Source organism: Sebastes fasciatus, chromosome 3, assembly GCF_043250625.1.
Source record: "Sebastes fasciatus isolate fSebFas1 chromosome 3, fSebFas1.pri, whole genome shotgun sequence".
NCBI lineage: Eukaryota > Metazoa > Chordata > Actinopteri > Perciformes > Sebastidae > Sebastes > Sebastes fasciatus.
This window is the reverse complement of record NC_133797.1, coordinates 24150319-24293974: the sequence shown is the minus strand read 5'-3', so window position 1 is coordinate 24293974 and position 143656 is coordinate 24150319. Positions and strand designations below refer to the sequence as shown.

The 143656-nt window shown below is 39.8% G+C and overlaps 7 protein-coding genes and 2 long non-coding RNA genes across 11 annotated transcripts in view; 5 read left to right on the top strand and 4 right to left on the bottom strand.

The window, feature by feature from the left end:
• Positions 1-9578, bottom strand: part of LOC141764499 (uncharacterized) — a 12335-nt gene extending 2757 nt beyond the window's left edge. Inside the window, exons 1-10 of the mRNA XM_074629788.1 lie at positions 9412-9578; positions 6750-6924; positions 6207-6640; positions 5379-5577; positions 4968-5020; positions 2587-2752; positions 2404-2496; positions 1280-1354; positions 1095-1181; positions 723-776 (exon numbers count right to left, since the gene is read on the bottom strand). Of these exons, the coding sequence (XP_074485889.1) occupies positions 723-776; positions 1095-1181; positions 1280-1354; positions 2404-2496; positions 2587-2752; positions 4968-5020; positions 5379-5577; positions 6207-6640; positions 6750-6924; positions 9412-9420 (1345 nt within the window). The 5' untranslated portion in view covers positions 9421-9578. The remainder of the gene's footprint in view (positions 1-722; positions 777-1094; positions 1182-1279; positions 1355-2403; positions 2497-2586; positions 2753-4967; positions 5021-5378; positions 5578-6206; positions 6641-6749; positions 6925-9411) is intronic.
• A 3611-nt stretch (positions 9579-13189) lies between these two features.
• LOC141764476 (bifunctional apoptosis regulator-like) lies at positions 13190-22685 on the top strand. The gene is made up of 9 exons (XM_074629744.1): positions 13190-13362; positions 15071-15356; positions 16603-16701; positions 17056-17149; positions 18218-18390; positions 18622-18766; positions 19190-19369; positions 20074-20270; positions 21351-22685. Exons 2-9 carry the CDS (start codon positions 15079-15081, stop codon positions 21541-21543), a joined length of 1359 nt encoding a protein of 452 aa, XP_074485845.1. The 5' UTR covers positions 13190-13362; positions 15071-15078; the 3' UTR covers positions 21544-22685.
• A 1510-nt stretch (positions 22686-24195) lies between these two features.
• On the top strand, positions 24196-35880 carry txndc11 (thioredoxin domain containing 11). Its single transcript, XM_074629742.1, has 13 exons — positions 24196-24461; positions 26349-26445; positions 26838-26957; positions 28106-28203; positions 28411-28540; positions 28739-28832; positions 29054-29166; positions 29286-29489; positions 30728-31430; positions 32870-33057; positions 33172-33284; positions 33479-33559; positions 34421-35880. Exons 1-13 carry the CDS (start codon positions 24337-24339, stop codon positions 34953-34955), a joined length of 2601 nt encoding a protein of 866 aa, XP_074485843.1. The 5' UTR covers positions 24196-24336; the 3' UTR covers positions 34956-35880.
• A 10102-nt stretch (positions 35881-45982) lies between these two features.
• On the top strand, positions 45983-48444 carry LOC141764474 (uncharacterized). The gene is made up of 2 exons (XR_012593268.1): positions 45983-46904; positions 47028-48444. It is a non-coding gene; the product is annotated as an uncharacterized LOC141764474 (long non-coding RNA).
• Positions 48445-53426: 4982 nt separating this feature from the next.
• On the bottom strand, positions 53427-96438 carry LOC141764496 (uncharacterized). 3 transcript variants are annotated; one of them, XM_074629783.1, is made up of 66 exons: positions 96306-96438; positions 91679-91776; positions 91306-91324; positions 91023-91059; positions 89615-89737; positions 88368-88567; positions 88181-88284; positions 87843-87955; positions 87122-87670; positions 85573-85647; positions 85236-85474; positions 83548-83632; positions 83245-83388; positions 82536-82738; positions 82339-82436; positions 81864-81982; positions 81599-81775; positions 81475-81506; positions 79282-79379; positions 78993-79015; positions 78854-78875; positions 78739-78766; positions 78558-78636; positions 77227-77373; positions 75484-75689; positions 74047-74147; positions 72754-72872; positions 72487-72663; positions 72370-72401; positions 72162-72259; positions 70591-70613; positions 70463-70484; positions 70340-70367; positions 70123-70207; positions 68677-68823; positions 68393-68604; positions 68196-68299; positions 67444-67562; positions 67181-67336; positions 66799-67013; positions 66541-66626; positions 65276-65412; positions 65045-65170; positions 64779-64969; positions 64589-64677; positions 63616-63743; positions 63349-63476; positions 63140-63257; positions 62359-62577; positions 62091-62261; positions 61586-61735; positions 61442-61506; positions 61201-61330; positions 60549-60634; positions 60342-60471; positions 59476-59666; positions 59157-59247; positions 58889-59018; positions 58621-58811; positions 57706-57867; positions 57483-57619; positions 56925-57064; positions 56727-56821; positions 55341-55850; positions 55190-55262; positions 53745-53975 (listed from the first exon to the last, which is right to left on the bottom strand). In XM_074629783.1, exons 2-66 carry the CDS (start codon positions 91725-91727, stop codon positions 53875-53877), a joined length of 8382 nt encoding a protein of 2793 aa, XP_074485884.1. In that variant the 5' UTR covers positions 91728-91776; positions 96306-96438; the 3' UTR covers positions 53745-53874. The 3 variants fall into 3 exon arrangements, with proteins under 3 accessions (XP_074485882.1, XP_074485884.1, XP_074485881.1); XM_074629781.1 differs by having other exon boundaries at positions 53427-53957; positions 55190-55850; XM_074629780.1 differs by having other exon boundaries at positions 55190-55850.
• A 3815-nt stretch (positions 96439-100253) lies between these two features.
• ears2 (glutamyl-tRNA synthetase 2, mitochondrial) lies at positions 100254-108107 on the top strand. The gene is made up of 10 exons (XM_074629796.1): positions 100254-100516; positions 101605-101760; positions 102152-102341; positions 102484-102634; positions 102903-103224; positions 103362-103470; positions 103764-103917; positions 105533-105663; positions 105753-105888; positions 107817-108107. Exons 1-10 carry the CDS (start codon positions 100393-100395, stop codon positions 107904-107906), a joined length of 1563 nt encoding a protein of 520 aa, XP_074485897.1. The 5' UTR covers positions 100254-100392; the 3' UTR covers positions 107907-108107.
• LOC141764507 (uncharacterized) lies at positions 100677-101193 on the bottom strand. Its single transcript, XR_012593272.1, has 2 exons — positions 101146-101193; positions 100677-100744 (listed from the first exon to the last, which is right to left on the bottom strand). It is a non-coding gene; the product is annotated as an uncharacterized LOC141764507 (long non-coding RNA).
• A 1247-nt stretch (positions 108108-109354) lies between the features above and the next one.
• Positions 109355-121563, top strand: LOC141764473 (ADP-ribosylation factor-binding protein GGA2-like). Its single transcript, XM_074629741.1, has 16 exons — positions 109355-109527; positions 111125-111209; positions 111744-111819; positions 113990-114088; positions 114506-114629; positions 114811-114911; positions 114992-115072; positions 115161-115298; positions 115751-115964; positions 116085-116264; positions 116352-116419; positions 116503-116612; positions 117873-118036; positions 118154-118323; positions 118938-119048; positions 119549-121563. Exons 1-16 carry the CDS (start codon positions 109485-109487, stop codon positions 119657-119659), a joined length of 1875 nt encoding a protein of 624 aa, XP_074485842.1. The 5' UTR covers positions 109355-109484; the 3' UTR covers positions 119660-121563.
• A 2371-nt stretch (positions 121564-123934) lies between these two features.
• Positions 123935-143025, bottom strand: LOC141764492 (3',5'-cyclic-AMP phosphodiesterase 4C-like). The gene is made up of 17 exons (XM_074629776.1): positions 140419-143025; positions 138619-139434; positions 137510-137644; positions 134790-134917; positions 134499-134681; positions 134358-134397; positions 134007-134077; positions 133003-133165; positions 132302-132395; positions 132043-132200; positions 130956-131054; positions 130651-130815; positions 130028-130127; positions 129683-129837; positions 127708-127830; positions 127379-127561; positions 123935-125913 (listed from the first exon to the last, which is right to left on the bottom strand). Exons 2-17 carry the CDS (start codon positions 138658-138660, stop codon positions 125056-125058), a joined length of 2697 nt encoding a protein of 898 aa, XP_074485877.1. The 5' UTR covers positions 138661-139434; positions 140419-143025; the 3' UTR covers positions 123935-125055.
• Between the last annotated feature and the right edge of the window lie 631 nt (positions 143026-143656).

Sequence of the window (143656 nt, the reverse complement as noted above, 5' to 3'; positions counted from 1 at the left end):
TGCCAATGAGTCCATAGCCATGGATGTATAAAGAGACGTCTTTATGTTGATGTTGCAATGCATGTTACAGCGGCAGTTTATTCTTTTTCATAGCTGATGTTTCCTTTGTGTGCACGCACAAGTTTTAAGGTTTTAAATGAACAAATTAAAAAAGATTAATCATATGACTAACCCTCAGTGATAACAAATATTACAAAAACAATAAATAACATTTTCCCCATTTTTTTAGAAACACCTATGACCTAAATCAATCACTTTTGTAGATGGTACACATCGGCATGTCTTCCAGTAGGTGGAACAGGGTGGACTGGAACTGCAACTGGTGATGATCATCAGAGATGCTTTGTGTTCTTGTTCTGAAATCTATCTTGATGAGTGCTTCAGAGAACACTGGAAAAAGTCCAACATCTATACTTATAGGCAGGTGAACATTAAAATAATAGTTCCTGTCAACGATGTATCCACTGTATCCATCACAGCACCAGGTCTATTTAACTGTAAGCAGCCATGCAGAAGCACTTTAACTATGCCCTACATTACCAGTTAACACACTGGTGAAACTGAGCTAGCCATGGGGTTACATGGTATAGGATAACTTAAGACAATTCAAAACATAGCCACCCTTTCTTTCCTTTGGCAAACCAAAGATCATGGCCAAGGATTAGCTGCAGCTGCACAACCACACTGGATATAAATTCTTGGACCATTTTATTTGCACTTACCAGAAGAAACAGCAGATAGTTTGGTATCTTTCCTTCTTTTGTAAGGTCGCTTTGCTGGTAAAAGGAAAAAAAGGTTATTGCTTTAGTCTAAAACATAAAACTGATGTTAAACTGTCGTATGAAAATGGGTTGGGTATCGAGAACTGGTTCAAAATTAGATTCATATTTTTTGTGAATTTCTTAGGAAGTGTTTTTCTCAAATCAGCTCCTCAGTCTCTGAAAATAAAGTTTGTAGTGGACCTACTAATACTAAAAGAACTAGACATATTTTAGTTTTCTTGATCAAATAATATGCAATGAACCAGAATCAATGGATTCAGAGTCAACATAATCAAAACGATACCCAACCGTATATTTTCTTCTTCTTCTTACCAGCAACCCGGCGGACAGTTTTGGAGGTTAATTCTTCTGATTCCACGACGATTGGAACATTTCTCTTTCTTTGGGTTCGCCTTGACACTATAAGATAAAAAGACTTATTATAAGAAAATAATAACATGCAAAATGATCATTTCAGAAGCATGAACATACATTTAATGGACATGAAAATCACTCACTTCCTGGCTTTGCCTCGAGGTCTTCACCAGACAACACTGGAGCTTTTGTAATCTTTCTTCTGCCCCGTCGTTTTACTTTGTAACAAAAGAAAGGCAGCAGAATGTATTCCCATGTGGAAAGAAACAGTTATTATATCAACAATCCACCCAACTCTTATTATGACACCTCTGAATCCTCCACATGTGCTACTTAAAGGAACAGTGTGTAGCATTTAGGGGGATCTATTGGCAGAAATAGAATACTATATTAATAAGTATGTTTTCTTTAGTGTATAATCACCTGATAATAAGAATCATTGTGTTTTCGTTAGCTTAGAATGAGCCCTTCATATCTACATAGGGAGCGGGTCCTCTTAGCGGAGTCCACCATGTTGCACCGCCATGTTTCTACAGTAGCCCAGAACGAACAAACCAAACTCCTTTAACTTTTCCTTCTTGGGCCGGAGTCGATAATGTTGCTCGCTGCCATCACCGCCACTCTCTTGCTCTTGCTTCACCACTCACTTCTCACGTACACACTCTACGCAGTGGCTCTGCTCCAACTGGCTCTAAAGAGGGCCATTCATGTTACCGCCAGATCCTACACACTGGACCTTTAAGGTACAGTGTGTGTGTAGGATTTGGCGGCATCTAGTGGTGTGGTTCCAACAAACTGTGTACCCCTCGGCTCACTCCTCCCTTTCCAAAACCATGGTAACACCGTTCGCCTCGCTCAGAGGCCATCCTTCCCATAACAACACTACTTTAGGAGCAACGGAAGTCAGACGGCTGTACAGCGGTTTTGCACTCTGCGGCTCACGATACCACAGTTTCACTAGCGTGTCGGAGAACTACGGTGGCCTTCAGGTAACGTAAAAATGTGAAAGTCTCTCTCTGGAGCCAGTGTTTGGTTTATACGTTCTGGGCTACTGTAGAAACATGGTGGAGCGACATGGCGGACTGATTCTAAGTTAACAAAAACACAACAATTCTTAGTTTCAGGTGATTATACACTAATGAAAATATAGTTGTGAATATTAAATTCCATTTCTGTTAATACATCCTGAAATGCTTCACACTGTTCCTTTAAATCAATATTGAGAATGTGTATAATAATAATAATAATAAAGATCATCTCATCTCACCAGGACTTGCAGGAACTTCCTTCTCCGTGTCTGAGACGTCCAGCGACACCACTGTTATTTCTGGAACCTTCTTCTTTCTTCTGTGTCTCTTTCCTGGTAACATTGTGTGCAAAAGATAATGATGAGTCATAACTATTATTTACAACTTGTACGCTTTTCATTGTTCGTTTGACTTGCGTTTACCACGATATAAGGGCGAGACAGCTGCCATCTTTACTACTCTCTCTTTTTCCTCCCCTTCTTCCCTTTCTTCATCTTCCCCCACAGACACAACTTCCATGATGAGCGTTGGACTACCGCTGTCTCTCTGGTTTTGGCCTTGCAGCTGAGACTCGGACAGGACGACACCCTGTGATCATAATCATTAGAAACCATCAGAAACACACTGTCACCCAGGGAGGGTGTATACCATGTTTTTGTGTCTAAGTGACTAATGGGGACAACAATTTTTGAATTTAGTCCGGTATTGAGGGAGAACGCTGCAGTGATCATATCGGGCAATTGCGCACCGTCATAAACGTCCACTTAAAGTGTTTGTTTTTGCTACTGACAGGCTCAGATTGTTATCATAAGTGTCCAACAACATTATGGAAATGACCCTACAGAGAAATAAAGGTGGAAATGTGAGTGAGAGTGGGGAGAGGAGTGCCGGTGTTGTCAGAGTTTGTTGTGTTGGAGTACAGAAAGTGTAGCTTAGTGTTATCTAAAAGATTATCAGTGTCATGGCTGAATATTTATCTGATTTGCACAATGTGGGTGTGACACAAGATTTCACAATGAGACTTCTCACAGCGAGACACACACATTAACAAACAGACCGGATCAAGCAAATTGTTTCTCTGTAGTTTCTCCCATAATGTTGTCAGACACGTATAATAACAATCTGAGCCTGTCAATGGCAGAAACAAACACTTTTAGATATGCCCGATATGATCACAATGCAGCCCGTTTAGCAGCAGCCGGTTACAGCGTTATCCCTCAATACTGGACCAATTTCAAAAATTGTTGTCCCCATTAGTCACTTAGACACGAAAACATGGGGAAATAGGATCCAGGTTGAAAAATACCGAAGCAGGGTAAAGATAAAATGCATTTTTATAGTAGTAGTTATAGAATATAATCCAAACTATTCTGTGGCAGTCAAGTCATTTTTCCTTTTTGCCTATTTATCTACCCTACAGTGAGACCATAGACTGTATATAAGAAGTGGACGTAGTCACTGACCAACGAAAACACGGACAACTCCCAGACCGGACAACGTCATGGTAGCGACCTGTCAATCACAAGGTATTTCTTGTCTCATTTGTGGTCTGATAAACAGAAAATTCATCTAAATTGGTTTAATTTAAACTGGGTTGAAAAACCATGGTAATGATGGTTGCCATGGTAATGAATTACGTCTGACTATTCACCACACCCCCATTCTCTGTTTGAGAAAGAACGTTAACCAAAGCACAGGAAGTAAAACTGGCTTTAAGTTGGGCATACACTGTACGATTTTAGAAATGTTGTTGAGTAATTCCTACTCCTACTGTACGAGTACATCGTTCGCGATGTAAATCCAAAGCTCATGATTTATGTGCTCACACTGTACAATCTGTTAGCCGCTGCGGACCATTTTGGCTGTTAACAGTTGTCAATAAAGATTCGTCTGAAAGCTCCCTGGCAGGTAAAGCTTGTTTGCTGGCAGAGGTCTGTGCGGGTCACAATTCTAGCAAGGCAGAAACGTGCTGCCTTGATCATCTGTTCCATCCTGTCTATTGAAACATCTAAAGACAAGAGGCGCCGGCGTATATGGACTTGCAAGTGACTAGGAAGACGTGGACAGTATGGCTTGTCCATTTTGCAGAGAGAACTGGAAGCAAGCTAGCTACGTTTTACTTTATCTGTATCTTGATAGCTACGGTCTGATTACTGTAAAAAAAAAAAAAAATAGAAAAAAGGCACTGACGGGAGGAAATGGCTCGAGGCTCTGCTTCAACTGTGCGAGAGAATGTGAAGTTAATCGGTCCTCGGTCCCCCCTGCACACTGCACGGCAAAAAACGCCCAATAAAGCTGAAATTTGGTCCGACTCTAAAATGAGTCGGGCGGCTCAAAATTCGGGCCAAGAAACTATACACAAACTATAAAATCATACAGTGCATGCCCAGCTTTAGCAGATTTCAACCCTCCTTCATCCCCAAACAAAGCACTACTTTTAGCAGGCACCCTCTGCATGGACATCAGTCAAAAATAAAATTTGGGGAACACCTGTGACAGTTCATTTAACAAGTGGATTATAATTCTGGTGTACAATAATACCCTTTGATTTCCAAGACATTTTCATATAGTCATTTCTAGCTTTCCATTTTCTCAAATTGGAGAAGTTGCATTGCAAAATTCCATTTCCGTCCGGTTTTGCATGTTAAATCAACTTTATTGTCATTCTGGAGCTTATATATGTGGTACTGTTCAATTATATTATATTATATATAATCAGAGGTTTCAAGAGACTTGAAGGGGCCAGACCTTATATCTGCCTTTGTATCGCAAAATTGATAAATTGTGTCTTAAGACAAATTACCTTGCTAGGCTGAGGACTTTCTCTGCAATCAGAGCCTCTGTCAGGACTGTCTCCTGTAAAAAACAAGACAGTTAGCTCAGCTTCAGGAGATACCGGACATGACAACTGATATTCAAAACTGTAGTTAATGCATTCAGGCCTAACATAAATGGCTGCATTCTACATTAAAAATAAAGGCAGTACTAATGTTGTGAGTTATGAATAAACTGCAAACGTGAACAAATGATGAACAGAACAGAAAACAAAATAACTAAGGCTCTGTACAATGGAGTTTTCATGAATTCAAAAGGGTCTTGTTTTGGAAATACTTAAATATATGTGGTTGCCAAACGGCTACTTAAAATGTGCTTTACCAAAATAAACTCATGTGGGAAACTGAAACAACAAGCCGTGCTGTTATGAATCACTTACCTGCATCCCATTCAACCACTTCTCCGTCAGAGTTGATTAAACCACTAATTTCTTCATCTTGTTCCTCTTGTTCCGCCTCCTCCTCCTCCTCCTCCTCCCCTGCCTGCAGTCTGACAGTCAAATGTAGCGTTTGGTCCTCTAAGTTTGCAGATGTCATCTTGAGTCCATGAGACATCAGGGCCGCACGTTCAGGTGAATCCTGAATACAGAACACAGTGTGAAAACAAGGCATTCATTTTCTGCAGAGAAGTAGTGACACCCGATTTGGACATTTTCTCTCATTTGGCTGGAATGCATAGAGATAAAAAAAAAAAAAAATCTCAAACCCAACTTTGTTTGATACTTAAATTAAACTACAATTTGCAGTTTTATTATTTCATAAAAAGGGCCTCATGCAAGAACATTTTCGGATTCTTATCCTAAACCTCTCTTACTTTTTCACTGTGAGGATTGTTCGTACAAGTCGGATTCACCAAATTCTCTTAACAGTCAAAAACATTAATGGAGGAGCCCCAAGTCCCTGAGATGTGATCAGTATTATAATCAATGTTCCTGAAATTGCCATGAAAAGCTACCTGTTCCGCTCCATTTGTGGACAATTTGGAGTCTGAAACCAGCAGACGAAAGCATAACACATTTAGCAATGTCAGTAGTGGTATTAGAGGTTGTCTAGAATATTTTCTAAACATTTATTTAACAAATAAGCAAGCTGATGTTGACCATATGAAACCACTAATACATGAGAGAGATTATTCTTTTTGTATTACTAATGTTTGCATAATGTTATATCACAAATTTCTACCAAAAAATATATATAAATGTACATACTGTTTGGTAAGGTGCTGATCTTTTGGTCTCTTCTGCTTCTGTTGTGAAAGATGTGCTTTGACTGTAACCCTCATCCCCTGCATGTGTTCTCTGATGGGATTTCATGCTCCCTTTATGGCTGGGTGTCGTCTCGCTTACAGGGCAGGAGAAGGGTTTCTCTCTTGTGTTATTGCACTGATGCACAGTCACATTTCCACGTATACAGGAAATCTTAGGTTTCTTATCCGAGTCCATGAGCATGTGTCTCTGCCGCCCCTCTCTGGCAGAGGAGCTCTGCCCGTAGAGAGCGGGGTCTGCAGACTCCTCCGAACATCTCTCCACCAAATACACTCCCTGCTGTCTCTTTACTTCGTATGAAATGGAGCTCTCCAGGTCGGGATGACAAGAGTGCATGGAAGTATCCTCCTTTTCTCCCTCCGAGCTGAAGCTCTCATCTGTGTTTAACATTACAAACCAAAACAACAATGTGAAAAACCATGATCGAGTAATTTCTGTGTATGTCATCTAGTAAATTGATGCGGATATTTAAGATTTTCCACTCACGATTTTCACTCACAGTCCAGCCTTCCTCTTCCTCTTTGATAATTACTTGAATCTCCGGTGTCTCACAATTATAGTCGGGGCTTGCTGGTGCTTTTTTTGAATCATGACATGGCGAATTCTGGTCATCGTAGTTTTCATTTAGACTCAGTGACAATGGATCTTGGAGTTCAGGATCCTATTAAGACATAAAGACAGAGAAACACTCAGTGATTAATGAATGCAAGGCATACAGTAACAAACCTCAGAAACCTTTAAGTTTACTGCAGCTGTAATTAAGGGAAAATACTATACAATAATACAAGATTCCTCCGGCAGAAATAATTCTGAAAGCTGTTTAAACACATTTTGCATTCATTTTCTGAATATACAAATACAGTGAAAATAAAACCAAACTTTTCTGAACTTCATCAGACATCCATCAATCCAGTTTTTTTTTTTTTACTGTAAATCAAAATATGTATTAATTAAAACAATACCAAAACATTCAGACGACTTGTAAAAATTACATTAATTATCAGCAAACTGGATTTAGTAAAGTAAATACTATTTGAAACACTAAATACTATTTACAAGCATGCAGAAACACTACTAATAGACTGTAATGTAAGCTGTTCTCAGTTCCTTTTAAGTAAAATTAGATATATCACCATGTAAAAGTGAAAAATATACTTAAAGTATCAAAAGTATAGAGGGCAAAATTACAGTTATATATTACATGATTAGATTATTATCGGTGCATTTATATATTTGCATCATTTTAAATGTTGCAGCTAGTCAAGGTGGAGCTGTTAATTACTTTATATAATGTTGGATAGTTTAATCTATAATTATGCATCATATTTTATAAAAGTATAATAGGTTTTGGATGTAAAATCTGAATCTGCAAAGTATGCAGTTAAGGGTACAACAGATATGTTTTATAGAAATAAAAAAGTAACATTACATGTAAATACTCCAGGAAAGTACAAGTACCATCAAATTGTACTGAGTGTTGAGCAAATGTACCCCTCCACTGCAGAACAAAGATTTCTAAATTCTGTATACACCGATCAGCCATGACATTAGGTCAGCATGGGCCCCCTGACCGGTCTGCGGCTACGCAGCCCCATATGCAACAAACTGTGATGCACTGTGTGTTCGGACACCTTGGTTTGAGAAAAGGTCAGGTTGGTGTTTGGGCCCATAAAATGCTTCATAAATTTTATTAAATCCCATTATTGAGTAATTATTTTTCGTCAACACATCACTGGGTGCAAGCTGCCCAGCCTGCAAGAGCTGTACACCCAGCGGTGCCTCAGGAAGTCCCTGAGGGTCATTAAGGACAACACACACCCTCACAACAGCCTGTTCTCCCTCCTGCCCTCTGGTAGAAGATACAGGACCCCCTGGACTCTCTACAGCACACTGAGGAACAGTTTCTTCCCCCGGGCCATCAGACTTTTAAATAGATAATTCATACGACACCTTCTCACACAAAAAGTACCTCAATCATATATCTTATACTGTATATGTTCTTAATGTATATGTTCTTAATATCCCTTGTACAAAGTATTTATTATATATGTACATTCATACTTCCTGATATGTATATGTTCTTAATATGCCTGTTTATGTTCTTAATGTATATGTTCTTAATATGCCTTGTACAAAGTATTTCCTTTTATAATTGTAATATAACTTATTATTTTTAATGGAGCTTCCCAGCAAAAAGCATTTCACACGATTGTACTTGTATGTGACAATAAACATCTTGAATCAACATGGGTAATAACACTATATTTATATAAATATATCTATATATATATATATATATTTATATATCTATATATATATATATATATATATTTATTTATATATATATATATATATATTTATTTATATATATATATATATCTATATCTATATATATATATATAGATATAGATATATATATATATTTATATATATATATATATCTATATATATATATATAGATATATATATATATATATATATATGCAATGTTTGATATATATATTTATCAAACATTGCATATATATAAATAAATATATATCAAAAATTGCACTGCAAATTTCAACATAAATCCCAAATTTCATTGCTGGACTTAAAAATGCCTGTATAGTTGCAGAAACACATATTTATATAAGAAATGAGGCGTTTTGTGCACCACTTTGACAATAATGTTACAGCAGTCAATACAGTAAATAAACTTATGTTATGCATAATATATGTTTTGTGACGCTAGCCAGCATTATCATTGACACAGTGAGTTATGTATGATGTTTTCTTCACCAACTCTTGGGACATCTAACACAAGCCTGAGAGTCAGAAGAAGTGCATCAATCATCTCCCTGGATAACTTCGATCTGTTACTGAATGATCGTTTAATAACAAACGTCACCAGCTAACCAGCTAGCACACAAGCTATTCTGACTAAATGAGAAGCTATTGATTAATTTAGGAGCGACACGAGGTTAATATATAAACCAATGTTTACCTCAGTCGATCCACACAGAACAGTTACTTCTGACTCATCTGATAGCAGGTTAACCAGCTGCATCCACCATCCACCTATACTAGCTAGTTACCTACAGCAGTGAAGCTACATCCAGCAAAGAGGCAGTTAGCTGCACCATAACAGCAGAGAAGTTGTCTACGTTACCTCAAACATAATGCGATGTGGTCGCCGGGTTTGAAGGATGTCATAAGAAAGCCAGGGTGAAGAGTGAGTGAAGCTACGCTGCTGCGTCAGTGAGGATGACAGCAGCCTGTCATCAACTAGCCTGCTGCTGTCTGGACTAGCCTGCTGCTCGCTGGTTGCGACACCACTTCTTCTTCGTGTGTTTTTTTGTAACAGAGGTTGTCATCCGTGGTGGTGGCAGGTCGGAGTCTGGAAGGCTCATACTGACACCTACTGGATGGTACTGAGTATGACATGTAAATATATATATATAATATAAATTTGTATTTATATTTTGTTTAACCCTCCTATTGTCTTCCCGTCGACCGTGCAACTTTTGGTCTGGTTTGACGGTTTATATAAAACATACACTATAAATTATCACCTAATTCTGTCTTACACTTTTTTTTTTTAGCCAACCTCGTTCCAACTCATTACCACAAAGTTTTACACTTTTTTTGGGGGGGGGGGATTTATGGTTAATAAACATTATTTCCATGAAATTACACCGAATTTGAGTAAAAAAAACAACTTAAATTTTTTATTATTTTTTACTATCAGTGGAACATAATATTGATGGATTATCACAGATGGGTATATGTCAAAGTTTAGTCAGAATATAATAAATATTATAATATAAAAAACATTTTCAATGGCAGCACATAATGACACCTTTTTAAGCCAACTTCATTCCAACTCATTACCACAAGTTTTACATTACTTTTTTCTGTAATTCATGGTCAATAAACTTCATTTACATGAAATTATACCTCCTTTTTGAGTATATGAACCCCCCCCAAGAAATTATGAATTACTTTCATCCATGTTATTTTGGGGCAATCAGATGAAAGAAACCCATGTTTGTGATGTGATGAAGTTTGAAAACGGGTCAAATTTGACCCGAGGACAACAGGAAGGTTAACTGCAATGTCTTTCTATTTTATCTTAACTTTACTTTACTTATCTGTATATACTGTAAAAAAAAAAAAAAAATAGGTAAAGTTTAACTTAAAAATACCAAAAGAAATGTGATTTTGATTGTATAAATTATAAACAGTTAAAGGGACTGTTTGTAAGAATCAGAAATTGGTTGTAACAGCGACAGAATTGCCAAATTGTGATGGCTAGACAACTGGGTCAGAGCATCTCCAAAACTGCAGCTCTTGTGGGATGTTCCCGGTCTGCAGTGGTCAGGACCTACCAAAAGAGGTCCAAGGAAGGAAAACCAGTGAACCGGCGACAGGGTCAGACCCAAGGCTCATTGATGCACGTGGGGAGCGAAGGCTGGCCCGTGTTGTCTGATCTAATAGAAGAGCTACTGTAGCTCAAATAACTGAAAAAGTTAATGCTGGTTCTGATAAAAAGGTGTCCGAACACACAGTACAAACACAGTTTGTTGCGTATGGGGCTGCGTATAGCTGCAGACCGGTCAGGGTGCCCATGCTGTCCTAATGTCATGGCTGATCGTGTATACTGTATATACTGTACAGGATATATATACATATATATACATATATATGTATATATATGTATATATATAAAAATCACACAAGTCAAAGTAAAATTATAATCTAAGGCAGGTATAGTGCAGTTAACTGAATGTAAACAGAAAGTAGTATGTATATGCATGATGAGAAGTAATATAGAGGTGTAAACAGGAATGTAGTATGTAATAATGAGAAGTACTAAATATATATATATATATATATACATATATATACATATACAGAGGTGTAGACAGGAATGTAGTAAAAAGTATATACAAGTATAGTAAAAGTACAAGTACAGTAGAAGTACATAAAAGTAAAGTGACAATGGTAAAGTGAAAAAGTCAACATTCACCCATTCACATACACATTCATAAACTGATGGTAGAGGCTGCCATAGAAGGTGGTCAATGTGGGGCTAATTTTGCTGCTGGGAAGCTTGTGAGTTTTGAATTATTAATCTGAATCTGCAGAATAATTAAAGTAGATATGTGTAGTAGTCAAAATAAATGTTGTGTGAATGGAGTAAAAAGTGCAATATTGACCTCCAAAATGTAGTGGAGTAGAAGAATAAAGATAGGATAAGATAATATATGCCTTTATTAGTCCCACAGTGGGGACATTTGTAGTGTACAGCAGCAAAGGGGATAGTGCAAAAACAAGATGCATCAGTAAAAACAAAAAGCAAGATACAACACAGTAAAAAAAAAAAAAAAAAGAAGCAAAACAAAGGTAGACAGACATATAAAATATGAACAATTTAAATAGAAGGAAATATAAAAATAGGAACAATATATACAGTATTGACAAAAAACAGATATTTACACAAGTGCATAAGTGGAAATTTGATTTTGCACAGTGATTGGAATGGAATTTCACCTGAAAGTATTGCACAGTATAAATTAAAGTCACTCCTGAGTAGTACTGATATTGCATAGTCATTGTACAGTATAGTGTAGTTATTGTCAGTTTTTGGTGTGTAAGTGGTCTACTGGGAGAAGTGCTGGTTGTGGAGTCTGGCAGCTGCAGGAAGGAATTGACCTGCGATAGTAGCATAACAAAGTAGAATAAAAGTAGCATAAAAATGTACCTCAAATGTGTACTTAAGTACTTAAGGCTAGGTTCCACCACTGCTGTAAATACAGTGGTCTCTTCTGCACATGCAGAGCCAACTTGTAAGTTAATAGGTTACTGTTTTGTTATTATCGTGGCCAGGAAAACTTCATACTTCAGTCCAGAATCTCATCTGAACTTTGAACTGAAGCATTTCTGAAATCAGCTGTTTTTTACAACATCACCGAGGAAGACTACAGACGACACCTTCCTCTGTCCTCTTCTCTCTAGTCCAGCTGCAGGGATAGGTCAGCTGAGCGTGTGACCAGTAGTGATGGGAATTCCGGTTCTTTTTAGTGAGCCAGATCATTTGGCTCAGCTCACCAAGACCTCTTTCGTTTTACCACCTCTGCCTTTTATAATTCAGCCAAATTTAGCGCTGTTTTGACCTATGATTAGTATGTGTGCACATATATCACTTAAATTATTCAATATAATTATACTAAACCTTATCATTTCCAGAATACCGTAATTTGACATGCTGCTTCGTTTCCGAGAGAAGAGGACAGAGGAAGGTGTCGTCTGTAGTCTTCCTCGGTGATGTTGTAAAACCAGCTGATTTCATAAATGCTTCAGTTCAAAGTTCAGATCAGATTCTGGACTGAAGTATGAAGTTTTCCTGACCACGATAATAACAAAACAGTAACCTATTAACTTACACGTTGGCTGTACATGTGCAGAAGAGACCACTGTATTTACAGCAGTGGTGGAACGTATAGCCTTAAGTACTTAAGTACACATTTGAGGTACTTGTTACATTTTTATGCTACTTTTATTCTACTTTTTTTATGCTACTATCGCAGGTCCTTCCTTCCTGCAGCTGCCAGACTCCACAACCAGCACTTCTCCCAGTAGACTACATACACACCAAAAAATGACAATAACTGCACTATACTGTACACTGACTGTGCAATATCAGTACTACTCAGGTGTAACTTCAAGGTGCAATACTTTCAGGTAAACAATTAATTCAGTCACAGTCAGTGCATGGAGTGCTCTGATCGTCCTATCATTCTGCCTTGAATTAATTAAATAAAAACTCTTTGACGGGAGCCGGCTCTTATCGTTCACTTAAAAGAGCCGGTTCTTTGAACTGGCTCGTTCGTGAGCGACACATCACCAATGACGACTGTTAACAGGTACCCGGATGTGTGCGCTCTCCACTTCCACAGCAGCAGTGACACCGGAACCATGGCGACAGCTACTCCAGCAGAGCTACATCTCTCCTCCGTGGGCGGTTTCATTCAGGGTTAACTAACGATAAGCACACATTAAGTTATTTTAACCAGCTATGATGTCATCCTCCTCCAGCCGAGGCCACTCCTGAGACGAGGTAACCCTGTCAGCTACTGATTGTTATGCTAACGCTAGCTAGCTGGCTAACTAGCTAGCATATCAGTCTTAAAGCTCAAACTGTTATACCAGGAAACTGTTTCTTTCTGCTTCACAGAGCAGTACCTGTTGTTGTTGCTGACCTAGATCATGTTAGTAATGAGCTAACGAGTACAGATCTGGATGTGATAGCTAGAGTTAACGCTGGTTGTTAGCAGAGTAACGGTAGCTATGTAAGATGTCAGTGTGTAAATGAAGGCTTTCTTTCTGTGTCATGGTTTGATGCTGATCAGCTCACTGTTTGGTGTTTAAAGAGGTGGCATGTAACTCACGTTAAGTGCATTTAATCAAGTACAATTAGGAGGTACTTGTACTTAATTTGAGTCTTTTCTTTCTACTTCTTCTCCACTAGATTTCAGAGTGAAATATTGTACTTTTTACTCCATTGAGATAAGATAAGATAAGATATTCCTTTATTAGTCCCGCAGCAGCAAAGGGGATAGTGCACAAAACAAGATGCATCAGCTAACACAGTAAAAAAAAAAGAGCTAAACAAAGTGTAACACAATATGAACCATTTAAATAGAAGGAAGAATAAAAATAGGAGCATTATATACAGTATTGACAATAAACAGACTATTTACAAAATTGCACAAGTGGAAAATGATATTGCACAGTGATAATGAAATGAAATTCCACCTGAAAATATCAGGTTATTGTCAGTTTTTGGTGTGTATGTGTAAGTGGTCTACTGGGAGCAGTGCTGGTTGTGGAGTCTGACAAGCTGCAGGAAGGAACATTACATTTATATGACAGCTTTACAAAGTCAGATTTTTGCACAGAAAACATATGAAGCTTTTGATTGTAAGATAATAGTTTGTCATTTGTCATACTTCATGGTTCCAATTTCTCAAATGGGTCATTCCATACCAACTGGATGAATGGATTTTCTTGGGGAAAAAATCATGTGAAAACGTCTATTACATTCATGGGACCTTGCAAGATCCTGTTGCTCTACTGTTATTTTGGAAGTTTGTGTATTATAAGCCTCACCAATTGCTTATTTTTCCACTGGATTGGTTTGAAATGCGTACTGGACATCCAAGAAACCCTAAGGATAATTTGCAACATGTATTGATTTAAATAGTTGTTGCTGAATGTTTTACAGTAATCAAAGCAATACAAGTTATGGCTGTCAATCGATTGAAATATTCAATCGTATGATTGTCCATAGTTAATCACAATTAATCGCAAACTAATCACACATTTTTATATCTGTTCAAAAGGGACATTAAATGAAGATTTGTCAAGTATTTAATACTCTTATCAACATGTGAGTGGGCAAATATGTCTATCATTATCATTATCATATCTATCATTACCTCAGAGATAAAATATAATGACGACTTGATTTTCACTGTGATGGATTCACGCAACTCAAGAGTTTGCTAATATTATCATATTGTTAGGAGATGACTGAAAGCCAATGCACTCCTGGAAAAATACATTAAATAATCATAAAAAAAACTCAACATCATGGTTTAGTTGTGATGTTCAATATATGTGAATTGTAGTAAATTGGATAAAACACTGGGACAGTCCTTTGAATTGAAAGTTGTCTCTGAGAACCTTTTAGAGACTGTATTTTAAAATTTAAACTTTTATCCACATAGTTCTTCTTTTGTAACCTTGTTTCTCCTCTTCTTCAGACTTGGATATGTTTGATTCATCAGATGACGGTCTGGGAGCATCAATGGAGGACGCCCCTCACTTATCTGAGTGTCCTCAGTCGAAGCCCTCCGCCACCGACATCTCAGAACATGAGTTCTCGTGCCACTGTTGCTACGACATCTTAGTGAACCCCACCACCTTGACCTGCGGCCATAACTTTTGCCGCCACTGTCTGGCTCTGTGGTGGGAGTCCTCTCACAAGAATGAGTGCCCAGAGTGCCGGGAGAAGTGGGAAGGCTTTCCTAAAATCAACATACTGCTGAGGTATGCTTTTCACAGCCACACCATATCAGGGAATGCATGTTTGATTTTCTGACCACAGTATTCACATTTCTCTCACAGTAGCACAGTAGAGAACAGAGACCTACTGACAACTTCTAAAGACCAAAAACGTGTGTGTATCTGTGTGACAGGTGTGGTTCAAATACACCCCATGAATTGAGTTTATTTAGTGTGATGAATTCACACCTCAATATATTTTATCGAACTGTTGTTTTTGTCTTGAGTACTTTCACGCATAATGCAAATATTAGGCGGCGAAAAAAGAGACATATATATATATATATATACTGTGTGTATATATATATATATTTATATATATATATCACAATATAGCACGCTATAACACGTTTTCTGGTAATTCAATAAAGAAATAGTCTGTATGAAATAACCAGACAGTGAAGCCTATTTTTTGATACTCCTGTGAGAATTTAATACTTGACAAATGAAAAGCCCTTAGTATTTTCTCATTTTAAGAGCTTGAGTGCAAAATGAACATAACAGTTTTAAGTGAAATTATAGAGAAAAAATAAATAAATATTGGCCTAGCCTATATCGTGTTTGAAACAATATATAGAAACATTATATGATAGACATTTCTATATCATTTTGACGATATATATCATCATATTGCCCAGCCCTAACATATAATATTTGCAGGCGAGTATTTTGCATTTTCCTGTTGTTTATTCGGTGTGTAAAGGCCTATGGAAGAAAAGAAACCTATGGAAGTATGTAGAAAAATGTATGGAGTTAGTGTTAGAAATTACCACCCACAGCTACTTCAATCAATCAGTGAAGCAAAAACATGCGTTTGTTGAAAATGTATTTCCTTTTTTAATGTTATAAGTAAGAGGAAGCAAGCTGTTGCCATCAGACACAAATACTGTATCACCAAAGAATTTGGGAAAAATTAATACGGCTAAAATCTATACAACAGTATGAGAGTGGAGGAGTTGGGATTATCTTTGTAAACTGTTACTGATGCATAGAACACACACTGTTTTAGTCTGGGAAAGAGAAAGACTTGATTAGGGTGTAAATTGTCCCACTTTCCGGATGTTTAAGAGTTTCATTTAACTGTTTCAAACGGCACGAAGCAGAATCACACACATTTTCCTCAACGTGGCCGTGAAGCATGAGCTACGTTAGTTGATGCTAAAGAAAAAAAAACAAAACATAACCATTACTTCACCACCTCTTGCTGTTATCTTACTGCTTTCCTCTCTAGGGATGCAACTGACAAGCTGTTCAGTGAGGTCGTTCAGCGGAGGAGAGCAGAGATTCAGGAAAACCCCAAAATCTCCCGAAGCCTGCTGGCCTTCCAGAGGTAGTACAGTATAATCTATGATGCCAGCCGTTTTTGGTGTAATGCTTTTGAACAGTGTGTCTTAGTATATCCTGAAAAGAGTACTCCACTGATTTAACACTGCACTCACTGAGACTCACGATGGATGGATTAAAACCGAAAGGATCACAATGGACGCAGCAGAACCTGAGATGCTGTCTTTTTTGTCCTTCCTTGTCAAAACCTGGTGCATATATTACCCACAATGCAAGTATAACAGAGATCCCTTTGACAATGATGATATTATCCCCATGAACTTGCCTTGTGTCTGTCTCTTCTGCTTTCTCTTATTCAATACTGTTTGTGGTCTGAAGCAGATATCTACATGTTTTTTAGGTATGGTGACAACTTGGGTAGATCCAGGACACACCAACACAAAGGAACAGGCTTCTTCTTCTCTGGAGTCCTGACTGCACTCACATGTGTGGCTGTAAGTACACAACGGCAGTAAAAAAAACAAAAAAAAAACTGGTGGGTAATATTTAAAGGTTATCACAGTAGTGGGTGAAGAGGTCAGTGTTCATATCATGTGGACAGATCATGTTTATTTTGTCCATGTGGCACTTGGGAGCAACGTAACTGTGTGTCTTGCAACGTGGCAGTAAATGTGTGTGTGTGTGTGTCTGTCTGTGTGTGTGGGCTGCTGGCAGCATGTAAACAGATGAGAGTATGGTCCTGTTTTTGACCCTACTTCATAATGAATATCATTGTAGAATTTAGGAAAGGGGGCCAGGGCCTGTGTGCAAAGCAGCAGTTTGTTTTGGATGCTTTTGAACTTGTGTTTTCTTTGTGTACTGGAACATAATATTCCATGGAAACTGAGATTCGTTATCAAAATCCGTCATCATGCTGGGAAAAAAATAGGAAAATAAGTCCCAGGATTAAAATACTATTATCATTTCAAGTGGACATGGAGCTTCAGTTTAATCAATGTTTACATTTTTTTTTTGTTTAGAAGTGATCTTGCTCTTCCAACTTTACCAAATGACACAAAAAATATGGGTTTTGCCAACCACAGCCTTACAGAGCTTGGTCTATGAATCTGCACGTTAAGCAATAAATTCTCATAACTGCAAATGAAAATGAGTATTTAATTGTTTATAAAGATGTGATAAGTAACACATTTTATCAAATCTTACTAAAATTTAAGAGCAAATGTATATTTTTAGTTGATTAATCATGCTGCTGCAGGTGTCAAACACCTATAGTGAACTCTAGTGGCAATGGTTGATTTATGCAAGACACAGTAACTGGATCACATGAAGGCTAAACCAGAGCATTGAACTGTTGACTAGTTGGCACCAGTCTGGCCTATGAGGGACTCCAGCCACCATGTAAACCTGTTAATCCCAAACTCCTCACCAGCAACAGCTTTGGGAACTACATCTTTTATTTGCATCTAAATATAATGTATAATTCATCCTGCTGTGGTATAAGCAGGATATAAACGAGTGTTCACTGTACCTTTTTTTGTTTGTTAATATCTATGTGTTTCTAGGCGATGGTGCTGGTGTACCACTGGAGCAGCGGTGTGGTGGAGCAGCATGACCTGCTGATCAGTAAACCAGTGTCTCACTGGACGACGGAGGAAGTCGTGTCCTGGCTGGAACTCTTGGGGCCCTGGGCCCAGCTTTACAGGGAACCCTTCCAGCAGGAGAACGTCAATGGGAGGTAGAAAAATTACATTTTATTTCAGCACAATTTCTGTTTGCTCTCCTTGTCCTGAATTTGAAATGTAGACATATTATAGCTTACAAAATAGAGCCATATTTATTCAACATATTGTCATCTTTGAACTGTAGTACATTGTTTTCTGTTGAGGTTCAGACTTGCACCGACACAGAAACTCATGTTGCGGATCATTATGTTTATGCCATGTGGTGTTGGATTCCTTTATTTTAGGCTACTGTTGATGCTGGGGGACGAAGAGTTGTTAAAACCTCCTTACAGCATCGAAAATCAGAGTCACCGGCGGGCTGTTCTGGCTGAACTGGACAGAGTTAAAGCCCTGGGGGTCAAACCTCCGCACAACCTCTGGGAGTACAAGGTAACAAAGAGTCCTTTCTGCTCCAGATCATACCATGACAAAACCACTGATCATTAGCCTTTTCAGCGTACTGTATGTTGCGTCTTTGGTTTGCAAGTATTTGTCCTGGTGTAGTTCCCATGCTGGTAGTACTTCCAGTACTTCTTTGCATCTTTAGTTGAGTAAACATGAAGTTGCTATATCGGAAGTGATTGTAGCTCTGAGCAAGTTTGTGTAAAAGATCTTGTTTTGCTTCCACCTCCACTACAATGCACTACATGCAATTAACGTATATTTAAGGATTTGACCTTTGCATTAGTGTTATACAACATTCCCTTCATTTAAGCTCTATAATTGGGATTTTAAGAACTGAGTCTCCAAATAGTGTTTGCCATATTTCTTACACTTCCTCTGTATACTTGTATTTCTCTCACTTTCTGCCAGGCTACTAATGCAGGGAAGTCCCTGTTCCTGCTGTACGCACTGAAGCGCTCCCCTCGGCTCACTCTCTTCTACTTGTATTTGTTCGACTACTCGGAAACCTTCCTGCCCTTCCTGCACACCTGCTGTCCGGCCATCACACACATCGGCCAGTCAATGGAGAGCAGCTTCCTCAACGCACAGGTGACACTTTACAGACTGCGTGTGTCTTTCTCTCGGTTCATCGTGTCAGGACCCGGCTCTGCAGGAAAGACAAAATGTGGGGACCACATATGACTCTTTAAAGTAAAATACATTTATTTAAGGAAACTAAATTAAGTCAGCAGTCAGTTCATCAGTAATATGTGGATGTGTGAACATGTAGAGGTCTAAGAAAACAAAAATATAGCAACCAAACCAAGTAACCTAGAGAGGGGAGAGAAACGGACTGCTCAGGCACCACATGTGTATGTATAGGTGACCCAGGTGTCAGCCATCACTCCTAATGAGCCCCTCCCCAGATCAGGACTGGTCTTGAGGCCTATGGGCCCTTAAAAGTTTTATTATGTAGGCAAACAGAGGTGATGGATCCATGATCACACACTGTAAAATAAAAGAATAACATTAGAATATTTGGCCCAATTTGAAATAGGCATCATGCTAACAGTGATAAGTGGTACTAACCTTATTCAGACTAAAATATCACAACTATAATTACCTTAATGAAACATCTGATTGATAAGTTGCATATAAATATACTGTACCTATTGAGGTTACCAAATGTTCTTTGTATGACAGTGATGGTGGATCTTACTGTGAAACATAACTTGTACTCATCTGTCTTATATTCATAAAACCACCTCTCAACCGTCATCTTTTGTTTTCTGTGATGTTCCCGTGTTTGTTAGTTGGAGCCCAGTTGGCGACAGTGGGCAGAGTTTCTTGTGAAGTACCTCCTGCTTCCATACCAGCTGATAGCAGAGTTTGCTTGGGACTGGCTGGCCATCCACTACTGGACGTCTCGCTTCATCATTGTTAACGCCATGCTGCTGTCTGTGCTGGAGGGCTGCGCCCTGTGGAGACTCTGGACAAGAGCCAGGATCAGGTATAACCTAACCAGGGGGGAGGCCAGGTGCCATCTTTCTGTTTTTTTTTGTTTTTTTACTTTCTTTCTGTTTTTAAATAAATTTTACTGCGGGACGCAGACCAGTCATTTCTAAGCTTTTTTTTTAATGCCTCTGTGCCGGTGACTGCCATGGCCCAGAAGCATTATGTTTTCCGGTTGTTCGTCCTACCGTCCATCGTACATCCATCCCATTCTTGTGAACGCAATATCTCAGGAACACCTTGAGAGTATTTCTTCAAATTTGGCACAAAGGTCCACTAGGAATGTGCTAATTATGATTTCACACAAATGTCTAACAGGATAAAATGATGAAGTGATGACATTTAGGAAAGACATGGATGTAAACTGCAACTTGACTGGTTGGCAGAGGCATACAAAGGCGAGGCGGTAATTTTAGTTTTTTTCAAGAGAAAATAAAATATAGCGATGTAGCGTTTGCTTACTTGCTTTTCTTGCTACTTTCACAACTAGAAATGTTGCATGTATTTGAAAATTCCTACACTACTTAAACATTACTGGTAAATGTAATTGTCAAATTAAAGGATCAGTGTGAAACAATTAAGGGATCTATTGGCAGAAATGGCATATAATATTAATAAGTATGTTTTCATTAGTGTATAATCACCTGATAATAAGAATCGTTATGTTTTCGTTACCTTAGAAGGAGACGTTTATATCTACATACCTCTTCACGCAGTCCGCCATGTTTCTACAGGCTTGGTCCGGAGTCGATAACATTACTCGCTCCCGTCGCTGCCGCTCTCTCTCTCTCTTGCCTCACCACTCACTTCCCGCGTATACACACACTCGAAGCACTCAACTCTTTCAACAACTGGCTCTAGAGAGGATCATTTACATTTACGCGTCGGCCACCGTAGCTCTCTAACACACTTGGCACACGGGAGAGGCTTCAGTTGGTTGTAATCTCGTCACCTCACCGCTAGATCCCGCCAGATCCTACACACTGTTCTTTTAAGCTACATGTTAAGTTACAGTTTGGTCAGTTCCTGTGGTGGAGAAGGCTACATGCATTAACTTGTATCTTCCACTTTCTCACAGGTCTCTGCCGCGCAAGATGTGGAACCACATGTGGAAGATGTTATCTCAAGGGTTTGCCTTCGCCCTCCTGTGGCCTTTTGTCCCTCAGTTCGTGTGCAACTGCCTCTTCTACTGGGCTCTCTACTTCAGCCCCATCATTAATATAGACATGGTGGTGCAGCAGCTAATGCACCCAGAAACACAGGCACTGTAACAATCTGCATGCAGTCAGTGCCCAAATAATGCCGCACAGTTCACAGCAAATAAAACAGCCAGAAATCCAGTTGCTGAAGAGGAGTTTATTTTCAGCAGTATGCTCACATGAGACTGGCTTACTTGCTGTTGGAAAGGAAGTTTTCTGGCTTCCAGTCTTGTCTCTCTGCTGCATGGTTGCCATGTGGAACAAGAGAGGGTGTGAGCTATTGTAGGAGAAATAAACAGTGAAATATCTGTGATGTTATTGATTAGGAGAGAGTGCTCTCTCTGCGTGCACAGTGCATTCACAAACCACATTGCCTAAATGGTCTAGAGGGCAGTTATGCTGATGATAAGTCATGTTCTAACATCGGTGGTAGTGAAGACTGGCCTCATGAGGAGTTTTCTGATCGCTTTGTAGCACTGAGATGGCTGAAGGTGGAACAAAACAAGCATTGATTCTATTATTAAATGTTTTTATGACATGTAATCCACAACCATTGGACAACTGCTGCTTTAAAAGTATCAGTTTGAATGAAGCAGTATTATACGTGTATATAAACCCCTTATTCTGCATGAACTTCTATGCGTTCTTGAAATCTTCAGTGCGGTTCTGGCTTTGACTGCGATTCTGGTGCCACACAGCTGTCTGAAAACTCACTCTTGAAGGTTTGGTGATTATGAAATGTGTCAAATGTTGAGGTTTGCAGTATTGCAGCCCGATGGGAACCCATAGTTGATTGAAAGGAAAACAAAACTTTATGAACAAATGTTCAACCCTGAAGCTCGTTGCAGGAATTCCAAGCGTTCATTTCACAATTCATGTTGGCACTTAGATTTGAAATAAAATGTGTTCTTAACAGAATTTGAGATGCTGATACAGATCTTTTTTCATTTTTAGGATTTTATGGAGGAACTGTTCATAGCAGGTTTTATTTGCTGGTACTGCTGACAAATATTGTGCTGCACCTTTTTTTTTTTATTCTTCAGAAACATTTTGTTCGCAGTATATTGTACGTTTCCATGTGATGAGTGAGTAGAGCTAATCAAAGATCTTTTTTTATTTTTTACATTGTTCATTTGCACTTAAAAGTTCTACACTGTGATTTTGTTCTTCAATGTTCTATAATGACAAAGGAAAAATAAAGATTTTTAATAATATCCTGTTGTGGGGATTTTCTTTTTTTTATGACTGAGTAATTGCTGGGCAATTTAAATGTAATTAGGATAATTATGTTTATAAGGACAGTTTCAGTCTGGGGATGTGATGATCTGAACTGCAGAAATAGAAATGAAAAAATCCTGACTTCTCAAATAAGTTTGTGACCTGGCAGCCATGTTGAGATCAGCTGAGGAAATACCAAGCACCGCCCATCAGCCGGAGCACAGCCAATAGGAACGCTCTCTCTGAAATGACCTGTGATTGACCAAAGTCTCCCGTCATGGGCTAGATTTTTTTAAAGCTTGAAGACAGAGCTATGAGGAGGTGCAGAAATCCAGTTATCTCTCAGAGCACTTGAATTACAATATGCTGAAAGGTTACCAAGGATTTTTTGTCAAATGATGCCAAAAATATTCTGCCAACTGCAGGTGTAATAAAAAAACAAATAAAAAGGCAAATTATATGTAATATAATGACTAAAACAGACTAAATTAAACAATATATATATATATTTATATATATATAAATATATATAAAATATATATATATATATATAGAAAAATTATATATATATATATAGAACAAAAAATAATATATATAAATATATATATATATATATTTTTCTCTATTTATATATATATATATATTAAATAATATGCTGAAAGGTTACCAAGGATTTTTTGCCAAATGATGCCAATAAATAATCTGCCAACTGCAGGTTTAATAAAAAAAAATACAAAAAAAAAGGCAAATTATATGTAATATAATGACTAAAACGGACTAAATGAAACTATATATATGTAGAAAAAAGAAAATATATATATATATATATATATATTTATCTATATATATTTATCTATATATATATATATATAGAAAAATATATATAGAAAAAAATAATAATATATATATAGAAAAAAATATATATATATATTTTTCTATATATATATATATATATATATATATATAAATATATATTTATTTATTTATTTATATTTCTATATATATATATATATTTATTTATTTATATTTATATATATATATATATATATATATATATATATATATATAAAACCACGGTTATCTTGAGGGGTAGGTTTTAAAGCGTACTAACCTCTATGAGTTTGATTGAGTGAAAACCTGTTGAACGTCCGCCCTCTAGTGTTCAACGGTCGTCAAGGCAGCAACGGCTGTCGCCATAACAACGTAGGGACTGTCTCAAAAGAGCAGCTAAAGACTCAATACGAAAAAAATAACTACAAACACAATAATTGCTGAAATTGACATGTGATAATGATTCAGACCAATGTAATACCCCCTTTTGACGCAACCAACTTTTTTTTGTTTTGTTTTTACGACGGTTGTTAAACGTACCAGCGCTGCTTTTCAACATCTCAACAGCACTTTACGGTCTCTCCCTTACGTCATTGTTGCGGAAGTGAGAAGTCTACGTGTGTAAGAAAGGTTGGTCTGACCGTGTTTGAACACCAGACACACCAGCAGCACCGATGTCCAATCCAGGTTAGCTCCGTCCCCCCGGTAGAACCAGTCCTCCTCTCCTCCTCTCTCCTCTCCGCCCCCCGGTAGGCTAATGGAGGCGTAGAGCAGCGGCCGGGCCGTATAAATGGGACGGAGAGCCGACAGCCTGTAATGCTGCGCCGGGTGCGGCAGTCTCTCCGGCAGGTGCTGTTTCTGATGGCCCGGAGACCGGGGCTACTCTGCGGGACTATCGTGCTCGGCGTCCTGCTCGTACTGGCCGTGAAGTTCACATGCAGGTAAACAAGAGCAGCTGTTCACATTACAGTAGTGTGTTTGTGTGTGAGCAGGCTGCTAACATGACATGGCTTTGCTGAGGTAAATGTTGTTGTAGCTTCAGTAAATCGTAAATTAGCTATTCTTAATTATAATGTGTCTACTTGTGAACTAATCAGGGTTTAATTATGATGTTGTGCAGCTGATCTGACACTGACGTGTACTTTAGGACAAGAGGATTAATTAACTAATGCTTTGACCCGTTTAAACAAGACAGCCTACTAACTAACCAAGAGTTAGTCAGTTTCTTAATGTAAGACTTTTTTGTGTCTTGTATTTGTAAATTACTCCAAAGACAACAGTGTAACTATCAAAACTCTGTAGTAAACAATTTATGCCCCAGTGAACCTGGCTGTGGAGGTTTCAGCTGAAACTTGAAGCAAACATGCTAACAAATGACTTCTTATCTGGTTGTGGTGGAAGAAGTATTGTAATGTTTTAATTGAGTAAAAGTAGCAATATTATTTGTAAAAAAACCTCCATTACAAGTAAAAATAGAGTAAGTAAGTAAAGATATATGTATAGCTGAAACAATTGGTCAATTAATTGAGTATTTTGATCAATAATCAATCATTTGGCTTTATTAATCAAACAATAATACCAATGTTCTCTAGTTCCAGCTCCTCAAATCAGAGGATTTGCTATATTTCCTTATTAATTAAATATATTGCGATATATATAGCAATACTTGCAATTTAAAACAAAAAAAATAATCTTATTTTAGAAAACTGTCATAGTATAAAGAACACACCAGAAATACACCATTTTAGAATAAGCAAAAAAGATACACTTATGTTATCTTATCAGATGTGGAGATTGAAAATGACTCCAAAGACAACAGTGTAACTATCACAACTCTGTAGTAAACAACACACATTTATGCCCCAGTGAACCCGGCTGTGGAGGTTTCAGCTGAAACTTGAAGCAAATATGCTAACAAAATGATGTCAGATACATCCTGCTTCTTATCTGGTTGTGTTGGAAGAAGTATTGTAATGTTTTAATTGAGTAAAAGTAGCAATATTATTTGTAAAAATACTTAATTACAAGTAAAAGTACTCCATTTAAGTAGACAGTTCAAAAGTATTTTCAGCTTAATCTGTAGATTTAAAACAGTTGGTAGATTAATTGAGTATTCTGATCAATCGATCAATAATTGTATTAATCAAAGATCTCAGATATATCCTGCTTCTTATCCGGTTGTGTTGGAAGAAGTATTATAATGTTTTAATTGAGTAAAAGTTGCAATATTATTGTAAAAATACTCCATTCAAGATATTATTTAAATAGAAATATGTAGAGCTGAAACAATCAGTCAATTAATTGAGTATTTTGATCAATAATCAATTACTTGGCTTTATTAATCAAACAATAATACCAATGTTCTCTAGTTCCAGCTCCTCAAATCAAAGGATTTGCTATATTTCCTTGTTAATTCAATATATTGCGATATATATATATAAAGCAATACTTGCAATTTAAAAAATAAAAAATCTTATTTTAGAAAACTGTCATAGTATAAAGAGCACACCAGAAATACACCATTTAAGAACAAGCAAAAATAACACACTTATGTTATCTTATCAGATGTGGAGATGGAAATTTGAAGCAAATTGTAGACAAATGATCTCGGGCACGTCCTGCCTCTTTTGTCTGTGACTGTGGCTGTTTTGCTCCAGCTGTGCCAAAACAGAGTGGAAAGGGTGTAGTAGTTTTGGTGTCATGTTTAAATGCTGCTGTCTTGGCCAGGTCTCTCTTGCAACAGAGATTCTTAATCTCAATGAGTACTACCTGGTTAAATAAAGGTTAAATGAATTTCTGATTTACACTGAAATCTTTTCTTTGTGTAGCCGTGCTAAGAATGTGGTGGCAGCAGCTCGGCCTCCGGTGCGGTTCTTCTCTGCCGAGGCCCCGGTAGTGGACCTCTACTTGGGTCAGCTGGACCAGGTGAGATTCACAGACAAAACACTTTGAAACGAGTCAGATGTTATTTTCCTTATTAGATATTGTAAAATGTGCATGATAAATGGGTTTGAGGACGGCCATATCAGAGGAACAATGTGACGAGGCTACAGAGTGCATATAGCTTTAATTCATTACGTTTCTCGTGCGTGAAAAACTCGCTAAATTGTTTCCTTATGTAGTTTTCATCTGTGACTGGTGCAGATTGTTTATGGCATTGTCTTAAATCATCAGATTTCTTTCTTTGAGGCACATCTTTTTCTCTCAAAGCACTTCAACTACAAGGGTTAATTCATACTTAAAACCCAAACAGATTTACAATCTAGCACAGTGGTTTAGTCAGTAACATGTCTGTAACGTTAACATTTTCTCTCCAGGTGGAGCGTCTCAGGAGTGTGGCGGAGGTATCTCTCATCTTCTTCTATGCGCCGTGGTGTGCTCACTCGATGGCTGCCCGGCAGGAAGTGCAGCAGGTGGCTAAGAAGCTGGCCAAACAGGTACAGAATACATGAGGACACAACAAGCACTCTGCAGGAATGTTTGTATACCAAATAGCCACCTTAGTTGATCACTGATAAGGTAGCAGAAAACTAAGGCTAGTTGGTGTAGTAACATTCTTACAATGAAGAGTAAATTTAGCTATTTAGCTATATTGCGATACTGTAAGCAAGGCGATATATTGAGATTTTTTTCAAATCTAATTTTAGGAAAACTCACAGTATAAAGATCATATGTATAAAATCTGAGTTAAAAAAAAGTTACTATGTGAAATGGCTACTATGCGGAGTACCATCATTACACATCCACAGGAGTCCAAGCTTTACTGTGATACCCAATTTATGTAGTTCAAGACTGTTTAGGGACCCCAGTATGCAGATGGATTCAAATACACCATTTTAGAATAGGTGAAAATAACACATTTGTACTGCATGGTTTTTGCCCCAAACTGCATGTGATTATCATAAAGTGGGCATGTCTGTAAAGGGGAGACTCGTAGGTACCCATAGAACCCATTTTCATTCACAAATCTAGAGGTCAGAGGTCAAGGGACCCCTTTGAAAATGGCCATGCCAGCTTTTCCTCAGCAAAATTTAGCATACGTTTGGAGCGTTATTTAGCCTCCTTCATGACCTGCAAGTATGACATGGTTGGTACCAATGGATTCTTTAGGTTTTTTAGTTTCATATGATGCCAGTATCTTCACTTCTAGCTTTAAAACTGAGCCCGCTATAACCTCAGAAAAACAGAATAGTGGCCGGGTCTGCCGGGGGCCGTCAGATTTCTAAGAGGTTAAAACATAATATTGCGATACTCGTGTATCGATATTTTCTTACACCCCTACTATTAAGTGCTAAGAAAGATAAGTATTTGTAGAGTATTAATCTAAATAAACTGTCAAACAGTGTCCAAGAGCTACCCAGTTAATGTGGATTTTATAGAAATCTGATGGAAAAATTAAATTAAATCAACCCCTAAATTCACTGTGAAGAAGTTATTAACTAGAATGTGTGGGGCTCATTTGTGATGTTGATGAGACAGAATAAAGCCCGATCTCACGCATGATGTACTCTCTCTGTGGTCTGGAACTAGTTTTACTTGTTCAACTCTGTTTCTTTTTCTCTCACTCTTATACACACAAACACAGGTGCAGTTTGTGGCAGTTAACTGCTGGTGGAATCACGGGAAATGTAGGAAGCAAAACCGCTTCTATCAGTACCCGATCATCCATCTGTTTTATAGACGGTAAGATGCTCAACCATTCAAAGTTACTGTGGTTTAATGAACTCTAGTTGGTGGCATTTCCTGTGTGAAATCTTCACCTGAATGTGAATGTTTTATTTCCTGTGTAAATAATTGTTTTTATGATCAACGTAACTGCAATTAAGTTGTTGGTGGAGGATCGCCCAAATGATCCATTATGTTGTTTGTCTTTGTGTTTCTATGCTTCAGATTTGGGCCTATAGAGTATAAGGGTCCATTTGTGGCTCCATATGTGGAAAGTTTTATCCTCAGAGTCATCACACCGCTCACTTACCTCCCATCAAGAGCCACACTCGAAGAGTTCCTCTCCTGTCACGAGGTATTGTTTGGATTCATGCCGTCTGATGGAGAGTTTATTCCTTACTGTGTGTCCTGGTCCAAAGAGTTATGCTAGAGTAGACCTAAAAGTTTAACTGTTGTTGAATTATCTGTGTCTTCACACAGGTGTCTTCTTCTTTGAGTAAAGCTATATTTCCGTATGATGTACTCTAATTGGTTGTCTCTTGTGTATTTCCAGCCTCGAGTGGTGGGTTTCTTCCAATTTAACTCCTCTCCTCAGCCGCCGGGGTACATCACATATCTGTCTTCTGCCCTGCAGGCTCTAAAGAGGGGTAAGACATGATCATACAGCACTGAAGCCAGTTGTTTCAACTTTGTAATCATGTCAAGTATGTAAGATGAAATTAGAAATGGCCAAGTTTGGGGAAACTTGGGCCTTTGTAACAGTAAAGATAGCAGTGAGTATGTTAAAAATAGGAAATGTGCAATGATCAGTAAAACGTGGTTAATGTTTGTGTTTCCAGCCGTGACTCTCTCTGTTTTTCTGTTGCAGATTTCCGTGGTGTTGTACGTTTCGGTGTTGTGACCAACAAACAGGTGGCGGAGGCCATCTCAATAAAAGAAGATGAAACAGTTTATCTTAAGAGAAAATTTAACTCCTCTTTGGTAAGGCCGTAAAACACTGGGTTAGAAAATGTAATTAAATGCTGGATACATTTTACTGTCATGTTGGATGTATACTAAAGCGTTGCACTGGCATTGTGCTGTGTGTTTTCTTCTGTCAGATTTTCCCTCGAAGGGAACGCAACTTCACATCACAGGCCATCTGTAGCTGGGTGTTTGAACACCGCGAGACCGTCCTCCAGTGGCTGCAGCCTCCAGGAACAAAGTCCCGTCTCCTGGAACATGAGCTGTCTAAAGGTCCGGCACTGCTGCTGTTCCTGCCGCACAATCCACTCGGGTCCAAACCCAATCCCATACTACAGCAGGTGAGCGGGGATGGAAAAAATCACAGAGGGCAAACAGAAATTAGCTTACTTCTAGTACTTGACCTCAGTGGTGTATTTGATACAATGGAGAATCTTTGATCTCTCTGATACCGCTCTACTCTGGTTCCAATCCCACCTCAACCATAGAATGATATTTATGTGTATCGGTGGTATCTATTTTTAGTAATGCTTCATCCTCTACTGACTATCTCACTTGTGGTGTGCCACAGGGCTCCGTTTTAGGTCCACTACTGTTTTTACTGTTTAGATACTTTTCCCCTCAGACATCATTCACAAATATAATATTACTCTTACATAATATTCATTTTAGTTTTTATGTACTACATATCTGGAACAAACTCCCAGAAAAACTGAGATCTTCTCCTGACTTTTATTAAGTTACATTTGGGACTATTTATAAATTTCTTGCACTGCATAGCTGCACTTTAATTTTTAGTCTAGTGTGATTTGTGTTATTGTATTTTAGCTTATTTTCATCTTATTTATTTTTGTTTTACTCTTTCTAAAATGTATATAATTGTGTCTTTATATTTTTTTATTTCTATTACCTTGTGTTTCTTTTAGATATTTTCTTAATGCCTTTCTGTCTTTTGTAAAGTACTTTGAATTGCCTTGTTGTTGAAAAGTGCTGTACAAATGAACTTGCCTTAAATCTTTATGCTGACGACACCCAGCTGTATGCACCAATAACATCTGGCGATAATAGCAGTCACTCTCATTCAATGCGTCAACGAGTTTAAGTGCTTTATGTCCAACAACTTTGCAGCAGCTTAACAACAATAAATGTGGTTATTCAATCCACCCAACTCCGTTCAGCTCATCCGTATTAACCTTGACAGTCTGTCAATAAATGTTAGACCTAAGAAATCTGGGATTCCTATTTGACTGTAACCTCAGTTTTGGATGCTCACATCAAGAAGGTTGTCCTGCTTTCTCCACTTAAAAAACATATCCAAATTAGATCATTTTAATCCTCTGCTGACCTGCAGAAATGTATCCGTGCTTTTATTTCATCACCAATTACCAGAGTGGAACTCTATTTATTCATGTTTAAGTTCTCTCTTGATTGCAGTTGGTTCGAAATGTGGCAGCAAGGATCTTAAACCACATCACCCTTATCTTAGCCTCCCCTCACTGGCTACCAGTTCATTTGTATTACTTACATTTCATATATATATATATATATATATTATTACTTTGTTTCTTGTGTCTTTCAGGTTGCAGACATTGCTGTGCGTTATCATTCCTGTTACAACAATAACCACTCCAGCCTGGACAAAAGTATTACCTCTCACTTGCTGTGCTGCCAGTCAGTTCTTATCCCAGAGTCCAGTACAAGTGTGTGTGAGTTGTGCCTCAGTTTGTCACCATCGAGCCTGAACAGCTCCGCTGTACGCTGCTCTTTCTCCTCCACGGCTCCGGGAGGAGACGTGTTGCAGTCCTTTCTCCGACACTGCTGCCTACACCGACTACCTGTTGTGTCCATAAAAACCGCGACCTCAGTGGGCTGTAGCAATTTTCTGAGCAGCTACAGCCCATTTAGTCAATACAGTGCCTGCTGCAGAAAAGTAGAACCTCAACTCAATGAATCACAAGCCAAAGAGGAGCCAGATGTGCAAAGAGCTCCCTTTATACCTCCTCCTTCCTCCATCCCTCCACCCTCTGCCCCTCAGCAGGGAGGAGACGGCATCACAGGGCTGCGGTGTCAGACCAACAAGACGCTCAGGTTTTACGTGCTGGATGTTGCTCTGAACTGGCCTCTGGCGGTGAGGCTCGGGGCAACGGGCAACAGAAGTGTTTCTCCCCACCAGGAGGCTGGAGCACAAGGCGATGGGTCATTTGCAGCTATTGTGAACCTGAAGGACGAAGTTCATTATGTTCTCCACCGCAGCCCAGCAGCCACGCTGACTGAGTCTCTGGGTAAGACTAGGACACTATTTCATTCATATCACATGGTTTTATTTGGTTTCTAACTCTGAGGCTATGCTTGAAACAAACTAGTTTGTCGTCAGATCACGTCTAAAGTCAAAAGAGTTTATAGCTGTTCCAAATGGTCATACTTGAAAGTGGAGTGAAAAGCCTGCCGTCATAGAGAGAGATGAGACGCAATAATATTCAAATGGGATTAAACCTGCAGTAGGTAGAATGTTTTTGGCATCATTGGGCAAAATTTCCATAATAACCTTTCAGCATATTCTAATTCAAGTGTTCTGAGAGAAAACTAGACTTCTGCACCTCCTCATGGTTTGTTTTCAGGCATTAAAAAAATATTTTGCCAATCACAGGTCATTTCAGAGAGAGATCGTTCCTATTGGCTCTTCATTGAACGGAGGCAAACGGTCTAATCAAACGGTCAAACTAGGCAGCGATGATCAAATATTAATCAATATTCTGTTACTGTAACGCCTATTCCTACTATAAAATTAGAAAGTTTGCTCCGGCTGGTGGGCGGTGCTTGGTATTTTCCTCAAGTGATCTCAACATGGCTGCCGGGGCACAAACTTTCTCATTTTACAGCTAAACAGAACACTACAAGATGTTTCTGAAAACATTAGAGGCGAGAAATAGGCATTACAGTAACAGAATATTGATTCATATTTGATCAGCACTGCCTAGTTTGGCCGTTTGATCCGAGTTTGTGAGGGATTGACAGCTGCTCAGAGACGGCAGACTCCAGCTCGGCTCTGACTGGTTGTTTTCCTCCGGTCTGTGAAATCTTGCAGATGCCGTTAGGAGCACCGGAGGACACAGAGGCACCTGATTTGTTTCAGATTACCTGTCTCATGCACTTCTGTCAGGATATAGTGACCGTTTTATAAAAATAACTTCTTTTAATCATATGTGCTCCATTTCTACCCACTGCTGCTTTAAGTCCAGAGGAGTCAAATTAGAGTGTAGTTGCCATGTCTGTTTAGATTCACCAATTCTGTGTTCGATGCAAATTCAACACATCATCAAACAAAGACATCTGAGGCAAACAGCGTTTTTGCATATTATTCATATCATCAGATCAGCTCATGTCTGAGTTTCATGATGTTTTGCATACTGTACTACTGTACAGATGTTTTCAGGGAATAGTCACCACCAATATGTAATGTAATGAATGGGACACAGGGTGTTGAGGCCTTTTTTTACTTCTATGTGATGACCTTTTCACAGTAAAAATGTAAATGTTGTTTTTGGCTCCTACAGGATGTATAATGATGTCTTGGTTATCTGCATTTTCATGTTTGTAATGAACAGAGACAAATACATTTAAACCATTCTGCATGTGCTTCTGGATCCACTGTCAGTTGTTTAGAATATGATCCTGATAGTAATTCTCTGTTTTCACTGTGTGTCTCTATATCTTGTTAAAGAGGCCTTCATCAGGAACTTCAGTGCTCCGTACAGCCTCTTGCAGAGACACTTGGTGGGAGAAGAAGACAAGAGAGGATGGGAGGGGGAAACCAAGCGTCCAGACCAACACCAGCACAAACCTCCACGCCTCCTCATCACAGAACTGACCACTTCATCCTTCCTGCCCTCCGTCATGGACCTCCAAAAGGTGAGAAAAGACTCTCACCTCATCCACTCTACATCCATTTGTGTGAAGGATTCGGTATTGAGTTCATGAACTTGAGCTGTGGAGTAAAATATAAATGTGTGTGTTGTCCTGTAGGATGTGCTGCTGTTCTACTACACTCAGTGGTGTGGATTCTGCTCTGTTCTCAACCACGTCATCATCCAGCTGGCCAGACTATTACAGGGAAACAGCACCATCACTGTGGCCAGGTACAGATTGTGTGTGTTTGACTTGATGCAGGTATTGTGGCAGTACTGTGTGTTTTTAATTAGATTTTTTTTGGTTGAATCATAGTTTATACTTTAGTGCAAAAGAAACTTTCATAAACAGTTCAACATTAGTTTTGTGGTCTAACCTTTTAAAGAAAAATTAAAAATAATATAACCACATTTTCTCTGTGTAGGGTGAATGTTGCCCGTAATGATCTTCCGTGGGAGTTCATGGTGGATCACGTTCCCTCTATTCTTCTCTTTCCCAAATACAGGTAAGAAACACACACACACATACATTTAGAGATTGTATTTTCTAGTCATATGTGGATATTTGGCTGGAAATAACCAGAGTACTCTTTAGAGCTGAAACGATCAACAAGTCAAACAGAAAAATAATCAATTTATATCTGTAATTTTTCACGTGTGAGGATTTGCATATTTTTTTTGTCTTATGTGAAAATAAACTTAATATCTTCAGGTTTTGAGACTGTTAGTCGAATGAAACAATCATTTTGAAGATGTCACGTTGGGCTTCAGGAAATTGTGATTCGTGACATTTCATAGACCAAACAATGAATCGGTTAATCAGATTAATTGATAATAATAGTCATTAGTTGCAGCTCTAGAACACAAAGTACAGTAACCTCCCAAGTAGAGCTGCAACAATTAATCGATTATTTGTCAACTACTAAATTAATCACCAACTATTTTGGTAATCGATTAATCGGTTTGAGTTATTTTTAAGAAAAAAGGTCAAAATTCTCTGATTCCAGCTTCTTAAATGTGAATATTTTCTGGTTTATTTACTCCTCTATGACAGTAAACTGAATATCTTTGAGTTGTGGACAAATCAAGATATTTGAGGACGTCATCTTGGGCTTTGGGAAACACTGATCGACATTATGCACCATTTTATAGATCAAACAACTAATCGATTAATCGAGAAAGTAATCAACAGATTAATTGACTATGAAAATAATTGTTTGCTGCAGCCCTACTCCAGAGTGGGTACAGTAACAGCCTCAATGCTGTGTACTCAATTAATTGATTAACTTTATTATCTTCACAAAAACAATATACACATTAAAAAATAGTATTTCACCACCACTTCCCTGTTTCTGCTTCTCCTCAAGAAAACACTTCAGTGTGAAGTTTCCTGACGACCTGCCCATCACGTTACCAAACCTCCTCCACTTCATCCTGCAGCACTCTGGCTCTGTACAATACGCGGACAAACCATCGGCAGCTTCTAGCGAGGCAGAGCATCCAGGACTCAGTGCCATCCTCCGTGCAGAGTTTCTGGCACTCCAGCAAGAGGTTGAAGCGCTGCGTCGCGCTCGCGAACGTCTGTCCCAGCAGCTGGCGCAGCTGTGGCGCGACAACCGGCGACTGACATTTGACGCTCTCAGCTTAGAAGCCCAGAACACGGAGCTGCAGAGAGAAAGGCAAAGCTTAGAGGAGCAGCACCGGGAGAAAAGCCGGCAGCTCGGGGAGGCGGTGAGGCGGCTGGAGGAGCTGGCGGACACCTCTGAGAACCTGCTGAATGACAACACACTGCTCAGGGTGCTGCTGATGGCGCTTAAGGACAGGACAGAGGCTAAAGAGCAGGTGGAGGTGGAGGTGGAGAGAAAAGAGGCAGAACAGAAAAGAAGCCATATGGCCTCCTGACCACAAGTCTGCAGGGAGTCCTGAGAGCGACGCAGAGGAAGAAGAAGAGAGAGGAAAGAGCGCCAAACGAAGGAGGACTGTAAGTAGACCTGAGATGTGGTGAAACAAGAGGGCATAATGAAGCCTCAATGAGGAGGTCATGTAAAACCCAAGAGACAACATGACCCGATCATTTTGTCATGGAAAATGAGGATGAAATGACAGCTATGATCTGTCAGAAGAAAATCTAAGACTGCTGCTAAGTCAGGACAGAAGGAAGGAAACACTTAAAATAAAGGTGGATAGCAGGTAGCGAGGGAAACAGCAGTGTTTGTTAGAGTCAGAATACTCCAAGGTGCTACCGTGATAGTGGGCTTATCCACTCTTAGGAACACACTAATATGGGAATTCAGTGCCAACTGTGCTTGCAAAAATGTAATTTCTGTTGAAGACTTAACCTCAGTTAAATGTACTACACAGACCCTGCAGCCCAATTCTCTACCTTCCCTGAATTACCGTCAATTCTCGTACAAAAGCGATGTTCAAATAATAGAGTGCTCCAGGGATGACGTATTTTTGTAGGCCAACCAGGATGTTAGCATCGCCCTGGTTCCCTTGACAAAACGCCAATGGGATTGTTGCATTGGGTTTTGGATTATTGCAGAAAATAAGCTCTGTAGCAAACACACGTTTATGATACTTACACGTTTTGTTCAGCAAGATAATCTTCACTAATGAACACCACCTTTATGATTTTTGAAGTGTGAATGCAATTGCCAAAGCTAACGTTAGGCTATAGACAAACTACACCACGGTCGCATGAACGCGAATATACACTACGAGGCTGTAATGCCGGACGAGTCAGCGTGATGACGTTTTGTAGTCTCATTTAGCCACTTGTTAGCAACTGCATTTTTTTTAAGACAATTAAAGGTTTCAAAATTCACGAGTGGGGTATTTATTGATGTATTTTATATCGTAGGAAAAAACGTTAAATTCTCTTAACTTCCAGACGAGGGAACCGGAAGTGCTAAAATGCTAACTCATTTCTGGGCTTTAGGATTCATTCCTGTAGCACTCTATGGCAGAGGCTGAAAACAGCTCACATGGTCAGTTCGGAGTAATGTACATTTCCACAACACCAATAGGCCCTTTTCACAGCAGCCATTCTGACATGTACTAGCAGGGTAAACACAGGTGTAATTGATCAAATTAATTATGGTCCCGTTCTATTTAGTGTCACAGCCATTCCAGTGAGCCAACATGTACAATACCAGGGCCCTGGCGCACCTAAATGGAACAATGACTGTTATTAATTACACCTGTGTTTACCCTGCAATGACATGTCAAATTGGCCGCAGTGAAAAGGGCCTATTACATCAGTTGTGTTAAACTCACCACGCTGCTGCTGTCACGTTCTCTCTTATTCAGTCTAGTTCAGTTCATTCCAGTTGTTCCTCCTTTGCCTTACTACTGATCAATGTGACACTAAAAACTCAACACTTCCTGATGTTTTTCACATTAAAAGCCTACCTATGAAAGGAATTATGACGGAGGAGGCTTTCATGGTAGCTTAACATCGTTCGGAGGGGGAAAAGGCAAAATGGTCCGCGTGACATGACTCTGGCTGTACTGATGGAAATGTACATTATGCTGAATTTATCAGGACAAAAGGTAAACATGGAGGAAGTTAACTGGGGGATATTATAAATAAAGGCCTGTTTCTCTGCCACTGAGGTAATAAATACCACTGTTATGCTGCTACAAACTACGAGATGATGATGATGATGTTTTCCCAACATTCCTTTGCTCATAAATGGATGTGCAGTGGTAGGTGAAAGCATGACTACAGGTTAGTGAAGTAGAATTTGGCTGCAGGGACCAAGAGGGCTACTAATGAAGCTGAGGCTTATTTAATACTGAGGATGTAGCGCCTGCTCACCGGTCTGCGGGTGAGCCTAAGAGCACTTGAAGTAATTAGCAAAAACTTTCTTTTTTTTTTGAAGGGGATATTGTTCTTTTGTTAAACCGATCTATTTTTACAGGAATCCTTGAGTCACTAAAATATTATTTCTTTGTAACTATTCAGGTATTAAGAATGAAATGCTGCAATTGTTTACATGTGAAATATTGCACCTGTTTTTACTGATTAAAAATCTTTCATCTTATTGTCCTCCTGTGTTTTATTGTGGTTGATGTCGAGCATTGTGAACTAGAAAATGCATTTCATGCTGAAAATGCGTGGGAATGTCGACAGCTGAAATTTATTGCAAAGCATTGCTGAAAATGCAGAAATGTGAAATTACTTGCCTAAAAATGTTAAAGCTCAAATGCATTGCATTGCACTGCTGAAAACCCTAGAAGATGAAATGTACAACTGGCAGAGTTGGAAGCTGAACTGCAATAGCTAAAGAAGCTAAGAGCTGAAATACATTGCTAGAAAAGCTGGAAGCTAAACTGTAATACTGTCAGAAGTGGTAAATTTGAATTTTCCTGAATAGGCGGAAAGAAGAAATGCTTTGTATGTATATCAGACAGATGAACTGCATTGCTAAACACAAACAGAGACAGAGACAGAGAGAGATTAGTATTTGGGTGAAATAAACCTTGAAAGCTATAAGTGCTTGGACAGAAATAGTATTTTCACGGAATGAACCTTTAAAATCTATAAGTTGTTACACAGAAAGTGGTATTTGGGTGGAAAGTAGCAGTAGGAGTTGTAGTAATAGTAGTAGTAGTTGAGGCAGTAGGAACAGCTGCAGGAGCAGTAGTAATAGTAGCAGTAGTGGTAGCAGTAACATCCCTGGTAGTAGTAGTAGTAGTAGTAGTAGCAATAGTAGTAGTAATCGTAGTAGTAGTAGTAGTAGTAGTAGTAGTAGCAGAAGGAGCAGTAGTAGTAGTAGTAGTAGTAGTAGTAGTAATAGTAGTAGTAGTAGTAGTAGTTGAGGCAGTAGGAACAGAAGCAGGAGCAGTAATAATAGAAGCAGTAGTGGTAGCAGTAACATCACTGGTAGTAGTAGTAGCAGTAACAGTAGTAGTAGTAGTAGTAGTAGTAGTAGTAGCAGCAACAGTAGTAGTAGTAGTAGTAGCAGCAATAGTAGTAGTAGTAGTAGTAGTAGCAGCAACAGTAGTAGTAGTAGTAATAGTTGTAGTAGTAGTAGTAGTAGCAGCAATAGTAGTAGTAATCGTAGTAGTAGTAGTAGTAGTAGTAGTAGTAGTAGTAGCAGCAACAGTAGTAGTAGTAATAGTTGTAGCAGTAGCAGCAGCTAGAACTTTAAAAACTGTAAGTCGTTAGACAAAATATAGTAGATAGAGTTACTCTATAGAGATTTTATTTTGAAAAAAAAACTTGTCATGAGTTCCCTGTTAAGATACAGTTACCTTCTGTGTGTGTGTGTGTGTGTGTGTGTGTGTGTGTGTGTGTGTGTGTGTGTGTGCGCGTGTGCGTGTGTGTGTGCCTGTGTGTGTTAGTCAGCCTGCTCTGATTGGCTGATGTGAATCAGCTGATGGCCACTGCTAAGCACCCTCAATGAGACAGTTTATAATAGGAGTTAACCAGAGACATACATGTCATAAAAGTGTCTCTCAGACAAAAACCGTGAGTCCAATCGACAAAATAATGTCATCATCAGAGATAAGCGTCTCTGCCAAACGCATTGATGTAGTTTTTTTTGTGTGTGGAGTCAAAAATGGGATCATGGGAGCAGGATTGAAAAGTGCCATTGTCAATTTTCTGTCAGACAGTTCCCATCTGATTTAACATTGCTCTCTATGGAGCGGCTTGTTGGACTTACTCTCACTTTTGGGACCCTAGAGACAAATGTGTAAGTCCGACTGATTCCATAGCTACATGACTGCGACCGGCACAAAATTTCCTACAATTTGATGAAAAAATGATCTATTAAGAGTGAACACTGTGGGCTACGGAGCAATTTGTTCGTAACATTTTCAAAAGATTTCAAAGCTTTCTCGCACTCTAACGATGATGTCACACACCCTAGCCCTTAACGACCCACGCGTAGGTTTAAGAGGATTTGAAGATTTCCTCCATTGAGTTACATTGTAAATTTTTTTTGGAAAAAGTTTAATATTTTAAAAAGTATAAATAGTTGAAACAAGCCAAGTCATAGCACTAATGTCCTTAATGAGCTGAATATTTTGATAGTTGAACGGTTTCTGTAGCTGAAAGTATGCAGGACTAGTTAAAGGCCAAAAAACGTACGGAAGAAATAGTTGAAGAAGTTGAGTAAACCTTAGAACAGTGGTCTCAAACTCAATTTACCTGGGGGCCGCTGGAGGCAGAGTCTGGGTGAGGCTGGGCCGCATCAGGTATTCCACAAAAAAAGCTTTGTTAAAAAAAAAACAATCTTCTCAAACGTCATTATTAACAGTTCTTTAACTTGAATGGGTTCTTCTGAACATGAACTGTCCTGAACATGAATGGAACATTGAAGAACATGAACGGTTCTTCTGAACATGGCTTCTCTTGCCTACTCCTTGCTGCCAGAGACCTGGCAGCGCTTCCTCTCACATAGCTGAGCCACATTTGGCTTGAGGGAGGAAGCAGTTGAGACCCTCAGTATGGCTTGAAGATGATCATCAGTAAGTCTGGATCTGTACTTGGACTTAATGAAGTTCATGGTGGAGAAGAGCTTTTCACACAGATATGTGCTCCCAAAAAGGCACATGGTCCGCTTGAACATTCGGGAAAGCTCAGGGAAGCTGGGGGGCAATTCTCTCAAAAATTGCCCTAGCTTGTCTGCTTTTCCACTCACCTCCCTGAACTTGGCTTTGAGGTCAGAGTTGTACTGCAGGTCAATGAGCTCCATTTGAAGCACAGGAGGGGCATCTTGCACATCAAAGTCGAAGGGGTCCGCAAAAATTTGAAAAGTGTCTCTGTGCGTCTTGAAGTCTGCAAATCTGTGATCAAATTCCTCCTGTAGCTTCACAATGGCATCAACATACTTCTCACCACTGAATGGTGTGCCTGCATCCACGAGTGCCTTGCATGCTGGGAAATGGCAAAGGTTTGTCTGAGAGAGCTGGGCTTTCCATAACACAAGTTTTGTGGAGAATGCTCTCAAGTTGTCATAGGCAGCACTGACGAGCTGCCCCTGGCCTTGTAACTTCTTGTTCAGTACATTCAGCTCATGCGTGATGTCAACAAGAAAAGCTAAGTCCATGAGCCATTTGGGATCACTTAGCACAGGAACAGCCACCCCATCCTTCTCCATGAAGGCTTTCACTTCTGCTCTCAACTCAAACAATCTCTTCAAGACGTTTCCCCTGCTGAGCCAACGTACCTCGGGAAGTAGAGCACATCCTCATATTCCGACTCCATTTCCTCTAAAAAAGCACAGAACTGCCGGTGCTTTAAGCCCCTGGATCTGATTTGGTTGATGCATTTCACAACGACAGACATCACATTGTCAAACTTCAGGCATTTGTTGCAAAGGGCCTGCTGATGGATAATGCAGTGCAGAGCAATGGCCTCCTCCACACCCTCCTCTTCCAGTTTTCTTTGAACAAGTGCCACCAGTCCATTTTTCCTCCCTGTCATTGATGGCGCTCCGTCGGTTGTTATTCCAACAAACCTCTCCCATGGCAAACCGGCATCCACAATGGCATCACACAGCTGGCGAAATATCTCCTGAGCGGTGGTCTGGCCATGCATTGGAATTACTGTGAGCAACTCCTCCATCACTTCAAAATTGTCATCAACACCACGGACATACATTGCGAGCTGGGCAGTGTCAGTGATGTCTGTGCTCTCATCAAGAGCGACTGAGTATGCATGGAAACATTTGGCTTTCTCACGCAGTTGATCATAAATGTTACTTGACAGGTCAGAAATGCGCTCTGCCACGGTGTTGGCAGAAAGGCTGATGTTGCTAAACTGACCCTTCTTTTCCGGACAGACTATACTTGCAGCCTGTAATATGTACTTTTTGACAAACTCGCCTTCTGTGAATGGCTTTCCCGCCTTAGCAATCATCTCACTAACCACGTAGCTAGCTTCGACTGCTGCATTATTCTCTTTGGTTGCTTTCTTGAAGAAATCTTGTTGCCTCAGTAGACATGTTTTAAGATTGGCAACCCGGTTGGCTCTATCATCTCCCTGGTATTTTGCATACTCCTCAGCATGCCTAGTTGAGTAATGACGTTTCAGGTTGTATTCCTTGTGCACCGCAACTTTCTCTGTGCAAATAAGACACGTCGGGGTGCCCCTGTGCTCAACAAAGAAATATTGCGTCTCCCACTTTTCCTGAAATTGTCTGTGCTCGTCACCAACCGTTCTCTTCACTGCAGGCTTTGAAAAAGACATGATTGGGGCTGTGTGACATGATATATATTCATTCCACTTGGTGTCACTCCGCAATAAAGTTGTGCCTGCTGTGTTTGTGTTGCTCTGCAATTACACCACCTAGTTGGCGGCGGCGTCTCTATGAGTTTCCTTCTTCTTCTTCTTCTTGTACTACAAACAGAAGTTGAGCGGAGTTGGAGCTAATAACTGTTGAACCACAGAACTTTTACTTACATTACTGGAACGCCGAAAAGACAAAATATATCTGAGTCGATTTGTGTGAACAAACATTGAAAAGATGGAGGCAGAGAGAAGTAGAACTTGGTCCTGGCCGCTCAGCATCGCTGAGAGACTGGACCAATCACAGCTGTTGCGGTCTGCGTCGCCGCGACGTGTAGTTACATTTCTGGAGAGGTGCACGTCAGGCTACGGCGTCGATTCAACGCAGAAGTATAAATCAAGCTTTAATCAAGCTTATGCGATGTTACACGGGCGCCGCCATAGTTGTTGTGAAATGTTTCTCTGCTTGCATCAAGCCCGGCCGATTGCCCGCCCCCGGGAGCCATATACCCCACTGTGATTGGTAGGTTCGTTCAGCTCGGGCTCGCGCAACAAAGGGACCTTCCACACACAACGCGGCAAACTGCCATTCACATAAAACTCGCGGGCCGCACTAACATTAAACTTTCATATCAAGGTGGGGGCCACAAAATATCGTCTTGCGGGCCGCAATTGGCCCGCGGGCCGCGAGTTTGAGACCCATGCCTTAGAAGAACAATACTGATTGATGTGATTCTAATAGTGAAACAAGAAGTTGGCCCTTATGCTGTTTCAGCATTCCCACAATAAGGGGCCAACTTCTTGTTTGAATATTAAAAACTCTGAAAATATTCCCCAACAAATGCACCATTTAATCCTGTTTGATAGTGTTTGCTTAAAACTATCCGTGCTCAACTGTTTTAGGAAATCACAAGCCTTTTTAAAAAATCTAACTGTTTTCTGTAGGAGCCAGTGTGCTTGGTGCTGAAGAAAAATACTGTATGTTGGATTTATTATGTACAAGAATGCTTACAATAACATGACTGTTGGATTTGTTATGAATAGAGTGATGGTGAGGAAAGGGAGGATGGCAGGTGCTGTATTTCTTTTGCAAGGTCAAGGAGAGGACGGAGCCAGAAGGAGATAACGAAGAAGAAGACATGCAGCAGAAACATCACGTGCCATAACTCATGAATATTAATATTGTGTAAACCATAAAACGCTGGATCAGGGATAGCTCGGGGTTCAGACTTCGCGAACTGACCCATGCACTGTATGTTGTCAGGGACACGTAGACTGGATCCAGATATCTGTATACTCTTTTATTTTACTTATGCAACATTGATTGTTCGGAATAAATTGTATTATTATGCTTTAACCCGTCTGTTTGGAAAATCTCTTTGTCACACAAGATTAACCAGCACGTAACTGGGCCTTGACCTCTCGGAGGTAGAAGGCCAGTTCCTTCAATTGGTGACCCCGACGTGATCTTCGGCATTGAGAAGCGTGTCCAAAGGACGGACAGACCGGCGAGAGAGAGAAAGGGCCCTGAAATCTTAAGGTAAGCAGAACCTGTTGTATCGAACTCTGCATATTGGCTTACTCTAAATTATCTCTCTTGTTGTGCTGAATCTCCTTTGTAGTGATAAATGTTGCAAAAGTAAAGACTTTCTGTTGAAAACTAGGGGGAGGAAGCTGCCCTTTTGGTAAAGACTAAAAGGAGGAAAGCTGCCCTTTTAGTGAAAACTAAGGGGAGGAAAGCTGCCCTTTTAGTAACGAAAACTGAAAGGGAGGAAAGCTGCCCTTTTAGTAACGAAAACTGGAAGGAGGAAAGCTGCCCTTTTAGTAGCGTGTTGAAAACTAAAAGGAGGAAAGCTGCCCTTTTAGTAGCGTGTAAAAATAGCGCTTGGAGCGCCTGTATGAGTGTACATTAATAACTAGTATTCAGAGGAAAATTAAAACTTACTGTTGATACTGGGCCAACATCGCTGGAACATCAAAGTGTCCAGTAGAAGCTTATGTTGGTAGGATCACAGCGAGGGGCATAGCGACCCATTTACTCTGAATCTAGTTACTGTCATAAACTGAATAAACCTGTGTGAAATAGTACTGGACAGAATGGACGGAGAATTTGACAAAGACTGTGAGGAACGGGGTGGCTGTGGGCCTCCCCGTTTATCATTTGGACAGCAATGGGTTAAAGTCAGGACCAATGTAATCTGTACATTTGATCCCAAGACTAGAAATAAAGAGACTCAAGACCTAGATGAGTGGTATAACATGACAGTGAAGGAAGGGCATTTTCCAGCCACGGGAAGTGAAGCCAAATTCATGCCAGTGATGAGAGCATTAATACAGGTGGTTCATAGAAAGCTGCTGCAAGCAAGACAAGACAAAGAAAAGGGACATATGTTTGTAAGGAGGAAATTGAGGAAGAAAGAAGACGAGTTGGCAAGTAAATTGGTAAAATATAATGTGATACAGATGGCTGCACTATCAGCCTTAGGCAGCCAGACGAAAGCCACCCACGCAAAAACCGCTGAAGCAAAACCACTAGTGAAACCCTCACCCAGTCCTAGCGCACCCCCACCACCAAACCCACATACTAGCCAGCCGCCACATTACATGTCCCTCCATCAGCAGTACCCACCTGGCCCACATCCCAACCCCCCTCCTTATCCTCCTCCTACCCCTAGTCCGGTACCAACCCCACAGGTCAGTGATTATACAAACGAAGTTATGGCACCATTGTTTCAAGTGTTAGGTGGTACTTTGGAACTTTAACCCCTACGCTACCTCCTTCGGTAATGCTATTAGACAAAGTATCCCATAACAGCGGGCAAGCTCCACAGCTTGGTGTTTAAGATTAAGAACGGGGAGAGCGGACGCACGTTCATAGAAAGAGCAAAGACAGAGTGGGCGGGGGCTACGGGGGTGAACCCAGATAAAGAATCACAGCAGTCTCTGTTCAGAATAGCTCTGTTAAAACATGCTCCGGAAGGAGTTAAGAGAAAGATACCCAGATGGCTCAAATTGTAACACCAGCTCCAGCCCCGCCACAGAATCCTTATCCACTGCAGGGCCCGCCACAGGCTATATATCAACCCCAGTATCATGTTCCTTACCAAGCTGCCCCATATCAGCAGCCCCCTTATCATGAAGGCCGGAATAGAGGCAGAGGGAGAGGAGGAGGAGGCAGGGGGAGGGGGTATGCCCAACCAAGAGGAGGCAGTTGTTACATCTGCGGAAGCCCGGATCACTGGGCACGTGACTGTCCTCAGAAACAACAACAGCAGATGAGAGGGCCTCCACAGCAGTCATATCAGCCAACAATACAGACTCCACCAAACCAACAGCTAGCTCCAATGCAGGCATACAGCGGGTACTCTGCGCAGGGACCTCCACCTGGTCCATATACACCAGGAATGTTCCCATAGGGGTGCCCGACGGAGATGGAGGGGCAGGGGCTGGCAGAGCCCTGTCTCCAGTTGACAGTGAACGGAAAACGAAGATGGTTCATGGTGGATACGGGAGCACGTTACTCCACCTTAGCTGAACCTATGTGTTCCCTTTCCTCTCACTATGTTTCCGTTTTGGGATTTTCCGGCACTGAACAAAGACTGCCTTTTACTGTTCCCCTTCCTGTCCGGCTTGGGAGACAGGTGATGGAGCACCCCTTTTTGTATGCACCTGATTGTCCACGTGATCTCCTGGGAAGAGATGTTTTGGCAGTACTTGGGGCTTCTGTACATTGTTCACCAGAAGCTGTGATAGTGAGTTTCCCCGGAGGAGAAGAAATGGTGTGCTCCTCCCCCTCCAGTGCTGATCGCATGTGCATGTTGAGTCCTGATACCTCACCTGATGCCCCACCACCCTGTGCAGACATATATTGGGCCCTGCTAGCCGACAGAAACCCTCTGATTGACTTTTACAACATGTAGCAACCATGGATTAGGGCTCTACACCCTTACCTCCCTGTTCCCGATCCTCTCCACTGCACTCTGAATTATGACAGAAATAATGATCTTACGTATCAAGATGAGTTCCAACAAAATCTGTTAGATACAACCTGGGGGATAGGAGTAGGAGGTGTTTATCCACCTCAAGCAGGAAATGGCAGAGGCCGCAGCACTCGCTCTCCCAGATTACTCTCAACCATTCCATCTGGATGTCTCAGAGCAGCTTAGTACAGCCCATGGTGTCTTATATCAGAAACACAGAGGAGCTAGGAACGTATTGTACTATTGTAGCATTTTGCTAGACACACAAGAACAGAGAGCCAGCCCCTGTGTCAGATATGCAGCTACTCTGGCAAAAATTGTAGACAAAGTAGGTCATATAGTCATGCACCATCCTCTACAGATTCTGACCTCTCACAGCACTGTAACATATGTCACATCCTCCTGTTTCACTCTCACCCCCCTCAGACAGACCAAGATCTTACAAGTACTCTCGAAACCACACATCTCCTTTGTACATGAGGGCTGTAATATGGCTGACAATATGACTGATGGCGAGAAGCACTTCTGTGCAGAAAAATCGCTGCCCTTTGTAAAACTAAGGCTGGACTTAGAAAACTCCCCTTTAACGGAAACTGACCTTAGCTTATTTACAGATGGTTGCTGTTTCCGTCATCCCACCAAAGGGTTAAAAGCAGGTTATGCTGTGGTGTCTATGAATACAGCAAAAGAGGAACCATGTACATTCCGAAACATGGGTTTCCTAAATTGATCAGGTCAGATAATGGTTCACATTTCAAAAATAAAGACCTGCAATCTGTCGAAAAGGCTCTGGGACTACAACACAAATTTGGCACTGTGTATCATCCACAAACAACAGGACTCACACCATTTGAGCTTACGTGTGGCCGACCTTTCCCAGGGCCGTCCCAAAACCCCTCTCCCCTTCCTGACCTCGGTTACAGACCATACTATTTGAAGGTTAATGCTCTTGTGTCAGCTCTCTCCTATACAGGTGACAAACCTGTCACCCCTGTCACAGAGGACGTTCCAGGACCTGACCCCGGACCCCCGGAACACCTTTGGTTGAAGGTGTTAAAGAGGAAGTGGTCGGAGCCACGTTGGACAGGCCCACACAAGGTTCTGGCCAGAACTGCAACAGCTGTGCAGCTTGCAGGAAAAGGACTCAACTGGTGGCACCTAACAAAGTGCTCCAGCAGCAGGACAGGACCTGAAGCAGTAGAGGAGGAAGCCCCACAAGGAGCCCAGGCTACGTGAAAAGAGGGTCACGTATAATTTTTTATTTTTCATATACTGTATAAACTGTGACTGTGATGAGATACACATAAGGGAAAGAAGGTTACAAGGTCTTGCCTGTATTTACAGTTAAATCAGGCTAACATGGTTGTTTAGGTGGACTCATCTAGGTGGTTTTTGAAAAACATTATATATCACATTGTATTAAAAATTGTTGCTTAGAATAAATGCTAAAATAGACAAAAATAGACAAAAAGAGAAACCAGGGGTGGGGAGAATCCACCAGAGAGAAATTTCACTTCCTTTCCCAAACCAGTATAAAATAGGACCACCCAGATAAAAGTTTTTCAGTTGCGCGCAGGAAAACAAACTAGAAGCATCATGCAGTGCGGCAAACTGCTAGTGGCGTTTGTTGTAGTATCTGTGTTTACCTCTCTTGTCCTCGTTCTTCTGTACAAACTTTCTTAATGTGATTTGTCATGTATTTTAAATGTTTTAGGGAATGTGAGAGAAAATACCATGACCCTTGTGTAGAATTTGTGTACTCAGATAAATCTGAATAACCTGGGAAAGCACAGACTGTACTAATTTAGATACATTACTTATCATCCTCGCCTCTGCACTCTGCTAAAAACTGGCTAATCACAAGTAACTCTTTTTAACAATAGACAATGCTTTCACTCAGAAGCAGGGTGGAAGGTGTGGGCTACAAGGGGGGGGAGGCTAAACCAAGATTATAAAGAATGATGTAGTAAGGTAGCTCCCCTAATGAATATAAACTAGCTGACCAAATAGCTGCAGGCTTTGAAAACATACCTCTAATAAGTGCTCTGATCCCTATCACTCCTAACAAAAATGTTGACCGCATTAACTACATCCACTATAATGTTCTCCGTTTGACTAATCTAACCCGTGATGCAATTGCCGGACTAGCTGAACAAATGGCTCCTACGTCACTGATGGTGATCCAAAATAGAATGGCATTAGATATGCTGCTGGCAGAGAAAGGCGGTGTATGCTCAATGTTCCAAGACTCATGTTGTATTTTCATCCCTAACAATACAGCGCCGGACGGGACTGTAACTAAGGCACTAGAGGGGCTCCGGACGCTGTCTGAATCCATGCACGATGACTCCGGCATCAACAGCCCCATTAACGACTGGTTAGACCGTACCTTTGGGAAATGGAAGTCCATGGTGGTATCTCTATTCTCCTCAATCCTTGCTGTGGGTGCATGCTTAGTATTATGCGGTTGTTGCTGTATTCCATGTATTCGCCACCTCACTGAGCGTGTGATTATTTCTGCTGTGCAACGAAAGCATCCGGATGCACCTCCTTCTTATCAGATGGCCATGTTCCAAGCTGAGAGACAGGGTCTCCTGGAAATGGTGGGGGATAGTGAAGATGTTGATCCTGAAGAGGTTGTGTGATGATGCTTATAACTAATACATCTGTACGTAACATGATGATGCTTATAATTAATACATCTGTACGTAACATTATCTATGCTTATAATAAATATATCTGTATGTAACATTATCTGTAGGTGAACTTAGTTAAGTTCAAAAGAGGGTCTGTTGGATTTATTATGTACAAGAATGCTTACAATAACATGACTGTTGGATTTGTTATGAATAGAGTGATGGTGAGGAAAGGGAGGATGGCAGGTGCTGTATTTCTTTTGCAAGGTCAAGGAGAGGACGGAGCCAGAAGGAGATAACGAAGAAGAAGACATGCAGCAGAAACATCACGTGCCATAACTCATGAATATTAATATTGTGTAAACCATAAAACGCTGGATCAGGGATAGCTCGGGGTTCAGACTTCGCGAACTGACCCATGCACTGTATGTTGTCAGGGACACGTAGACTGGATCCAGATATCTGTATACTCTTTTATTTTACTTATGCAACATTGATTGTTCGGAATAAATTGTATTATTATGCTTTAACCCGTCTGTTTGGAAAATCTCTTTGTCACACAAGATTAACCAGCACGTAACTGGGCCTTGACCTCTCGGAGGTAGAAGGCCAGTTCCTTCATGTACCACTGCGTTCAACAAGGAGTTAAATGCCTTTGAGATTTAATTTGGAGAAGTAGGAGTCGTGCTGTTAATTTCAGTCTGAATGGAGGTTATTTGTCTTAAATCAGCATCATGCACTGCAAGTCTCTCAGCCACAGAGATGTTTTATATGTTTTCCAATATACCAATTTTTTTTTTTACATCTTTGCTGCAGCTCTTAAAAACTGCACACATGTTTATTTAAAAATATATTTAAGTTATTTCTTGTTGAAGCACGTTGAAGTTTTAAGATTACTGTCATCACATCCCCTTACGAAAAAGAAGTATACTACGAGTATACTTTTATAAACTATAAAGTGGGCCAATTTGGTCCAAAGAAGTATAGTAAGTGTAGGAGGAATAAAGTACACAACTAGTTCACATTTTGTACTGCAACTATACTGTGAACTATACTATAGGTATACTGTTAGTTTACTAGTTTTATACTTGTAGCCCACTTTTTAGTCTATAAAAGTATACTTTTAGGTATATACTTAAAGTGTAGTAGTATTAAACTTTGAGTACACAATTAGTTTACATTTTGTACTGCAACTATACTGTGAACTATAGGTGTCCTGTTAGTTTACTAGTTTTATACTTGTAGCCCATCTTTTAATTCATGAAAGTATACTTTAAAGTATATATACTGGAAAAACAAAGTTCGGAAACTTGTGTTTCGTTGATTATATCTCTGTTGTTACAATGCTAATTGGCATTGTATTTTACATCGTTGGAAAGCCTGTTTATTTACCTTCGCAATGATGTCCAACTTGTAAGGATCATGCATTTGTGGGATGAGCAGCACAGCTGATTATGTGGGTAGCGCCCAAGAAAAATTTGCCAAAATGCTCTGCCAATGGTAAACAGTGTATTCTCATAAGGCTACCAGGAAGCCTGCAATGACTGCCCTTCACCGACAGGCCCGTTTGCGCTGGTGTCGACAACACAGACAATGGAACCTGAACATGTGGGGGAATGTCATGTTCAGTGATGTGTCCAGGTTCTGTCTGCGAAAGTTGGATGGCCGGGTCAAAGTATGGAGACGACGTGGAGAACGCTATGCTGATTGTTGCATCGATGGAGTAACAGCTTTTGGTGGGGGAAGTGTCATGGTGTGGGGCGGCATCTCCCTCACTGGCAAAACAAGGCTTGTCATCATTGAAGGCCATCTCAATGCAGTGAGATATCGGGATGAGATTCTGCAGCCAGTGGCAGTCCCATATCTCCACAACGGCCTGCCAAGAGTCCAGACCTCAACCCAATTCAACACTTGTAGGATCAGCTTGGGCGTGCTGTACGTGTTAGAGTGACCAACACAACCTCGTTGGCTGACCTGCAACGAATCCTGGTTGAGGAATAGAACGCCATCCCACAGCAACGTGTGACCAGGTTGGTGACCAGCATGAGGAGGAGGTGTCAGGCTGTTGTGGCTGCGTATGGATCTTCCACCGCTACTGAGGCTCCTGACATATTGTATTAAATTAATAAAGTGTAAAATTGCCAATATGTCTTGTTTGTTCCTTGTTACTGATAGAGAGTTCAATCATCCAATCCACCAAACAACTCAAAACAAGAGTCAACACCAACAGGAGAATACACTGTTGGCAGAGCATTTTGGCAAATTTTTCTTGGGCGCTACCCACATAATCAGCCGTGCTGCTCATCCTACGAATGCATGATCCTTACAAGTTGGAAATCATTGCGAAGGTAAATAAACAGGCTTTCCAACGATGTACTTAGAGTATCAAACTCTAAGTACACAACTAGTTTATATTTTGTAATGCAACTATACTGTGAACTATACTGTTAGTTTACTAGTTTTATAATTGTAGCCCAGTTTTTTGTTTATAAAAGTATTCTTATAAGTATATACTTTAAGTAGGAGTATTAAACTTTGAGTACACTACTAGTTTACATTTTGTACTGAAACTATGCTGTGAACTATAGGTATACTGTTAGTTTACTAGTTTTATACTTGTAGCTCACTTTAAAGTATACTCTCAGTGAACTACTAAGTTTGAGACTTCCCCTTTATGCACAGTTCTGGGAAATAGAAAATTTGTTCCACCAATCTTATGACTCCTGGGGAAGTGAAAAAGGTGGTCAGGGAAGGTGTAACCTGCACTCGGTAAACTGTCCTCTCTGCAGTCGCACGTTCCTCTACACACGGACCGTAAGTACTCTGCTTTATTTGAAAACAGTTAATTTGTTTAGTGGGTATCTTGTTAGTTAGTTGTCCTCGTTATGTTGTGAACCAGCAATGATATTGAATCCCAATATACAGTATATGTGTAAGTCTTGATACTAGTGATAAATGCATATTTAATGATGCACACAAGACAAACAATTTACATGTGTGTGTGTCAATTTGTGAATAAATATGGTGATTGATCTTCCTCTACACAAACAAAAACCACCTGGTATAAAATACAAACTGAATAACTATAATTTATTCCTCATATAAAGATGTCAAATGATCACTCTTTGTATGTTTTAAATTGTTACTATGTTAAGATATAAAATATAATACAATAACAATATATTCTGTACATATACACACATTTAAGTCTTGTTTTTAGTTGTGCATCATGGGTTATGCACATGTTACAGCTGGTATTTACCACCATATTTGATGTGAATTGTTTGATTACAGGGAAAATGGCAAATCCACAAGTACCAGTTGGTGAGTTTATACCGTCTGTTTGTGGAGACCAGTTACAACAGAACAGCTTGGTTGTTCCTCATAATTACATAGCTCTAATTTCCTCTAACTTTATTGAAAACATAATTATTTCCACCACTCTGTCTGTCCTCACTTTTTTGTTCTTGTCCATCCTCATTGTGTCTAGTGACAGTCGGCCCGTTGGGGGAAAATCCAGTTCAGGTTGCCTGCCCTCAGTGCCATCAGACGGTATTCACTGAGTTGGAGTACCTCCCTGGTTTGCTCACTTACATTTCCTGTGGAGGAATCTGTCTCATTGGGTACGAAGCAGTGAGATGTTATGCGCTCCATTATAAGCAGTAGAACCTTTTTGGGCAGCTGAAAAACTGGCTGTTTTTAGAGATTATGGAGCAAAAAGGTGGTGCTGAGGTGGTGCTAGAGGTAGGCCTATGGGTTAATTAAAGAAATATTTTGAAATTTTTTGAAATACACTTTCTTTCCAAGAGTTAGGCCTAGATGAGAAGATTACCCTAACACCAGTCTAGTGTCTGTGTGTTAAGTATGGAGCTATTAGCAAGAGAAGCAATTAGCTTAGCTTAGCATAAAGACTGGAAGCAGGGGGAAAAGCTAGCATGGTCCAAAATGAGTAAAACAAAATATGCCTACCTACACCCCAAAAGCTCAAGTAACACATTGTATCTAATTTAATTTAATCCGTACACAAACAGTAAAGTAAATTGTGTTTTTAAGGGGAGTTCTATGCTGTAACAACAACACAGTCTCACGGCAGTTCGTGAAATATGGTGCCTTCAAATGGGGTCGTGTTTACTGTGTTTACGAGTTGGGCCCATATGAATGCCCCCTCATGTCATATTCACGACCTCGAAAGTGGAAAGTGTCTGAAATTTTCAAGTTCACGACTTGTGACATGTTTTTTCATGTTGACAGAAATGGCGGAAGTTATGGAAGTTATTTTTTCGGTGCGTAATAAGTTAATATATTGTAATTTAGTCGTATATTGTTTTTCTTCGTAATTTTATAAAATGTCTAAGAAAAATGTTGATATTCCCAATGGCCTTATCTTTCCTGTCATTATACCTTTGCTGCATTATGTTACCCACTTGCTAGCTTGCTAAATTGTTAGCCTCTGTGGCTTCTAGACGCCGACAGTAACGTTAATATTGTTTATATTGCCGTTGCTTAGCAGCGGTGTTCTCACGACTTAACCACTTGAACGCCAAGCATATAGGACACGGCTTCCCATGTTGTAAACACAAGCTAAAGAGTTTCATTTGAAGGCACCACTACGTCATCCCTTCAGCTAGCCACTAGCATGACTAAATTTAAGTCTAAATTTGACCAGGTGTAATCAATCATGCACACAGCATGATTGATTACACCTGGTCAGTGGTGGCAGATGTAAATGTGACCTCAACGAACTGATTTGTGAAATGCATCAAAACTTAACCTATCCTTTATTTATTTATTTTTTAATTATTAGAGAAATGATCAAATAATGTGTTTAAAATCATATATTGTTCATGTATTGTATGCATCCTGACTTTAGCCTCTGTCCTCTCCAGCTGTGCATTCGGTTGCTGCCTCATCCCGTTCTTGGTGGACCGGCTGAAGGATGCAAAGCACAACTGTCCTAACTGCAAGACTGTACTTGGCGTGTATAAACGCATATAACTGAGAGCTGCAACGAGAAAAATAAATGGCAACTATTTTGATCATCGAATAATCAATTTAGTAATTTTTAGTAAGTGAAAAAGCCAAACGTTTGCTGATTTCATGCTTCTTAAATGTGAACATTTAATGCTTTATTTGGCTATACATGAAACTGAATTTGAAAAACATCACCGCGGGTTCTCGGAAATTACACAGGTTTTTTTTTCACTATTTCCTGACATTTATTTGACAAAATTATTATGTAATTATGATTAAGAAAATAATTGATAATGAAAATAATTGTTTGTTGCAGCCCTAACTGACATGATGTCCTTCTTAGGGTTAAACCTCCAACACATCCATCAGTACACCAGACTACAAACAGCAGTTTGAACAATTTCACAGTTGACTTTAACACTGTTATATGTCTTGTTATTTGTGATTTTGTAACTACATTTGTTTTTTGGCTGTGACAATTTATTCCTTTCAAACCCTTGAATATTAATAAACTGTGAACAAGCAAGTGACAAGCTTTAATGATTGTGCAACGATATAAAATATGCATTTATTATTAATCTCATACAGCTCCAGGCAAGGTAAGCCTACCTGAAGAAAGTGCTATTTCCAAAAGGATAGTCTGGATTACATTGACACAAATACAGCAGAAACTGTCATCTTCATTTTTTTTTGTTAATTTCACCATTAATTTTAACAATTAAAACAACTGAACCACCAGGGGGAAAAAAAATAAATATATATATATATATATAGCAAATATATGTGCCTAAAAAAAGTGTGAAAAGGTTTCCGAGCATACATACTCGGGATCAACTAATTATTATTATTATTATTATTATAACACCTATTGTGTTGTTATTGCACATTTAAATGTTCAAGGAAGCAATAAAATGTAGCATGTAGCTTCACAGCATCTCCTTCTATTAGTGGATATATTTATCAGTTAGAATGATCAGCCATGTGTTTCCTCATACAAGAGAAGCGGTGAGGAGCGTGAGGAGAATGAGGAAGGAGAAGCCAGCGTCAGCTCGGATGTGGGCGCCATTGTTACCTGAAACAGACAAACAAACTTACTTTAGAGATCAGTAACACGGTAATGATTGTGGAGGTTATATAAGGGCTGGGTGTGTTAAAATCCTTTGTATGAGACCATTCTGCCACACAAATAGGTTTGTTTGAAATATTCTGCCATTCTGTCGTTTCATGATGATATGAAAGAGCTTCTTGCTGCATAAACGCAGTGTCCCACTGTGATGACCCCTGGTGTCATCTAGGGTCTCCCTGTTATTAACCTGTGTCCGTCTTTGCCCTGCAGCTGGTTGATTGGAGTGATCTGGGACACCTGGGCCTGGTGTGCCTGGTTTACAACACACACATATTCCTCACTGATGTGCCCACACACACTACTGACACCACTGACTTCCACACTCCATGCGGTTAACATTTTAATTTGTTGTAATTTGGTTTAACTTGTTAAATAAATCCTCTTTTAGTAAATGTTCATATGGTGTGTCTTGGCCACTTGAGCCAGGTTGTAAAACCCACTTTATTAAGAAAACAGGGACAGTGTGTAGGATTTGGCAGCAGCTAGTGGTGTGGTTGCAGATTGCAACCAACTGAGTACCCCTCCACTCACTCCTCTCTTTCCAAGAACGTGAGCCATTGTGTGCAAAACTGTGGTAACGCTGTTCGCTTCGTTCAGAGGCCATCCTTACCATGATAACACTACTTTAGGAGCAACGGAAGTCAGACGGTGGTTGGCGGTAACGCAGTTTCACTAGTGTGTCAGAGAACTACGGTGACCTTCAGGTAACGTAAAAACGTAAAAGTCTCTCTCTAGAGTCAGTGTTTGGTTTGTCCGTTCTGTGTTACTGTAGAAACATGGTGGAGCAACATGGCGGACTGTAGATATGAAGGACTCATTCTAAGCTAACGAAAACACAACTATTGTTAGTTTGAGGTGATTATACACTAATGAAAACATACAAACATTATATTCCATTTCTGCTAATAGATCCCCGAAATGCTACACACTGTGCCTTTAAAAGTTCTTCAAAAACATGGTCTCCAGCTGATGTTTTAATGTTTTAATCTGACTCATTTTCAAACAAGAACCCCGTGACATGGTGTTAAATATGCACCTGATTGCTGCATATCTGATATAATGCTAAAAGACTGAAGCTAAAGCTAACAGGTCCCAGGCAATTAGTCCGCATTCTCACCAGTTGATGATCCATGTAGAAGATATGGAAATAAAACAACAAAAACATATTCAATGCTCACCTGTAGTGGTGGTCACAGAGCTGGTGGTGGTGGTCACAGAGCTGGTGGTGGTTGGAGAGCTGGTGGTGGTGGTCACAGAGCTGGTGGTGGTTGGAGAGCTGGTGCTGGTGCTCACAGAGCTGGTGGTGGTTGGAGAGCTGGTGGTGGTGGTGGTGGTGATGGTGGTGGTTGTAGGGTTGGAGGAGGTTGGAGCGGCAGTTGACGCGGCCGTTGAGTTGGAGGAGGTTGGAGCGGCAGTGGAGGCGGCCGTAGAGTTGGAGGAGGTTGGAGCGGCAGTGGAGGCGGCCATTGAGTTGGAGGAGGTTGGAGCGGCAGTGGCGGTGGCCGTAGAGTTGGAGGTGGTTGGAGCGGCAGTGGAGGCGGCCGCAGTGTTGGAGGAGGTTGGAGCGGCAGTGGAGGCGGCTGCAGAGTTGGAGGAGGTTGGAGCGGCAGTGGAGGCGGCTGCAGAGTTGGAGGAGGTTGGAGCGGCAGTGGTGTTGGTCGTAGAGTTGGTGGAGGCTGTAGAGTCAGCCCTTCCTCCCAGAAGCCCCAGTCCCAGCGCGTTAAGGGCTGACCGGGACTGCCTGCTGATCCAGTTACTTACCACTGTTTGGTTTTCATAGGGCTTTAAATCTGGCAAGTTGGTGCCAAGCAGACCTTGAACCTCGCTAACAGTCAGGTTCTAGGGAGAGCAGAGCAGAGACATTTCATATTATTTTATAAGCTAAATAAACTGTTTAAAAAGCCTTTTGGATCAGCTGGAAGATGTATCGCCACAAAGCTGAAAACAGGGCTGTTTTTCTTAGCACATGAAAAGTTGACTTTTTAGACCAGCCTATTTTCTTTGAAGCCATCCCCTACTTTTATCTAAGAAAAGTTGTTTATTTCGACAACCTCAGAGCAGACAATTCCTGGTGCACCCCCTGTGATCTTTGGTGCCCCCTCTGGGGTGCCTGGACACCAGGTTGGAAACCACTGATTTAGAGATACATGGTTCTCACAGGACAGCAACGCTACAAAACACATGATGATCTTATAGACCATGATGCATTGCTGCAGATTAAACTAGCCAACAGTATATAATGAAGTTAAAATTAGCACAACCTTAAACATCTACAGCAGTAAAATGCAGCATACACATTAATGCAGCTGTAATATTAATCCAGAAACATCAGATATAATAATTAAACACTGACAGGGAACATTTTATAGCACAATGAGTACTTTTACTTTTAGTACATTTTGCTGATAATACTAACACACTTTTACTACAGTAAGATTTTTAATGCAAGACTTGTAGTGGAGTTTTTTCACAGTACAGTATTTGTACTTTAGGATCTGAATACTTCTTCCACTTCTGTCCAAATGTAGCAACTTCAGTGTTTTGTCTTTTGCATCGTTGCTCTTTCTAATAACCTTTCACAAACAATCGACCTTTCAAAGACTGCTGCCTCCCAAGAGCTCCCAACACTGCTACACACACACACACACACACACACACACACACACACACACACACACACACACACACACACACACACACACACACACCACTGACCAGTAAAACGTTCTCATCCAAACTGGTGAAGGTAGCCAAGTCCATGTTGATGTTGGAGGTCGCCAAACTTCTGACGTAGGTTACATTTGCACCCCCTGCAGGCCAGGAAAGAAATAAACAGCATCAACTGTGTTCAAATGGAGGTTTCCTGCATGGAGTATTAATGTGTGTGCGTGGGTGGGCGGTCTGATTGCGTACCGATGTAAGGTATTGTGAGCTGGTAGGTGCTAGTAGGGACAGTTGAGCGGGTATTTGTGGCAAATGCTTCTCTGGCGATGATGAACAGTGCTTTCTTTTTCTCCGTGCTGCAGCTGGTCACCGTCAGGGCGTTGGCGTCTCTGCAGGCGACACAAACACACCGAGTAAAAGATGAGTGTGTTTTCAGTTCATGAAAGTTAATTGTACATTTTGGTCGCCTAAAAATGTCTTTCAGCATTCAGTTGTCCTTTTGTGTCACTTCTGGTTGCAACAAAACAAGAGGGCATTGGGCAAATACCAAGAACTTGAAGCTTCAAAACAGCAGTCCACAAACCAATAGGTGACATCACGGTCACTACGTCCACTTCTTTTATACAGTCTATCAGCCACTTTGAAACCAAACCTACGCCCTTGCACCTTCCATATAAAATGTATTAATGGCCTTTTGAACTGTGAGCAACAATGGTAAATACTGTTTGGTGTCATGATACTAGTGTAACAATTCCCCAAACACACACACACACACACACACACACACACACGGTTCTGACTTCTTACTTGAGGCTTGCTGGGGTAATGCTCTCCAAAACGCTGACATCCAGGAAGCACAGGTTGGCTCCTCCGATGGCGTTGAGCTCATAACTGCCCAGTTTGTTCCCTGCGTTACTCAGATACTTAGTGATGATGGCCTTCGCCTGGACGACAAGAAGAAACACTCATTCATCAGAACACACAGGCACATACATATAAACACAACACACTTGTTCACTTGTTTACTCACCAGGCTCGAGTCCCACGGCCCGTTCATCGAGTTCATCAAAGCGGAGAGTGTGTCGATCTGAGTGATATTCCACATGTTGATGTCAACAATAGTGGCCACACGGGACGCTGGGCCTAGGAGCTGAACCTGATCTTCTGGGATGGTAGAGTCCGCAGCGTAAGCCTAAAAATATGTGAGAATCATTATCACCCAGCAGACGATCAGAGTCAGTTCATTTGACTGTAGTAGTAGTTAGTCATGTGAGTCGTTAGTCTCGTCAGCCCCGTGAGTCACGTGAGTCGCTAATCAGTGAAGTTGACGTCAACCACGACCGTTTCCTAACCCTACCTAAGTGGATATGTTGCCTAAACCTAACTTCCTGTGAAAACAGAAGTTTATTTTGAAAAGACACTATGTAACGGGCGTATATTGACCCTGGTCCGTCCAAAAGTAACGCAAGAGGGGTAACCCCCTACGTCGGTCTCCGATGCCGAGGGGCACTGACCAAGCGGCGGTATTTCACGAGTTGGGAGTGAGAATGCGTTGGCACGAGTTGTGTGAGAGTTTGTAAACGGATGTTTTGAGATAGTTTTGCCCCCATTTATTTCAATTCATCAAGACTTTTCTCAGTTTTTTGATTTTCCGTTCACTGTGGAGGCATGCGAGAAGTTTTCTTCAAGAATTCAAAGCAATACAGGGTGAGTAAAATATATGCAATATTTCTTTAAATCTATTATTTATAATCAATTTTGGTTCTTACATGATTGGCCACACTTTGATCTTCATTATTATAAATTTTTATCTGACTGTAATTGTATCTCTCCATAAAGCGCTTTGGTCAACGATTGTTCTTTTGCTTTATTAATAAAATTGACTTAACCAGCACCAACAAGATAAAAGACATTTACAAACCAATCACGTCTTCCCATCACCTACCTCTCGCAGCTTGCTGAGAACAATCTTGAGGTATTCCTCCTGGTCCACCTTGTCAGTGATGGCCTCCAGGTTGTCTTTAACGGTCGAGGCGCTGAGGCAGCAGTTGAACTGATTTATGTCGTCATAATCGAAGGGGAACGTGGCAGCGCTGATGGTCACCTGGGTGATGGTTCCTACAGTGCACTCAGTTGCTAAAATCACAGCAGAAAAGTCGTTAAAATAGTAAATTCATGGAGAGGAAATACCAGATAAGGAGAGGGAGACTCACCGATAGATCGCTTTGACCTCTTTTGAAGGGATTTTCTTAGTTCTTCCTTCAGCGTCTTCTCATTCTGTCTGCTCACTCCGTTGCTCTCAGTAACTTTCAGGAAGTAACTCAAGAAGTCCCGCTTCGTTTCCTGCTCGCAGGAATAAACAATACGCAAAAACCAAACATCACCGACCTCAATCCAACACCAAGCAGGTGACGAGATGCCACAGACGAACGGTCACCTTTTTCTTCTAAATGCATTTATTCGTGTGTGTTTGTTACTCACTTTGTCAAAGTAATTGTAAAAGGTTGAGGTCAAATACAGTGGTATCATCCCAAGGTCCTTCAGAGTATCTCCGTTCCATGTTGATGGTGCTCTGGTTATTGAAAAATAAACAGGATATCAAACTGAAATTGAAATGTTTTAACTGGTCACTAAATTACAATTTGGTTGTTTTTTTAAATTGTTTTCTGTTTTTTGGAAAGAAACAGAAGAAAATAGGGGGCTGCTGGTAAGAAATAATTTCTGCTGATACTATTATGACATACAATAAAGAGGTATTATGATTCAAAATAGAATAGATGTATTGCCGCTGTTGACGTACCCGTACTGTGTTGCCCCGCTCTGCAGTAGCGCTTCAACAGCAGCCGCTTGAGCGCTGTCGAGGTCTGTGCAGTCCTTGAGTTCTTCCAAGATGGACGGGTCAGAGGTCTCGATGTAGGATCCATCCAGAACGCAGCACATGTTTCCCAACACCGATATATCATCCTTAGTCAAACTTGTGTTTGTTATATCCTTAGAAAATAGAAGGATTAAGAACAGCAACAAATTACAGATTGGAATATAAAAGAACAGAAGCATCTGAATTTAGATTTACACTGTTGACACTCACAGTTGTGCCTTTACGCTGTGATATTTATTCCTTATTGCAAGGGTTGTCAAACTTTTTGGGGCAAGAGAACATTTTCCAAGGACCCTCATAATCGTACCACTGATTAAGAATAATGCTTACTACCATTTGTACTCTTAGATGCCATTGATTGAAACTATTCATATTATAAAACTTTTCAAACTAAATACTTCAGACCTGTTTGATAGTGACAAACAGAAACACATTTCAATTTGAATCATGTTAACGCCACTTTGTTTTGCCCTGATAGTCCGGATGCTTTGTAATCAGATGTTGCTTTAGCTTGGCCGGGCATGAGAGAGAGAGAAAGAGAGAGAGAGGGGTATGACATGTAACAAAGACCCTCTTTAAAATCCAATCCAATCGTATCCAGATTGCATCTAGATATGATTTAACCTGGTTACATTTAGTGTTGGAGTAACTTTGATCTTCCTTCATTCAGTTTATTAAACACTATTTGATTCCTGAGAAAGCCAGTTTAAATGTAGTTTAATAGGCTCTTTTCGTAGAAACTGGGAGCATTAGAGATGTATGTGTTGTTCTGTTGTTCGGGGACTCACCAGGCAGCTCCTGGCGTTATCAAACAGAGCGGTCTGTTTGTAGCTGAGGGCGGAGGAGAAGACGGAGAAGTCTGCTTTTGACAGCTGTTCAAAATAGGACCTGCAGCTGGACTGTGGCACCATGGGGTAACTGTAGAGAGACGAAAAGACAGCAACTAACACAAACTGTTCTGTAATCATTACAAAACCTGTTTTAGTTAAACTCACTCATAGTACAGCAGCATATCATGAGGATAGAGGTCGAAGCTGGTGGCATCTGTCTCCTCTTTGATGTGGTTGTACATGCAGGTCAACTGTTGGTGAGACGAGCAAAAACTTTAAATAATTCAGTATATACGTATCTCCTTTATTGTTTATTGTATAATGTAGACACATAGAGTGATGCAGGGACGATGTATTTTTGTAGGCCAACCAGGAAGTTAGCATCGCCCTGGGTTCCCTCGACAAAAAGCCAATGGGATTTTTCTATTGGGTTTTGGATTATTGCAGAAAATAAACTCTGTGGCAAACAAACGTTTATGATACTTACACGTTTTGTTCAACAATATAATCTTCACAAATGAACACCACTTCTATGATTTTTGAAGTGTGAATGCAAACGGCAGAGGTTAAAAGGACCGGAAGTGCTACAATGCTAACTCATATCCCGGTTTTAGGACTCATTCCTGCACCACTCTTTTGTTTCAACTGCACGCACGCACTCACACACACACACACACACACACGCACACGCACACGCACACGCACACGCACACGCACACGCACACACACACACACACACACACACACACGCACACGCGCACACACACACACACACACACACACAAACACACACACACCCGCACACACGCAATCTCACCTGAGTCTCCTCCAGTGTGACCTTGTTGCTGCCTGTCCTCCGACAGGCTTTGATCAACTTATTGATCTGTGCCTTCTGAACAGACCCCACTCCGGTGCATGTGAACCCTTGCAGCACAGAGGACGATAAACTACACGCACACACACACACACACACATAGTATGTTACTTACATATTGAAACCCACCTGCAGGACATTCCCTGATTGGGTATTTCGTGTAAACTCTTCCTTCAAAACTCACTTGTTTGGACTTCCCAGCTCTGCGGTCGCTGATTCCGCAGCCATTACGTCAAAGAACAACTCAACCTAAAAAAGAAATACATAGTGTGTATTTGACATACTCTACAGTAGGTGTGTTCAGTACAAAAATGTGTGTTTCATGTACCTGGTCCCGTTCCCATTTCTTGTTGTTGAGTGTGTCGATAGTGCTGCCGGTATTTGAGAGGCCCAGCAGCAGAGCACGAGGGATCTCAGAGGCCAATTCATCTGGAACGTTCAGTATGATCTTGTCGCTGTCGCTGTTCACTGATATGATCTGGGTGAGGATGTGGGAGGTAAGTTAAATGACCGCCCGCTCTGTTTCATCTCTGATGACAGCCGACAGTGATGTCACAGTATCTTGAAGTACACTTCTACATCACTGCAGTTTGTGGGTCTCCAATCTATACTCAATTTACTGTTATTTTTTGTCTTCTCTGTATATTTGACGGCATCTACTGTTTTGGAAGAGGGATCCCTCTCCATTTAAGGGTTTTTATTTGTGTTTTTCCCTTATCTGAATTGAGGATCTAAGTATGGAGGATGTTATATATCGTATATCTTCTGGAGCCAATTTGTGATTTTGGACAATATAAATAAAATCCTGTAACAGAAAAAGGAAGTCATCATACCTGAGCAACAAAGAGCTCCCGGACGACCTGTGGAGCGGACGCTATGTGTTCCAGAAATGAAGGATTTTTAGATGCAGTAATCAGCTCGGAGCCGCTGATGCTGCTGAATGTTTCCGCTGGTACACCCACAACAAGAGAGCCCAGCATGAGCAACGACGACATGCTGTTGATCTGTTGTGATGGAAGACACAAATGAGACCGCTTTATTCTGACTGGTGTGCTTATAGAGAACCTAAATCAAATCAATGTGACAGACAGACTGACAGACCTGCACCATCCCCGAAGACAACAGAGCCTGGATGATGGCCTTGGCCTGACCTTCATCCCAGCCCGTCACATCGCTGAGAGTGGTGAGGGCATCATACAGGTCCAGAGGGTCTATCGTCTTGATCTGACCGGTGGACAGGCCGGTGCTTCCATTGCCGAGGGAAGAAATGGCCGTGGCATCGATGTCGCCTCCGAGGTTACCCGCCAAAGCTGCAGTAATCTAGAGGGGAAAAGTAAAAACTTTGTCGGATGCAGTTATATTTCTGAGTTTGTATTTTTGAGTGTAAAGGTTTGTTCTTGGGGCAATTCCCTACAAAGTAGCAACCTCAATCCAAAGTCCATTTTTGTACTTCTACCATTCATACCTTCTAAAGTACAATTACGTACCCAGAGGAACCAAATCATTACTTTTCAACATGAGGAGGCTCACTGGGAGCTCCTTTAGAGTGCAATTTATTGACACATCTTCGTAAGTGACGTTTCGAGCCCAAGCTCTTCTTCAGACTTAATATTGAGTTAAGTTAAGGCATTAAGTACAAGACCTCAACATCATCTTGATGTTGCAGATTGCAACCAATTGAAACTTCTGCTGTGTACCAAGCATGTAGGAGAACTATGACTTGTCACTCATCAAACCATTCAGTGACCGATTATGTCCTGAATGGGAGCGAAGGCATCTGCATTCATTATGTTTTTCTTTTAAATTGTCACCTGTCTGTTTGTGAAAAATGTACGTCTCAGCAGGAAACTATACTGCTAACGTTTGTGTGTGTGTTTATTACCTGTGAGTCCAGGGCTGTACAGATAATGGACAGGTTGTGCAGAACCATTATACTTTCTTGTGATGCCAGCTGGCTGAATGCTGGACCAGAAGCGAAACACCGATACAACAGAGGAAGCCTGCAGAGAGAATCGGTTTATACACAGATAGTATTGTTCACGTATGTATTTGTGATGATGTGTGAGTTTTTTTTCCGCTGTTTAAACTCACAGTAAGGGGTAGAAGTTGATGTCCTGTTTATAGACGAGCTCAGTGTAGTATTCGATGAAGTTGAGAGGTAAAGTGGTGTGGTTGAGGATGGCGATGTTCACAGGGTTCACTGTGAACTCCTGGATAACCTTCAGAGAGGACAGAGAGGCGGTTTAAACACTGGAACGGTGGTCTGTGCATCATTAATCCATCAATCTTCAACATAAATTCAATCCCAGCGAACAAAACCTGAGCTTTAGATTTAACAAATTCGGTTCAGTAGCCTACCTTATCCGATCCAAACATCAGAAGATCCTCCAGAGTGAGGAAAGGCATGAAAGGGCCGATGTACTCAGCAAACCAGGCTGTGGAGTTTAGTTCTGGGTTGCTGGGGTTGTAACACCTTGGCACCGTCGCTACAACGACAAAAGCCAGGGAAATAAATAAAGATTAAACTAGAAAGGTGCACTCAGTAGAGTGTAGATCTCCGCCAGGTGTATCTGCAATGACCACTGCTGTAATGGTTGATTGAATGAATGGCCAACTGCCCATCTAGACTGCAAGTGTATCATGACGCTGCTATTGCAATCTATGCAGATGTCTGCACCAGCTCTGTGCAGGCGCGTGTCTCAGCTCCGTCTCACGGGCGTAACCGTGACTTGAAGCGCTTATTTAGGCTTCAAGTCTGTTTTTTTTCAACAACACACATGTAATCGTGAGGTTGACGCCAAACAAAAAGGCACGGAATTACTGTCTCTGGTCACAGAGCAGTGGCTGAGCGGCGGCGATGCAGTCATCAGTGTGTGAGTCATCAGTAGTGAGTGAGGAGTCGGCTGTCAATCAATGGAAGTATCAAACAGGCAATAAAAGGTGTTTTGAGAAACTGCAACCACAAGAGGTCCTTGAGCATGCAGCCATAAATGAGCATCCAAAATATTATGCAGTTTGGTGCAGCAGTATGTGAGATTAGCTGTGGACAGACACAGAGATGCACACACTCATTCATACACACAGTCGATCTCATGATCCTCCTGGCGAAGATAATCAAAACAACATAAAAATATAGTCAGGCTAATTGAGACTCTTTTCACTGTGGACCATTTTGTTCTCCTTTTGTTGAAGGTGCTATATATCTTCAATAAAACATTTCCACATTAATTGAAGATACTGATCTTGTCGCCTGGCACTTTTTTGAGAAACAAGTTGCTTAAAGGGGTCTTACAGTGTCAAAGACACGCTCTGTGTTACACTGGAGACTGACCTGAGGTGAGGTAGGCTCTGATGGTGTTGAACACGTCTGGTCTCATAAAGTCTACAGCAGTGTAGTTGTATTCACCGAGAACTGAAACGCTGAAATCAAAACACATGATTTGAAAAACATCCAAGAAATGACATGATATAAAAAAAATGTTTCCAAAATGAGCATCAAGTGTTGTGAAAACCACTCGTACATCTTTTGGAAGGCCAGGCAGGAGGCGTTGTGTGTTCTATTGGGGCTGATCAGACTCTTTGTGAGGAAGCCCAAGTAGTTATGGAGGCGTCGGTCAAACCAGGCGTTGACCTCTGAACTCTCGGAGCTGCTAATCGCCATGCGCCAGACGCAAGGCAGCGTGGGCCGCCGCACCACCGCCGGGAGGTACTCCTGTAGTGAATGTACACATTATTATTGCATGAATTTGTGTTTGCATTCCAGTGTGTTTGTGTGTGTGGTACATACGGTCTCCAGGAACATCGGCGTCTGGATGAAGTTGTCGTAGATCACACAGAGCTCTGCATCGTTGTCGACGACGTCAGGGCGACGGAGAAAATCTCCGAGAGCTGATGGAGGCATGGAGTTCACCAGCTGGAGGAGCAGCAGACATTAGCTAAGTCAACAAGTCAGTCACAAGTCACAAGCTTCAACCCAAGCACTAAAACTAACGGTCTCTGTTATTTTTTGGACACACACCTGATGCATCCTGTCGTGAGGCATGAGGGACAGGAAGGTGGTGAGGTTGGGGAACTGGAAGCCCCCGAACGAGCGCTCCAGGAAACTGTAGAAACTGTGGTTGAAGTTGTCACCGTAGCACTGAAGAGGAATTGGTCCTAGAATGAGGGAGAGTGAAAGAGGTCGCCTGTCAAACACACTTGGTTGAAATGAAGTCTTTCAATGTTTCAAAGATGGTAAATTAGAGGACTTATGCTCGCTGTAAACTGCCATCAAGAGTGTTAAAAAATGAAGGGTTTATTCAACATTTTATAAGCAAAATTATGAGGGCTGCCAATCGATTAAAATATTTAATTGCGATTAATTGCAAATGAATCACATTTTTTTGTCTGTACAAAATGTGCCTTAAAGGGAGCCTGTTTCAACTCATGTTTACAGACTAGGGCTGTCAATTGATTAGAATATTTAATCATGATTAATCGCATGATTGTCCATAGTTAATCACGATTAATAGCAAATTAATCACACGTTTTTTATATGTTCAAAATGTACCTTAAAGGGAGATTTGTCAAGTATTTAATACTCTTATCAACATGGCAGTGGGCAAAATGCTTGCTTTATGCAAATGTATGTATATATTTATTACTGGAAATCAATTAACAACACGAAACAATAATAAATATTGTCCAGAAACCCTCACAGGTACTGCATTTAGCATAAAACAATATGCTCAAATCATAACATGGCAAACTGAAGCCCAACAGGCAACAACAGCTGTCAGTGTGTCAGTGTGCTGACTTGACTATGACTTGCCCCAAACTGCATGTGATAATCATAAAGTCTGTAAAGAGGAGACTCGTGGGTACCCAGAGAACCAATTTTCCTTGCCAAAATTTTGCATATGTTTGGAGCGTTATTTAGCCTCTTTTGCAACAAGCTAGTATGACATGGTTGATACCAATGTATTCGTTTTCTAGTTTCATACGGCTCTTCACTCTAGCTTTAAAACTGAGCCCGCTACAACCTAATAATCGCAAATTGTATTAATGCGTTAAAGAAATTAGTGGCGTTAACACGTTATTATCGCATTAACTTTGACAGCTCTATTTTAAACAATAACCTCTCTGTTAGATCAATAACTGTCATGTAATTCCTGCAAAAGGATTAAGTATCCTGACGACTTATTTTAATTTATACAGGAAAAAAACTGATGTGATTACAGTAATGCATCATTTTGTAAATGTGTTTTCACCCGAAAGTGTTTACTTTCAGTGTGCTTTCTTTACCTTTGAGAAGCTGAACGATGTGGTTGTGGATTTCTTTCTTTGTATCTTCACTGAGAGAGGAGATTGTTGAATTCAGGTTCTCGACTCTGAAATAAAATAAATAAAATTGAATAAAAAACAAGGCAATCAATGATTTTTTTTTACATTTATATGGAATCCCATACAGATGATGTAAGACAAATTACAATTTTCTAAAACCAAAAAATTGTTCAGTTCAATTGATTCCAGTAAAATCAAATCATCAGTTTGTAAACGTACCCCTGCTGCTCGATACTGCAGTTTCTTCCTGCCAGTATTCTGAAGAACGGTGCAACGTGACGCAGCGACAGGTTGACCAGCAGGGGGCGCAGTCGGTTGTGGAACCACTGCGACACGACTGAATCACCCACCAAGTGATCGGAGAGGTTTGCCCGTTCAAACACAACTTGCAACATGGCTGACCTCACCGCGGACTGGAACATGTTTTCATGACCCTGCAGGAAAAAGTTTTAAGAATACATTTTTTTTTTTTTCTGCAAACGACAACAAGCAGCTTTAAGTGATATGATTTAGTTAGTGGTGCTAGTTTAACTGCACTTTCTTCTAATATTTCTGTGAGAAGTGTCATTTTGCTAAAGTGTGGAGCTTCTCGCACACTAACCATGATAGCAGGTGAGAAGTAATCAAAGAAGGCGGGGAAGAATCGGTCGGGGATACGTCTCATCACCATGAAAACCTGGTCAGCAGAGGTGAGCTGGCCAGGTGTGGAGGACACCTCTGCCAGCTGTCTGACTGTCAGCTGTGGTAAAGCTTCCATCTGCACGTGAACAGACAAATATATGAACAACGACGAAGAGGGTTAAAACACAGAGAGGTAAAAAAACAATAAATGAACATAATAACAAGAGATGAAACAGGAAGTACCGCCGAAAAGTTGGAATAGAGCAGCTGCAGGTCGTTGAAGGACACGAGGACAGAGAAACCTCCCAAGTTCCTCTGCAGCCATTCTCCGCTGTTGATGGTGTTTGAGCTGCAGCTGGAGTCTGAACCACAAAACACAACAACAAATTCAACTTTACTGCACGCTGTTTATTATTGGCTCACAAGCCTTGTTAGAAGAGAGAACCAAACATCAGTAATCTTCCACAGAGATAAACAAAACATTCTTAAAATTTTTAAAATGATTAATTCACAATCATAATATTTTTTTCAGGAAAAGTCAAACTTTCATTCAACACCTTTGTGAAGGCTTTTTTTTGTTATTATTATTTGTCTACATTAAATGTTATTAACCTTCGTTATATATATTTGTTTGAAATGTTGTCTTGGTAATATTTGGATTCGGTTTGCAGACATTACTCTTTTCATCAATGCTATTTTTCCATATCTGCTGTACGTGTTGCGGGTATAATTATGCTCTTTCTATGAGGATCTAATAATGGCAAAGTTGTCTCTCCATTTTTCATCCAGCTGAATATTGTTTTCAGGTACATAATGAGTTTTACAGCCTCACAAAGACACTGTAAACTGTTACTTTTATACTTTTACTCTAGCACAAAACATTTATGATTTATAATGTTTTTGTAAAATGCACTGAGACAATTTGTGATTTTACACTCAAAATAAACAGATTTACTTACTGACTTTGACATCTTTATGGAAATGTATGAATGTACCTGCGGTGTTATTCCTGGTCAGGAAAACCCTGATGAAGTGAGTGTAGACAGAAACCTGCCTGGCGAGAGTCATGTGAGGCTGGAGACGGCTCAAAATCTGCACGCTGAGTTCAGGAATGAAATGAAGGGGTCAAGGGTTAATGACAATATCTTGTGAATCTATCTAGTGAATGTGTGAGAGGCTTTCTGCTGCTCACATTTGCTGGTAGGTGCTGCAGTTCAACCCCTTTGTGGTGAGGCATGAGAGGAAGTCAGGAGAAATGGCGGGCAGGAATGGGCGCAGCCGGCGGTTAAACCACAGCTGGATGAAGGCGGGATTATTGAGGCTGGCGACGCCAAACGTGTCCAAACGGATTTCTCGTATAGAGTCCAAAACCATCGACACTGCAGGATTTCTGGGGTCCAGAGTCTGCAAGAAAACCAAAAAGTTTCTAGATTTCATCAGGAAACGGGTAAAATGAGGAGAATTGCTAATTCGTACCGTGTTGGTTAGAAGATCCAGAGCTGCGTCCAGCACGAGTGAGGCCTTGGAGAGGAGAAGCTTCCAGACGGGTCTCGAGCCGCTGGAGTTGGAGGAGCGATTACACGCCAATATGGCCGCCAGATCCTCTGCTTTCAACGCCGCCAGCTGTGTGATGAAAGAAAACATTCGGACAATGAAGGAGGATCAGAAAACATACCGAAGATTCAAACTGAAACCATTTCACACAACAGTAGGTTTATGACTGTTGAGATGTTCAGCGGTAGAGGAATTACCCAGATACTTTACTTTAAAGTAGAAATAACACAATCTAAAAATACTCCATTAAAAGTTCTGAATTTAAAATGTTACTGAAGAAAAAGTACAGAAGTATTACCAACAAAATGTACTTAAAGTATCAAAAGTAAAAGTACTCATTTTGCAGAACTCCTTTCAAAGTGTTATATTATGTTTAAAGTTTTTATTGCCACAAAAGGTATAGGACAACAGCAGTAAAACTATAAACTATAAAGGGACTGGTATTTACATTTTGCAACAATACTCCCCCCCCATTCCTCTTTGATGCGATTGAGATAGTGTGGTACACATGGAAGATTTGACAACTTAAACATGGAATTAAATTAGGTAATCACAGAAATAGTAAAGAAGGAAAAATAAATAAATAAATAAATAAATAAATAAATAAATAAATAAATAAATAAATAATAAAGACAAATTATATATATATATATATATATAATTCAAATATTAATATTTAATATTTAAAAAGAAAAGTTAGTGGTTGCTGACACTCATGTTGGACTATAGAAATCTGTAGACAGGCACAAGGATCTTATATGGGGGGTCAAAAGTGTTATATTATTATAGAATATTATATTATTCTGTTTCTGTTTTTATCACTAACGAATACATGTAAGAGTGTTTTAATGTTGTAGTTTCCAGTGGTGGAATGTAACTTGGTACATTTATTTAAGTACTGTACTTAACAGCTCATTTTACTTGACTATTTCTATTCTATGCTACTTTATACTTCTACTCCACTACATTTATTTTACATAGTTACTGGTTACTTTTTACAGATTCGAAATATATTCAACAAAAATCAACTAATAAATGATGATGTATTATTGTAGATTGAGCTACACGGCCATCTTTACCAGCTACAACATCAGTGATGCTTATATACTAATGGTTGTTAAACTGGAAAAGGCCTTGTTCATGTTTGGTATACATTTCTATGTGTTCTCTTTCAATAAAGTATTAAAAACAGAAAAGTAACAAGTAAATACAAGGCTCAAATAAGTAAAAAGTCAAACTAAATCTTTCTGAAATGTAATGGAGTAGAAGTATATAGTAGCATAAAATGGGAATACTCTAGTAAAGGACAAGTATACCTCCAAACTGAGTAAATTTACTTCCACCACTAGAGATGTTTGGGTGTCTTACCGAGGCACAGGCGAATTCCTCAACAGCAAAATCACAGAAGCGTCCGTTCATCAATCCGCTGTCGAGGTGGAGCTGCAGCATTGTGCTGGAGAATCAGAATAAAAGATCAAATTATTTATTGACGTATATTAACATAAAATATTTAAACAAGCTCAAAGTACGACAGAGAGAGAGAGAGAGAGAGAGAGAGAGAGAGAGAGAGGTTTATAAATCCCACCTGTTCACTCCAGCACAAATGTTGCTTTCTGTGGAAAAAAAGCAATAAATTAATTCAAAGTGATTATTAATATTAAAATATTGAATCATTTTATACATTTTTTAAAGCAGTGAGACAACTTACCATTTGCCATGACAACATTGCACTTGGGAGAGAAAAAGATTAAGATGGTTATGAGTCTTTTATCATCAAGACAAATATGAGACTAACAATATTCAGAGAAAAAAATAAGAAAAAAACCATTTAATTACCTGTCCACTGTATATGATGCAACCTATAATAAAAGTAAATGCAAATTATGTCATAAATAAAGACATGGTCATGTTCAGGTAAGATAATAAACTTGGATACAGAAATATTAATTATAGTATATATATTATCTTTACGGAATTGCTGTCTGTTTTATTTAGCTCGACTTATTCACACTACCAATCTCCATATGTGATTCTTGATCCCCCTGCATATGAGAAATCCACAAAAATCAGCTTTTCACCTGGAGATTTTAATAATTTACATTAATTTGCAGTGCTAGTCCAAAAAAAAGCAATTAGATGCTTGTTATACACCTGCAGACAGGTGGTCTATAGGTGATGTACCGACTGTCACAGACATTTCCACAATTTCAGAAAACCAAGATGGAGCAACTTAAAGGGAGCTTTGGTATTTTTCAACCTGGACCCTCTATTTTTCCATGTTTTTGTGTCTAACTCAACACACAATGGGGACAACAATTTCTGAAACAGGTCCAGTATTGAGGGAGAGAGACGTCAGCTTCTTATGGGCTGCAATATGTTGCTATTGGGGCAAGCTCGCACCGACATTTACGTCCACTAAAAGTGCTTGTTTTTGCCATGACAGGCTCTGATTGTTATTATAAGTGTCTGACATTATGGAAAGAGTCTCGTTCAAGGAGAAGTCTCGTTCTGAAATCTGGCGAGGTGACGTGTTGCTGGAAGACAATGGTGGAATAGTGGAATCCATGGTGGAAACGTGAGTGCCAGTCGGGCAGAGATTGTTGTGTTGGAGTACAGAAAGCGTAGCTTAGTGTTATCTAAAATATTTTCAATGTCATAGCTGAATATTTAGATGATTTCCACAATGTTGATGAGGTCTTTGAAGTCCATGGCCGCCCGTATTTATTTGAGTCAGAGTATACGGCTATTTAGATTTCACAACGAGACTTCTCCTTGAGCTGGACTTGAACACAATAAACAGACTGGATCAAGTAAAGGTTAAGAAAAAGGTTTTATTCCTATGTAGGGTCCTCGTTTTGCGGCTGCCCTTACAACGTTATCCCTCAATACTGGACCCATTTAAGAAATTGTTGTCCCCATTAGTCAGTTAGACACAAAACTATGGGAAAAAATAGTTTCCAGGTAGAAAAACACCAACGTTACCCTTTAATGTTTTGATTGTACGGCAGGAAATGAGTAAGGTGTCGTTGTCATGGTCAACACTATTGGTGATATTATCTTTAAAGTTTCATTTAGTCTGATATAATTTGTGGATTTAAACTGACCTGACACTGGGTCAGTCATTACAAACTCAAAGAACTACATTTTCTATTTGAATGAAGATCCAAAAGTTTCCAAAGATACCAAATACATCAAGTTGAATTTTGGAGAAATGCATCTAAAATGATGCTAAAGACATCCAGAATATTTCCATTTGATCGAATGCTGCAGCCACAACATAAAATCTTGGGTTTGAATATTTTCAGATGATTTTCAACCTTAAAGCTCCTCAAGGTAAAAATCTTATATTATTACTATTATTATTATATTATAAATGTTAATAATATTCTACAGACGTTGCTTCTCACCTGGTGGTATGTACTTGGATAACTGTGTCTTGGTGTTCGTGATGTATGACACTGTATTAAGAGAAGCTGTAGGTGTGGCCAAGTCCAGTCTGGTAAACCTAGAACAGCAACATGAGGGATTATCATCACAATGTTATGATTCATATAATTATGTATACATAATCAATATAAAATATTATTTAAAAGAAAAAAAACCATATGAACTCACAGTGTTCTGTATGATGAACAGGAAAGATTTCCCTTCAAATACAGAAAACAAAGATTATTACCTTCAACAAGCTGTGCAAAATGTACGTTACAAAATAAAGAGGAATCATCTTTTTACCTGGGGGAGAATTATGATGAGGTAAACCAGGAACAGCTGCAAATCCCTCTCATCAGGAGACTCAGTCAGGTGATCAAAGATTGTATTTATGATGGCGTCTTTCTCCAGCGACGAAGGAAGAATCAGCAGCAGCAGCTCTGCACTCTGAAGCGGAGTCAGGAGTTGTAGGACCTCCAGCTACATGGAAAGGATGGAACCAATAAAGTTTACTGCTGCTGAAAATATAACAAGGTAATTCTAAATCCTTCATGTCAGCAGAAATCTTACAGGTTTGAACTGTGGGTTGAGCTGAAGCATCTCTTTGACGGACAAAAACTGTGAGAAGGGACCCAGATTCTCCATCAGCCACTCTGCACTGCCGTTGGAGACAGACACACAGCCGGGACCTGGACCAAGTCGTGAGGATAAAGAAATATCTGTAAATGCTAACATATTTTTCAACTTATTGTTTTTGAAAATAGTCACACACAACTCAAGAACCACTTACAAGGGCTGTCAAAGCAACAATAACGCAATAATAACACGCAAATACGTGTTAACACCACTAATTTCTTCAACGCATTAACGCAACTTGCAATTTTTAGGTTGGAGAGGAGTCAGTTTTAAAGCTGGAGTGAAACAAGAAAAAACCTAAGGAATCCGTTTGTACCAACCATGTCATACTAGCTTGTCGAGAAGGAGGTTAAATAACGCTCCAAACTCATGCTAAATTTTGGTGAGGAAAAACTGTCATGGCCATTTTCAAAGGGGTCCCTTGACCTCTGACCTCAAGATATGTGAATGAAAATGGGCTCTATGGGTACCCACGAGTCTCCCCTTTACAGACATGCCTACTTTATGATAATCACATTCAGTTTGAGGCAAGTCATAGTCAAGTCAGCACACTTACAGCTGTTGTTGCCTGTTAGGCTTGAGTTTAGCACGTTATGATTTGAGCATATTTCTTATGCTAAATGCAGTACCTGTGAGGGTATCATTGTTTAGTTTGTTAATTGATTTACAATAATAAATATGCATACATATTTGTCCACTCCCATGTTGACAAGAGTATATTAAATACTTGACAAATCTCCCTTTAAGGTACATTTTGAACAGATAAAAAATGTGAGTAAATATGTGTGTAAATATTTGAGTCGATTCACAGCCCTACCACCTACATAAAACAAAAATGGGAAAGGGAAACTAACATCTCTAAAAGACTGGTATGATATAATTTATGAAATTTCTATAATGGAAAGAATCACCTTCTCCACGAGGCATCAGGAAACTAAATTTGACGAAATTTGGGAAAAGTAGAAAATGTATAATTCCCCAAAACGTCCTTCTTTTGTTTAAATTTGTGTATTTATTTTTTCTTCATCTCAAATGAAAAACACTTCATGTTACAATTTTGTGTTATATTTTGACTTTTTAAAAAGCTTTAAAAAAATTGGATCATTCTGTAAAAGTAAAGCAAAACTGTGTGAACTGCTGCTGTAATGTAATCCCAAATAATGGAAAAAGAAAAAAAAAGAAAATAGTCACACAGCGTTTTAGTCATTCAGATCGGGCAGCGAGTACCTGAGTGTGGTCGCGACAGGAAAGGGACGATGAAATCCTCGGCGACCACTACTTGTTGCCTTGTGGATATGTTGTCAAAATGGTGGATAAATTCCTGCAGTCTGAAAATAAAATCAAGGACAGAGTGAAAAATATTTTTTATTAATTGAATGATAAAAATGGTCTAAAAATCATGAGGTTGTCACTCTCATTACACACTAGAAAAAAAATTATGGATAGATGAAAAACATAAACGACGCTCTGCTCCTCATCACCAATGGGGCAAAAACAAAAAAGAATTGCCCTGAAAGTGACACCACCAGACCATGTTGTAACCTAAATCAAACAAATGGGCTGTATGGTGGCCGTTTACATCTTAAAGGAATACAACACCCACAAAAAAATGCCCATTTGTATATCAATTACTTGCCCCGTGATACCTTGAATTCTTGAAGAAAACTTTAAAGGGACTGTTTGTAATTTTTTAAGCGTATAAATGTACCGGGTCGGGACACATGCGCGCTCGCATATGCGCGTTCGCGTGTGGCCGCTGCCTCTCCTCCTCTGCCTGCTCGCCTTCACTCAGACAGCGCGCGTTCTTGCTCAGCTCGCTCCACCTCTAGACGTGAACGCGCGCTCACTCCACACTGCAGAAGAGTTAGTTTAGCTCTGAGAATATCTAGTGAATGTACAGGGGACGTTTGTGCAGAAATAACTGCTGCAGCTCCTCCAGACCAACAGAGGTTTCCCGTGTCTTGTGAAGTGACGGGGTTCTGCAGAGAGAAACCTTACCGTCTGGTTACCGACCGGGTGCCGGTGTCTTCCTGCTCATTCCGGCTGCGGGCGGAGAGAGCAGGGAGACACGCTGTGCTGAGGCCTGTGCTGAGGCAGGAAAAGCCAACGCTTGCGCGTGTTTATAGTCATTTGCATAGTTATTAATGGGAGGAGACAAGGCGAACCAAGTGGCACGTGCAGCTGCGCTCAATTTCACGTTAATTGGGATGTATAAAGGAAAGGTACAAGCCAGGAACAGGCGTACGGACGGTTTTATACATGTGGGAATTTCTGTGCTTACGTACTTTTCCAATTTTCCTAAGTACGCCATCTTCCAGTGTGAAAATACATGAGGCCCCTGGTGTATTTAGTTTGTGTGCTTTCTCTCTTTCACTGAACTGAAACGGTGACATCAGTTGTGTGAGAGTTTGTAAACGGATGTTTTGATATAGTTTTGCTGTTGTTAAACGAGGCCACGCCTTCGCCCAATGTCACCTTTCTCCGTTTTCTTCAAGATTTCAAGGTAACACGGGGTGAGTAAGTGATATACAAATGGTCATTTTGTGAGTGAAGTATTCCTGTAAGCCAAAAACAGCAAACTAGATACAAACAGGAAGTGTGAAATACAGTAACGTGCATGTTTTAAATGCAAGAGGATCTGCAATGTAATATTTAATCACTTACATTAGCTGGTATGAATGACAGCTGAGGTTCCTGCTGCTCAGACAGTGCAGGAACCTTACAGATGCAAACGGCAGGAACGCGCTCAGACGGCCGGAGAACCACTTCCTGATGACGCTGCTGTTCATCAGCTGCACGTCAGTCAGCATCGACACTCTAATCTCTCCAATCACGTCCAAAACCGCAGACGCAGATGGACCAACCATGGACTGTAGGAGAGATCAACTGATTCAATCATTATAGATTCTTTTAATTGGAGCAGGGTTATTATAGTAAACTAAAACGAAAATAAGCAGTGAAAAATATTTGTAGTCAACTGAAACTAAATAAAAACTACATTAAAACTAAACTGAAATGATATTGCCTGGTTAAAAAAACTAATAAAATTTAAAAAATTTAAAAAACGTGAATTTAGTCTTTTAGCTATAAAACATCAATACAGAAAAAAATGAGACAGCATGAATTTCCATCAGCTCTCTTAACTTAAACTGTCTCACATTCGTCATATACATACAGGTACATACATGAAACCACTTTTGTGATTTTTGAAGTGTGAATGCAATCGCCAGAAGTAAAAAGTAAAAACGTTAGGCTATAAGCAAACTACACCACGGTCACATGAGCGCGAGTACACACAACGAGCTTTAGTAGTCTCATTTAGCCACTTGTGAGCACCCGCCTTTTTTAAGACACATAAAGGCTTCAAAATTCACAAGTGGGATATTTATTGATGTATTTTATATCGTAGAACAAAATGTTAAAATCTCTTAAGCTTGTGTTAACCACAGACCTTATTTCAGTCATTTAACTAAAAACCATTCAAAAAACCCATTGACTTCCAGAAGAGGGAACCAGAAGTGTTAACATGCAAACTCATTTCCAGGTTTTAGGACTCATTCCTGCACCACTCTATATTGCGTGAAGATTAAACATTAAACACTATGGTCATTCCTACACAGTTCTCCAACCATGTATTTTGCATGTATATGTAGCTACATACTTCTGAGACATTACAGCTGGCCCTAACAAAACAAACTGAAATAAAATAAAATAAAAACTAATTGAAAGATCAAAACTATTATAACCTTGAATTAGAGCTTTTATTATATAGAGCTCAATCTTCTTTAAAGGTCCAATATTGTAAAAAGTGAGATTTTCATGTCTTTTATATTATAAAGCAGGTTAAAGTGCTATATAAATACTGTTAAACTATCAAAACGCTCAATATACGGAGAAATACGCACAGCCCGTATTCAGAAATTGTGCGTTTGAAACAAGCCGTTAGGATTTCTGTCCATTTGTGATGTCACAAATATACAATATACATAGATCATCACACGGTTTAAAACATAAACCTTCTAAATGTGTCCCAGTTTATTTCCTGTTGCAGTGTATGCAAATAACATCAGCTGACAGGAAGTAAACATGGACCCAAGCTGTTGCCTAGCAAAGCAATTCCGTTGCAATTCCGTTGAAATGCACTAAACCAGAGCTTTTCAGACAGAGGGTAAATACAGGTATATTCAGGCAGACCGTATGAGGAAAATAAAGTTTTTTTTTAACATTACAGCATGTAAACATGTTTTAGTAGAAACATAAAATATAAATATGAACCTGATAATAAGCATGATATGGGACCTTTAAACTGATTTGCAGTTTTTGGGACTGTTACATTTGAATGCTTCACTTTAACAAGTCCTGAAGAGAAGTTGAGGATGTTCATCAGAGGGTTAAAAAGATACCGACCGTGTTAGCCAACATGTCCAGAGCCGGGTCCAAGATGGGGGACAGCTTCGTCAGCAGCAGCTTCCACAGCACTTTGGACTGCCTGTTGAAACTAGGCAGACTGCACTTCAGAAGAGACACCAGCTGATTGGCTGTGAAGTTCTCCAGCTGTATGTGTGACACAGGAAGTGGTCATTTATATTAATGCACTATACTGTACATTATGTTATACTACATCAATACATCTTATATTATATTTTACTTTACATCCCACACTATATTATATTATACATATACTATTCTGGTGTACACTGTTATAGTTGGTATTACTGCTTTGCCTGAGATGGTATTGTAATAATATAATAGTTCAAGTACAACTCTGGTCATGGGCATGGGTCATGTATACTGCTTGCATTGTAATATTTAGTCAAATTGCTCTTTCATAGTTTCTACTTGTATTCTATTATTTTTATTTCATATACTTCTAATTATTTATTTATATTATTTTTATGGCCGTCAATTGATTAAAATATTTAATCGCATAATTGTCTGTAGTTAATCGCAAATTAATCTCATATTTTTTATCTGTTCAAAATGTACCTTAAAGGGAGATTTGTCAAATATTTAATACTCTTATCAATATGGGAGTTGGCCAATATGCTTGCTTTATGCAAATATATGTATATTATTATTGGAAATCAATAAACAACACAAAACAATGACGAATATGGTCCGGAAACCCTCACAGGTACTGCATTTAGCATAAAAAAATGGTCAAATCATAACATGGCAAACTGCAGCCCAACAGGCAACAACAGCTGTCAGTGTGTCAGTGTGCTGACTTGACTATGATTTGCCCCAAACTGCATGTGATTATCATAAAGTGGGCATGTCTGTAAAGGGGAGACTCGTGGGTACCCATAGAACCCATTTTCATGCACATATCTTGAGGTCAGAGGTCAAGGGACCCCTTTGAAAATGGCCATGCAAGTTTTTCCTCACCAAAATCTAGCGTAACTGTGTAGCGTTATTTTCCCCCTTCATGACTAGCTAGTATTATGTTCTTTACACTCTATCTTTAAAACTGAGTTAATGCGTTAAAGAAATCAGTGGCATTAAAACTTATTTGCGTCAACGCGTTGTTGTCACATTAACTTTCACCGCCCTAATTATTTCTTTATATATCTTTCTCTATGAATCTATGTTCTTATTTCTGCCTTTGTGCTGCTGCAACACCTGAAATCTTATCTTCTTTAGTGATTAAGCCAAACAGGCAGCATGTTGCATAGAAGCTATTCTCAGAAATAAACCCTTGTGTTTCAAATTTGACTTTGCCTCTTTACATTAGTCACCTGTGCACATGCATACGTCTCCAGGGGAATATTGCAGGGAACCACCATAGATGTGTTCAAGTGAGAGTGCAGGTCAGAGCTGTGAATACATGTAAAAAAGGCAAATACTGTACATGTCAGAAAAGAGACCACTGAAACAGATATTTGTAATTTTGGATACAAATCATTACAAATGGGATACCTGTTAACTCCTCTGCAGATGTTAGTACCTGTCAAAGAGCAGAGAAAAACTCACATGATTTTAGCACTGAAAGGACTTACAGTGATGTAATGAGTAATAAAATACGATCTCTTACCATTGGACTGGATTACTGGGCACTGTGGATGACAAATTTAATACATTTGAAAGAACATTACAATAATTCATCAGAAAAATCTAAACATGAAAATATATTTATTGGAAATATAAGTTGAGCAAATATAAAGAAATCTCACCGCGAAGTTTTTTGGCACGCACTCTGTACAAATCAAAACATATGAAGTCAGCTATTGTGTGCACACGATAACACTTATAATACACATGTGATCTCAAAAATAAAAATATCACTTTGTTTAAGGTTAACCTGTTTGTGTGTGTGTGTGTGTGTGTGTGTGTGTGTGTGTGTGTGTGTGTGTGTGTGTGTGTGTGTGTGCGTGTGTGTGTGTGTGTGCGTGTGTGCGTGTGTGTGTGTGTGTGTGTGTGTGTGTGTGTGTGTGTTTGTGAGAGAGAGAGAAAGAGACTGACCATCTGGCACCAAGTTTCTCAGTTGGTCTATGTAACCCCAGATGACTGCTTCCACGTTTTGTGGCAGAAGTGGTATTGCTCCGTACAATCTCTCAAAACTGACACAGAAATGAAGAAAAAACATGAAACATAAAGCATATAGAGAGGCCATGTACACCAACCATGGCTACACGTTTGTTTTATATATTAAGATATCATACAATGTCAGTATCTCCACTTTAAAACTGTCCTATGTTAAGAAGCGGAGGGGTGTTCTATCGCCCTGAAGGGATTTATTTCACAACAATGGCCCGCTAGCTGTACATTATCCCACTTATTACACAGCTACTTACTTAAGAAATCAATAGTTTGACACAAAAATGATCTGACATCAGAATTACGCCTCTAGCAACGGTCTGCTCTCTAGCGTTGCTAGCATCAGAGCACCTTTGTTTCATTATTACTCCCAAATGAACCAGTTTAACAGGCCTTTTCACAGCAGATATTTTGAAATGTAATTTCCGGGTAAACTATTACCTAACTAATTCCGTGTAATTAATAACATTAATTATGGCCCTGTTCCATTAAGCTGGGCCAGGAATGGAATGAAAATAGGTCTGATTGAAGTCGTGGCGTGGCGTTCCTGTAAAGCATGACAGTAACATCCGCTACTTTAATTAACTCATGTGTTACGGGAACACTCACTTCTTCTTCCTCTCTACTTTCTCAATGCACAGCTGATTCTGTTATTAGCCTACCTTACGTGCTTCATCGTAAAGACACAAAAAAGACAGCAGACAACAGTAAACCTAAATGAGCTTTAATCATATGTTATGACACGATCAATTGCTATCTTGTGGAGGCTATGTACATGTGGGTGTTCACGGTGGCAGTTCAAGCACACATATTTGGATATTGTGAATTTCTGCAAAGCCACCTCGCCTTCGGCAAAAAATGCAGCCCTACCCGAGATGTCTCCAGTATCCGAGGCAGCTCCTTCCTTTTGAAATTGTGCTATGTAGCTAGAAAAGTGAAATAACATTTCGCTACCAGCATCATTATATTATTAGCATCACTGGACTCGATGTTGAATTGCTTGCTAGAATCTAGCCAGCTAGCTAGCTAGCTTTGTTAAGATCGAATTGGTACAAATTACCTATGTTAATGTAACACTAAGCAAATAGTTAGCTATACTTTGTCGCATGTTTCATCAAAGTCATGTATAATGGTAAAATGATTTAAGATTTTGACAAAAAGTGAGTTAAATCATACTTAGAACCGAATGCATAATCACTGATTTGACTGACACGAAAAGAACAATAAAGATACTGAGCAAACAAAAGTCAGTCGCTACTGGGTGTTACTGTTCTACATAAACCAATGATCTATGTGTGCGTTCCTCAAGGGGGTTCTTGTCAAGCCCCCGAGGAAGAGCGCCGGTCGTTGATCCCAATTTTCGTAGTGACCCAACGGCGGTACTACAACTTCCGTGTCCGTCACGTGATGCCATTGGGCCTAAAAATACTTTTTCCCATAGACTTACATTGGGAAAGAGACGTCTGTAACTCAGCGGGTACATTTTTTTAAGTGAATCAACTTCCCAGTACAAACACTTGAATAGCCCTTATTTAAATCATTAGGTTCTAAAAGTCGCAAAACGCACTAATAGCTGAATCCAGAGTTATTTCCCTTCCTCCGTTCATGTGAATGAGACCCAGACCAAGGCTGGAGCGAGGGCTGGGAAGTGGAGTTAGCAAGCCGTGACAACAGCGTGACATTTTTGACCACATGACTGAGCCACGTGACCGAGCGGACACTACTGCGCCTGCGCCATGGGCCCAATGGATGCGGAAGATCGGCGGAAGATCCGTGTACTTTTCCAGACAGAGGTCAATTCATTTTGGCGTCATGCGCCACTGAGCAACTCTCATAGGAATGAACGGTGCCCTCCCTCCAACGCTGTATCCAGTTCTCTAAATACATTCATGGTGTTTACACTGCAATTACATGTCAAAATGGCTGCTGTGAAAAGGGCTTATTAGCGCCATGCAATGCAACGCAGCAATTAGAGATATTAGTTATTAGTTATTATCCACCTGTATTTGACACGTCAGAATGTCTGCTGTGAAAAAGGTCTAATGTAAAGATAATAACAAAATAAAATTTGGCTAGAGTTAATGGTGGTCAGTTATAAAAGCATCTGAAAGTACTCACATCTGTTGGTAGACCTCACAGGATACATTGGCCTGACAAATTGAATATTATACAATTAATCATCCAGTTCAGTTAAAAGTTTCTCCAAAAGCTTTAAAGTTATGTATAATTACAAAACCATTACCCCATAGATGTAATAGCGCAGGTAGCTCAGGACCTCTAGAAGTTTCCCGTCTTCAGGGTTCTCCAACAGGAAGTCAAATACTCGGTCGATAACAACGTCTTTCTCAGGTGGAGTAGGAAGAGGCAACAGCAGCAACTGTGCTATTTGTCTTGGAGACAAGAGGTGAAGAACCTCCAGCTGGACGAGAGACAAAAGAGGAGAAAGGATTAAAAATAAAGTAAAGGCTTCAGATAAGTGAGTTTGAGTCAGTGTTTTCCAGACTTACTCCAGAGAAGTTTGGGTTGAGTTTGTAGAAGTCAGTGATGGAAGGGACTTTTGAATAGACACCAAAGTTTTTGATCAGCCACTCTGCGCTGTTATTGGCTGAGGAGACACACTGGGGGTCTGAAACATACATGCAAAAATGAATGTATATTTATTAAAGGTGCTATTAATAATATTGATAACATTCAGACACTAGATGTCGCTTTCTCCCTCCTCGGTTCCATTGCATTTACTTCACAACAAGTTGTTGCCAGGCACTTACCTCAATCTCAGTTTCTTGCCACACTAACTGACGACACAGAGATACCACGTGATACCAACGTCATTTTACTATTGGCTCACAAGCCTTGTTAGAAGTTGGAACTAAAATATTTTAGATTCTGGTGATTATTTTGAAAAAGACTCAGTTATTTTGCTTTTCTGTGGTTCTTTTGCACCATTTTAAAGGCTGCTTCTTCTGCTAAGACTTTACTTACCAGAGTCGTTGTGATGCATCAGGAAGGGATAGATGAAGCTCTTATAGATGTTATAATTAGGGTAGGAATAACGCTCATATTTGCTGAATGCTGCCACACTGCACATATTGAAAAAGAAAAGAAACAAACAACATTTATTACACCATACTGTGTATGTGTGTGTGTGTGTGTGTGTGTCCTCACACCTGTGAACTCACATGGTTTGGAAAACTGGGCAGGAGAAGTTCTTGGTGCTGAGGCAGGACAGGAGGTCCGTGGGTACGTTGGGCAGGAGTGGCACCAGTTTGATCTGAAACCAGAGCTCGATGTAGTTCGGGTCCTCTAGGTGTTCCTGGGTCAGAGACGGAGGGTCCGCCTCGCCAAAGATCTGCTGAAAGTCGGAGGCCAACTCTTTGAAGTTCTACAGGAGGAAAAGGAAGCACTGATTTTAATTTAAACTGTTACAACAAACACAGATAAATTAATTTCTTGAAACATGAGTTTTATGGTGGAGGTTCTGTATGTCTAATTATCTATGAATGCTAAAAGCACTATGTATGGTGGTTTGTAACATTCAGCTTTAAAAACCTGATTATAAACTCTGATTGAAAGGTTTGTTTTCATCAGTAATGTCTGTATTAGGGCTGTCAAAGTTAACGCGATAATAACGCGTTAATGCAGATTTGTTTTAACGCCACTAATTTCTTTAATGCATTAATGTAACTTGAGATTTTTAGAAGATACTGGTATCATATGAAACTAAAGGAATCCATGTTATACTAGCTTGTTGCGAAGGAGGCTAAATAACGCTACGAAGTTACGCTAAATTCTGACGAGGAAAAACTGGAATAATTTTATTATTTAATATTTCAATAAAAGGGAAAACAATGAAAGCATTAGAGTGTTTTTTTAGGTTGATATACTCACCGCTGTGGACAACTCTTTAATCAGTAAGTTCAGACGTTCTGTCAGCTCTGCAATCAATCTCATGACCGTCTCCTCGGACATCGTCAGATTGCTACGAGCAGCACAGTGCAAAATATTGGCCACATTTGCCACCGCATCAGTAAGCTGGTAGGACGAAAAAAAGATAGGAATACAAGAGGCTCTTTAAGATGACTTTTCAAGCTGACGTTTGACAACAAGGAAATGTTGAGGCAAGTGTAAATACAAATTCTAAACATTCAAACTTAATTATATAAAACATGAAAGAATAAAATGAAGCCTCACCCCGCAAGGGCTATTGTCAAGCGTGATGCTACAGACGTCCTGGATTTCAGAAGTTTCATTGCCCATAATACCATGATCCAGATGGCTGCACACAAACAAGACACAAAAGCACATTCAATAGGCATTATAACATACCATCTTACAACACAGAAACATATCGACTGTCCTGGGGTGGATTGAGTGAACTGGTGTGGATTCTTGGCCACTAATGGGCAGAAGAACTTCACAACAAGCTGATGAACCCACACGGTTAATGCTAGAATGGATGGTCCCGAGGGACGAATATTCAGGGTTAGGATAGCCTAGCTCATCCATTCTAGCATCAATCAACCCACAACCTTGACACATTTTCTCTTTATGGAGGAAGAGTCCTAAAACCCAGAAATGAGTTAGCATTTTAGTAATTCCGATTTCCTCATCCGGAAGTCAATGGGTTTTGAGTTACTTGCCTGAAATAAAGTCTGTGGTTAACACAAACTTAAGAGATTTTAACATTTTGCTCTGCGATATAAAATACGTCAGTAAATTTAATGAATTTTGAAGCCTTTATGTGTCTTAAAAAAGGCGGTTGCTAACAAGTGGCTAAATGAGACTACTAAACGTCATCATGCCGACTTTACAGCCTCGTTGTGTATACTCGCGCTCATGCAGTCGTGGTGTAGTTTGTTTATAGCCTAACTTTAGCTTTTTACTTCTGCCGATTGCATTCACACTTCAAAAATCATCAAAGTGGTGTTCAGTTTTGGAGATTATCTTATGGAACAAAACCTGTAAGTATCAAATCTTGCGGGTTGGCCTATAAAAATATGTCATCCATGCACCACTCTATTTACTCTCCTTTTAACTTGTTTTGGTCTCCCCCACCTCCTTGAGAAAAATATCCGGGTCTTTAGCTACTAGATGCTTCACTTTCTTCTCTAGCTAGTTGCTAATTTTTGTTTTTGTGCAGTTTGGTGCTTGGCTGGAAAACAGCCGCTGCTGGAGACTTAACAGTAAAACTGAAACAATGAGCTAAAAGAGGCTAAAAAACTACAGCTACAGTTATATGATAAGCTAACTACTGCATTGCATTACATAACATTGCATTGCATTGCGGTAATTTTGTTTCCCACTTATTTCTATCTTTACTGACACATATGTAAAAAATAATATATGTAAAAAAATGAATGAATAGGCCTACTCAGGGATGAAGAATACTATTTCCAACATGTTAGCAAGCGTCTTTTTACACATTTAAAAGACATGAAGCAACATTAGCATTAATTTGGAGTCACCTGTCAAATCTAAAACTAATTTTATCATTTTAGCTCTGTTTTGGTCTCCACCAACTCTTGAGAAAAAATATCAGGGTCTTTAGATGCTAGATGTTGCAGTTTCTTCACTAGCTTGTTGCTAACTTTTGTGCAGTTTGGTAGCATACCGTGGGTTTATCAGAGCTTTTTTTGTTGCTGAAAACAGCTGTCTGCTGCTTCTGGAGACACCAAAACTGAAAGAATAAGCTAAAAGAGGCTAAAAACAACAGCTACAGTTTGATGATAAGCTATTTACTGCATTGCATTGCGGTAATTTTGTTTCCGACTTATTTCTATCTTTATTGACACACACTAAATAAAAAAAATAATATTAGGAAGAAATAAATGAATACTCAGGGAGGAAGAGTACTAATCTAAAATGTTAGCTTGACTTACAACACTTGGTAGAAAGCCAGTGTGATGTTTGGATGCATCAGGGCCTCGTTCGGAAGGAATCTCCGTAACACCGGCGTCACGACATGCTCATACCAATCCTCCACATTTGTCACATCAAACTTCGGTCCCTCTGGAACTGTAGATATATTTTTTGGCTGTATCGCGTCTGCCAGCTCAGCCAGTCCCCAGTTGATCAGGAACTGTGCCAGAGTGGTGCTTCTTATTTCTGACACATCCCTCTGGAGAAACACAACAGGTCAGGAGGAGTCATTTCACTTGGCTGGTGCATTCATCCGCATGTTGATTTATATATGTGTATGTGTGTGAGAGCTTGTACCTCTTTTGTGAAGGACACAAAGTCATGAACGAGGCGCCCAACGGGTTTGAAAACCGACATGAAGCCATTAACAACCTGTATGTGTGACAAAAGAGGAGTCTAAAATGAGATGCAAGACTGGAAATTCTTGGCTTCTTAAACTTGTAGTTTCCCCCATAGAGGCCCACAGTATTTCTGGATAAATAAAATATAAGTTTCTTTAAAGGAGCAGTGTGTTGGATTTAGTGGCATCTAGCAGTGAGGTTGCAGATTGCAACCAAATGAATACCCCTCCGCTCACTCCTCCCTTTCACAAGCGTGTCTGAGAACTATGCTTTCCTTCAGGTAACGTAAAAACATGAAAGGCTCTCTCTAGAGTCTGTGTTTGGTTTGTCCGTTCTGGGCTACTGTAGAAACATGGCGGACTCTGTGGGCACCCGCTCCCTATGTAGATATGAAGGACTCACCTAAGCTAACGAAAACATAACAATTCTTAGTTTCAGGTGATTAAACATGAATGAAATCATAGTTATGAATATTATATTCCATTTCTGCTAATAGATCCCACTACATCCTACACACTGTTCCTTTAAATCTGCATTCATTCATTTTTTGGCCATTTTGGGGGCAGCAAAATAATGGAAACACAACACTGACATTTTATCACCATATAAAGTTGATCCAAAAGTTGCCAAAAATGTCAGGCATTATTGGGATATATAATATTACCATATGATGTACAGGCAATTGTGTAGCCATAAAAAAGCACAGTATTTTGGATTTGATTTCAAATTATTACAGTATTCCTAACCATAGTAGTATTTCTATATTAACAATGAAACAACTGTGTGTGATGTCAAAGTGGTCACTTGTGTGATGAACCCAAGTCAAAGTGGACCCAAAAGTATCTTTTGACTTAGCAAAAGATACGGAGCAAGATTAGCATTAATTTGGAGACATGTTTCTATCCACTTGGTGCATGTAAATCCAATATTCACTCTCTGTTTTGGTCTCCACCAAATCTCAGGAAAACATCTGTCTCTTTAGCTGCTAAATGCTAAAAGCAATAGTTGAGCACTTGTATGAATTAAGCTAACAAGATATAACGTGTTAATTAGTGAACTAAAGCCTACCAGTAATGTTTCCAGCCATAAAACCAAAAGGAGTTAAAAAAAAAACATGTTAAATCACTCCGTAGAGCTAAGAAGAACTGCAGACATGGTGATTCTCTGTGGGTTCATCACACAAGTGACCACTTTGACATCACACACAGTTGTTTCATTGTTAATATAGAAATACTACTATGGTTAGGAATACTGTAATAATTTGAAATCAAACCCAAAATACTGTGCTTTTGTTATGGCTACACCATTGCCTGTACATCATATGGTAATATTATATATCCCAATAATGCCTGACATTTTTGGCAACTTTTGGATTTCCCCTTGAAGTTTGAAAAGATCTCAAAGATTTGAACAAAACAAATAATCATTTCAGATTCAGACACTTGATAGGTGATTTAGCATTAAAGACCTGGCAGTATCCATACACCCATGCTACATTACAGTACCGTTCTGAGGTTTTCCTGTTGGGACGGTGGTTGGTATGTAATGCTATATGTGGGATATGGAGAGTAGGTAGGGTATCCATGGCTCGTCCAGTTGTGGCCACCACTCGGGGTCGTCCAGTTGTGGCCTCCACCATGGGTTGTATAGTTGTGGCCACCACTCAGGGTCGTCAAGTTGTGGCCTCCACCATGGGTCGTATAGTTGTGGCCACCACTCAGAGTCGTCAAGTTGTGGCCTCCACCATGAGTCGTATAGTTGTGGCCACCACCATGGGTCGTCCAGTTGTGGCCACCACCATGGGTCGTATAGTTGTGGCCACCACCATGGGTCGTATAGTTGTGGCCACCACTCGGGGTCGTCCAGTTGTAGCCCCCTCCAGGGGTTGTCCAGGGGTGGCCACCTCCAGGGCTGCCTGTGGGCGGAGGGCCAGGGCCCTCTGTCATCAAACTGTGGAAGACCAGGCTTAGGGCGCCGTTATCTAAACTTGCGACCTCAGGCCTCAGCAGCAGCTCGGCCTTCTGCACTGGAGACAGCAGGTGAAGAACCTCCAACTGTGGGGGAGAAAAAAAACAAGGGAGGAGAGAGGACGAGATAAGATGTAGAGGTAGAGGTAGAAGTGTGACAAACTTAGTCCTCCACTGTGTCTCTCCCCACTCAATCACTGTGAGGTTGACTGGTGTTGTAAATCCAATAAATCTTGAGGGAAAACTCAAGTGAACTCACTCCACTGAAGACCATGTTGAGTGTTGAAAAGTCCTTCAACCGGGCCATGGCTCTGAAGGCACCAAAATTCTTCATCAACCACTCCTCACTGCTCTCATGTCGGCTCACACAACCTGTATAGAGTTCACGCACAATGAGTCAACACGTACACAAATATAGAAGAGATAAACAAGCTTAACAAATCTAAAAATATGAACGTGTAATCACATGATTGGCCATAGTTGGAACTATTACAAAAATAACAAATTCTGTGAAATGTGCAGCATTAGTAGAGGTTTGTGCTATCTAAGTCATTTCCAGTTCATCATAAAGTTGAATTAAACACATAAGAGCTTTACCAGCTACTCTGTCTCCAGACAGAAAGGGGTACATGAAGAATGTGTAGATCCACTTTTGTCTGACTGGATTCATCTCAGAATAATGGTGGCTGAGCTCCCTCACCCTGCAAGAAGAGATAGGAAGGTGAGATATGTTAATGTAACAAAGGTAACAGAGACACGCAGGTAGACAGAGACTCAGACGTACACAGTCCGGTAGGTGGAGCAGCTGAAGTTCTTGGTACTGAGGCAGGCCAGGAAATGCTTGGTGATAGATTTCAGCAGTGGTTTTATCTTGACCTCCATCCACATCTGGACCAGGGCTTCGTTCTGGAGGGGGTCTGCTCTGGGGTTAAATGCCAGCTCCCCCTGAAGGCTGAGAAATGGCACTCCTTCCATGCTGGATCTCTGTGGTTGTGATGATAGAGGGGTGTAAAAGAAAAGAATCAAGAGGTGGGGATGAGGAAGGGTTAGACAGATAGGGGGTTTTATTTATGTAATGTGGGTGAATGTGTTTCCCTGAAAAGCTAATAATTAGGGCTGTCAAAGTTAACGCGATAATAACGCGTTAACACAAATTTGTTTTAACGCCATTAATGTCTTTAACGCATTAACACAATTTTTTGGTTGAATCATATGAAACTACAAAACCTAAGGAATCCATTGGTACCAACCATGTTATACTAGCTCGTCCCAAAAGAGGCTAAATAACGCTATGATGTTACGCTAAATTTCGGCGAGGAAGAACTGGGATGGCCATTTTCAAAGGGGTCCCTTGACCTCTGACCTCAGATATGTGAATGAAAATGGGTTCTATGGGTACCCACGAGTCTCTCCTTTACAGACATGCCCACTTTATGATGATCACATGCAGTTTGGGGCAAGTCATAGTCAAATCAGCACACTGACACACTGACAGCTGTTGTTGCCTGTTGGGCTGCAGTTTGCCATGTTATGATTTGATCATATTTTGTATGCTAAATGCAGTACCTGTGAGGGTTTCCAGACAATATCTGTCATTGTTTTGTGTTATTAATTGATTTCTAATAATAGAAATATACATACATTTGCATAAAGCAGCATATTTGCCCACTCCCATGTTGATAAGAGTATTAAATACTTGACAAATCTCCCTTTAAGGTGCATTTTGAACAGATACAAAAATGTGAGATTAATTTGCGATTAATCACCATTAAATATTTTAAGCGATTGACAGCCATACTAATAATACAAGTACATAAAAACATGTGACATTAAGCATTCAGTAACATAATACAGAAGTCACTGAACTGCTTATCTGTCATAGTCAGTAGAGTATGAATGTCGCTCCATGAGATGAAACAAGAACAGCATTACAACACAAACTGGTTTGGTGGGAATTTGTGACAGAATTCCTTCCGTTGCTTGTCTTTACTGAAGAACATTCCTGGCACGGTGTTAACTTTCAGCTGTTACCATGAAAGTGTAGACATCCATCGTCGCTCCAAGCATTTCTTTCAGCCTCCGCATGTGATCTCTCCCGGTGTCGTTCGATGGCAGTCCCACACACTGGAGGAAGTGAGAGGTCGGATCTGGCACCTTGGAATGAAGAGCAAACAGAAAACCTGAGCGATAAAGAAACAATTTGATATCCAGTAATATAAACCAAGCTGAAAAGCTACTCTGGAGGCAACAAGGAACATTCAAAGCTGTGTTCCAGCATTGAATGTAAGCCGTCTCTGGCCCATAAATACAAAATCATTGCATCATTACTCTGTCAATCATGCTGGATTTGACCAAACAATTACATAAATACTTAGTTGATGTTTCTTGCTTGCAGTGTACAGACGGTGGACAGAGTTACATTTTTCACAGCAGATATTTTGACATGTAATAGCAGGATATCATGGGTGTATAATAATAATAATTATAAGCCATCCATTTAGCTTTACCTGCTCCAGGGCATTCCCATTTTACATTCAGGCTCATTGTCAGTGGTATTAATTACACTTGTGGTTTTCCTGCTACAGTATGTCAGGTAAAGGTATCTTCTATCTATCTATCTATCTATCTATCTATCTATCTATCTATCTATCTATCTATCTATCTATCTATGGTCTCTTTGTTCCTCTGTACAGGATGTTACAGGCTTTTTGTTTAGTGTGTCCGTTATGCAGTCAGATGTTTTGATAAACTCTGTTCAGGAGTATTTTATCAATCTCTGTTACATAATAGTGAATGACGTAAAAACGTATTGTGATCCTGTTGGTATGTGATTTGGCCAGTTTTGTACAGTCAAGTCATTCCAGGAGTCTTGAGACAATGAAGTCACCAGCGAACCGTGAGTTTAAAGGAGTCATGAGAACTGCTGACTCACAGCGACACGAGTCTGAGGCCAAATATCATTCCTGGTCCTCTCCTGAATGGATTTTGCACATTCTGCACAATGTTTATTCAGGTCTAATACCTCTATTAGAAAACTCTTCCTCTTACCTATTAGTTTTTATATACATTATACTTTATATAACTCAAATATTCTGCTGTGAAATAATAACACATCCTGAAGCTGCTAACAGAGGACTACACTTAATATCTCATACCATATCCATACTGAATCACCCCCGACAACTTTAAACTTTTGCTGTTTAGAAAACAATCGGAGGCACTGTCCTCAAAGAAAAGATTAAATCAGAGCATGACGTTTGTTCCTGCAGCTCTGGGAGGGACTTGATTATGATCATAAATCCAAATTCGTCAATATAATAATACAAAAAAACAAAATTGTGATTTTTAACAGTTTTGAGGTAGAATTTCTCTTTGGCCTTTTGCTTTTGTGCAAAATTAGATAACATGCTTTAAGTATAAGTATGCGTCAGACACTCACCTGACCACATGCTTCTCTTGTCGTGCAGGTTGCATTTCTGTAGATTTCCACAAGTGATGAAACAAGGCCAGAGTTCAGAGACAATAGATCAGTTCATAGTATATTTGTGTAGGTATATAGAGCCTATATTGGATACCCTTTTCATGCCTTTTAGTAAGAGATGTTGTGAATGAGGAAATAGAGTGATTTAATATGACATTAAGAACAGGATTACATCTTCACAAGTGGAAAAAGAACATTTAATGCTCTACTGTCGTGTCTTTTTCCATTTCAACTTTCTTACCTTTCTGCACTCGATGCCCCTGTTGGCAGAAGACAAAGTTCATTGTTAGAGCTGACACTAGAGTTTTAAGGAGTTCGATTTTGACATATTGAGGTCATTTCTATCATGAGACATTTCATTATGAGATGATAATTGTTTATGTTTTAATTGCAATAGCTTTCTGTCATCCTGCTTCAATCATTTTTAGCCTACTTAAAATAGAGATGTGAGCTATATATATCAGTAGTGATATAGATAATAAAAGCAAGGCTGCACTGCATCATGGTAAATTGAGGCTGAAAAATACTTAAGTTACCCCTTAAGGGTGGATTTTTCCTTTGGCTGTATCTTGACACTTCTACATTAGAAAGAAATACACAAAAACAGCTCTTACCAAAGCAACTCCCCAGTACGTAAACCAGTAGGAACAGGTATGTCCTCATGATGTCACAAGTCTCATGGGAGGAGGAGAGGGCTTAGTGGTGAAATTCACTGGGGAGGGAATCAGAGAAAGCAGGTGACACAATGATCCACTACACCAACAGTTACTAAAGAGTCGGGCCACTTTTTCTCCTTTGAAATCATGGCTTGTCAAAGCTTAATATATCACATAAGTAGACTGTTTTTTTAGTCAGACCACAGTCCCTGTCATCGCTTTATGTGTTTAATGCATGTTGTGGAGATGAAGCTTGTATCGGGTGTGTGTGGCGGCAGATAGGAATCAGGGAGTGACCGTCAGATATTCAACTTAACGGAACAAAGATGAAGAAACAACAGATGCATCAGTGGAAAGAATGCTGAAACTCAACACCATTCACATCTAAACAAAGAACAAGAAGAACAACAAGCACATGACCCTGCTTATGACATATATTCTGTAAAATGTTACCAGAACAAAGAATATACCTGGTTATATAATGATACCTAACAGTATTCATTACTAATGCTTTCATATATGCAGTGTAAAAGTATCTAAAAGCAGTTTGTATAACTTTTAAATGTCTGAAGAAAAGGGAGTTTCTGGTTCTAAAGTTCAAAACACATCTCATAGATGGATTATTCAAACCGATGCCAAGATGTGTAATTTGATATTTGTCATATCTGAGTTTCTCATGGTAAAGTCTCAACCCTAACATTTAAAGGTATAATGTAACATTTCCACATTGAAATGTCTAATAACGACTAGACATATATATACTGTATATATGAACTTACATTATTCCAAATGTTTCCAAAAATGTTCAAATTCAGAGAAATCTGTAATTTTATTCAATGTAACGTTGCTTTTCATTTGGCCGGCTGTCAATGGCGTCATATTCCCTTTACCCCTTCTAGTTGCTCTAACTTCTAGATAAACACGAGAAACACAGTCGGAAGTCGGCGAGCCACTCTGTTGTTTGTATCGCTCACTCGTGATGGAAAAGCGCAAATGTACGGGTGAACCAATCTAATGGTACTGTAAGTTAACGTTACGTCAGCCAACGTTACTTTCATTAGAATGAAATGGCATAACGTGAATAAACATAATGAGAATAAAACTTTAATTAATACATATTTCATATACATCAGATAGATTTTCCATCGGCAACGGTGGTTGTTTAACAATGAAGACAACAACTCCCATGATCCCACGCTACTTCACGACGTCCTTTTACAACATTTAGGATGTAATGATTTAAATAAGGGCTGTTCAAGTGTTTGTACTGGGAAGTTGATTTACTTAAAAAAAAAATCATCCGCTGACTTACAGATGTCTCTTTCCTAATGTAAGTCTATGGGAAAAAGTATTTTTGGGCCCAATGACATCACGACGGTCCGTAAGTTGTAATTCCACCGTTTGGCCACTACGAAAATTTGCTTCAAAGCCCGGGCGCTTGGTACACACGGCAAAAAGTTTTCTAGCTTCCGGGTTTACTTCCGGGGTATGCGGCCCATTGAATATGCGCAGGAGTATTTCTCCAGTTCAGCCCATAGACTTTACATTGTGATGACGTCACATATTTTTAAATCGCTTTTCTTGGCCGTGGAAAGTTTTACAAATATAAATCTCCAGGGATCAGAAAATTATAATAGAAAGAGTCATAATTGACCTTGTTTGCAGTTCGAGGTGTCCTGCCAACAGTTTTACAGTGGTGGTCTATGGGGAAAATGCTTTTTGGGCCACATGGGGATTATTCGCTGGAATACCACAAAGATTGTCCATTGGGAAAAATTGGAAGCAAGGCTGAGCGGCTGCGCCGTATCCAAGTCTTATTAAACGTCCGTGGTTACGTCGGACAGATTTATATTGGCAATGATGGTTATTTAACAATGAAGACAACAACTCCCATGATCCCACAGTACTTCATGACGTCATCAAGTACGTCTTTTGCTTTTGTTTTGATTGAGAGACCTCGAGCGGCAGAAATTATGCGTTTAATAGACTTTTTTTGCCACCTAGGGGGCAGCAGACCAAACTGTAAACACAACATGGCCATGTAATGGTAAAAAGCAAACCTTTACCTATTTAGACTCCCTGCACACACAGAACAGCATTAGTGTAACAGGGTTTGTATGGCGTGAGATTCCACTAGCGTATAAATCAGGTAGTGTATGTGGCTGAGAAACGTTGCCAGGTCAGGTGATGATTCTACTACGAGTGACTCCTTGTACATTACACATAGTCATTTGATCTATTGCGTAATTAATACAAGTGTACACACACACACACACACTCATGAGTTTCCTCTTCGCAAGTTCCCTCACTTTCACCCACTTTTCTTTCCTTCAGATCCATGTAAACATTACAACATCGATCCTTGTGTTAGAAGAAAGAGTTGGTTAAACTTCAAGTGTTTGTTCAGGATCATTCCTCTGCACACATTTGTAGCTGTGGCAGGTGAAAGACAAACACTTTTCAGATTCTATGTGACAAATTCGCTATTTCCAAATCTGAAGCTTCACAAGTGGTGCGACAATATTTGTCTAAAAGGTTGGTTAATCCACACGCACACACATCACACACCCAAAACATACCTCACTCTCTCATTTCCCTTTTAGTTCTATATCTATATTATGTGAGAAGAAGTAGAAAACTGAATGGGGACTGAAACGTTAGAGGTTAACAGTCAAAACACTATTTAAATGTTAGTTTATACATTCTGAACTATAGATTACAAATGTATTGTTATCACAGGTAACAATAAATGTTAATTTACCTGTGATGGATTTTTTCCCCCTTTATAGACGTTACAATCGTTAACTTTACAGAATTTGCTCACTTTTAGTTTGGTTTAAATGCAAAAATGTCAAGAATATACAACAATACAAGTCTTATTTCAATAGAGAGGCGAAGTCCCCCCCCTTGCAAAATCATGTCTTAAATTGACAAACATCATATGTGTGATTCATGGCGCAATTCAAACAGGATCAAAAAAAATATTTGTCTCTCGCCGTTGACTACCGTTCATATTTTTTCCGAAATAAGGTCCCATGCGGTCCACCGGAAGGGGAGGGACTTCGCCTCTCTATAGAGTGCTACAGGAATGAATCCTGAAACCCGTAAATGAGTTAGCATTTTAGCACTTTTGGTTCCCTCCTCTGGAAGTCAATGGGTTTTTAGTTAGATGCGTGAAATAAGGTCTGTGGTTAACACAAACTGAAGAGATTTTAACGTTTTGTTTAACAATATAAAATACGTCAGTAAATATTCCACTTGTGAATTTTAAAGCCTTTATGTGTCTTAGAAAAGGCGGTTGCTAACAAGTGGCTAAATGAGACTACTAAACGTCATCACGCCGACTCGTCCACCTTTACAGCCTCGTTGTGTATACTCATGAGACCGTGGTGTAGTTCATTTATAGCCTAACGTTAGCTTTTTACTTCTGCCGATTGCATTCACTCTTCAAAAATCCTAGAAGCGGTGTTCATTTGTAAAGATTATCTTACAGAACAACATGTAAGTATCATAAACGTTTGTTTGACACAGAGTTTATTTTCTGCAATAATCTAAAACCCAATGGAAAAATCCCATTGGCTTTTTGTCGAGGGAACCCAGGGTGAAGCTAACTTCCTGGTTGGCCTACAAAAATACGTCATCCCTGGAGCAATCTATAGAAGTTAAAAGTGAAACACTTATAATTATAAATGTTATTTCATAAATGTTAATTTACCTGTGATGGACTACAAATTACTTTTGCTCACTTTTTGTTGGTTTAAGTACAAAAATGTCAAGAATATAAAACCAAAAAAAGTCCCAGATTTATTTCCATTGTGATCCTTGATGTAAAGATAGAAACCATTCAAGAAGTCAGGTGATATAATTTCACCGAACAAGTACTCAAGTACAGTTTTAAGGTACTTTGCTTGAATATTTCCATTTAATACCACATACTTCACTGCATTTCAGGGAGAAATATTACACTTTTTACTCCACTACATTGTGATTAAATTATACATTATACCTCTTTTCTTTTCAGCGCAGGATATTTACTGGTAAAGGAGGATTTTTACATTGTGTTGTTTTACATTGTGTCTGAATGCTTCTTTCTTCATTGATTTGTCATCACTGAGAACTTCATTTCATGAGCTGCAGCTACAAGCCATTCATTTTGTCAGCATTCATTATTCTTAAGGTTATTTAGCCAGTTTGATTTGACTCCTACAGGTTTGAGCACACCCTAACCCAGTTTGATAAAACATGACTTATTATTCCCACTGTTCAAATCCCCAGACGGCATGTTGTTGCCAGAGGCACACACTCACACAACAAAGAGAACCAGATTATGTATTATCACCTTTAGTGATTACTTCACTGATTTTAAACCTTATCTGCATTCATCCCATTACCAGTATACACCATAAACTTAGCCAAGCCCTATTGCTGTTTATTTGCTCTTAAATAAGAATAAATATCAGTCAATAGGAACAGATCTTATCATGACAACAACACAAATTATGATGGGATCCTTTCAGTTGCAGCGACAGACTTGGCAAAGCAATAACATGACATAATGACATGAAATCAAAGCTGAATCTCTTACCAAATCTGTAGCTGGAGTCCTTCAGGAGCTGTAAAGTGACGATGTTTAACTCTCTCTCTCTCTCTGTCGACACCTGAGATACAGGTGCACCAGTAAACTGTTGAAGGGTGTGTTGTTTGTGACGATGACACAGGTAATGATGGTTGACTCCTACGTGCTGCACAAGTGGGCCGGACAAGAATGGCTCTTCTACTTCAGGCGTGCACTGCAATTGGTTTGTTCATATACTGTGTGTGTGTGTGTGTGTGTGTGTGTGTGTGTGTGTGTGTGTGTGTGTGTGTGTGTGTGTGTGTGTGTGTGTGTGTGTGTGTACTCAGCTTTTCTATACATGAATACCTGTGTGAAAGAGAGCTTGAAAAGAGAAAGAAGGAGACAAAAAAGTATAAAGTTTCATCTGATTCATGTTCAGCAGGTTACACCTCCCTAGTATTTGTTTGTGGATATATAATCTTCTTGCTTTTTTATCTAAACTAAAGCAATTTAGAGTCTCACACAACCAATTATGTAGTGTTTAACTTAGAGAGCAGCCCAGATTTTGCAGTTACACCGCACCCAACCCAGGCATCATGTTTACACACCAAAATAACTGTTGACCATAAACAGTCACAGATGACAAAGAGATTAGAGTAAAGGTGATATGTTTCCTTAATATTTCTCATAATATATTTCAAGGTGTTCTGCCAATTTGCTTAAATAATAAAGTAAGAAATAACAAGAAAACTAGAGGTCATCTTGTGATGGGATCACACCAGCCGCGGCACTAAATCTGGGCCAGAGGTGTAACGCAGGGGAGGCCAGCTTCATACCCCCCTACTTCTGGCACCCTTGCTCGGACCACACCCATCTTTTAACTCAGGCCTTCGTTTTGATCTCAACTACACGCCTGTAAAGTTTCGTGACTGCATCTTGCACGGTTGAGATGCTATCACGTTGAAAAAATGTATCCATAGACTGACAGACAGAAATAGAAACACCTGGCAGAGTGCAACAGCTTCTGTGGTAATTTCCGCTACAGTAGGTGTCTCCAGGCCACATTTTGCCATTATGACACACACACGCAGACTCACAAGGTGAAAAGCCATGGTGTGTGTGCGTGCACATACGCTTACACACACCATGGCATGCAGATACACAGATCAAGTTAAACTGGTTTGTTAATCCCATGAGGCATCAAACAACCTGAATACAGTATGATGGGAAGTGATTCATTCAGTATAAAGGGCAACATACTCTGAACAGAACAGCAGCTGTAAAACAGGAAACTGATATAATGTTGTACTTAAATTAACCTGAAGTTTATTCATAAATCTAAGAAGGAGAAATGAGGTTGACAACCACTATACACAGATACAATGTTAGATGAAACTCACAGGTCTCAATAATTCTGTTTTTCAGCAGAAACTATCCGATTTATTATACTAAAGAAGAATATTGAACAAATGTAAATAAACTAATGTGTTCAACCTTTTTTTTATTAAGCTGCACTTAAGTGTCAATGGTTTGTTTACAGGTGGAAGCACTGGAAAAGGGCCACTTAAAAAATAGGTAAAAAAAAACAAAACAATGAAGATAATGGATTTTTGCTTGTAATAAGTACAAAAAATCTACTAATGGAACAAGTGAATATTTGCTTGGCAAGATTTATTAAAATAACGTGTAATATTTAGTCCTTTCAAGATAAAAAGAGATCTTGTAAATAGCTGAGAAAACTCATTTTGAGCTATATTTCACTGGTATTAGGAAGCGTTGTGTGTCTTTATAAGTCTGTAATGGTCAAAAGTATTTTTTCACTTAAAGCTGAAGTAGGTGAGATTGGAGCAAATATGATTAAAAAAAGTTATTTTAATAAAGCGTTTGCTATATCATGACAGTAGTACATGAAACAGGTAACCTGAAAAAAATCATGTGCCTCCGTGTCCTCCGGTGCTCCTAACGGCATCTGCAAGATTTCACAGACCGGAGGAAAACAAGCAGTAAGAGCTGCCCTGAGGTCTGCTGTCCAGCTGCCCTCTATGAGAGCCGGCTGTCAATCACTCGCAAACTCCGATCAAACAGTCAAACTAGGCAGCGCTGATCAAATATGAATCAATATTATGTTACGTTAAATCCTATTTCTCGCCTCAAATGTTTTCAGAATCATCTTGTAGTGCACGGTTTAGCTGTAAAATGAGAAAGTTTGTGACGCGGCTGCCATTGCGAAATCTGGTGAAGGAACGCCAACTTCCGGTCACATGACCGGAGCACAGCCAATAGGAACGCTCTCTCAATGAACTGACCTGTGATTGGTCAAAGTCTCCCGTCACGGTCGATTTTTTAAAGCCTGAAAACAGAGCCATGAGGAGGAGCAGAAGTCTAGTTTGAGTCTCTCATAACACTTGAATTACAACCTGAAAGGTTATTATGGAATTTTTGCCCAATGATGCCAAAAATAATTTGCTGCTTTAATAAGATATTCAAGATGCATTGTCTACAAACATACCGAAATCTTACTTGTTAGGTGACTGTGTCTTATATTAAGTGTTATGAGATAATTTGACTTGTAATTAGACAAATATACTTGGTAAGATTTTGCATTTGTGCAGTGAAAAATACAACACTACTTTAAGCAGTCATTTAGGGATGTAGTTGGATTCTTTTTTTCAAAAGAGCAGAAATAAAATGTTGCCACATTGTGAGATGATTTAACTTGTCTAAAATAATGATAACAATAATTTTGTTTGTAACACTCATTCCAGCTTTAATGTTTATAGAACAACAACTCTTGATGTTGAACATGTGACAACATGACTTGGCAACAACCGGTTTGTTTGCAGTGTTTTCCTCAGTGGCTCCTCAGCTCTCTGCATCATATGACCGTTCCCTTGACTGCTTCCGCTCTGCAGCCTCATGATTATTCCCCGATTGCTTCTCATTGCTCCAGAGTCATCAGACTCAAGTATTAGATTACTTAAGTGTCTAATAAATGTAGTGGAGTAAAAAGTACAATATATCCCTCTGAAATGTTGTGTAAAATGTAAATACTCAAATAAAGTACAAGCAAGCCTTTAAGAATCAGTTGCTCAGACTTTTCAGCTCCTGAACTCATCACTTGACACTTTACAATTAGATTCAAGATTCAAGATTCAAGCCCTTTATTGTCATTGTGTAGTACAACGAAATTAGATTGTTACAATCCCATAGGTGCTAATGAAAAGATAATACAATAAAAAAGAGATAGTGCAATATAAATATAAAAAATATAAAAGATAATACAATATAAAATATAAAAATACAATAAGTATATTGATGAGACGACAGTTTTGCCAGATTATTGCACGAAGTGTCCGTCAGATAATTATATAATTATTGCACAGAGTGATCAGCGTATGTTATTGCACATATCAGTCACAGTAGATTTACAGTATTTACATTGCACAAAAGTGACACAAAAGTTTTATACTGTCACTTTACATATAGTTTACTTCGTGTTTTACAAACAGTTTACACCCTTATTACTATGGCAAACCACATGAATCTGGTAGAAGAAAAGATCACAGTACAAATATATAGTACAAATATAAAATCAATATCAAATGCAATACTACTTTTTAAATTCTTATGTGCAATATAATAATGTCCAACATGTGCAATATTACTTAATTTTCTGTTTGTTAGCTTACTTTACCTCTTTTTTTATTTTACTGATCTTATCTTATTTACTCATTTTACTAATTGTATCTTACTTAATTGTTATTGTATTAGGCACTGGTGCTAGAAATAGTACTTTTTTATTTTATACACTTGTATTTTATACACTTGAACTTGTTGTAATTTTGTTGTATTTTTAAGCAATTTCCTTCGGGATTAATAAAAATCTATTTTATCTTATCTTATTTTACATGTTCCTCCGCTGGAGGGCAGTGTGCGCTTTGAGGATGCTCAATTCAACTTCCGGTTCGGTTTCAACGAAGAAGAACTCAAATCATGTGTGACCCAAACAAACGCCTCTGCTCTAATCACATTTTGAGGAACAACTTCTAGTGTTATATCGTTTCGTGTTATCGTCGTGCTCTCGTTTATCGAAATGCAGTTTCAGTAACGTATAAATATGATGCTGTTGAGATGTTTCCGGTGTCTGACAGCGGTCAGAAACAGAAACAGGCTGATCGGTACCAGATGCTGCTCCTCGGTTCAGGGTGACGTCAGGGTCAGGTTTGCACCCAGTCCGACAGGTGAGCTCTTCAATGTAAACACACTACTGTTCACATGTCCTGTAAGGTGATCCAGAGGAACAGGTTTCAGTGTTTCTCTCATAACCACAGCTGCATCAGTCCATCACAGTTCAACAAATCAACTCCTCCCAGAGATGGTGTGGTGAGATTGAATGTATTCTGTCATTAGGCTGCTGGACTGTCAGCATTCGTGGAAGAAGTATTCAGATCTAAGTAAAAGTAGCAATACTACACATTCAGATCAATATGAAGTTGGTTATAAGGGCATTTGCAGTGGCATTCAGAATTTGCACGATTAGAGGTCAAAGGTCAAATTCTCTTGACCTCAGTGTCATGACAATGTGACCGATGGATAGATTATAGCCTAAGCTTTACAATGATATATAACTTCATGATATTGTGTGTTGGTTTCCCTCTTTTATACTGGATCTATGTGTAAAATTGCGAAAAAAAGATGGAAAGATTTGAATGATGGAGGGATGAAAAAAGGAGTGATAGCACATAGAAAGCTACCATTGCTGCAATGCTATCATGCATTTCCCAACACTAGGGACATAGACCTTTAAAAAAAAATCACCATGAGACTTGGTTCCTCCAGAGTGGCACAACCAACCCCCTGGCTCATGGACTAACATTGTAAAAATACTCTTGTTACAAGTAAAAGTCCTGCATTCCAAATCTTACTTAAGGAAAAGTACAAAAGTATTATCAGGAAAATATTCTTTAAGTACCAAAAGTAAAAGTACTCATTATGCAGACTGGCACATTGATGCATCAATGTGTTCATCACATTCATGTTGTAGCTGGTAAGGTGGAGCTACTTTTAATTACTTTATATGCTGGGGGTATTTTAACATTTATAATATCTTAACATACACACAACTTTGTATTAATAATCTGAATCTGCAAAGTAACTAAAGCTGACAAATATGCTGCACAATTGCATTTGTTTATATATTTATCTTCTATTTGTCTTTTATATTTTTCCTCAGTAATCATCATTTATATTTATATATTTTTAAAACAGTCTCTTTAGATATAATTTCCATCAGTCTGATGTTGTAACTATATATTATTCTGTGCTGCAGGTTTCTTGCACCTCGGAGGCCTCCGAACTGCTCTCTACAATTACATCTTTGCCAAGAAGTATGGAGGCTCGTTCGTCCTGCGACTGGAGGACACTGATCAGAGCAGGCTGGTACCAGGAGCTGCAGAGGCCATAGAGGACATGCTGGAGTGGGCCGGTAGGAAACACTGCTCTAAAGTCATGATTATCCGTCATGATTATTGGGTTCATGGATCGATCTTATCAGTACACTTAGAGCTACATTACTGAATAATATCTTAACCCTCTGAGGCTGACAGTACTGTCTTGTCTACGTCAAGATATTTGAATGAAAATGGGTTCTATGGATCCCCACAAGTCTCCCCTTTACAGACATGCCCATTTTATGATAATCACATGCAGTTTTGGGAAGAAAAACTATGCAGTTTTATGCATGCAGTATAAATGTGTTATTTTTGCCTATTCTAGGTCTAAGCGGGTCTCTTAGGGTTAACAAAATGTTATGTTGCAATGGTTTATTATGTTACAGTCATTCTTATAATTTGACCTAAGCTCACTTTCACCTCCAGGTGTACCTCCAGATGAGAGTCCTCGTCGAGGTGGATCGGTGGGTCCCTACCTGCAGTCTCAGAGACTGGACCTGTACAGTCAGACGGCCCAGCAGCTTGTCGAGAGCGATCACGCCTACCACTGTTTCTGCAGCTCTCAGAGACTCGAGCTGCTCAAAAAAGAGGCCTTAAGGACCGGACAGACGCCGAGGTGGTTATATAACATGAACATGCACGCGATTTACAGTTTCACCTAATCATATTCTCAGTGATGTGAAGATAATATGCAGCCAGACTTCAGGACGTTTTTGTCAGATTTAAAGCATCAGCTGTGTTTCTCCCTCTCTCCCCAGGTATGATAACAGGTGTCGTCACCTTCGGGCCGAGCAGGTCGAGGAGAAACTGGCTCAGGGAGTGCCGCATGTGATCAGGTTTCGTCTGGAAGCAGGTGTCGAGCCTTTTCAGGATCTGATCTTTGGACGGAATCATCATGAGGTGGCCCAGGTCAGATTTGTAGTGTTTCAGTGGGGTTGACACTAAATGATGTAGGATAGAGTCACACATTGTTTTAGGTGTGAGGACCATCAGTTCTCCCTTTCTCTCTGCTGTTTTTATACATTTCTTTCTTTAAATTTACTTATTTCATTTGAATCCAAGTTCTCTGACATTACAAATGTGGCTTGATAACAGTTTTTGTTTCTAGAAAAAAACTAAAACTCAAATGTCTGAGGGGGTTCACAGAGTAACTTCTGTTGTCCTCTTTTTTTTTTAGGTGGAGGGGGACCCTGTAGTGATGAAAGCAGATGGTTTTCCCACCTATCACCTTGCTAACATAGTAGATGATCATCACATGAAGATCAGCCACGTGCTGCGGGGGTCAGAGTGGCTCATCTCCACCTCCAAACATCTCCTCATGTACCGCGCTCTTGGATGGCAGCCGCCCACCTTCGGACACCTGCCGCTCCTGATGAACAAAGATGGCAGTAAGCTGTCCAAGAGGCAGGGGGATATATTCATTCAAAGCTTCCAGAGAGACGGAGTCTTGCCGGAGGCTCTGCTGGACATCACAACCAACTGTGGGTCTGGATTCAACAGTGAGTGACGGAGGAATAAACAGAGAAAATTATGAACTGCATTTAATTGCACGCATATATTGCATTTAAAATGACATCTGGAAATCAGATCAGCTCTGAAAGGAATAAATTACTAAATTGCTTATGTTGCTTTATAGCCAATCGTATAGGACGGAGGATAGACGAACTGATCTCTGAGTTTAATCCTTCAAAGATCACATCACATTCTGCTCTGTTAGACCTGGAAAAACTACCAGAATTCAACAGGTAAGTCAGAGCTCTTTGTCTCTCCTCTCTTTTGTACTGTATTTCTCATAATAACATCAGTTCTCATCTACCGCTTTGCAAAAAAAGTAATTTACAAAATGTTGAACTTTTCCTTTAAATGTCCACTGACTGTACATACGATAAACACTTTGGTATCAACATGGCCATCCTCTGCCGCTACCCTTGGGCTGTTATGTACTGTACAGCCTCACAGGGCTGCTAGCATGGCTATTCTGTTCCTTATAAAGGTCATATTTCATACAGTATATCAGTAATCTCTCTGATTGTGGCAGAATTCACCTGCAGCACCGTATTGAAGACGAGGAGCAGTGTCGTTTGCTGATAAAAGATCTGCAGGGACAGATCCAGCAGGCCTGTACAGCAGAGATCCAGGATGAAGAAGTACTACATGAGGATTACATCAGGCGGGTGCTACAGCTTCGTAAGGTAACCATAACAGCATACTCACGAATATGAGTGACCTTTATTTATATAGCACCTTTCATGCATTACAATTCTTCTTTCTTTTTTTTTTTTTAAGATACATTTTTTGGCTTTTTGCCTTTTTTTGATAGTGACAGTGATAGTTATGAATGGGGGAGAGAGAGGGGATGACATGCAGCAAAGGGCCGCAGGGCGCATCACAATTCAGCAGCAAAAACACTAAAAAAACACAAGTTTAAAAACCATACACAAGAATGAAGGGAGAAAATGAGTGTTCATATTTTCAAAAAATTAGAGAAAATCATAAAAAATAAAATCAGACAGCTGCTAGTTATAGGCTATATTAAAAAGAGAAACGTTTTGAGTTGTTTCAAACTGTCCACCGAGTCAGCAAGTCTAATATTTAAAGGCAGAGTGTAGCATCTCCTAAGGTTTTTGTGGCAACCTTCGGAACAGTTAAAAGAGCAGCTGTGGAGGATCTTAGGGTTTGTGGAGGATCATAAGACGATACTGTGAGTCTGTGATATAACAGGGGTCGAGGCCATTGAGTGCCTTAAAACTAAGAGAAAGACTTTGAAGATAAAGGGATAAGGGCGCAGTGAAGACCTGAACAGAAGTTATATTCACAGAGAGCGTTCCCTCTCCACTAAACAGCCTCGTCCTGCATTAGAAAAGTATGCAGTTAAAACAACCGAAGAGCTAATAGAACAAAGGCTAAACGTCAGGGAGAAGAAAACACTGAATTTGTCAAAAAAGAAGCCTATTAACTATGTTAAATTATTTATTTGATTGCAATATTCACAGGAAATAATCGGCTCAAAGTTCATCTAAATGGCTTGTTTTACACAAACTTTCTGCAGTTATTGCGTTCACTATTTGGGTTCATTGTACAGTTCATCAGTTGTTCTGTACTGTGATTGTTATGCATTGAATATTATACGAAATATCCATAAAATAATCACTTAGTCGTCAGGGGTCGTCCGTTTACGCAATGATAAAAGTCAAAGTGAAAAAAGCAAAGTCTGTTGCAGAGCCGGAGCGTAGCGTAGCCACTGTACAGAGGATTTAAGAAACACTGGCATCTTCCAGCTTCCAGCCAGAAATCTCTGTACAATAACTACAACTGCATTTACTGTGTGTTTATTATCAAACAGGTAGATGTGTGAAACTTCTTTGTTTGTCCACTTGGTGGTGCTGTGTGTTTATTTTCAGTTCAGAGCAAAAAGGAAACATGGGAGGATTTTTAAATCAGGCTGATAAATTACTTAAAATGTTCTGGTATGTGGAAGCCATAAAACTAATTATATCAGCGGGTTAACTGTGAATTCTTGCCCTGGACATTTACATGGTCTCAATTATCTGGGTTTTCCTTCAAAGACTTGAGGGGATTAAGATGCTGTGATGATTATGATAATCTGACTCTGTGTGAATAAGTAAACAGTAATTGCTGCGATGAAGTGATACATGTTTTATTTTATTCCCAGCCCAATAACCTTCTCTCTTACCTATTGTCTCTTACGGACAATCAAATATGACTCTTGCTCTATGCTCTTATTTCTCATTACTGGTCTTGTGTCGCTACAGTAATACTGAAACTATCCTCTTCCCCTCTCTACAGGGTCACATATCCTCCCTTAAAGAGCTTGTAAGTCCTGCTTACTCTTACCTGTGGGTTCGTCCTTCCGTCTCCAGCCAGCAGGTGGCAGCACTCACTGCAGAGGCCCCGCACATTGCTTCATTAGTGCTCAAGTATGTAGCATTAATGACTCTCCAACTGCACGTTTCACTATACCTTACAGGAATATGAACATTTCTCTATGTGTGTGTGTGCATTGCAGATTAATAGCAGAGCGAGGTGAGGAGCTGGCGGTGGATGGACTCAGTAAAGATCTGAAGACTCTGACGAAGCAGGCTAAAGCCACCAAGTACAGAGAAGTGATGAAGCTGTTACGTCTGGCTCTCAGTGGTCTGCAGGTACAGGCTGGTCCTGACAAAAGTCATGTAGTCTGCAGTGGGCTTTAGCAGAGATGGTCATTAATTCAGTGGTTATAGAGCGGTGCAGGAATGAGTCCTAAAACCTGGAAATGAGTTTTCATTTTAGCACTTCCGGTTCCCTTGTCTGGAAGTCAATGGGATTTTTGAATGTGTTTTTAGTTAGATGCCTGGAATATGGTCTGTGGTTTACACAAGCTGAAGAGATTTTGACGTTTTGTTCTACGACATAAAATACATCAATAAATACCCCACTTTCTGAATTTTAGAGCCTTTATGTGTCTTAAAAAAGGCGGTTGCTAACAAGTGGCTAAATGAGACTACTAAACGTCATCACGCCGACTCGTCCGCCTTTACAGCCTCGTTGTGTATACTCGCGCTCATGCGACCGTGGTGTAGTTCGTTTATAGTCTAACGTTAGCTTTTTACTTCTGGCGAACAAATATACATCATACCTGCAGCACTCTATAGAGGCAGAGTAGGGGTCGTTTTCTAGAGAGGGGAAGTCCCGCCCCTTCTGGTGGACCACCATGGGACCTTATTTTTAAGAAATATGTACGGTAATCAACGGTGAGAGACAAATATATATATATATATACATATTTTTTTTATCTCGTTTGAAACGGCCATGAATCACATATGTGTGTCAATTTAAACCATCATTTTGCCATAAGTTTGTCGTAGGCTTGTCATGGTATCATTTAGTTTTGTGTGAAACCGCTCAGTGAACTACATCTCTCGTCTCGCACAGTATACGTCACCAACACCAGCTAGCTAGCTAACGTAGCTATGACCACGCATAAAAATGAAACGTTATCTTACCTGATGTGTTTTATCCAGCGACTCCTGGTCTTTTTATCACCCGAGAAATGAAAGACGTTCAAGACCTGTTGCTGGTGTGAGTAAATCCCAGTAGGAAACGTGAGAGAGACGTCACTTATGCGGCCTTTGGGTGTGTAGTCTTTCTAATTACGTATTTTCACAGTCTGATACTTCAACAGTTTTATAACAAACTGCGACCTTCTTGACTTGCAAAAATTATGTTTTAAATTGACAAATATCATATGTGTGATTCATGGTGCAATTCAAATGGGATCAAAAACATATTTGTCTCTCGCCGTTGACTACCATTCATATTCTTTCCGAAATATAAGGTCCCATGGTGGTCCACCAGAAAGGGGCGGGACTTCACCTCTCTATGAACATCTGCAGGAAACTCTACCCTAACTGTTCTCTATCATTTCTATGACATTTTCTTTTAAATTCATCCAGTCCCCAAATTAATCACAAGAGCTTGTAGTTATGTCCTGTCCCCTCAATATCTTCATTAAAACTTGTCATCATACTTTTCCAGCTTTAGACAGATAGACTCTCCGATCAAGAACCACTGTTATGCCCTGAAGTCAAATCAAAATGAAAGTTCTGCATAGGTTTTGTTTTTCTACCTCATGAACACCACCTGCACTGTAATATTTTAAGATCATTTTGACTCTCGGAGGAACTGATAACAACCGTTTAATCATTTTTTTACAGCTCACTTGCAATTTTCATTTCTGCAATTGTATTTTTCACACCTCAGCAGATCCAAACATTTCTGTCAAATCATCATCATCAGTCAAAAAAAGACTCCTTGCTGGACTGTTATAATTGCACGTGTCCCTTCTTATTATTTTTGTCCACGGCATGACTAAGCTAAACTCTAAAAATAGCACGTTTAAAATTATAGTAATGACTAAAGCCTCAGAAATCCTCCAGTGACTCATGCAGCACAGTAACCCTGCTCATATTCAGAGACAGACAACGGAAAGAGGAAGTAAATGATTGCTTTTCACAGTCTGTTTTCTTAACTGTCTGGTTTGATTGCATTACTTCACTGACCTCTGATCCTCTGTTCTCCTCTGAAACTGCAGCAGGGCCCCAGTGTAGCTGAGATGATGGTGTCTTTGGGGCCTGCAGAGATCAGCCATCGATTCCAGAAGCTGCTTTCAGAGACGAGTTAAAGACTGGTCAGCCTGTCTCCTCACAGACACCTGATGAAGACGAGCTGCTCTTAAAGATGTGGCCTGTATGTTGAGTTACTTAAAACCACCTGATGATTCTGCCAAAGCTAACAGGGACACATTTAAAATGAACTGCACCCCACTGATGAATGCATAATACTTGAATTATTATAAATATTTTATAAAAGAGATGAAAAGAGATTTTTCTCACATGGTCTGTTTGTTTTATTCAGTACTGTGAGACTTTACAGGACCAGGTGACACACACAGCAGAGGATGGGAAGTACCTCAGTATTTTTTATGCAAATATTCTTGTGCTTTCTCCTGAAAATCGTTTTTTAACGAACTACAACAGACAGATGTACATTCACAAGAAAAACCTTTCCAAGAATTCATAAATACCAAACATTAATGCTAAAAGAAGGACACTAAAATATTCCATATTCCATATATATATTGTGTTTTTTAAACTCTATTCTTTCTTTTTATTATTATTATTATTATTATTATTTCTTTTCTTAATTTTATTTAAATTTTTAATGTTGAAGTTGTTTTCTCTAGTGTACTTAATGAGTTTGTCTATAAGCTCATCTACTTAAAAATTGGTTTATAAACTATTGTAATTACGAACTCTAAATTGCATATATGAAAACAAACTTGAAAAAAGGGAAAGAATAAAGTATATATATATATAAAAAAAAAGAAAATGGGATTACTCCAGTAAAGTACAAGTACTTAAAAATTTAGTAAAAGTATTTACTCTGCAATTAATGCAATTAATCAGGATTAAATATTCTGATTGATTGACAGCCCTAATTACTACTGGTTCATTAGCAAATATTTTATGCTGTTGCTGGTATAGGAATTGAAACTACTTTATATTAATATAATAACAATTAATATAATAACAGCACATCATATTTTATAAACTCAGTGTATGCTTTGAATATAAAATCATTACTCGACTTTTTTTCGACATGCAATACTATGACTTTTTTTTTTACATACTATACTATGACTTCTTTTTGACATAGTATACTATGACTTTTAAATCTTTTTTCAACAGTATACTATGACTTTTTTAAATCTTTTTTCAACATAGTATACTATGACTTTTTAAAATCTTTTTTCGACATACTATGACTTTTTTTTTTACTCTTTTTTTAACATACTATACTATTACTTTTTCGACATTCTATACTATGAATTTTTTTTTCTACATGCCACACTATGGCTTTTTGTTATCAAATAAATGTCGTGTGGAGTAAAAAAAAAAAGTACAATATTTGTATCTGAAATGTAGTAAAGTAGAAAATGGGATTCCTCTAGTAAAGTACAAGTACTTAAAGATGTAGTAAAAGTATGGTCTGGTTGGTGTTGGTGGTGAGAGGTGAGGGGAGGGGCCGGCTGTGTTAATGTAATGACTCTGGTGTCAGTCAGTCATCAGGAGGAGGTGAACTGGGCGTGTGATCGTCACATGTTTCCAGACAGGCTGCAGACTGACACCTCCGCTTCCCCCAGAAACACGCTCACAGCTCGGCTACTAAACCTCTCTGGACCCGCAGGAGACGGACGGCCATGGCGACCGGTGACAGCCAGGCAGCGTTTGACTCATGGCTCAGTAAGTGTAGAGGATGTTTGTTGGTTGTTTTACTTGTTTTAAGCTTATCATCATCATCTCCACTAACTGACGCTGTTTGCTAACGTCAGTTTGACTTAATTACAATAACAGCTCGTTATTATATTTGCAGTTAAATTGTGAATGTGTCGTTTTATTTAAACTTTAGTAAAATAAGTTTTTGGTGCAGAAAGTACCAGTTCGAACAGGAAGTTGTTGGTTAGACCGTGCGCGTGCCTGACGAGCGCGTGTGTGGTGTGTTGTGGGTCGTGTTCTAGAAGGGAACCAGCGAAGTGGGGGGAATTCTCGCGAGATATGGTCAAAGGTTAGGAATTGATCTCTAGGATAGGTCGTCGGGCAGAGAGTCTCGCGAGAGTTTGTGCAAGTTATTGCAGATCTCAGATCAGATTTCTCAATTTGCGGGCTACCTTCTAGAAACGATCCTCTGCGCCTCTGCTGTACAGGCGCATTGTGGCAGAACATTTATATTCCTTCAGTTGATGAAGGAAGTTTCAGATGTTTTATTTGAGTAAAAGTATGCACACTAGCAAGTTCAAGACCTGTATTTAGACATATACTGAAAAGTAGACTATATATGTGTATGTATGTGTATATATATGTGTATATACATATATATGTGTATATATATATATGTGTGTGTGTGTATATGTATATATATGTATGTGTATATACATACATATATATGTGTATATGTATGTATATACAGTATATGTGTGTATATGTATGTGTATATATATATGTATGTATGTATGTATATATGTATAATATAAGTACTGTGAATCTTAAAGGGACCTTTTATGTTCCATTTCCAGCTCTATATTTTTATTCTATTAAGTCTCATATCCAACATTTTGGTTGGTTTCTTTCAGATGAGTTTCATACTTCTTGGAAGCTTTTGAGATAGTGCCAAAATGCTTGTTTTCAATGTGGCTCACCATTAGAGATGCAATTTTTTTGTTGTTTTTCTTCCCCAAAACAGCCGTATTTAATGAGTTTATCATGTTCAGTGCATCGTCTGAATCTTCAAAGTAATTAATAACTTCATTCAACAGATAAATAAAGTGGAGCAAAGTCAGCCATAAAGTTAAATTGTATCTTTAAATAGCAGTTAAAGTATACTAACTTATGTGCTGAAGCGATTGGTTGATTAATCAGTTAGTAGATTGGCAGAACATGAATCATCAACAATTTTCATAATCTACTATTATTTAAGTCATTAAGCAAAAATGCAAAACAAAAATATTGTCCTCTGGACTTTTGGTTGAGCAAAACAAGCAATTAGAAAATGTCTTGGAAATTCTGATGTGCATTTTTTTTCACATTTTATAGACTAAACAATTACTCAAAATTGGAAAAAACAAACAAAAAAACTTGCATAGAGTACTTGAATGTGTACAGTAGTTACACTCTGTCTTTACACAATTATATTTGTAAGATGTGGAGACAGAGTGTCTGTCTTTCAATTTCACTTCCTCGTTAAATTATATAATTATGTGCATTTGCAAGTATTTAATCTAATTATATTAAATATATATATAATATATTTTTGGATGTTGAACTTGTTTCTCTGTTGTTCCAGACCAGGCCACAGATCCAAACAATGAAGAGGACAGATGGGACTGCATCCAGGGCTTCTACCAGCTCGTTGACCAAGAGACTGATGGGTAAACTGAACACAGTCTGTGCTCCTCATCAAAGCCTTTCCTTATTTTGAACTGCTTTATGCGCTCGCTTGCTCGCACACAACCCGGCACGGATTCTCAGATCACATTCAGACTTTGAACCTGAGCTAAAGTTTTCAGCGGAGGCCGTTTGCTTCTAGAAGTTACTTTAACGCAATTGTGGCGTTTTGAGAAAGAGTTGCTTCACATCCATGTTGCCATCACAGCTTCTCAGTAACACCATCATGCAAGAGCGAGGAAGAACTCTGCAGCACCTTTTTTCCCCCTCTGACCCTTTTTCTTATTTTCAATATGAACATGTTATAATGTCTAAATGTAATGTAAATTCAAAGCTAGCACGGATGGAAAAGTACAAGTTTTTAAGGTCTTCATTTGTTTCTGTTTGCTTTACTCAAACAGGACAATGTGTGGAATCTGTGTGAATAGTACTTCTTTAAATGTTGGCGTAACATGTTCTTGGCTCACGGTCTGCTCAGGTATTTTAATGTGACCTAAATCTTAATTTTCTGCTTTCAGTCCACAGATAGCCATTCGTGTTCTTGCCCATAAAATCCAGTCGCCACAGGAGAAAGAGGCTCTGCAGGCTATCACTGTAAGTAATCCGATTCTTCATCTCTACATATGATACACATTACATAGTTTATTTTTTATCTGTTGTTAAATATTCAATCTATTTTCTTTATGTTTTTTTATTTTTTTTTATTTAAGGTGTTCTTTTTTATCCTTTAAACCTGCAGGAGGCAGAATATATTTTGCATCATTGGGCAAAAATTCCACAATAACCTTTCAGCATTTTGTAATTCAAGTGTTCTGAGAGATAACTAGACTTCTGCACCTCCTCATGGCTCCGTTTTCAGGCTTTAGAAAATGTAGCCTGTGACGAGAGACTTTGGCCAATCACAGGTCATTTCAGAGAGAGAGCATTCCTATTGGCTGTGCTCCGGCTGGTGGGTGGTGCTTGTAAAACTTTCTAATTTTACAGCTAAACAGTACACTACAAGATGTTTCTGAAAACATTTGAGGCGAGAAATAGTCATTACAGTAACAGAATATTGATTCATATTTGATCAGCGCTGCCTAGTTTGATCGGACTTTGCGAGTGATTGACAGCTGCTGAGAGACGGGAGACTCCAGCTCGGCTCTGATTGGTTGTTTGCCTCTGATTTGTGAAATCATGCGGATGTCGTTAGGAGCACCGGAGGACACAGAGGCACATGATTTTTTCAAATTACCTGTCTTATGCTTTACTGTCAGGATACAATGACCGTTTTATAGAAATAACTTTTTTTAAGCATATTTGCTCCATTTCTACCAACTGCAGCTGTAAGTCAGTGGTTCTCAAACTGTAGTGCTCAGAGTTATGACGGGTGGGGCGCATGTGACCGGGGGGAAAATGTGATGCGCAATTAATGTTTTAATGTCTGAATCCTTTTCACGGCGGAGCAGTAAACAAATTGTCTCTTTATACATCCATAGTAGCACTGGTGTTCATTCAGACAGGTTTAATCTGTAGGTTTACAGAATGGACAGATATTTGACAGCGACAAAAAGAAAAATAGACAATGCTTCGGAGACTAACAAGATAACGCGCTCATCTGACGGTAATCAAAAGAAAATATGACGAAGTAGGGCTGCACCGAGTAGTTCGAAGCTTCATTCATAACGTTGACATTCTAATTATTATTAAACTAACAGAAACATTAGCCTACCTTCCACCTTCTCTTCCCTCCACTCTCTCAATCACACACACATAGTAAGCAATGCGACGCTCCGTCCGTCTCTGTAATTGCCCCAGTCCAAAAGTCAAAATTTACTGAAAAAAGAGAGATCATAATTATTTCCAAAATTCACTCCATGTTTTTATCTAACAGAAAATTCTGCTTCAGTCCCTATTTTTTTGTCTTTTAGCCTTTTTAAAACAACAGTTTCACTGTGGTTAAAAACTGTTTCTCTCCCGCAAGCATCTGTATTAATGGGGCGGTCTAGCAGAAATCCAACAGCACCATAAATTACATTTATACAAATAATAATAAAGGCGGTGGGAGATGAAGAGAGACCAGTGTGTATTTTAAGACTGAAAACTCTGGCAGCTGACAGTATGAGATCTAACAAATTAAGACGACATTTAGAAACATTACATCTCACATCTTAAAAAAGTGGTTTGATAAACTCATCCTACCAACCTATTTAACATACTAGGACTACCGACTGCGCGTGAATACATTTCTTCCTCCAAAGGGGGGAATGACAGAAAAAGTTTGAGAACCACTGCTTTAAAAAGTCAGTCACAAGATGTTTGGTATCTGTGTGGACAAACAGTACACATCTGTTCTTATTTAATGCAATTTACTATGGGTTAAACACCGTTTAACACTGTTTATCACAGCATCTTTAAAGGTACGGACCATTCATTGAAAAACAAATGTCTTTGTTCTAACCCTGGGGGAGGGCGGTCCTGTGAAGAATATCGGTGACTAAATTTGATCACATGGTGACATGAGGGATTTAATCTGCATTTTTAATCTGCTGTGACAGCACACGGTTTGTCGTTCACACATTAAAGAGAGCTGCAGCGTTTCACTAGAAAATGTAATTTAAGGAAGATTCTCGAAGGCTCATGTGACATTTAAAGTTGGTTAACCACAAACATGCAGTGACAAATCTGTTCTCTATCTCTTTTGTGTTGCGTAACTTTTTTCTTTCATTTTCAATTGAAAAAGCTTCTGTTGAAAATGATTTTATTCTGACTTGGTGCTTTCCAGGTTCTTGAGGCATGTATGAACAACTGCGGAAAGAGGTTCCACAGGGAGGCCGCCAAGTTTCGCTTCCTCAATGAGCTCATCAAACTCTTAACACCAAAGGTAATCATAGAGAAACAGGTGTCCTCATTTCCCTATTTGTGCATGTACCAATACCATTTCTTTGCAGCCGTTATAAAATCTAAAATCAAAGGTAATGAATTGTGTCTGCTCTGAGTTAATTGGGCAAAAGGTAATGATAGCACACACAGGTTTGACTGTTGAGTTTCAGTGTTATGTATATTATAATAATAATAATAATAATAATAATAATAATAATAATAATAATAATAAATAATAACAAGGGGTGTCAATTGATTAAAATGTTTAATTGCAAATAAATCACAATTAAATATAATACAGATCAAACGATCAACACAAATAAAAGTGTGAAGAGTTAAAGTCTAATAAAAGAATGTAAAAGTTGCTCTTTTAAGAACGATACTGATGTGACTGACCTGGCTGATCTTTTCTGAGCAGTACTATGGCGCGTGGACTCCAGAGAAAGTTAAAGACCGAGTGACGGAGGTCCTCTACGGCTGGACTCTTTGGCTTAAAGAAGAACCCAAGATTCAGGAAGCTTACAACATGCTCAAGAAACAAGGTCTGGATGCAACATATACACTTTTAAACTCTTGAGAGTAGCCTGAGCAACACTTTAATTATTCACATGATATATTAGGAGTTAACAGATATACAAAAGTGTGATATATATTGTAATGTGTTGCTTATTATTATATCCTTCTCTCAAGAATAAAACCATCTTTCCCTTTTTATTATTTCAGGTATTGTGAAGAAAGATCCCAAACTGCCAGACAAAGTTATAATGGCACCTCCAACGCAAAGAACCGCAGACTCTGTTTTTGACCAGGAGGACAAGGCCACGGTGAGTGTTTGCACATAATAGGACACCTGCTACTTTCACATTAAGTTTAATCCTGCTAAAATGTGTCTCTGGATCATCAGCTATTAGCCAGGTTACTGAAAAGTGCTCGTCCCGAAGACCTGGAAACGGCCAACAGACTCATTAAAAGCACCATCAAAGAGGTGAGCAGTGCGGCTGGTGTAATGGTCATGTTTGCATTTGTAATTGTATTAATTTGTTATTGATTCGTTTGTTTATGTTTGTTTTTAGGAGCAGGAGAAGGCAGAGAAAGTGTCAAAGCGTGAATCTACTCTGGAGGAGGTGGAGAGCAGTACCAAAGAGCTCGAAGAACTACTGGACCAGCACAAGATCACTGGAACCTCGTTACAGCCCAGTGATGACGTGAAGGTAAGTTGGACATTATACACACAAACAAACAAACAAACAAACAAACAAGCAGCTGTTCAGGGCTGACCACAAAGAGTTAGATGTTTTTTGAGACCCAGTGTGGAAGTCCAGTGATTGTTGTCCTTCTATCGCCCTCTACTGGCTAATTTGTTTCTCTCAACGTCCAACATCTCTGTGAAAATATAATCCGCAAATACTGATTTGTTGACTTTCTGGTGAATGCAGTTAGGACCTGGTTCACATTTAAATGTAATAAATGATGTTTAAACAACAGTCATGTCTAACCTAGATGTCTAACCAACCAAATGTATCTATTGTGGCAACAAAGTGATATTTGAGCTTAGGAAACCTACAGGTATTTTCTCAGAGGAACGCATGTTTCTCCTCACTGTAGAGAATGTGTTTGTGTGCGTGTAACTCCACAGTTGATCCTTCCCTCTTCCCCGCTGCAGGCCCTCTACGAGCGCTGTGATCGGCTGAGACCGAGCTTGTTCCGCCTGGCCAGCGACACGATGGACGACGACGCAGCTCTGGCACAGATCCTGGCGGCCAACGACGAGCTAACGCTTGTAGTAAACGCCTACAAAGACCGAGTGGGGAAGAGAGAGTGCAACGGAGGAAGAGAAAGAAGTAGAAGTGAGGAAGAAAAGGAAGATAAAAATAATGGTAGGCCTCTATTTTGTACACTTTTTTTTTCTGTTAGTCCCTGTGGAAAACACTTTGGCCTTGTGTTTGGCTCTGCTCTGTGCTGCTTGTATTTGATCTTGTTTTCTCTTGTTCCTCCAGCTCCAACGAGTCCCAGAGAGATTAAAAGCTACCACCTCATCGACCTGTCAGCACTGGACTCTCCACAGACGCACAGAAAAGCTGATTCACCACTGTCCTTTGAATCCTCTTCACCCATGTTTTCCTCTCCTCTGAAAAATGCCTTCCACTCAATGGCTGAACAGAACTTAAATGAAATAGGTAAGCCTGCATTTGTTCCTATTTCTAGTTTGTTCTCTCTGACAGCGATGATTCATAATGTAATGATGTTCTGTCCTGTGATTACAGAGTTAGATAATCTGGTCTCAAAACAGACTCAAGAGACATCAAGGTCGTATTATGAAGATCTGCTGCAGGTGAGGCTCGGATGTAAAGTTAAAATAAATAAAGCTGATTTTATTTGGAAGAGTGTTTCACACAGTTTATCTTCTTCTGTCAGCTTAATGGAGATGTTCAGATGAATAATGCTGAGCAGAACGGAGGGAGAGGTCTTGTGTTGAGAGCCCGTGGATGTGGAGGGAGCAGTGAGGCTAATGGGACAAACATTTGGTAAGGATGGAGGAAAGAAAGAAACCACTGTATGATGTGGCTTATGTATAGAAACTCAGAAAAAAAAGTTTGGAAATTTGTCTTTGGTGGATTATTTCTCTGTTGTTACAATGCTAATTGGCATTGTATTTTACATGGTTGGAAAGCCTGTTTATTTACCTTCACAATGATGTCCAACTTGTAAAGATCATGCATTTGTGGGATGAGCAGCACAGCTGATTATGTGGGGAGCGCCCAAGAAAAATTTGCCAAAATGCTCCGTCAATGGTAAACAGTGTGTTCTCCTGTTGGAATTGACTCTTGTTTTGAGTTGTTTGGTGGATTGGATGATTGAACTCTCTATCAATAACAAGGAACAAACAAGACATATTGGCAATTTTATATTTTATTCATTTAATACACCGTCAGGAGCCTCAGTAGCGAGTGGAAGATCCATACACAGCCACAACAGCCTGGCACCTCCTCCTCAGGCAGTGTCATGGTGTGGGGCGGCATCTCCCTCACTGGCAAAACAAGGCTTGTCATCATTAAAGGCCATCTCAATGCAGTGAGATATTGGGATGAGATTCTGCAGCCAGTGGCGATCCCATATCTCCACAATCTGGGACCTAACTTCATCCTCCAAGATGACAACGCTCGCCCCCACAGAGCCAGGGTTATCACAGACTACCTCCACAATGTGGGAGTAGAGAGAATGGAACGGCCTGCCAAGAGTCCAGACCTCAACCCAATTTAACACTTGTAGGATCAGCTTGTACGTGTTAGAGTGACCAACACAACCACGCTGGCTGACCTGCAATGAATCCTGGTTGAGGAATGGAACGCCATCCCACAGCAACGTGTGACCAGGTTGGTGACCGGCATGAGGAGGAGGTGCCAGGCTGTTGTGGCTGCGTGTGGATCTTCCACCCGCATAAAATACATTCTCATTCCTATTTACGGTCCCTAATTTACTGTTGTCTTGTATTTACATGGACTGTCATCTTAGATAATAAAGTTTATTGTTCAACTGTAGATAGTCAGATATATCCTTATCATTATATTTTGTTTTGTGCATTTATGTAAAAAAAAGAAAAAAATAGATTTATTATTTTGTTATGTTTTGTTATTCTCAAGTTTTGGTTTCTGCCTTAAAAATCCATCATCCTTGAGGCTCTAGTCCAGGATGTTTCATTGCACACAGAGGAACACGCTAAAGCTTGTTACTCTGGCTTCATTTACCATCCTTATTATTTCTTAAATTACCTTTTCTTCCATCAGGTGTCTCCCTCACAATCAACAGTTTACTACAGAGTCAGGATCACCGTCCAAGTTGCAGAAACAACTCAGTGAAATGTCGGGATCTCCAGAGAAATTAGAGGAACGCTTGTTTACCCCACAACTCCTGAAAAAAATCTCTGTTCCAGTGGAGACCATCAAACCCAGTACGTTTATGTGGAGAAACAGCTGGTTTAACTTTGTGTTTCATAGTTCCTCTGTTATGTGTTTATTGCACACTGGATATCCTGTCTAAACGTCTGTTGTTTTGTTGTTTGTGGTAGGTAATCTTGCGCCGATCACTTTTTACGATCGGGGCGGCGTCCGTGTCACTCTCAATTTTGCTAAAGGCTCTCCGCCGGGTCATCCAGGTGTCGCTGTGCTCGTCCTCTCCACAGTGAACACATCTACCCTCGATGTGAAACACTTCCTGTTTCAAGCTGCTGTTCCAAAGGTGAAAAAAAAATTCAATAATAATCTCTTATCAAAATAATTTATAGTATGAGTGTTTTTTTGTTTTTTTGTTTTTTTAAATAAGGTGTGAGTGGGTTTTGAACTGTTGGTCGGACAAAACAAGTAATTTAAAAATGTCACTACTCACAAAGAACTTGTTACAGGTATTTATTGTACTTGTTTACATCCTCTAGAATGTGCAATTAACAGAAGAAGTGGAAACATAAGCAGTCATGCAAATAATTTGTATGTTGTGGTCTTGTAAATTTTTTCTGTAACATGTTCTTCCAATTGGAAAATAATCCATGACAAGATCACTTTTCACATGTAGTACCAAGTTTGGCTCCAAACAGTTGATACATCTTCCCTCCGGTAGTGTCTCAGTGTTTCAAGCAGATGCCCAGTGTTGATGGGTCGAAGCTGCTTTACAGAGCTTGTGTTACGGTTCATTGTGTTACTGATGCCCCGTCCTGGAGCCACTTTAGATTTGTCAGACTCCCTCTGGCATGTTATGCACATTCCCTTCCATCATTCAACAAGTTGATCTGAGCTGACCTGTTTTACATTAATGAGTTGAACATCCAGGTAATTGTCAGTTTATTACTTCTCCTGCAGACCATGTCGGTGAAACTTCAGCCTGCCTCAGGGACACACCTGCCTCCTTACAACCCTCTCCTGCCTCCGCCTGCCACCTCCCAGGTCCTCCTATTGGCTAATCCTCAGAATGTGAGTTTGAGGAGCGCTGCTGATCTACTTTTAAACATAATAGCGACTGATCTAACGCCCTACTTCACTGTTACTAATAGGACATAAAACTGTAGTACTTGTATATAAGAATCATTACATTTCAGTGTGTTTGTGTTTATAATTCTGATTTTATTTTAATTTTTTGTGGTGCAGTGTTGTCGTCATAGTTACTATTAAAAAAGTCAGAAATTGTCATTGTATAGTAATGTGTTAAAATGCCAAAAATCATTGTATAGCAGGGCATAAAAACGTTATATAAAAGGTCAGTGCATAGTATGTCATAAAAAAAGTAATTGTATAGTATGTCAAAGTCATAAAAGGTCCGTGTATAGTATGTACTAAAAAGTCATACAAAAGTCATAGTATGTAATAAAAAAATGGTCCTAAAGTCATTGCACAGTATGTCATGAACAAAAGTCAGTATACTATGTCATAAAGAAGTCATAGCTGCATCTAACATGTTTCCCTCTTTCCTTTAGCAAAGGGTGCGTCTACGCTACAAGCTGACGCTGACACACGGAGACCAACAGCTGGACGAGACCGGAGCTATTGACAACTTTCCTGACTGGACCTCTTTGATCGGCAACTAACAAACCTCTTGGACTTGGATTAAAAAAACAAAAAAACTCTGGATCTGAAATCTAGAATCTGAGAGCGGTAAAGTGAAGAAATCTCAACAAAAAGATGGGAAACTTGTGACCTCACCTGCAGTCGATCCTCATGAGGTAAACAAACACACAGAGCAAACACATATCAAGTCTGTATTCTCATCAAAATAATCTCAGAAACGTTTACTGTATATTACTCGAGAAAGGTGAGTAGACTCTATATCACACCTAAAAATGTTTACGGTTCAGGTGGGTTTGGTTCATCTCTGATTGTACCTGGTTCAGGTTTCTTCTGCTGTTTCTGCGACTGCTGCCTCCTGCCTGTTGTTATAGTGCAGTTTGATCATATAGTTCACTGAACCCATATGTATGCTGACATGTGGCTAGTTACATGTCTGCACATGAAAATGGTTATTTGTTTATTTTGAGTATTTGATGTTAAAAATTCCCAAAGTGCCTTAAGATTGAAGTAAGTGTTTGTAATATGTATTTTTTTTTTAAGAATGTGGTTGTCTTAAGAAATGAATGTGTGAGTAATCTGTCAGGAAAAGATGTGTATTTGCGGGTAATTTGCTGAACTTGACAGCAAAATGAATGAAAAACGTAATGGTACCATTGCTCTGACGTCACGTTTTATACAAGTTGTGTTTTAAGCACTGCAACTTAAAACACGAGCAAATGAGGGAAAGATCTTCACCACTATGACTAAACAGAGGAAGCATTTAGAAAAAAATACATCTGCAAATACATTAAGCGCAAACAAATCAAGAAACACTTTTCCCAACTCGCAAGACATGAAGCATAAAGAAATGAGCTACAAATTAGAGCTGCACAATTAATCTAAATTTTATCGAAATCACAATATGACCTACTGCAATTTTCAAATCGCAGGATGAGGAGAAAATCACAATATTTGTTGAAGGTGAAATGTGTGTCAAAATACCATTTTAAATTAAATGATGTGCTGCAGAGATGCCCTGGCCTACACATAATATTCACGCAAAAAAATCCCACCATAATCATTTTAATGTTTTTCAGTGAAAATGAGAATAATGATGTAAAAATGATCATTCCCTCTAATATTGCAAATCATGTTATAATTGCAATATCAGTCAAAATAATCGCAATTGACATGCTCACTTTATGATAATCACATACAGTTTGGGGCAAGTCATAGCCAAGTCAGCACACTGACACACTGACAGCTGTTGTTGCCTGTTGGGCTGCAGTTTGCCATGTTATGATTTTAGCATATTTCTTTATGCTAAATGCAGTACCTGTGAGGGTTTCTGATAAAATATATATATGTATAATTAATCATGATTATCTATGGACAATCATGCAATTAATCGTGATTAAATATTTGAATCGATTGTCAGCCCTGGTTAATACTCATACGTGAAGTTATTTGGTCAACTGAAACTAATACAACCAGTATGACATTATTATAAGCATAATAACAATATTTTCTTGTGTTTTTTAAAATGTTCTATTTGCAACTTTTTTAATGCGTCTGTTTTGTCAAAGTCATGAAGATCATTTCGTAATTTGTTTGCTTGTTTTCTTAAGTTTCAGTGTGTTGAGCTATCGGGCTTTCGGACACAGCACTAATTACGTGTGATCAGTGTTTCCTGGTCGGCTGTTTTATACTGTGGAGCTTTATAATTTTGAGCCCAGAGCAACAAATTCAGAGCAACTTAACCTGCTTAATCATCTATTACTGTCAGATTTACACAGACTTCAAAAACAGTCCGCAAGTAAAAGTTTGTCATAAGAGTTTTGGACGACTTAAAGCCAATGTGAATATGTCTTTGAATGCTTGTCTACCTGTCCAACAGTGTTGCTCTGCCACATGTCATCAATAAATACAGTCTGTAAAGCTCAAATTCTGTCTCATCAAATCGTCCGTTTCACTTTCTGACATATTTCTTAGTGTTAAACAGACGCCACCATGCCTCTTGAGATCTTTACCTATTCAGTGTTTCCCTTATATGCAAGCAGTAGCTGCTGAATTTTTTTTCTTTTTTTTTTTAAAGGTCACATATTATACTCCATTTAAACTAGTTATTATAGGTCTCAGACACCTCCAAACCATGTCTCTGAAGTTTTTTTTCAAAAAAACAATCAGATCATGCATTCCAGCATGTCTCTATAACCTCTGTTTCAGCCCATTTCCAAAAGTGCTGATTTCTGTGTCTGTAGCCTCTGTCTCCTCCCACTCTGCTCTGATTGGTCAGCGTTTTCTGTCAATCAAACGTCCTCAACAACAGCGTCACCCTCCCCCTCCCTCCCGGAGAAGCTCTCTCTCTCTCTCTCTCTAGAGAGAGAGAGAGAGAGAGAGAGAGAGAGAGACGAGTGGAGAGATAGCAGCTAGAATAAAGTTTATAAACCACTTTAAAGTTTATAAACCAGAAACTTCACCCAGCGCACGTTACCGGAGGAATCTGATCAGAAATCGGCGACACATGATGAACATCTGCGGTCCAGATTCCAGGTTTTCCTGACGGTTTCTCTCAGGTAAATAATACTATTTATATCTCTGTTAGTTAGCTCAGTGTTTACCTCATGCATCAACTCTGTAAACCGTAAACATACACTCTGTTTTACGTCTGTCTTTACAGATCCATCTGTGAGAAATGACCGACAGAATCATCCCAGAGGAGAGCAGACAGCTGTGGGCAGATGGCTGAGAGCAGATAGCTGAGAGCAGATGGCTCTGTTTACATGGAGATACAAAGCTAACCCGGTAGCATGTAGCTAACCCGTTAGCATGTAGTTACATGCTAACGGGTTAGCTACATGCTACCGCTATGACACGGTGTGTAAACACAGCGACCATCAGGGTGGAAAATAGAAGATGTGAAACAGTAGTCAGTTCATTATTTCTGCTAAAAGATAAATGTATGGAAGATCAGAGTAATGGTATATTATTTACAGTAGTAGCTGTCTCTGTGTTACCATGACTACAGACCACCGGAGCTTAGCTTACCATAGTTTACCAGAGCTGAAGACTTTCTCCTGTACCATGTTAACATAACTAACTAACAGGTGAGATGATTACAAATGCTGTGAATAATTAATATTGTCATCTGTCTACTCAAATAAAGTTTGACTGTGAAACAGAAATGTGTTGTGTTTTTTTTCTGCACCCATTTCCGGACAAACGGAGGAGGAGAAAAAGAGAGAGGATGGTCTTTTATGATACTATGGTGGCCTGTAGACACACTGGGGACAGATATTGATGTTTAAAAGACATGGAAAAGTGCATTTTGCATAATAGGTGACCTTTAACGAGAGGAGAGGGCTCCGTTTTATCCTTTTTAAAAACATTATATTAATCTGTGCTACGGACGCTTATAAATGAGAAACTTTACGCTTACCTGATAATTTAAGCAAAACGATTATAACAGCAAGCACCAGGTAGATCTCACGTTTTCGAACAAAATGTGTCCTGATGAGTCCACGAGTTCTGTTTTTACACCTCGTGTGGACGGTGCTCACGGGCCTCTGCGTGCTCGGCATCTCCGGGTGGACTCTTCAACCATTTATCCTTTATACTTTAAGCCATTATGGCTTTTTTGCTTGCTTGTTAACTAGTAGTGTTAACTGTAACGGACCGTAGTTTATCCGTACGGATCACCCCCACGGTTGGGCGCGCGTGTGAACCGTGGATTGAGTATACAGTTTAACAATCATAGTGTAGAATTAAGTTTTACTGATAATCATTATCAGCAGATATTCAGTAAAAATATGCGATCTGAAGATCGGCATTAATAGTTTTCAGTCGCTGATCCCTGATAATGTTACATTGTGAACAACAAATCCGTGTTGAAAACTTCAGCTGGAGGAGAGCTAGTAACGTTGGCAGCACCGGGGCTAACAGTGCTTCATTACATTATGATGCGTTCAAGTATATTCAGTAAAAATGAGGCAAAGCTACTGGGCAAACGTTATCATGGTGTGTTCCAATGTGATCTTGTAAAATGTAGTTTTTGGCGAGAAACTAGAATAAATCCAGTTGGTTGAAGGAGATGTTTACACAGCAATATAGAATGGATATTAGAGAGGGTATTGTGACCTGTTTGACTTCCTAACACTAGCTCTAAGCAGCTTATAATACCTCTCCTCTCGTCCTCATGACATTTTATACTATGACATTTTTATGACATACTATACTATGACTTGTCTTATATTATTTATGACATACTATACTATGACTTGTCATAGACCTGCAACTGAAAACACCAATCCATCAACTTCATTGATCATATTTATTATATGACATCAGCAGATTAAAATACATGTTTATTATGTACATATATGTAACAGAGGTGTTAGATAAAGTGCCAAATACCATTTTTACAAAAACAAAACAAAGAAAAAAGGGATTTGTGGAAGACCGTCACACCCGTGTACCCTGGTCCCACAGTTCATTGCTTCACGGACGAGTAGCCACCTTGTTTGGAGGAAGGCTGAATTGCTCAGTGCTGGTCGTGGGTCAGTTTGGCACGATTCACCCGGGAATCAAACTCACAGTCTGGTAGTGGTGAAACTGTCGTGATGGGATGAATACTGGGTGTTTTTTTTTTAAACATGAACCGACATCGACACGTACAACAGGTCAGCTTTTTGAGCTGGACTGCATATGTTTCCGCCTTGACAAAACGGTCCAGATATTATTGAGAAAACCAGCACTGTTGCTTTAAGGTTAGTATGTGAGGTTAAACTGTTCCTAGACCAGAGCCCAAAGTTGTTCTCAGCATCTTGTTCACAAGTGGAAAGTTTTTGTAGTAAATATAAGACGACAGACACTTTGCAGACTTTGTTTTTTTCTCTTTTCTGACAAACCGAGGAAGTTGACATTCTTTTAACAGTTGTTGGTCGGTGTTTGTGTGGTAGTTGGTATCTTCCTCATAAACGAGACAGTGACAGAGAGATGATGGGTAGTAGTCCATGAGATCGCACTTATTTGCATGTACGCATTTCAGTTTTTTTTAGGAGCTACAAAAGGTCGATAAAACAGGTTCCCCCCTTTTATTATCCCCCATTTTATTCCCTACGGCAGTGATGGATGTACAGATACTCGGTGATGAAGACGTCAAGTCTTTCTATCACTACCAGTTGATCAAGACGCTGCAACAATCTGGCTGTTCGGGAAGGCGTATGCTCCGGTGCTGTGCTGTCCGTCTGTGAGCTGTGAAGTTTGTTTAAGACGTCTGCAGTTGAGACTGGAGCTGAGAGCATCACATGAAGTAGTCGGAGCACGTCTTCAGCTCTTACTGCTAACTGTCAAAGCCCTTCAGGCTCCATTTACGTACTTCTTCATCTCTCGTTAACCTTTCTTCACTGTCCCTGTTCATTTATGTTTTTACACCCAACTAACTTTCCTCTTCTTCTTCTTCATCCTCAACTGGCTCCTCCTCCTCCTCTTCTTCTGCTTCTTCCAACTCTCCTTTCTCCTCTTCGACATCTTCTGTTTCGCCGACCTCCTCCTCAACTTTGTCTTCCATTTCTACCTCCTCCTCTTCCTCCACTTTCTCGCCCTCCTCTTGTTCTACACTTTCCTCCGTCTCTGCTGCCTCCTCTTCTTCCTCCTCCTCCTCCATCTCATCCTCCTCTTTTTCCTCCTCATTTTCTATTTCCTCTTCACCCTTACCTTCTTTTTCTCCCTCTAACTCCTCTTCTGTTTCTTCCTTTTCCAAAGTTTCCTCGCCTTCTCCTTCCTCCTCTTCCTCATGCAGCTCATTATCTCCCTCTTCTTCTTTAGTCTCCTCATCCTCTGCTGCATCCGTCTGCCCTCCGTCTTCTTCTACTTCATCCTCTCCATGTTCCTCCTCCTCCTCTGCAGTCTCCTTCACCTCTTCCTCTTCTTCTTCTCCAGTCTCCTCCTCCTCCTCCTCCTCGTTCTCCTCCCGGACTCCGTTGTGTTCGCTGTTGTGATTCTCCTCGTCTTCTTTCTCAGTTTCTACATCGTCCTGCGTTCCGTCTTCGCCGCCGTTGTTCCTCAGGTGTATGTGGTTGTGGTTGTTGTGCTCCAGGTCCTCCAGGGTGAGTTCGAACTGGAAGCGGTCGTGCTGTAGGTGTCTGTCCGGAGGAGGTGAGGGAGACTGGGGCATGGTGTTCAGATACCACTCCCTATTCTCCTCCAGCGTGTCCAGCAGCTCTTGGGCGTCTGGGTGCACCAGGTCAGCCCACGTCTCCCACAGCGGGTGGACGATGTAGTCAATGAAACCAACCTGGAAAAGACAAAGATTCACAACTGAGACCATGACAATAAGTGAAGTGGTGTTATTAAAATATATTTAGACAGTTTGAGAGATGTGCTGATTTGCTTTCTTGCTGAGAGTTAGAGGAGAAGACTGATGGCGCTCTCACACATCTGAATGGCATCAACCTTATCAGCATCTTTCCCAAATAAAGTATTCCTTTTAAAGTATAGAGTAATCCAACTGTCTGTCTGTCTACTTAAACTTTTTTTTTTTTTTTTTTCTCGACGTACTATACTTTTTTCAATTTTTTGATTTACTCCACTGTGAAATTTTCTTTCGTCATACTATACTATGACTTTTTTGTCAACATACTATACTATGACTTTTTTCACTTTTTATACATATTATACTATGACTATTTTGAATATTTTACTATACTATGACTTTTTTTTGTCATATGAAACTATGACTTTTTTCTTTCGACATACTATACTATGACTTTTTTTCAACATACTGTGCTGTGACTTTTTTTGACATACTATACTACGACTTTTTTTTCATGACATTTTTTTAGATACTATACTATGAATATTTCATTAAATTTTTTTTTCGACATTCTGTATGATGACTTTTTTTCGTGAAATTTTTCGACATACTATACTAGAACTATTTTTTTAACATGTCATACTATGGCTTTCTGCACTTTTTCGACACTATACTATGACAATTTTTTTATTTTACTATACCATTAATTTTTTTTTGACATACTATACTATGACTTTTTTGGACATACTATAATATGACTATTTTTCATATTTTACTATACTATCAAATTTCTTTCCACTTTTTTCGACATACTATACTATAATTATTTTTTTTCAACATGTTATACTATGGCTTCCTTCACTTTTTTCGACACTATACTATGATTTTTTTCTTTAATTTTTTGACATACTATACTATGACCATTTTTTCACTTTATTCGACATACTATACTTTGACTTTTTATGACTTTTTCCAACAAACTATGGCTCTTTTATGACTTTTTTCGACTTGGCTTTTTTATTTTATTTTTTTACTTTTTTTGACATACTATACTATGTTTTTTAATGACTTTTTGTGACATACTATACCATGGCTTTTTTATGACTTTTTTCGACATACTATACTATTTATTTTTTATGACTTTTTCCGACAAAATATACTAAAACTTTTTATAATTTTTTTGTTGACATACTATACTATGGCTTTTACAATAACCTTTTATGGCATACTATACTTGGGCTTTTTTATGACTTTTAGACATACTATACTGTGACTTTTTTGACACAATACACCACAGGTTTTTTATTTATATTTTTGACATACTATACTATGACTTTTTTTTTTACTTTTTGCAACATAGTCGATTGTTCATTTCTTGAAATTTCATTCTAAAGATGTGCAACAATGACACATTTAAAGTGGATGGGAGAGAGAGTTCGAGCGTTACCTGACTCTTCTCCACGGAGGCGGTGTGTTTGTCACACATGGCGCTGATCTCCATCCCTCTCTCTCGCTCTTTGTCACCCTGTCGAAAGAACTCCTCCATGATTCTCTCCGTCCACTGCCTGTATAACGCTAACGTCTTGGTGGGGTTGCTCAGGTCTGCACAGTGCACCATGTTCCTTAGCACCTAAACACACAAACAAACACAGTACAGTATATATATCATTATATTCACACAGTATAGTAGACGTGTAGCTTTCACACAACATTCATGCAAGAGTGACCATGGTCTGTGTGAGCAGCCACACTGGCATGTATTCAGGACAAAGTTACCTGTAGCCGTTCTGTGTTGTGGTCTAGGAGCAGCACACCAGAGCTTGTCACCTTCTTGGTCTCCACCATGGTCTTCAGGTCAGCCAGTAGGGTCATGTGTTTGGACATGTCTGTGGCCAACACCTACAGACAGAGACAGTAAGACAAAACTAGAAAAGAAGCACAAAGATTCAAACTAATCTCTGTCCTTATCTGTCACATAACATGACTAAAACCAAAGATGAGTGATGTGATGTGAGATTGGAATCAGGAATGAGGATAGTATACTCTTAGTTTAAAACAGGTACTGCCAGACAAGAGCACTTTTTAGTTTTACTTTATTGCTGTTCTGTAAGAAATCCAGTTCTTAAACTGACTGAGAATCCTGAGGAAGCCAGAAGCTGGGATGTGGCTGTAATGTTGAAAAGGCTTTTATTTAAGAAGCTGCTAATTAGATTAGATGGATTGGATTTTAGTTTTAACTTAGATCTAACTAAGAAAACCTCATTGAGATCAAAACTCTTTTTTTAACCCTTGTGCAAAGTTGATCTGATGTCCTTAGTGGACACAAATGTCCCCTTCTTAAAACTGCTATGAAAATACTATATATAAATATTATTTTCCACTTTCACTGAGTCATTTTTTAACCAACATCAGTCCCGATCATAACTACCAAACATTTATTAATTTTCATGTTGGTTTGTTTACATAATGCCACTGTTGTTTGTTATGAAACAAGACTCGGTCAAAACCAACTATATGTCTGGACCGTGTTTGGTCAGTCTGTGAATTTGTGGCTAAATTGTTATATAAATAGTCAGTGGTCATGTCTATAATGTTAAATCCAGCAGTACATGTCCACCTGGTCTGGCAAGGACCGTTTTAACATTTAATAGCTAGACAGAATATTCATTAGAGATATCTGCAACGTCATTTTGCCTAGTCAAAACTCAAATTGAAGATATCCCTAATTCTGTTTTGACAAGGCAAAACTCTAATCTTAGATATCCGTAATTGCATTTTGACTAGTACGATTCAAACTACTTTTGCCATACATGTGTATGGGGTTTGTCATTACGGATATCCACAATTCAGTTGCAGATATCCGCAATGTGAGTTACAGATATCCGCAACTGAATTCTGACTAGTCGTAATTCCAGTTTCAAATATCTACAATTTAATTCTGACATGTCAGAATTCCAGTTCAAGATATCTTTAATTTCCCTCAATTGAAGATATCTATATCGTCCTTTTTAGATATCTTAAATTAAATTTTGAATAGTCAAAATGACGTTGTATATATCTCAAACTGGAGTCACTCAGTGACAGACTTTTGCATTTGTAGGGCTGGCCCTCTGCAGTCCAAAACGCAAAAGTCTGTCACTGAGTGACAGTCTGAGTGCTGAAGTTACACGATTAGTCGGCCGGTGTTGGAGTTTCCTCATTGGCGGTTTCTCTTTCCGAGTGTCTGTGTTTTGGCTACACAGTTTATTATAGACTTATTATGGGAGCGGAGGTTGAACATCTAAAATTAGAAGGAAAAAAAAAAAATCACACTCTTGCCAAAACTTAAGCCGCATGCATTAACACATCCAAAATGATTGAAAAAATTAAAAGCCAAAAATTGTCCCTAGTGATGCATAAAAGGATTTAAGAGTGCCCTGGTCAAGTTAGGCAGAAACAACAAGTTATAGACAAACAGCATCAAAAAGATGAATATTTCACAAGATCAAAACTAAACTAAATTAACTTGTACCGTCTTAATTAAATCAAATAGCCAATAACAGGCATAGAAACAGTGAAAGATGTCTAAAACCATCAATAGCAAATAAATAAGGCAAATCTGAAACTATCAAATGATAAATTCTCAGATTCTCAGCATTGGCAGCTAAAAGAGAAGAAGAGTAACCAAAACTAAGTAAGCAAAGCTGAAGGAGAAGTTATTTGTTTATAATCGAACCGGTACGGTTTGAGATGTGGTAGAAAATGTCCTCACCATATCGATGACGAGCTTGCGAAGGCTCTGGCGCTGGCGCTTAGTGAGGTTCTGGAAGATGTCACAGTTTTCCTGGTGCAGAAGCTTGAAGCCCACAGCGAGGTGGTGGTTCTCCAAAACTGACTCATCGTTATACATGAGGGCCAGCTCCGAGTCTGGGCACAGTGAGGAGGGATGGAGGAGGAGGTGTAGACACAGTACAAATATATAGAAATATTTTACCATTTTTCTATGTGTGTGTGTGTGTGTGTATGTGTGTGTGTGTGTGTGTGTGTGTGTGTGTGTGTGTGTGTGTGTGTGTGTGTGTGTGTGTGTGTGTGTGTGTGTGTGTGTGTGTGCACTCACTGGTGTTGATGAGGAACTGATTGGAAACTCCGGGGTGGTCTACATCGTGGATCGCTGCAGCGAACAGAGCGGCGAGGACCTCCAGGTCAGTGAAGACGGCCTGAAAGGGACAAGAAGGGCAGAGAAAACTTCTATTTATTATTTTAAGTTTTTATTTAAATAAAATGTGGTAATTTGTCTGTTTATTTAGAATATTAAGAATATAACTTGCAATACAATCACTCTGTAGTTGAATCCTGTTTTTGCTTTCTTAGAGGATGAAGAATCAGCAGCTCATGTTTCCTTTCAATTTTTATTGTTACAAGACTTTCTGTCTTTGTCACAAGAGAATTTAAATTATTGTGGTGGTGCGCTTGACTAAGCTATACACTGTAATAGTTTTCCAGCCTTGGTTTGATAATAAAGTTCTGTTGTGCTTCATTTAATGGTATTCTATGAAAGGTCCACTTCCATGTACAAACCAACCAGTGTGTGTGTGTGTGTGTGTGTGTGTGTGTGTGTGTGTGTGTGTGTGTGCGTGCGTGCGTGCGTGCGTGCGTGCGTGCGTGCGTGCGTGCGTGCGTGCGTGCGTGCGTGCGTGTGTGTGTGTGTGTGTGTGTGTGAGAGAGTGTGTCTCAACATACATCAAGAGCAGGTGTGGACAGGAGGACATGTGTGGACTGGGTGACATCTGCTGCATGGAGGCTGTTGTGGTATGCTACATTTCCATGATAATGGTCTTCCAGAGTCATCACATACGTGACAAAGGTGTCGACTGGGATACGAAACGTCTTCAACAGCTCTCGTTCCTGAGGAGGGAGGACAGGAGCCACAACTTCACACACATATACACGCACACACACATATCATGTACATCAGCAAAGCCAACAAGCACTTCAGGTGAGAACGATCCTACAGAAAAACACACATTCACACTAATTTTGCCTACCTGGAAGATGGTATACATGACGCAGCTGAGAGGTCTGTTGTTGGAGAATTCTGCTACTCTGAATATGTTAAAACACCACTTGTCCAGATCGTCCAACTCCTGGTTAAACACACACAATATGAAATTTTGAGTCTCTCTCTTTTCTAAATTTAAAAGCCAACTTAGAGAACCTTCCTGTAGGACGAAGTACCCTTTAATATATGGAAGTCTGGACTGTATATTGAGTGGGGTTGAGGGATGGTTGAGACAAGATTGCACGATGTGCTCATCTATCATAGATGTGTTTTGTTAAATTGACATATCTGTTGTGCACTCTACACATTTCCGGTGTATATTTTGTTCACTTGTTTAAAATTAAATAAAAGTATTATTGAGAAATATCTGCAGCAGAATTTAACATAGAGCTAGATCATAGACTGAGTATAAAGCTGGACGACATGACAGCTCCCCAAAAGTTAAGTCAAGTCATCTTGATCGCCCCCTGGTGGCTGGCTGCAGTATAGGTCAGAAATCCCACCCCCTCCATGTTAGCGGATGAGACATGGGCCAAACTAAAAAGTCAAAGTACATATATATTATATAGTATATGCCTCCGCCAACCAGTCAAGTTGCAATTTACATCCATATCTGTCCCTAATGTCATCACTTCATCATTTTATCCTGTTCGAAATTGTCATAATTAGCATATGAATTCTTGAGTATGACCAAAAACGTGTTTGTAAGGTCAAAGTGACCTTGACCTTTGACTACCTAATTCTAATCAGTTCATCCTGGAGTCCAAGTGGACGTTTTCTGACAGATTTTAAGAAATTCCCTCCAGGTTTTCCTGATATATCCTGTTCACGAGGACGGGACAGACGGACAACCTGAAAATATAACGCCTCTGGTTACGGCTGTCTCCGGCACGGAGGCATAATAAAACTCTGCTACGGAACCCCCGAAGTCCTGAAAGTTGATATTTTATATCTCGTGTGTACAAGATATAAAAAATATTATCAGTGTTCACAATCCAAGTCTGAACAGGGATTGATTTGTACAACTTGTTTTGAAGTGAGTCAGAGAAAAAAAAAAGACTATTCAACGAGACCTTGGCGAGCTCATCCTCGTGGTCCGTGTTGACACCGAAGCGAGGCATTGAAGAGCTGGAGAGGCTGGAGCTGTGAGAGAGTTTCCTCACTCCGGGGATGTGACTCATAGGTTTGTCTTTCAGGGTAGGAGACGGGATTTCCGGTTCGTTCTGCTTGTCTACAGATTGATGGACAAACACACACACATATATAGATTTATTGGTTTTATTTGGTCATAAATGTGATGTGGATCAGAAATCAGACTCTGGTCCCACTCACCCATGAAGGTGCTGGAGATGTACTCAGACACCTGGTTACCAGAGCGACTCATCTCTGACAGGTGGGACAGCTCTCTGTTCAGCATCCTCTTAAACTGTGGCAGAATGAGAGCAAAGCGGAGATACGAGTCAATGATGTGCTGCTTCTCTAAGTTTTGGAGATGACTAAGAGGTAATATTCAATACAGTACTCTTTTGGGATTGGGAGGTTGTAATTAAGTCCCAAGTTTTAAGGTTGCAGTAACAAAACGGCAACCTCGTGCTGTTGGAAAGGTCTTACAATTCCCTGTTCAACATGCATTCGATTTTAGTTACAGTACAGTTCAGCATAGTATTTTATATCGTAGAGCAAAACGTTAAAATCTCGTCAGCTTGTGTTAACCACAGACCTTATTTCAGGTATCTAACTAAAAACCCATTTTTACTTCCAGATGAAGAAACTGGAAGTGCTAAATGCTAACTCATTTCCGGGTTTTAGGACTCATTCCTCCAGCACTCTATAAACACAATATGATATTAAATCATTATAAACAATAACTATAAATAAATACCAAAATGCAACAAAGTTATAAAATGAAAAATGTGTCAAAATCCTTAAAAATAATTTCTATTTGCAACATATACTGTATACTGATAATGATACATGTATTGGCCTACTGATAATGTTGGTTGGATTGGTTGGTTCAGTGATGTTTTGCATACCTTGTTGGAGGCCATTTCGCTGACAGAGCGGTGTGTCTGAATGGTCTCCAGCTGGTCCAAACACCAGTCCAGCTCCTCCAGTGTGTCCAGGGCGAGCTGCTGGTACTCCAGGTCTGATAGTGACGCCCTGGGACTGACGCACACTCCACCCAGAGGAGACCTCCTGAGGACACAACGGTTAGTTAGACCTACCAGAGACTGTGGTTAGCAACAAGATTTTAGCAAGTCATTGTTTTGCAAGTCACAAGTCTCAAGACTTTGCAGTCAAGTCCCAAGTCAAGACCCCATAGCCTTAGCCAGCTATGAGGTCACCGAGGTCCGGACATCGGTAAATACTTCCTAAAGATGATGAAGATGTGAAGATGTGTCGGGTGAGGTGACTGGAGAAGGCAGAGCGTGTGTGGACCTGATAGTACAGTCATGTTTACTGCAGCGACTGTACTCACGTACTTTGTTTCTTTGTTTGTTTTGCATCAGCTGCGGTGCGCTCCGAGCAGCTGGCGCTCACTTCCCTAAACTTAGTCTCATCTAGAGACCAAAATCCCAAACAGGGTTCTGTGTCTGTCAGACGGCCTGAAGAGGATATATATCTGCAGAGCGATAACTTCATGCACAGCAGACTATAGGGCAGGTTGATTTTTTCTTATGGTATTATGACTTAATTCTCACTAAATTGCGACTTTATTCTCTTAATATTACAAATTTTTCCTCAAATATAAATATTACGCCTTTATTTTCTCGATTTCTCAGAGAACACATGTGGGTCATGTTTTCAATGTACAGAGGTTACTTTCCCAAACAAGACACAAAAGAGGAGGGACGAGTAAACCATGCCTACATGTGTTTGCAAGCATGCTTAGAATTATAAGTAGCTGTATTTTAAGGTCTCATACACTGTAGTAAATTAGTTTGATCTGCAAAATCTGAACTGGTTACACAAATGACAACATACTATCATAATGTGCATCAGTGGAACATTTTTAGGACGATGAGTTGGTACTGACTTTACTTGCGGTGTGGAGACGTTGGCAAGAATGGTGAAGTTGCTCCGTACTGATCGCAGACTGGCCAATACCTAAATAATCAGTATCACAGGATATATACAAAATAATCAGAGAAATATACACGTCTTAATGGGAGGTTTAAGAAAAGGAAAAAGTGGCGTAACATCCAATGAAGAATGCTTCCAATTAATTCTTCAACATGCTTATTTAACCATTTTCCAACAGGTCACAATGACAGCTGAGAAACTATTTGGGGGAACCTGAAGCATCATGAAACATTTTACACAATATATAGTATAATGATCAATAATCTACAGTAGATAAATGATTTATCTATTAAGTGAGACTCACTTGAGCAAAAGGCGTGACAATGAAGTCCTCTCCTGTGTGCCTGAGAGAGAGAGAGAGTTGAAAATAAGAGTTCACGAGTACACACATGCATGCTCTCTCCCCCTCTCACTCATTCTTTTCGTCTTTCTTCCCGAGTCTCACCCTTCGCTGGCGAGGGAGGAGTTACGTGAGACCGTCTTGGGCGACATGTCGTAGTCCGAGTCAGAGCGGTAGAGGAAGGACTCTCTTCTCTGACCCTGGGGAAAGGGGGTGTGAAGGGTGAGGCCTGGACTATGCGAACCCAGCGGGGTGTGACCTGGTGATACGCCATTTTCTGCTTCGTAACTGGAGCCCGGGGAGAGGAGGACAAGTTTGATGGTTAGAGAGGACAGAAATTAAACATCTAAAAAAATGACCTGCAAAAGTGAAAATCAATGGTTTGGGTGTGTGTACCCGTCAGCGTCTGCTTGTGTGATGGAGATGCGTGGCGGGATGCGGAGGGGAAGAGTTGTCGGACGCGACACGTTGCTCAGGACCTCTGGTGAACGAGTGCGGTCTCGAGGGCGGAGCCAGCAGGGTACCTGTAGAGTTAGAAGGAAGGGTTTGTAGATGATACCAGTCACCTGTTGCTTTGTAGGTGTACAGCACAATTTGGACACTCAATCTCTCTGATGTTAAAGGTCTGCACCTTTAACAGTGTGCAGGATCTGGCAGCATCTAGCGGTGAGGTTACAGATTGCAACCACCTTAAGAGTCTAGCATGTGCCAAGCATGTAGGAGAACTACAGTGGTCGATGCAAATACGTGAAAGGCTCTCTCCAGAGCCGATGTTTGATTTGTCCGTTCTGGGCTACTGTAGAAACATGGCGGACTTGGTGAAGAGGACCCGCTCCCTATGTAGATATAAACGGCTCATTCTAAGGTAACAAAAACACAACGATTCTTATTTTCAGGTGATTATACACTAAAGAAAACATACTTATTAATATCATATTCCATTTCTGCCAATAGATCCTCCTAAATGTTACACACTGTTCCTTTAAGAGCTGGGAAAACAGGTAACTGCCTCGGGGTACCAGACACACAGGAGCCCCAGATTCCCATTCAGCTGGTCTGAGGCCATTTGATTTATTGCAAATGTGTGCATGAAGTGTGTTTAAGTTTTCTACAGAGTTAACAAAGTTAACTACAAATCGGACTGTCAATCGATTCAAATATTTAATCGCAAATTAATCGCACATTTCAACACATCTACAGCTCATTCTAAGGTAACAAAAACACAACAACTCTAATTTTCAGGTGATCATACCTTAAGGAAAACATTCTTATTAATATCATGTTAAAGTTCTGCCTTTAGATCCCCCTAAATGCTACACACTTCCTTTAATTATTCAGATTTTTTGGTCATTTGGCAGCAGCAGAAACAAGCTGTAAACACCTCACTGTCATAATATCTCTTTTTAAATGGATATGGCAAACTTGTTAGCAAATAGTTGCCTATTTACACATCCAGCAGATACAGAGGAACATTTATTTGGAGTTGTCTGTTTATATTTTTGCACTTTTTTATCGCTGATATTTATTACACTTTTTTTTTTTATCTCATTCATGCATTATTTATTCTTTGCAGAGATGTGGACTCGAGTCACAAATTTGATTTCATGAGACTCGATTTGATAAAATATAAAAAGACTTGCAACTGGACATTGACTTTTAACACCAGTAACTCGTGACTTCACTTGGACTTGAGCCTTTTGATTTGAAAATGCTTAATGCCTAAGCCCAAAGACTTAAAAGTATGTTATTTAAAAAGTGTGTGCATGAAGACGATCAACTGCGCAATGTTGGATTTATTTGTTTTTATCCTTTATTGATTTGTTTGGGAGGAGGATTTACTCGTGGGGAAATCTTTTGTTGTTTATTGCCGAATCTCCGAAAAGTGTTTTTTTTTATGTTGAACTCTGGACTCTATTTTTGGTGAATATTATTGGGACTTACTAAGCGCCAGTTACTCTGTTGTTAAAATGGCATTACATTTGGTGAAGAGCGCATTATGATTTGTTTAGGACTCAAAACTCAAAATGTAGGACTTTGGACTTGTCAGTCTTGACTAGGGACTTGAGTGTTAAGAGTTGAGACTCACTTGTGACTTGCAAAACAATGACTTGACCCAACCTCTGATTCCTTTTAAATATGTGTGAAGTCTTTTAATAAAATGCAACATTTGAGGTTGAGGCAGCTGCAGTTTTGTTATGTTGGCATAATGACAATAAAGTTCTTGAACAGAATTGTCTACCTGGCCAATGCAAGTCCAATAATCACACTTTTAGCTCTGTTTTGCTCTTTAGTAACTTCTGAGAAAGATAAATGACTCTTTAGTTGCTAAATGCTCCATTATGTTCAACAGCTAGTTGCTAACTGTTGCGGTCTGTTTGCCCTTTGGTGCTGAGCAGTCAGTTTAGCAGTATTTCTCTTAAAACAGCGTCACTACGAGAGACCTCTTTCACATTACACATCCATTCGATCCATTGTTAATATAAAAATATTGATTATTGCATCTATCACAGAGAAAATCAAGTCTGCACAAAATGTTCTCAGTATTATCAGAAAGTCTGCACTGCATCACCTCATAATGACAGTGTAACTTAATGCTCAAGCAAGTCTTCCTCTTGTACCAAAATTAATCAAAGCCAGGGAAGCATTTTTTATCCGTTCAAAATGCACCTTAAAAGGGAGATTTGTCAAGTATTTAATACTCTTATCAACATGGGAGCGTGAAAATATGCTGCTTTATGAAAATGTATGTATATATTTATTATTGGAAATCAGTTAACAACACAAAACATGACAAAATATTGTCCAGAAACCCTCACAGGTACTGCATTTAGCATACAATATATGCTCAAAGCATAACATGGCAAACTGCAGCCCAACAGGCAACAACAGCTGTCAGTGTGTCAGTGTGCTGACTTGACTATGACTTGCCCCAAACTGCATGTGATTATCATAAAGTGGGCATGTCTGTAAAGGGGAGACTCGTGGGTACCCATAGAACCCATTTTCATTCACATATCTTGAGGTCAGAGGTCAAGGGACCCCTTTTTTTGTATGGTCCTTTAATATTATGTTCACATGAGGGAGGGGGCTAATACACCCGTGCTTCCTTTCAATACCTGGAGACTAGACGAGAGTCGTCTGCTCCTCCCTCTGCGTAGCTCAGCCCCCAGTGTGGCCCCGGACGTATAAGATCGGCTGTAGCGAGATGACTCCGCCTTCTCCACAGCACCTGTTATATCTGTGTCCTTACCCTGTAACACAGGGGGGGAGCAGGTGAGGGAAACAGAGAGACATGGAGCAAGAGAGACACGTCTTTAAAAATAAGAAATAAGAAACTGTAAAATAAAAGTCAATAATAAAAATGAAAGAACTTGCCACATTCAAATTCTGATGAGTGAAGAAACTACACAAAAACAATATAAACACCATAAAATATCAATGTATGTGTGTGTTGTGTGTGTGTGCGTGTGTGTGTGTTTGGCTACATGCGTGTGTGTGTGTGTGTGTGTGTGTGTGTGTGTGTGTGTGTTTGGCTACATGCGTGTGTGTGTGTGTGTGTGTGTGTGTGTGTGTGTGTGTCTGGGATAAGGCCTCTACAGACTGAGCTCTTAGAGGCTGATCTGCACTGCAGTACCGTAGCAACAAAACACTGGGGGAATGGTAGCAGTTGCTAGGCAACAGTGCCGTGTTGCTTCCATGCTGCGTTTGATGTCGTCCAGACCCAGATGTGGAGAGATGCTCACATCCACACACACACACACACACAGATACAGTACACACACAAACATACATACACAAAATATATGGGCACCCGCTCCTCAGCATAATCAATAAAGGAGCGCTTGAATAATGCAGATGGTATTATGTCCTTCAGCCAAAAGGTTACCTTTAAAAGAAAATAGCTCATTTACATAGAGCACTCATTTAGCTGGGGCTCATTTACATACAGGACTATGACTGACTGAGTGGTTCACACGGTGTGAGTGGAGGCTGGAGAGGACAAACTGTCCACTCTGACTTCTGAGTGCGTCCACAGACCTTGACAACAAGAACAAAGGGAGCCTTGGACGGATGTGTGAAAGTCACGAGGTTTGTGTGTCGTGGTAAGCATCCAAGAAAACACACAAACAGTCCAGTCTGCTCTGCCTTGTATCTACTCTCACGGTAACAAGTGACAAAGTTAGCTGATTTTCTCGAGTATGTCGCTGCTTGTTTATATTCTCACCTCTTCTCCAGTCACAGACAGCACGCTGCGGCTCTTCTTCATCCTGATTGGCTCGTTCTGGGCCCCAGGGCGGAGCGTTCCGGAACCCAGGCAGCAGAGCAGGTGGAGAGCCAGGACCGGAGAGGTCAAAGGTCACTGCAAGGTCAAACCGGGGTCAGACCGGGTCACAACCGGCCCCCATCGGAGCTGACTAAGCCAGCCAACCGCCTCTGTCCACACCTCCGTGTTCAGATGGCTGAAACCGGGCGTCCGACCTGCTGTTAAATGCTAAAGGTGCATTTAAGCGCCCCTCAGAGGCTCCAGGTTCAGTCTGAGGTGGACGTCCTTTGTCTTGATCTGTTGTTGTTTTTCAACAAGGTGGAAGAAAAAGAAAAATCTAATAGATTCACTCCATTTTAGTGTAAGCTACGAGTTTCTGGGAAAAAATAAGTCCGCCGGCATGTTGTCTCGCTTTGGCCAGACAAGCCAATGGGATATCCGGGTCGGAGTTCATGATGTCACTGCTGAAGAAAACCTCTTCCCAAGTTTTCTAAAATGTTTATCCAACTTGGAGTATTGTTCGCATGACATTTCCCAGTTGTAAACCTGATCCCACATGAATGCAACAATCAATAATCCAGATCCAGCTTCTGGAAGTCTTGTCTCAGATCAGTTTCCCACCGTCTGATCGGTCAGTCGGATCCAAATCCTGCATAGGGAGAAGTGTTGAAAAATGATTGGCTCATCCGAGAACTCCAGATGTCAAAATTCCAGGTTTGATATGCCGGGATCCATCCTTGAATGTGTCTCAGTGTGTCCTCTTCGGTGTAGATTCCCCTGTGAGAAACAACAGAAATGAAGAGTTAGGGAGTGAGCTCTTTTTGAGTCCTCTTTCCTTCTTCTTTTGGAACTCTTTGTCCTGCTTGCATTTAGTGAATTCATCTGATGCATCATCAAATGTGAGAAAATCCTTTCCCTGTGTACTCTTTTAATAAGATTGGAGATATATTTGGGAGCAAATGCGTATTGTTTTCCACAATACAAGGCTCATACATGAACAAAAACACTAATGAAATCACAAGTTGTTGACTGTTATCCAAACAAACGATTGGTCGACTAATAAAGGGGGGCTGCCCTAACAAAAACATGTTGGCTATTGTTGCATTGCAGGAGCTGTACCTACAGTGTGGCTAATTCTGAGCAGATACTGCAACACCGAAGCCCTTCGATGTTATATAATTACTCTGAGAGAGTCCGAGATGACCTAATTCCATTGGATAGGACAGATTCGGCATATCAGAGTGTTTCCGATTGAGCTGGAACACAGACAGATAGTGGTGGAGACGACTTTTACCAGGGGTCATCAAGAACACACCCACTCAATGAAAGCACTCTCACACCACCAGAGTGTGCACACATTCACAGAAAAGAGGGTCTGTGTGGAGAAATCAACCAATGCATAGTGACACAGTGACATATATATGCACAGACAATGAGAAATTTGAGCACACACACACACACACACACACACCATGGCTGCCACCAGTACCACCTCCACTACAGATAAAGCAGCTTATAAAACCAAGCAGCAATGCATCAATATGCAGTTCAACTACCAGCCTGTTACAAAACACCCAAATATATATATATATATGTATATATATATATATAAAACACACTCAAACCATGCATACATGAGGACAGCCCTGCAGTCATGCCTGTCTGCACACGCACTGCAAGAGATATTTGTCACACACACACACACACACACACACACACACACAGTCAGGCCGCAGCATGTAAGAATAAAAACACACTCACCTTGATCGCCTCAAGATCAATGGCAAGATGGGCTGGGCCTTGTGTTGCTTTCACTCGTCTCCTTCTCCTTCTCTCCTCCCAGCTCCCTCCGTCTCTCTGCAGACTAGCAGTGTGTCACCACGGCGAGAGAAAAAAACACTTGGCGTCTTCATGAATATCCGCGGCTTCACCAGCCTCCCTCCCTCCCTGCCTCTCCTCTCCCTCTCCCCTGCCACAGTGGTCTCCCCCAGCCACCCCCCCACCATCACCATCACCGCCGCCGCCTCCGTGGAGAAGCCCATCTCCCCTCCCTCCCTCCTCCTGCACACACTGTGTCCATTAATCCCATACAACAGCCTCCGCTCCTCCTCTCTCTACCGGTACCCCCCTTTCTTTCCTCTAATAGCAGCCACACGCCGATTCTCTGCTTCAATAGTCAGGCGTCATTTCTCTCCATTACACCCACCCATACACAGGTTTTTATTGGAGCACACTGCTCCACAATAAAGGATTCGTGCATCCCTGTTACTCACTCTCCCTTTTTTTCCCTTCCATGTCTTTTTACAGTCGTTCAAGGACATGCAGTACATTTATTCAAAAAGGATACAACAGGAATCGTGCTTCTCTTTTTTTGTTTTATCTTGAACATTTTGGAATAAATATGTAAAAAGGACAGTGAGCTTCTCAAAGCTGGAGAGCAAAGAGCAACAAGCTTTTAGTGTTTAGGCTTACGCTTTATGAATGTACTTCATTAATATAAAACAAAGCAGTAAGGTTGCAAATAATGATTGTTTTCTTTATCGATTTATCAGCTTATTATTGTTTAATCTATAAAGTGTCAGAAAATGGTGAAAAATGCCCATCATATGTCCATCTAACCCCCCAGAGCTCAAGTTGATGTCTTCAAATTTGTCCGACCAACAGTCCCAAACCCAAAGATATTCAGTATACTATAATGAAAGAAGTAGGGCTGTCAAAGTTAACGCGATAATAAATATTAAAATGTCTTTAATGCATTGACGCAAGCTGCGATTTTTAGGTTGTAGCGGGCTCAGTTTTAAAGCTGGAGTGAAGATACTGGAATCACATGAAACTAGAAAACCTAATGAATCCATCCTTTTCGCGAAGGAGGTTAAATAACGCTCCAAACTTTAGCTAAAAAAAGTGGTCCCTTGACCTCTGACCTCAAGATATGTGGATGAAAATTGGTTCTATGGGTACCCACGAGTCTCCCCTTTACAGACATGCCCACTTTATGATAATCACATGCAGTTTGGGGCAAGTCAGAGTCAAGTCAGCACACTGACACTCTGACAGCTGTTGTTGCCTGTTGGGCAATTCATTTTTTATGCTAAATGCAGTACCTGTGAGGGTTTCTGGACAATATTTGTCATTGTTTTGTGTTGTTAATTGATTTCCAATAATAAATATATACATACTTTTGCAGAAAGCAAGCATATTAGCTCACTCCCATGTTGATAAGAGTATTAAATATTTGACAAATCTCCCGTTAAGGTACATTTAGAACAGATATAAACTTTGTGATTAATTTACAAATCCTCACATTAGAAGAGAGTTGCATTAATTCATCGATAAGTTGTCAACTATTAAATTAATTGCCAACTATTTTGATATTCGATTAATCGGTTTGAGTAATTTTTTAAGAAAAAAGAGTAAAAAAAGAGTATATATGAGTATAAATGTGAATATTTTCTGGTTTCTATCTAATCTAATCGATTAATCGAGAAAATGATAGACGGATTAATCGACAATAAAAATAACCATTAGTTGCAGCCCTAAATGCTACAACAAGACACAATTTGTCATTTTTGCTTGAAAAAGGACTTCAAATGATTAATCAGTTTTCAAAATAGTTGCAAATGATTTTTCAGTCCATCGACTGAGCTTGTAATTGTTTCTCTACAGACGCTGTGATACACAAAATGTCAGTAAAACAGCCTCTGATGATCAAAGTTAACATTCAGAAACTGGTGCTGACGTTTTCCTGTTCAATGCCATTACAAAATCAGTATAACATTCACATATCAAGAGCGGACTTCACTGTGACAATAACAACCACACATCGATATAAACATACAAATGAACACACCCCAGCACTTCTGCACAAAGCTGTGATGCAATTCTGTTTCTCTCCCATCGGCTTTTATAGGCATTATCTAGATTTGATTTATGCCCTGGGCCTGCGCTGATTGTTTTCTATTTACAAAAGTGACTGCACAAAGAAGCTTTGCCTCAAAAAAATCCTGCACAGACCACTAAATCAAACCCACCAATTAATTATGAAGGAGAGAGAGCGAGAGAGAGCGACACAGCAATTAATTATGCAAGTGAGAGAGAGAGAGCGAGATGGAGAAGTGTGGCAGAGTCAGGATTCACAGCAACTAGTGGAAAAGTTAATGAATTAAACAAAAAGTGTTTATGAACAACAAAATTAGCCTGGTTTATTGTATTAAGTTCTATAACACAACCCAAAAACAGATAATTCAAACGTAAAATAAAGCGTATTGCTTGACAAGTACACACAAAAAAAACAAATACTAAACAATGAAGTAAGTAAACGACGAAACCGAGGGTAAACGAGTGAGACGTGTGTTGTTGACCAAATTTCATGACGGGACTGCACCGCCGGGCACGTTCATGACATATCCGGTTCTGCCAGCTTCCTGCTGGCTGTATGCGGCTGTAATAATGGATATATTGGCTGTAATTCATCACTTTTATTATCTCATAATACACCCATGGGCTGTATGATGTAGGCCTGTACCGTGGTGGATGTATTAACGTCTCTGTTCCCAAACAACCGGCTATCGGACAGTAGCTAGTAGTGCTAGTAGCATGACATACACAGAATTTAATGTAGTTGTAGGCTATTTACTAACACGCAGGGCAAAAGCATAGGACACAACCTCTCATACATTCATGGTCTGTGGTCTATTGGACGTCTATTCTGGAGGTCCTTGACATGAAAAAGTTTGAGATTGCTCTCAATGTGCACTGGATTTTTCTAGCTTCCATTTATCTCCATCGCTCACTTTATGCTCCTCTGGGAAGCAGCCGGGCAAAAGAGTTTAATAAGTAAGCAAGTAAGTATAATAGTATGCATATTTATTATATTGTTATTGTTCAACACAGGACATTTCGGTAGAGACATTAAAATTATGACAATAAAATAGAAAACATTTTGTTTTACTTTTGTACGGCACTTTGTAGGCGGACGTTTTACTGGCGTCCGGTAGTC

What these genes read in the sequence shown, in the direction of transcription:
- LOC141764476 (XM_074629744.1), top strand. Translation starts at nt 15,079, where the DNA reads ATGTTTGATTCATCAGATGACGGTCTGGGAGCATCAATGGAGGACGCC. An exon ending in CAGGAGAACGTCAATGGGAG is followed by an intron (nt 18,391 to 18,621) that starts GTAGAAAAATTA and finishes CCTTTATTTTAG; the next exon opens with GCTACTGTTGATGCTGGGGG. An exon ending in GCAGCTTCCTCAACGCACAG is followed by an intron (nt 19,370 to 20,073) that starts GTGACACTTTAC and finishes CGTGTTTGTTAG; the next exon opens with TTGGAGCCCAGTTGGCGACA.
- txndc11 (XM_074629742.1), top strand. Translation starts at nt 24,337, where the DNA reads ATGCTGCGCCGGGTGCGGCAGTCTCTCCGGCAGGTGCTGTTTCTGATG. An exon ending in ATCCATCTGTTTTATAGACG is followed by an intron (nt 28,204 to 28,410) that starts GTAAGATGCTCA and finishes TCTATGCTTCAG; the next exon opens with ATTTGGGCCTATAGAGTATA. An exon ending in GAAAATTTAACTCCTCTTTG is followed by an intron (nt 29,167 to 29,285) that starts GTAAGGCCGTAA and finishes TTCTTCTGTCAG; the next exon opens with ATTTTCCCTCGAAGGGAACG.
- LOC141764496 (XM_074629780.1), bottom strand. Translation starts at nt 91,727, where the DNA reads ATGAGGACATACCTGTTCCTACTGGTTTACGTACTGGGGAGTTGCTTT. An exon ending in TCAACCCAAACTTCTCTGGA is followed by an intron (nt 81,776 to 81,863) that starts GTAAGTCTGGAA and finishes TCTCTCGTCCAG; the next exon opens with CTGGAGGTTCTTCACCTCTT. An exon ending in GACCAGGAATAACACCGCAG is followed by an intron (nt 67,563 to 68,195) that starts GTACATTCATAC and finishes TTTGTGGTTCAG; the next exon opens with ACTCCAGCTGCAGCTCAAAC.
- ears2 (XM_074629796.1), top strand. Translation starts at nt 100,393, where the DNA reads ATGATGCTGTTGAGATGTTTCCGGTGTCTGACAGCGGTCAGAAACAGA. An exon ending in GTTTGCACCCAGTCCGACAG is followed by an intron (nt 100,517 to 101,604) that starts GTGAGCTCTTCA and finishes TCTGTGCTGCAG; the next exon opens with GTTTCTTGCACCTCGGAGGC. An exon ending in TGGCTCTCAGTGGTCTGCAG is followed by an intron (nt 105,889 to 107,816) that starts GTACAGGCTGGT and finishes CTGAAACTGCAG; the next exon opens with CAGGGCCCCAGTGTAGCTGA.
- LOC141764473 (XM_074629741.1), top strand. Translation starts at nt 109,485, where the DNA reads ATGGCGACCGGTGACAGCCAGGCAGCGTTTGACTCATGGCTCA. An exon ending in GTTGACCAAGAGACTGATGG is followed by an intron (nt 111,210 to 111,743) that starts GTAAACTGAACA and finishes TTCTGCTTTCAG; the next exon opens with TCCACAGATAGCCATTCGTG. An exon ending in AGCCCAGTGATGACGTGAAG is followed by an intron (nt 115,299 to 115,750) that starts GTAAGTTGGACA and finishes TCCCCGCTGCAG; the next exon opens with GCCCTCTACGAGCGCTGTGA.
- LOC141764492 (XM_074629776.1), bottom strand. Translation starts at nt 138,660, where the DNA reads ATGAAGAAGAGCCGCAGCGTGCTGTCTGTGACTGGAGAAGAG. An exon ending in TGTCCACACCTGCTCTTGAT is followed by an intron (nt 130,128 to 130,650) that starts GTATGTTGAGAC and finishes TGTCCCTTTCAG; the next exon opens with GCCGTCTTCACTGACCTGGA. An exon ending in CCTCCGTGGAGAAGAGTCAG is followed by an intron (nt 125,914 to 127,378) that starts GTAACGCTCGAA and finishes TGTCTTTTCCAG; the next exon opens with GTTGGTTTCATTGACTACAT.